At 36.2% G+C, this 138174-nt stretch overlaps 4 protein-coding genes and 4 long non-coding RNA genes across 14 annotated transcripts; 4 read left to right on the top strand and 4 right to left on the bottom strand.

The window, feature by feature from the left end:
- The first annotated feature begins 31216 nt into the window (after nt 1-31216).
- Nucleotides 31217-31810, top strand: LOC147512165 (protein FAR1-RELATED SEQUENCE 11-like). Its single transcript, XM_086598670.1, has one exon. It carries the CDS (start codon nt 31217-31219, stop codon nt 31808-31810), a length of 594 nt encoding a protein of 197 aa, XP_086454796.1.
- A 7530-nt stretch (nt 31811-39340) lies between these two features.
- LOC147512164 (uncharacterized) lies at nt 39341-42189 on the bottom strand. The gene is made up of 4 exons (XM_086598669.1): nt 41856-42189; nt 40927-41620; nt 40666-40836; nt 39341-40613 (listed from the first exon to the last, which is right to left on the bottom strand). Exons 1-4 carry the CDS (start codon nt 42187-42189, stop codon nt 39341-39343), a joined length of 2472 nt encoding a protein of 823 aa, XP_086454795.1.
- An 18929-nt stretch (nt 42190-61118) lies between these two features.
- On the top strand, nt 61119-64679 carry LOC147512163 (uncharacterized). Of its 3 annotated transcripts, none has more exons than XR_015214754.1 (4): nt 61119-61719; nt 61931-62004; nt 62141-62277; nt 64338-64679. It is a non-coding gene; the product is annotated as an uncharacterized LOC147512163 (long non-coding RNA). The 3 variants fall into 3 exon arrangements; XR_015214753.1 differs by having other exon boundaries at nt 61129-61672; XR_015214752.1 differs by having other exon boundaries at nt 61679-62004.
- Nucleotides 64680-65108: 429 nt separating this feature from the next.
- Nucleotides 65109-76195, bottom strand: LOC147512162 (disease resistance protein RGA2-like). Its single transcript, XM_086595128.1, has one exon. The coding sequence runs from the start codon at nt 68303-68305 to the stop codon at nt 65300-65302; it is 3006 nt and encodes a 1001-aa protein (XP_086451254.1). The 5' UTR covers nt 68306-76195; the 3' UTR covers nt 65109-65299.
- An 854-nt stretch (nt 76196-77049) lies between these two features.
- LOC147512159 (protein ROOT HAIR DEFECTIVE 3-like) lies at nt 77050-121903 on the bottom strand. Of its 3 annotated transcripts, none has more exons than XM_086595130.1 (15): nt 121751-121903; nt 121569-121632; nt 121428-121493; nt 121268-121315; nt 121114-121176; nt 120950-121006; nt 117884-118042; nt 117727-117795; nt 117552-117643; nt 96247-96325; nt 92418-92589; nt 85384-85526; nt 82419-82517; nt 80869-80926; nt 77050-77291 (listed from the first exon to the last, which is right to left on the bottom strand). In XM_086595130.1, coding segments are annotated over exons 1-13 (1077 nt in total). In that variant the 5' UTR covers nt 121753-121903; the 3' UTR covers nt 77050-77291; nt 80869-80926; nt 82419-82454. The 3 variants fall into 3 exon arrangements, with proteins under 3 accessions (XP_086451256.1, XP_086451255.1, XP_086451258.1); XM_086595129.1 differs by having other exon boundaries at nt 85369-85526; nt 121751-121902; XM_086595132.1 differs by lacking the exon at nt 85384-85526.
- On the top strand, nt 109898-116815 carry LOC147512160 (uncharacterized). Of its 3 annotated transcripts, XR_015214756.1 has the most exons (4): nt 109898-110533; nt 112555-113554; nt 113652-113826; nt 115363-116815. It is a non-coding gene; the product is annotated as an uncharacterized LOC147512160 (long non-coding RNA). The 3 variants fall into 3 exon arrangements; XR_015214757.1 differs by having other exon boundaries at nt 112555-113826; nt 116521-116815; XR_015214755.1 differs by having other exon boundaries at nt 112555-113826.
- LOC147512161 (uncharacterized) lies at nt 113848-115364 on the bottom strand. The gene is made up of 2 exons (XR_015214758.1): nt 114323-115364; nt 113848-114290 (listed from the first exon to the last, which is right to left on the bottom strand). It is a non-coding gene; the product is annotated as an uncharacterized LOC147512161 (long non-coding RNA).
- Nucleotides 121904-133877: 11974 nt separating the features above from the next.
- Nucleotides 133878-135676, top strand: LOC147512158 (uncharacterized). The gene is made up of 2 exons (XR_015217143.1): nt 133878-133995; nt 135395-135676. It is a non-coding gene; the product is annotated as an uncharacterized LOC147512158 (long non-coding RNA).
- The last annotated feature ends 2498 nt before the right edge of the window (nt 135677-138174 follow it).

Genomic DNA, 138174 nt, shown 5'->3' with positions numbered 1-138174 from the left:
TAACGGGTTCGGTTCTTTATCGGTCGATTCTTGAAGACCCATTTTAAATGGATCTAACATTTTAGGACCCAAAACCGCTATAAATGGTTCCGATTCCGGTTCGGTTCGGGTAATTGGGTACCCATGCACACCCCTACCTCCACTCTCAACCACTCGTGGCAAACCACGTGTCCAGACTACAAACAGATCGTGCATACAATCTAACCGCTGCAAGCCAGTCAACATCATCATTAATGGCAGCTCATTACTTCGTAACGGAATGAGTAAAAGCAATCATCAAAACAGCACAAAAAGAGAATCTACGCCTATAAAAGGAGGCATCTTCTCTATTTTAGAGAGGGAGGCTCATATTCTCTCCATATCCAACCCAATCACTCAAGATGAGCTACGTCTGACTTGATTATAGTTCATTAGAGAGCTTGATACGTAGGCAGCTCAAAACACCGACCTGAGTTTAGTCAAACATCTTATACAAATCCTATTCTCCGGTCAAGATTGTTAGGTTGTGACTAAAATGTACCTCTACATTGGCACCGTCTGCCGGTTCGTTTTCTTGAGAAAAAACATTCACACCATTTTCTCAAGCCTATGAAACTTGGTAAAACCAACAGGGAAGAACAGTCAGCATTCTTCCATTCAACTATTAATGGCAGCAAGCGAAAAGTCAGCGTTCTAAGAGATAAGTCTACATTAAACTATCCTTCATTTATACTAATCTTTAATCTTTTGATCAGTTCGTAAATGTGGAATTTGAGCCGAGCGGCTTGGGCTCGGCTCGAGCTCATTTGTTTAACTATATGAGCCGAGCTCGAGCTCAAATTAAAGCTCGTGTAACAAATGAGCTTGATGAAGCTCGGCTCGTTTAACTCAAATAGTATATTTATACTATAAAATGACCAAGCCACTCGGGCTCGGCTGGAGCTCGCTCGTTTAACTATATGAGCCGAGCTAGAGCTCAATTGAAAGCTCATGTAATTAACGAGCTGAGCTTGAGCATGGTAAAACTCAGTTAGTTTAGCTCAAATTCCACCCTTATCAGTTCAGATCATCTGTGCACATTTCTATATTGCAAGATATATTTCATACTTACAGATCACTTGCAGTCGATCCAGTACCAACCCGGTGACTGTAACTACCACCATGTCACACGTTCCTTTACAGCAAATCGATGACAATACAGATCTAAAAAGCAAGCTTACAGGTCGCTCCTTACCAGATAAACTAAGGTGTTGGTTCAACCAATCTCAAACAGAAATTTCAGAGCGTGCTAATATCAATGAGGAGAAGCGCACACCAACACAACTCATCACAGAGCTATATCAAAACCTCAATCATATCTCATCCAAAGACCTCCGCTAGGTCGTCCATCAGCCAGGTCGTCATCAGTCATGTCGTCCTCAGCCAGGTCGTCCTCCTTTAGGTCGTCCATTAGATCAGCGCACCATCAGCTCAGGTCGAACAAAAATAGAAAAAGGTGAATTTGGAAGGGAAAACAGTGGATTTTGACCTCAAAAATTTCTCCTGCATCACTCAGCCAGGTCATCCATCAGATCAGCGCATCATCAAGTCAAGTCATCCTTAGCTCAAGTCATCCTCAGCCCAAGTCATCCTTCAAGTCAAGTCGTCCTCAAGTCAGGTCATCTTCATATCAGCTCACCCTCTGATTAGGTCGTCTTTAGCTCAGGTCTTCCTCAGGTCAGGTCGCCCTCAGATCAACTCATTCTCAGATCAGGTCATCCTCAAGTCAGATCGTCTTCAAGTTAGGTCATCCTTAGATCAGCTTATCCTCAGATCAGGTCGTCCTCAACTCAGGTCTTCCTCAGGTCAAGTCATCCTCAGATCAGCTCGTCCTCAGATCAGCTCGTCCTCAGCTCGGGTCGTCCTCAAGCCAGCTCATCCTCAGATCAGCTCATCCTCATATTAGGTCGTCCTCAAATCAAGTCGTCCTCAAGTTAGGTCATCCTCAGATCAGCTTATCCTCAGATCAGGTCGTCCTCAACTCAGGTCTTCCTCAGGTCAGGTCGTCTTCAGATCAGCTCATCCTCAGACTAGGTCGTCCTCAACTAAGGTCATCTTCATATTAGCTCATCCTCTGATCAGGTCATCTTCAGCTCAAGTCTTCCACAGGTCAGGTCATCCTCAGATTAAGTCATCTTCAAGTCAGGTAAGAGCAGGTCTACAACTTGGAAGAAGCAATCAATATTCCAACTATCAGTTCAACTCGAACACAATCACTGTCAGTTCAGCTTGTACACAAGTTGTCATCAGTTCACTGGAGCTTGAACGAACATCCATATTCCAGGTCGTCCCAGATTGACCACACCGCAAAACTCGTGTCAATGATGTCAATCAATCTAAAAAAAGTTCGCTCTCCATGGAGTTATACCACACACAAAAAGTTGTCAGCATATCCATTATCAATTGAAATAACAAATCAAGGGGAAGCAATACTTTGTCGAATCAAGGAATCAACAATTCCAAACCAAAAAGCATCCAAGTGTTCCCGAATCAGATATAACAATTCAAAACACGCAGTTCCCTCCTCGAAAGTTCGTGTCACACCCCGAATTTCGACAAAATTCGAAAAAACAATATTTGTTTCCGACTCTTTGATTTTCGAGGGGTGACGCACTCTCAACTTCCAAAAACTCATAAACAGTTTAAACATGCGGATAATTAAAAACCAATAAAAATTTTAACTTAAACAAAAGTCATCTTCATTACAAAAATTTACAAATAAGATTAGGTTACAAATCTCTTTTCAACAACTCTTTATTTAAATTTACAAATGAAAATACAAATAACCTTGTCTCAACTGAAAATCTATATCACCTCAAGAGAAAACAAAACATATCCTGAAATGCAATGCTAACACAAACCACAAGCACCAACCAACCTTCTTCAACACTAAACCTGTCAAGACTTATCAACTACGTTCATTTAATGAACACACCCGCTAAGCAAACATGCAATCGGGTTGACATTATAAAATGCTGGTGTGAGTAGCCCTACAATACAAATCATACTAATACATATATATACCCAATAAATAAGGCAGTTAGTTCCTCCACCGGTAAGCTTTAACTTCCAACGACTAATACAACATCCCTAAGTATCGTACTTTAAGGTAGGTAGTTCCTTCACTGAGGCGCCTTTGCTTCCAATAATAAAACAATCATATCGATATGTACATACCACATGTAAGGCAGCTAGTTCCTCCACTGAGCCACCTTAACTTCTCACTAACCACACAACAAACCATACGCATAATAAATAAGGCATGTAGTTCCTCCATCGAGGCGCCTTAGGTTATAACTAAACAAATAACCAACCAAGCATATTATATCCGTACCGCATTTCATGCTCAATTACAGAGTGGGTCGTCTCTTCCCAAGTAATTAGTTTGACCCACACTTTTGCAAAACCATATACAATCATCTATCTAAAATGCATCATTAACCAACACATTACCATAATTATATTAATCAAGGCTTTCTTTGCGTGTCCCTAAAATCACGTCGTATCTATGTCTTACCTAGTTTTTCTAGCTACCATAATCGCTTCCCAACACCGAACATGTACATCCACATGTCTCTCCTTACATAATGAACCACTCCGTGTGTAACTACCCTGAGCGGGATGCCGCACACCAGGTAACCCTCACACGAAAGTCATTATGTAAGTACTGCTATTATTTGGCATAAAATATCGCGCATCTCGTTCTAATTTTGGGAACGGAATAATCAAGCCATTATTCGGCTACGCCAGAAGGGCCATTCAGATTTACTGAAACGCCAGAAGGGCTAATAAAACAACATTTACACACGTTTATTGGTTTTTAGTTACTTATTTTCTTAAGTCCGAGGTCCACAGTCCAAAGTCCGAGGTCCACAGTCCAAGTCCCAAGTCCAAAGTCCAACGTCCGTATAGTCGTACGTTTTAGTCAAGTTACCTTACTCACGTGGGATTGGTAGGATAGATCGAGTAAGGGATCGTCCAAACCTTAGGGCTCGGATAGGTTCACAACTAGAATTACAACTTGGTGAGTAGGATTTTTAGGTTTCTTTTTAGTTGGTTTTTAATTAAATTAACGGTAATGCAAATAATATAAATTACTACGGCGATTATATGTAGGTAAACAAAAGTAGAGAAACAGGGAGAGAGTTAATCATGCTCATGCAAGAATCATTTTTCAACAGTTTTATTACTAAATCACTACATCTCTAATTAGCCTTGTTTTGGAGACGGCGTCGAAGTATTGATCCCTAGTGCATGCCCACATCTTTAGGTCGCATTTCACTAGCATAAGGAGTTTCGATAATACCTCATCTCTCGGTATATTATTTCCGCTCGCTCGACTTTCACATCACCGGGCCAATTAAAGAAGAAACACCAAAAGAGTTCTTGGCGAGACATTTTTGAGCTACGATCGTTTCTGGAGCATCAACACTCCAACTTTGTACGATCTCGGTCATTTTGGGACCGGATGTTAATTCTATTCCTAATTCCTAAGTAGTGATTCTAGAATATTAACGAAGTCAATCCGATTTTCACACGAAGCAAAGATAACCCTCCCCGGAGGGATTAGCTCATCATCATAGAAGGAATAATAAAACTTGCTATATACATTAAGTAAATAAATGCAGGACAGAAATTAAACAAGAAAAGAAATGACTGTTATTAAGAGTAAAATAACTTACAGTATTAAGTTGCTGAAATGAAACTGGTGGAAGGTAAGTACTGAAGAAAAAAACTAAGCGTAGCTAAAGCATTAATATGCTGAAGGAAGATATATGAAGACCCCCCTCACATATATATAGGCGGGGAACCCTTCACGTGAAATCTTAATATCGAATCAGGTTTGGTTTTTAGCTAATTGAAAAGTTCAAAACTTTGAGAATCAAAGTTTTGTTTTAACCGTATTAAATTTTTGTCTTTTGCCGATTTTATGTTTTGTTTGTTAGCTCATTTCAATTCAAACCACCGGTTTGAATTGGTGCGATGTCTTCTTTCTTGCCGGGGGTATCAATTTGAAACCATCCTTTGCCACTTGCCTATGCTGACTCATCATGCCTTCTGGGCCCGCAGAGTGGGTCCACTTAGTGTGTCCAGTGGTGGCGCCCGATTTTGGCATTTTACGACTTTTTGTCCTTTTTGAGAGTTAAAGTTCGCCGCCTCGGTCACTATGGCAACTTCACTAGCCAACGTCGGCACCTAGATTTATCCGATTTGAGCTCACGGAAGTTTCTCGCTTTTTATATGTGGGCCCGCTTACGCGACCGGTTACGTTCTTTTGGAAACTTCGGCTCTAGTTAGGCTTTGTTGGGCTTCACGGGGATTGAGTGGGAATTCCAAATATTCCCGATTCCTCACGACTTGGCGGCTTCACTAGCCAACGTCGGCACCTAGATTTATCCGATTTGAGCTTCTAAGTTTCTTGCTTCTTTATATGTGGGCCCGTTCCGTGACCGGGTTATGTTCTTTTGGAAACTTCGGCTTCCGCGGGGGGTCGAGTGGGAGACTCCAAATATTCCGTATTCATGTGTACTTGATGCATGTTTTATTACTATATTCATTTTAATTGCGGAAACCCTCGCAAAAGTACGAAAATATAATTATTACATGATTATTAAACACATAATCGACCAAAATGCTATGTCTCTCGGGGTTTAATATTACAGTTTTGGGTGCTTATCACACCACCCCAAACAGCACTTTGCTTGTCCTCGCTGTTAAGAGACATTAAAACGATAAGTGGTCAAAAATGTGTTGTCTAAAGCTAAATCTCATTTTGCGAGTGCGGTTGTATTGACAGATGCAACAAGGCCTTGAACCACTAGGAATTCCCTAGTGGGCGAGTTATAACCTCGTGAGAGTTTTCCGGAGAGAAGATACTCACAAACTTCATTTATACTACAACGACTTCATTAACAAAGGCTTGTTCCCTTTAATTAATCTCGGTATCTAGACATCTCACTAGCAAGGGAAACAAGGATTTTATTCTTTCAAAATTCAAGTTAATATACATACAATAATCGAAACATCTACGTATGAGCATGCATGCAGTGATCTAATTAATGAAATGTACGAGCAGGGCCGTTTCTGGATCCTTTGGATAAGCGTCCTTAAGTAGGTTCTCACGGGTATATGTATCCGAACACAATTTCTCTCTTATTTTTCCACTCAAGCTTTGCTATCTCCAGTGTGCAGTGGGCACACGTTTCCTCATATACTCAATGACAGTCAGAGGAGCCGAGGTCGAGAAGTCACAACTACTACTTATTATCATACTATCCTATTCCTAATTGAGCTAAATGTGTTTATTAGGTGTTATGGGGCTTAGGAGGTAGTGTAAAAGAAACTGGAATGGAAAATTCAAAAATGATAAGTATGAGAGAATAAGGTCTTCAAGATATTTATACTAGAGAAATCCTTTTTTTTCTTTCCTGCTTCTAACATGGTTTCCATACTTGGATTTTTCAAGCTTTTGTATTCCCTTTTGATTTGATCTTTGGGGGGAATTCTAACCTTGATATTTCTTTTGATTTTTGGAAACATATTTTTATTTTCTTTTTCTTTTCTTCTGAAACAGGTAACTGATTTCGATTTGTGACAAGGTTTTTCTCTTTATTTTTCTGCACTTCATCCTATTTTTCATACTCATCATCTAGGTAGGCTTATTTATTTGTGGTGACTAGATAGGTAATGATTTTTTTGGTGAAATAGAAAGTATTAATGAAAGGTTCAGTGGGGCGACTAGCGGTAAAATTTTTAAAGGTGTGAATTTTTGGCTATATCGATCCAAAGAAGGCCTAAATTCTCGCCTAGGATTTGGGTAGTGATCAAGTAAGTAGACGTGTGAACTTCTCTATTCGGAAGAACTACTCCTCTGTGTCATTACTCATATATCACACATTTTGAGGCTTTTGGTTAGATTCTTATAGGATATGGAAACTAAGTTGTCTAACCGTGGGTCCCGTAAACTTCTTCGGCCGTACATAGTCGGTGCATGAATGCTCATGAAAAGATGTAAAACTATTGCATAATGATATTAAATTAAGTTTCTAAGAACAAGTCCTAATTCGATGCTAGGGTGAGATTTCTAAATATTTTTCATCATAGAAAGAGAAACGAGAATTTGTCACTAAATACGTTTATTTAGATATTAAGTAAACTATATACAACTATGCATGCCTAATTTTTGCAAAAGGTTCTCACCACCCCCAAATAGTCGGACACTGTGTCCTCAAAGTGTTAAGAGGAAGAAAGAGTATACCTGAGAGGCTTTGAGCAAAAATAAAGCTGACATCTTCCATAGAAATTTATTGTAACACACTATATATTATACATCATAAAAGTAGAAGCACACTGTTAGGTTATTTATTTATTTCACATCAAAACATAAAACAAATATGTACATGCATCAACTCACATTGCCCCAACCTTGAACTGGGGAATAGTCCCTCCTTGCCTCGTCCCTGTAGAAATGTCATTCCTTCGCATCCCGCCAATCTATCATAGCTTTCCAGACTTCACTCCATTTCCTCTTCTTTGCATTGTCTAGATGAGCTATCATTTTTTCATCATTAGGGAAAGAACAAACTTTCTTAAGATACCTTGCAGGGCGTGTCCATGTCCGAAATCGCAAGGAACGAATTATCTTGTTTGTTGGACACATAGAGTCGACCTTTACCCAAATCCCGAAGGTGGTCGCAAACTCGAGGGAAGTATGTCCTCACTATCCCGCATCTTTATGGCGGGAAGGGTGATATAGTGTTACCGAAAAGACCGAGCCTTCTTAAAATTCTCAATTACTAGTTCCAGAATGTCGGCGGTGGTACGTTCTTTGGGCCAATGCATGGAATGTCTTACACGCCGCCTTTGATGCCGTGGAAAAATGCCAATCTCCCATGATGTTCGAAAGAATAAATAACATGGCGCTTCCAACATTCATGGTCATAATGGCTAGTGGAATAGTGAATTTCGCCATCGGCCGCCTTCGCACGTTTTTGACGTGGGCAAGGCCATCGCCATAGCGGGCGAAGAAAATCTTCCCTAGAGTAGTCATTAAGGTCATTCTCTATCATGTATTGGATGGGGAGATCTGGGAAGAGGAGGAAGGTCTAGAGCCATAGCCACCGTTGGCTCATAAAAGGCCTGTCGGGTGTTACCAATACGTAGTGTAAACCCATTCAAAGGGAAACCCTGGACAGCTGGTAGATCTTCCATGTTATTATAAAAATAAGTTGTCAAACCTGGGGAGTATGTCTGCTCCGGGTGTAGAATGAGAGAGTTCCATCCAACTTGAGTGATGTAGTCTCTGAAAAGATGTCCATATGCCGGAGAATTTAGCAAAGAATGGAAAGATTGTTCTGGAATCATCTTTGGAGCTTCCATTGTGTGAAAAAAATTGTGACTGTTTAGACAAGGATAAACAAATATTAGAGCATGATGAGAATAATTAAGTAAAAACAAATTACCATACGAAAATTAAAAACTAAAAAGAAAATGATAAATAATATAAAATTGCAAAATATAAATGGTTTCATTGGCCCAAGTAACGGCGAGGATCCTTTTGAATGAGGGATCCGTTTATAAGATTTTCTATGCCGTCAATCCGTGCAACAGCCTGTTGCAACATTTTGCTTTCTGTCTGGTAAATCTCGGCGTGGTTCTCCATTATGAGAGTGTGATTTGCCAAGAATTAGTTGTGGCTGTGCAAGAATTGTGCTTGTTCCTCTTCGTTTATTGTCCGCAGGTCCTGAATTTCAAGAAGGCTGGTGATAATAATGTTCTGACGTTTGAATAATGTCATCAGTCCTTGTTGAATTAAAAGCGAAGCCCTTCCATGGGATTAAATACGTTGCATAATGCATTTTCATGAAAGATGTTGTCGGTGGAACAATCTTCGCTTGGTACCGCACCGACATGGTTCTTTGCAACGTCGGGGTTCGAAATCCGTTCCTACATACCGAGTGAATGGTAAGAATGTTAGTTGTTCAAGAGGTGTGTGAGGAGAAGTACTCGAAAAACCCAATGTATCATGATAAGTATCCGCAATGGTTGGTAAAGGGGCTGCCTTTTTCCGCACGTCGCGATCGCATTCCGCAGAAATTTAATAATGCAAAATCATTGCAGGTTAGTCCGCAACACCCGAGTAAATGGAGGAGTGGTTTGGTTATTTGAAAGTCTTAGATGTACCTAGGACATTATGAGCTACCCATTGGATCACGCAGTTAATTGGTTCTTTTGTAAAGATCGCCGATAAACAATACGGTTTTTGGTTGTATTTCCGCGGAAGGATAGTTGCAAAACATCGGATGCGGATATTATCGAAAGGTGAATCCCCGGTGTAGTCCTTGGTTTGTAATAGGAATTTGAAGTACCTCGAGAGATGATTTCCATAGTCAATTCATGCTCACATCCGTTAGCACGGACAAAAGAATTGTCCGTTTTGGAAATAACCGCTTTTATAAAATAACAAGACCAATTCTCTCGGAATAAAATGTTTGCTTATGGTGTAAAAAGAGGGTACCATCCCTTGACGTAATATTTCAATTGTCAAAAAATGATGAAAAAGACCATTTTGAAAATTTTCCATAAAATTTTGCTCAGGCACGAAACTTCGAGTGAGGGCCATTAAAGATGGAGTGGTGAAAATTTATTTTGGAAAAAGGGAAGTTAAATTTTTGAGGTGTCTATCCTTGGTATAAATAGGCACCCATCCGAAATGTAAAAGATACGTTTCGAGGTGTCACAGGGTAGTTAGACCACGTGTATCTTCTAAGATATGCGCAAAAGTGGATGAAGTGTGGATGAGAAGAAAGGGGCATGTGACAAGGAGTGCCCCTTTGTTTTTTTTTTTTTGTTTTTTTTTTTTTTTTTTTTTTTTTTTTAAAATAAAAACGTAAATAGAAGGACAAGGAAAATGTAGGTATAACGATTATTACACTAAGATGTAAGAACGCATAAATGGTATGAAAACACAACACAATGATACGATGACTTAAATACAAACCTAAATGTTAGATAGAACCATATGCCACATTAACAACATGACTATAATAAAACAACCGAGCATGAAGACTTGAGTAGCATATTCAATCTGCTGCTGCTCAAACTTTTCTAGTACATCCATTAATCTTGAGCTTGGAGTGGTCCAAAAACGGTTTTTAGAATAAGAAGTGTAGAGGGAAGAATATGAAATGAGTGAATATGGAGGAAGAGTTGAACTTATTTATAGAAAGAAAATTGCCGTTTTCTGACCGTTTTCTAGTTGTGGTCATGACCGTTTTTTAGATGTGGTTCATGACCGTTTTCTGACCGTTTTAGTTACGTTAAAATTTGTTGTTTAAGTATGACATGTGAAATATATTTATATATATATGTATATAATTTATTATTACCAATATATGTTCCTACCTATATACTATAATATTAGATATAGCTAATATATCAAGAAAAAAAATATTTAGGAACCATCTACTTTTTAAGCTAGAAAATGCAAACACATAAATAAAATATCTGATATAAATATTATACAAGACCGGAAAAAAAAAAAAAAAAAAGCTACCGATGATCCTCAGTGTTTCAGAGCGAGAATCCTCTGGGCTCTGCAGAAGAAGAACCAGGAGTCCTGCGACGTCGTGCAGTACGAGCTCCCGTGGAGGCTAACTGCTCCTGGATATCACCAAGAGTATCCATCACCGAGCACTGAAATCGATGTCGGGCTTGCCATGAACATTCATTTGGCCGGTTCGGCAAGTAAGCATATCGTCTCGAAATGCGATCATGGAGGCTCTCATTTCCTGCTGGAATTCACCCATGTTGTCATCATCGACTCGCGGGCGAGTGGTCATATCTGTCCTTAACTCGCCCAAATGTATGTCTCATCGATACCGGGCGAAAGTGTACATGTCTCTCGACCACCGCTCACCGCACGTAGGGCCTCTATGGGTTGGGTGATCTTACTCATGGCGCCTCATCAAAGTATGGTGGGTGGGTGAGGATCCTACGCTTAAGCGTGCTTTCGGCAGCCCTAGGTGCTGTGGGTTCCCAAAGGTCTTGTATGCATTTCTTAAACACCAAAGATATTCTCATATTGTGGTATAGGGAGTAGTGGGGTGGCGACATGAAATCCTAGATTAATCATGACTTGCGCGTTACTAGAACGGCATGGGGGCTGACCTAGAGTGGCATGTGTGATAATATCAAAAAGAAAGGTAACGATGCGAGAGTTACCCTTTCAATCCCTGGAGGATCCAGAGAAGGTGGAGGAAGGTCTTGTTGATGTCGAAAGGCTTCGAGGTGCCAATGACATTCGATCCCCATTGAGTCACCGCTATTTTGGTTCCGTCGCGACCGAAATACCGATACGCATTTCCGTCGATGTTGTACTCTCCCTCGATAAAGCGTGTCGAGCATTAGGTCGTAAAGTCCGTGGGTACACGGATCATTGCTTGAAGTCGGCCGTGAATCGACCCGATGGAATGCCCGTGATCCCGGAGAGCAACACCGGTGTGACTTCGTGGCGCACACCCTCGACGGAGACCCAAAAATGGTCGCCATTAAAGCTTCCATTGTCGTAGAATTTCATCACCAAATCCTTAGAATAAAGCCCTCCATTGGCATATAACAAACTCTCCCATCCTCTAGAGTGAATTTCGTGATCAAAGAATGGTGCAAACATCCCGTTTTTGAACAAATTCCCAAAAAAAAATTCAACACAAATCCGCCTGTTTCCGGCCATTTCTGGTTGTATAGAGAGGATGGATATTGATCACTGATGAGGGGGAGAATTTGGATGATCTGACAGAAGGGATTCTTGTTCGAGTTGTGAGGGGTCTCGCTACGAGACCCGTTTTAGTGTGGGCTGTCTCTCGGCGAGACCGATTCGAGGGGGCAAGATCCGGTTTTTTAGGAAGACGAATCGTGGATTTGTGACGCGTGTTATCGGGTTGTTTGGGTTTAAATCGACCGAGAAATCGATATTTTGGTTGGGCCTAAAATTTTCTCGAAGCCCAAATCAAGCCTAAAGCCTGATTTAAACCTAAAAATCTAAATGCATACCCACGACTCGTTTGGACTCCGAATTGGACGAATGAGATATCGAAACGATCTGCACGAAAAATTCTATCCAATTGTGTGAGTCATTCTTGAAAGTCACAATTTTTTTTTTTTTTAAAAGAAAAGAAATGTGTAAAGGTTTTGTTTACATACAAGGGAGATATACGTGAAAAACACTAGATGTCCAGGGAAGTCACCATCTTAAATCATTGACAATTGTCATGTCGGCTCCGGAGCAAACCCAATCCGGCCCGGTGTGGCTTCACCTCTATGTATTATGGGGTTAGGGGCGGGGCGGTACCATCCTCGACCGGCCTTCTGGCCTAATAAAATTGCCCTTTTACATACGGCTATCCTCAAACCCGCCTCTAAGGGACTCAAAGTAACCAATTCTAGGGTTGGTCCGGGTGGAATCCATTGCCCGCTTGTGTTCCAAGTATGCAACATCTGAGGTTTGACCACGAATCCCTTGTGCAAAACTTAATGCAAAGGGAAAAGGTAACAAAATAAACATATTTACAAGGTGAGTCTTTTAACGCCGATCCTCAAGACGAATCGAAGTCTTTTAACGCCGATTCTCAAGACGAATCCCATCCTCGTGGGAGAAACGGCGTGGCGGCGAAGATTATCCCGCGCACGGTGTGTTAGACAAAAGTATACCTTAAACCGGGCTAGTATCGGATAGGAAGTCCGGCCTAGATGTATGGTGTTTGGCAATGCATACACCAGCCCATCCTTCAAGCCGCGCCGTTTATGAGCAAAAGAACTACGACCATTTCCTATTCGTGATGAGTGAGACTTACACCAAATGATTAGCTGAAGTTCGCGAGGTAGAGAGTAGAAAAGGGAAGATAAGGAAGGAGGTGAAATTTTAGGTACCCATCGCATCGAAAAACACGCTTGCTTTCGTGTTACGTAAGACATTTATACTCGGTTTTGTAAAAGAGTTTTCGTGGACTAAGGTTCCTAACTTTGCAAACCACACACTTCAAAGAACTTTGGAGATCATAAGATAGAAGATGGCCCGGCTACCAAAATGGCACACCCTCTATAGAACAAGATTGAGTACGCCAAATGAAACATCTAGTCAGTGTAAACTGGATTTTGAAGAAGAGTTTGTTCAACATCTGGTGAGCGTAATTCGTGGTAATGTTTTAGGCGTTGTCCATTGACTTGAAATTCGCTGTTATCTTTTGGATTAAGCAAAGAGATTGCCCCATAATGTCTCACAGCTGACACAATGAAAGGACCAGACCATCGTGTTTTCAATTTACCAGGAAAGATGTGTAATCTGGAGTTGTACAGTAAAACTTTTTGGCCAATTTTGAAATCCTTACGCCAAAATGTGCTTGTCGTGCACTCTTTTCATATTAGCTTTGTAGGATTTGAGAGATCATAAGCATCACTCGAATCTCCTCCATTTCATTTAATTGCAATTTTAAACGCTTCGCCCTCGATGATATTGTAATTGAGGCTTTTGATGGCCCAAAAGGCACGGTGCTCAAGTTTAACCGGTAGATGACAAGGTTTTCCAAAACAATGCGGTAAGGAGACATCCCTATAGTGTCTTAAATCGTGTTCGGTATGCCCACAAGGCATCCGATAAAGCGAGAGACCGATCCTTTCTTGATGGGTTGGCGGTTTTCTCGGAATAGACTTTATTTCTCTGTTGGAGACTTCCACTTGGCCACTCGTTTGTGGGTGGTATGGAGTAGCAACCTTGTGAGTAACTCCATATTTCTTCATTAAAACCCAAAATTTTGTTACAAAAAATGTGTACCCCATCATTGATGATAGCTTTGGGAACACCAAAACGAGAGAAAATGTTTTCTTTACAAATCTCACGGCAGATCTTATGGTCATTTGAGCGACACGCGAAAGTGCCTCAATCCATTTGGACACATAGTCTATAAATGACTAAAATGTATAGAAAACCTTGAGAAATAGGGAAGGGTCCCATAAAATCAATGCCCCAAACATAAAAATTTCCACTATCAAGATAGGATTTAGGGGCATCATATTTCGCTTGGTAATTCGACCTAGGTGTTGACAACGAATGCAAGCTACGCGAATGTTAGGTATTGCATCGCGAAAAAGGGTAGCCAAGAAAACCACATTGTAACACCTTGGCGCGGTTTTTTTCCAATCGAAATGACCTTCGCAAGATTGTTCATGGCAAAAGGATAATACGTCGGTGTGTTCGATCGGGAATGCAACGATGAATGAGTTGGTCGGAACAATACTTAAAGAGGTAGGGTTCATCCCGAAATAATATTTTACATGGATAAGAACTTTTATGATCGGGGCGTGACCAAAAGGAGGGACTTCCTCGGTAACTAGGTAGTTAACGATATCCGCATACCATGGAGATGAGAAAATAGAGTACAAGTATTCGTGCGGGAAGGAATCACCAATAGCTTCGAATCACTATCGATGTCACCAACCATCCTTGATAAATGGTCGAAGCTACATACATTTTTCCCTTTCTTGTCTTTGATTTCCGTGGTGAATTCTTGTAAGAGAAGGATCCAAATGGAACAATCGTTGTTTTCGTCCTTTTTCGCGAAAAAGTACCCGAATGCGGCATGGTCATTATATACTATGGTCGATGTTCCAACTAGGTAGGGCTTAAACTTATCCAAAAGCATAGATAACAGACAACAGAACTCTTTCTCTTTCTGGTTGTGGTATAATTACGTTGGCGTCGTTAAAGAGTTTTACTAGCGTAGTAAATGACAACGGGTTTGTCGTCCACGTCGTTGGCCTAGCACGACACCAATAGCAAAGTCGCTAGCGTCACACATCGGTTCGAATGGTTGAGACCAATCGTGGGTTGAATGATAGAGCCGGTAGTCGAGCGGTTTTAGAGTATCAAAAGCTTGTTTGCAATTGAAATTGAAATCGAATACTGCATCCTTAAGCAAGAGATTGGTTAAGGGTCGAGCAACTTTAGAAAAATCCTGAATGAATCTCCTGTAAAACCCAACGTGGCCTAAAAAAGGCACGGATATCCCGAATCGCGGCGTGGGAAGGGTAAATAAGAAATTTTAACAATTTTAGCTTTATCAACCTCTATCCCATCTTTTGAAACAATATGACCTAGAACAAGTCCTTTGGTAACCATGAAATGACACTTCTCCCAATTGAGTACCAGATTTTTCTCTTCACAACGCGTTAATACTTTAGAAAGGTTGGATAAACAAATCGTCAAAAGAATTTCCGTAAATGGAAAAGTCGCCCATGAAGACTTCCATATAACGCTCCACCATATCACTAAAATGTGAAGCATGCAGCTTTGGAAAGTGCCCGGGCATTACAAAGACCAAAAGGCATTCGCCCCAGATGCAAAGGTTCCAAAGGGACATGTGAAAGTTGTCTTTTCTTGATCGGCGGATCGATGACAATTTGGAAGTATCCGGAATAGCCATCAAGAAAAACAAGAGTAAGCATGACCGGCTAAACGCTCTAGCATCCGGGTCAATGAATGGGAGAGGGAAGTGATCTTTAGGGTTCGGCATTAAGTTTGCGATAGTCAATGCAAATTCTCCATTTCAAAGGAATGCGAGTGGAGATGCACCACCATTTTCATTTTGCACAACTTGAATGCCGGACTTTTTGGGAACAACGTGGACGGGACTAACCCATCACCGCCGAGATAGGGTATATGATACCCGCATCAAGTAAACGTAGAACCTCCTCTCTCACTACTTCCTTCATGGCGGATTAAAGGCGGCGTTGTGGTTCTCACGATGTCTTTGTGCCGTCATCAAGATGTATAATGACGCGTGCATATGCTAGGGTCGATTCCCTTGATATCATCTAAGGACCATCCGATAAATGGGCGGTGTTCACGAATAACATGAATCAAACGTGTCTCTTCGTAGTCAAATGAGCAGAAATTATTATAGGGTGACTACCATCGGGATCGAGATGTATGCGTACTTCAAATCGGGGGTAGAGGTTTTAAATCCGGAGTTGGAGGATTGGGGATCAAGGATTCGTGAGGGATCATTTCTTCAATGGAAAAGAGCGAATTCGGTTCTTCTGAATTAGTTTGCACCGAAGCATTAGGGTCAAATAGTGGTACTGACTCTAATAATGCATGGACATCCCTTACGTACGAGTCACCGTCAAACTCCGGATTATCAAAAGAAAGAAATTGGTGTATCTCGTCTGGGGGAAAAGAGTTTGTGAAATAATCATGTTCCAGACTATCAACCAAGCTAATCCCGCTCTCCATTATAGGATCGGGAAACTGTTTCATTAATTTGAACACGTTGAGTTCGACAGAAAGGTTCCCGAAAGACAATGTCATTGAACCGTCCCGACAATTTATGAGAGCGTTGGCAGTTGCAAGGAAAGGACGTCCCAAGATGATAGGGATGGAGTCACAGGCTACTTCAGTATCTAGAATGACAAAATCAACTGGGTAGTAAAAATCTTGGACCTTTACTATAACGTTCTCTATTATGCCTTTTGGGTACTTGATGGAGCGATCCGCGAAGTTGCGCGAGTCATATTGGTTGGTTTCAATTCATGAAGACCTAACCGCTAAAAATAAGTAGTAGGAAGTAGGTTAACACCGCACCTAGGTCTAAAAGTCGCGATGAGCGGTATACTTTGTCGCCTAACGCGTGCATGGTATAGTTAATTCGTCGACTGGTCCTTGTACTTTACCACACCATTGGTAGTGGTAATCGAGGGAAACCGCCGATGAGAAACGCTTGTTGAGGTACATTCGATGCGTCGTTTGGTGGTGCACATGTCCTTCAAAAACTTGGCATGCTTGGGCTAATGCTTTAGCGCGTCTAGGAAAGGTAAGTTTATGGTCAAATTTGTGAAGGTTTCACGGATCTCATCAAAATGTTCGGTCATGTTTGTTCTTTACCAAACGGGCAGGAACGGAGCTTTTGGACGGAATCGCATACAAGGATCAATGGTATCTTTTCCTAGGGCGTAGGTGTAGATTTTGATGGTACAACTTCTTCCGCTTATAGGTCATGAGGTAGGAGTTGGAAGGACGCGTTAGTCGTGGCTTCCGTCGATTCCTCGTCCGCATAATGATATTATTGTCGATGGTTCGCCGTAACGAAGAGTGGTAATGGCATTTACTTCACCCCGGCTTGGATTACTAGGTCCCGATGCATTGTTGAGTTCAAAGGCGCGTTTGTAGGCTTAGTGGTTTGAACCGCTTGGCCGGGAACACGCCTTTGACTTTTATCCCGAGCTAACAAACCAAGAGACCACCGTATATAGAAGCTAGGATTTGATTCTCGCTGATTTATGTATGTCGGGGAAAGTTTCACCCGTTTTATCGGCTGTGGATTGTACCAAGGGAGCAGCAGGAACTAGTTCACGGTTATTATTTACGGGTTGATTTTGGTAGCCATATCCTTGGTTAGCGGGAACAAGGTTGCGGTTGTTCTAGTATCCCATATTTGCGTTATTGGGAAAATTACCTTGCCCTTGCTGAAATTGTGGAGGATTTCCTTGACGATAGGAATTGTAGTTCGCGGGTGGTCGTACAGGAACGTTGTTGCCACCTGAAGGAGCTTGTTGTTGGACAGGGGGTGCCCAAGCTAAATTCGGATGTTGTCGCCAAGGTGCATTAGGGATGTTGAAAGCACAAGCCTCTTCGTAAGGTTGGGGAGGACACTTTCGTATACCAAAGGACAATAAGAATCGGGCGCGGCTCGGGACTTAAGCAAAGAGGGCATGGGGAAGCGTTAGCGACCCATGACCTGTTTGGGTTTTGTTCATTTACTTGTACCGAAAGAGCATCGACCTTTTGTTTAGGGACTCGATTAGAGTTTTTAATTCTGGATCGGGTTTGACCTCGAACATAGACGTAACTTTGGTAGGAGTGTCTTTAGAAGATCTAGAAGAATTAGTGTTTCCCCAATGGGTGCTTCGTGGAGGCCTGTTTCTCAAGAAAAGTGTATGCTTCCAAGAATACTTGTCCATGAAACAACCGCCGCTCATGATATCTAATGTTTCCTTTTGATGGTCGAGAGACCATTAAAGAATGAACGGACTAATACAAATGTCGTCGAGTTGATGATGGGGACATTCGAGAAGTAGATCGGTAAATCTGCTCCACGCTTCCGAAAAGGATTCCTGGGGGTGCTGGCGAAAGAATTGAATCTTTTGAAACATTTCTGTAGTTTTCTTCTGAGTATATATAGAACTTTATCATGAATGCTTGAACAAGTTTGGCCCATGTGTCAATGGATTGCGGCGCTTGTCCGGCAAGCCAAACTGAAGCTTTATCAGCTAAGGTGAAGGGAAACAACCTAAGCAAAACTTGTTCGTTGGTAACGGTCGGATGGCGGAAAGTGGTGACTACTTGTTGCATCCGACGAAAATGATTGTACGATTTTTCATGGTCTAAACCATGGTAAACAGGTAACAAACCGAAAATGTTTGGCGGAATACGAAAATAACCTACAATCGCATCGAGTTTAATGCAGGAAGCATGTCCTTCCTGTAGGGCAGTATAGAAATCCGAAAGGGCTCGACTGTGAGATTTTCTTCATCCATAATTAAAGGAGATAATGGAAACGGAGATGTTTGACGAGGTTGATTTACGGAGGAGGAACTATGCCTAGGAGATAACATAAACAATTGTTTCTTGTATTTTCGACGATGATATGTAAATTCTAATTCCTTATGTTTACCAGACCGTAGTCTCATACAAATATGAATTTTAATTTAGTGCTCATAAGAAACGAATAATGACCGGAGGTTTTAGAAGTTAGGAAGGAGGAGTTGAAGCACGCCTTCCCCGAAATTTGCTGCTAACTCGGCGGGAAGCTAGGATAACGTGTGAATATTCCAGCAAAGAGGTTACCCGAGAGAATTGAGGGAGGTTGTTCGTATAGCAGACGCTCCTTAATTAGGCAACCTCAATTTTTCAAGTTTCCTAGGCAATCGATGGAATAGGATGATGATTTATGATGGTGTATTATGCGGGGTGTTATTAAGATGATTTAGATGAAATTTTTAATTACTATGATTTTTTATTATTTTTATTATTTATTTTTATTTTTTATTTAATTTAATGTATTATGGAGAGACGTGATTACGAAATATGCAATTAAAAACGATAGATGCCAAAATAGAACTAACTAATCATATACTAATTTACGCAGACATTCTACCCATGCAAATCTATATTACCTATAATGCAAACTATATGTAAGTTATATGTGAGCTAGGGGATGTCAAGAACGAACTCATGCAATTGAATACCGTGGTAATGGAATTGATGTAACATACACATACAAAAATATTCTAAGCAGTGGTTTGACGCCACGATATATCAAAATATATTCGAATCATATTAATTGTGTTACGTGAATATGTAATGACGAACCACCTTTACATGCACGGAGTTCTCATGCCAACATATATATAATAGGTAAAACAGGTTATAGCAAATAATATCCTCGACAAAGTTTGAGGAGTTTAAGAGTTTGAAACCCTGGCGCCCCGCGATTCCTCGTTATAGCGATCGACTACTCCCCGAAGTTTATGCTTACTAGAAAAACAGGACCAAAGAGCCCAAAAGAGTAATCGAAAAGGAAAGTGGCTTGTACCTAAAACCGGAGTGTTGATACTCGGTGTTAGTCTCAAGTGCTACTAATTCAGTCTCGTCCGAGACTCTTTTGTCCGTTCAAGATTTCAAATTCCTACGAGTACTTAGGATCATGCTAATGAAAATAAACAACATGGCTCCGCGATATTTATTAGTAGAAAAATTACGGTAAAGAGTTAGTATTGTAACAAAAATGAAAATTAAAAATGAGGAGGAGGTAGGGGAGTTTTTATGGATGTATTCCAGTTATTACGTTAAGTCCGAGAGTCCTTCTACGTCTTGCGGCGCCATTTGATAGAACAGCATTTACACACGTTTATTGGTTTTCAGTTACTTATTTTCTTAACTCCGAGGTCCACAGTCCAAAGTCCGAGGTCCACAGTCCAAGTCCAAAGTCCAAAGTCCAACGTCCGAATAGTCGTACGTTTTAGTCAAGTTACCTTACTCACGTGGGATTGGTAGGATAGGTCGAGTAAGGGATCGTCCAAACCTTAGGGCTCGGATAGGTTCACAACTGGAATTACAACTTGGTGAGTAGGATTTTTAGGTTTCTTTTTAGTTGGTTTTTAATTAAATTAATGGTAATGCAAATAATATAAATTACTACGGCGATTATATGTAGGTAAACAAAAGTAGAGAAACAGGGAGAGAGTTAATCATGCTCATGCAAGAATCATTTTTCAACAGTTTTTATTACTAAATCACTACATCTCTAATTCGTCTCGTTTTGGAGACGACGTCGAGTATTGATCCCTAGTGCATGCCCACATCTTTAGGTCGCATTTCACTAGCATAAGGAGTTTCGATAATACCTCATCTCTGGTATATTATTTCCGCTCCTGGCTCGACTTCACATCAGCTGGACGAATTGAAGAGTCATGCGACACTGCAGTCGTCGCGAGACATTTTTGAATTGCGAAGCATCTGGAGCATCGACACTCCAACTTTGTACTGATCTCGGTCATTTTGGGACCGGATGTTAATTCTATGCCTAATTCTAAGTAGTGATTCTAGAATATTAACGAAATAATCCGGATTTTCACACGAAGCGAAGATAACCCTCCCCCGGGGGGGATTAGCTCATCATCATAGAAGGAATAATAAAACTTTGTATACATTAAGTAAATAAATGCGGACAGAAATTAAACAAGAAAAGAAATGACAAGTTATTAAGAGTAAAATAATAACTTACGATTAAGTTCTTTGAAATGAAACCGGTGGAAGGTAAGTCTCAAGAAAAAACTAAAGCGTAGCTAAAAGCATTAATATGTTTTTGAAGAAGATATATGAAAACCCCTCACATATATATAGGCGGGGGACCCTTCACGTGAAATCTTAATATCGAATCAGGTTTGGTTTTTAGCTAATTGAAAAGTTCAAAACCGTATTAAATTTTTGTCTTTTTGCTGATTTTTTGTGTTTTGTTTTGTTTGTTAAATTTCATTTCAATTCAAACCACCGTTTGAATTGTGCGCGATATTTTCTTTCTTGCCGGTGGTATCAATTTTAAACCATCCTTTGACACCTGCTTATGCTGACTCATCATGCCTTCGGGCCCGGCAGAGTGGGGTCCACTTTAGTGTCCGATGGCGGCGCCGATTTTGGCATTTTACGACTTTTTGTCCTTTCGCGAGAGTTAAATTAGCCGTCGTATTGGCAGCTTCACTAGCCAACGCCGCGGCACCTAGATTTATCCGATTTGAGCTACGGAAGTTTCCTGCTTTTTATATGTGGGCCCGTTACGCCGGTTCGTTCTTTTTGGAAACTTCGCTCTAGTCGCTTTTGTTGGGCTTCACGGGGATTGAGTGGGAATTCCAAATATTCCCAGTATTCTGTACTTGGCGGCTTCACTAGCCAACGTCGGCACCTAGATTTATCCGATTTGAGCTTCGAAGTTTCCCGCTTCTTTATATATGGGCCCATTCCGCGACCGGTTCTCGTTTCTTTTTGGAAACTTCGGCTTCACGGGGTCGAGTGGGAGACTCCAAATATTCCCGTATTCCCGCTTTTCGATGCATGTTTTATCACTATATTCATTTTAATTGCGGAAACCTGCAAAAGTACGAAAATATAATTATTACATGATTATTAAACACATAATCGACCAAAATGTTATGTCTCTCAGGGTTTAATATTACAGTTTTGGATGCTTATCAAGGGCCAATCACATTACTTACGCCAAAAAGGGCCATTCAGATTCACTGAAACGCCAGAAGGGCCAAATCACATGAGTTGTGGTAGCTAGGTTCTAGGATTTTCGTTACGTAATTTATTCAAATGTCATACATTTATATCTCGGAATACTCATTCCACTATATCACATGCAGGTCAAATACCTTATTGAACCAAACCACACTATTTAGAAATATCTCAATATATCTCATAATCATTTTTATTCTTTCACGTGCCAATGTATTATTGAACTATGCCACATTCCCGTGGGAAATATCCACAAATACTCTACTACCTCCTAGTAGCATCTCACATATAAAATAATGGAGCGTTTATACATTTATTTCTCCAAAATTATTGCATTTAATATATATATCCCAACGTATTATATAATGTCACAATTGCTTCAAACGTATCGCATATATTTTTATAGCGTTTTAGGAATATTATATCTCCTAAAGTTTCTATCTCGTCACGTGTCAAAATATACACAATATCAACGTCAAATCATTCTTAGATAATGACAACCAAATTTATATAAGCTTCCACAATATTTTAGCATTTGATTTGTCCATATAATTAAATATATAAAAACGTAACACAATTAAACAGTCAACAATCTACAATCAAAATCCATGAATCTAAGTCTGTATATAATTTAATTATCGTAAAAACGTATATATCTAAGTCTTATAAAAATTTCCCGCTTGTTACGTGCCAATATATTATAGGTTTTACACACTACTCACATCAAATCTTAATTAGATAAAGACAAACAAAATTATACAATTTCCGACAATATTTTATTACTACATTTGTCCATATTCTTAAATATGTGAAAATCTGGAAAAAGTCAACATTCCACAGTCAACGGTCAAAGTCAACACGTCATTGTCAAAGTCAACACATCATTGTCAAAGTCAAACTGTCGTTTCCATGTTCAACAGGTTCAGAGTCATAGCCATGGTTCATGGCTAAGGTCAAAGGTGCATGGCTCCTGGGCTTATGACTAAGGAAATGGTTCGGACCCAACTAGCCAAGCCTAAACCCAAACCTTAGAACCCGGCCCCAAAAGTCTAAACCAACTTATTATTCAACCTGACCCAATTGGGTACATAAGGACCAACCCACATAAAATTAGAAACCGGCCCAAAGAAAACTAATTAGTTTTGGCCCAAACAACTTAAACTAAATCGGCCTAAAAACTTTGAACTGAAACCGGCCCAAACAAAACAAAATAGAACTGGTCCAAACTTAACAAAACTAGTTTGGCCCAACAACTAGAACTAAAGCCCAACAATTTAAACCGACCCAAGTAACTGATTGGTTCGGCCCAAGGCCCAACCACAGCAACAGAACCAGTATCGCCATTAATGCCCCTTCCTTCTTCTTCCTCCACCACTAGCCACAAACTAACCACCCACCGGCACTCCAACCTAACCAAAATGGTTCGGTTTTGATCCCCTAGAAAAACCCCCTCTTTTGATACCAACAAAACCCGATTCCCTCATACTGCGAAACTCAACCCCGACCGCTATTGCTGCCCATCGAAGCTTCCTCCGCACCATCCGGCCAAACTTCACCACTACTTAAATCGTTGGGTTTTGATCCCCATTAACAACCAAAACTTTAGGGCATACAAAAATCCAAAACAAAACTCACTGCTCACCAATGGCGTTCGGCGCCATTAACGCCTTCTCAAGCTCCAACAGCACACTCAAATTTCCATCTTGACGTCCTCAACATCAACCCAATCAAAATAAAATCCATCCGCACAACAACAGTATAGCAGTTAAAACTACAATATCAACACCACCCCAGAAGAGTTCCACCAAAATGTAGGACGATTTCTTTCTGTTGGACTCGCGACGCCATTGGTGACTCCTTCCGAGTTCCAACAGTTTAATCCAGAGTTTCAAGGATTTAGTAAATAACTCTACTACTATCTAACCTAACCAGTCCAATAAAATTGACAGTATGAGTAAAATAACGACATAGGAAAATGCAGAAAAAACTAAACTGAGCGAGAACCAAAAACTCTGACAGTAAAGCTTTTGTGAAATCGATTTTAAAAAATAATATAATTACTCACCTATATTAAAACTCAACGAATCCCTCATCGTCCGAACCGTCGCGCTCCCACGCTCTAGCAATCCAGTTTCTATCTCTGCCTCCATTTTTATTATTTTTTTATTCTCCAAAAAAAAACCCTATTCTCTAGAACAATGTGATTATATACTTGGGTTTGAAACCCAAGCCCAACACAGACTCGGGCCCATGAATCAGGCCCACGTATCCCAAATCCAATCTAGTGAATTTTAAATAAATTAATTAATTAATAAATTAATAACTAAATATGTATTTTAAATACGGGCGTTACAGTTTGCATATACCACAAACCAGTGAGTCGCTCGAATTGCAAAATGGAAGCTCACTCCCTTTGCAATTTATTGCAAGCCAATCAAGCTAGGGATAGCCATAGCCATCTCCGAACTGGGACAAATTATTGACATCTAAACATGTCAACCAAGCTCAGATACTGGGGCTAAACAACATTAACGGCCACAAAGGGCTGTTTCTACTATGAACTGGGGGCTAGCTATAAGCACGCCATCTCAAAGCTAGCTATCAACCATGGTGATGCCCCCAAAAGGCTAGCTATCAACCATAGTGATGCCCCCAAAAGGCTAGTTATCAACCATAGTGACGCTCCTAAAATGCTAACTATCAACAAAAACGCCCCCAAAAGGTGTACAAATCAACTTAACACCAACGCCAAGGTTAAGCTTGATTCAACTGTAATTATCACTCAAAGACTAATTATCAGTCAAATTCAATCCACGGTACCCCCAAAAGGACCACAAATCAACTTAAGACCTCTGATAGGTTTAAGCTTAATTTAACTATAATTACCACTCAAAGGATAATTATCAGTCAAATCCAATCTACGAACTACGAGCTACGATATACGATTTACGATTTACGCACTACGAGCTACGATCTGCGCACTACAACGTAGGACCTCCCACATCAACTCCCAACAAAGCTCTAAACAACAAACGACATCCAACCTACAAACACAGAAAATTCAATTCGCAGCAATCTCCATTTTCAACCAAGTAAGACACGCGGTCTCCTTTATTATCTTTCTTTACACCATTATTCTACAAACAATGATATAAAGAAAGGGGGCTATATTAGTACCCTCCACTCTCAACCACTCGTGGCAGACCACATATCCAAACTATAAGCAGGTCATGCATACGACCTAAGGTCAGGTCGTCCAAACGACCTAGGAAACGTAACCGCTGTAAGCTAGTCAACATCATCATTAATGGCAGATCATTACTTCGTAATGGAAAGAGTAAAAGCAATCATCAAGACAGCACAAAAGGGGGATCTACGCCTATAAAAGGAAGTGTCTTCTCCATTTTAGAGAGGGAGGCTCACATTCTCTCCATCTCCAACCCAATCACTCAAGATGAATTACGTCTGACTTGATTCCAATTCATCAGAGAACTGGATACGTAGACAACTTAGAACACCGACCTGAGTTTAGTCAAACATCTTATACAAACTATATTATCCGAGATTGTAAGGTCGTGACTAAAATATACATATACAAGTTGTCTGTGAATACGATCCAAAACTGATCTAAAATCTCACCTTTCATCCCAACTATTTAAAATAAATGACTAAAATAAGAAAAATTAGCTGTCATATTGATTCATTCGATAAATATATGTTTCATTAGTCAATTTTAATTAATATGTAATTAAATTATGGATGGTTTTTGAGAATTAATGCATATTTTTTTTATATATATTTGGTTGATAAATAAAATCGTGAAATATTAAATATTTTGCATACAAGTTGAATTCGATCCGAAACTGATATGAATTTGACCCGCTGGCTTAGCGGGTCACCTGTTGGGTAACCATTTATATAGGCGGGTTGGGTTTAGGTTTAACAAACTCGACACGATTGGTAATTGGTAGGTCGGGTTTGGGTTTGCTCTCCTAACACGTGGCTTGAATATGACACGACATGACACGATATAAACCCGACCCATTGCCACCCCTATATGGATGTATTGCACTCATAGTTCGTGATTCCAAACGAAACGTCGGAATCCAGATAGATATTTTGGTTTAAAAAAAATCCGAAACGACATCGAAACGGTATATAACGACATGTACTAGTTGGTAATTTTGTAAATAAATGAGAAACAGGATTAAAATGACGAAAAAACCACAAAAAAAAAGATAAAAATAACAAAATATTCTCTTCTCTCCACGCACCGAACTCTTCTTCTCCTTCAAAGCCACCTGAGTCCGACGAGATCTGAGTTGTTCCGATGAGAAGAAAATCAACATATCAAGATCAATTAACCAAGATCAAGATCGATTAACTCATTTTTTTTTAATTTGTTTTTTTTAAAGATGAATCAATGATTTGAAATTGGACCAATTTTTTATTTTTTTTTTCATGAACAAATTAGATGGAGTTTCCCTTAACTTCCGGCTACAAATAATTTTCTAGTGAAGTTTGCCACCTTGTAAATTCCGATACATGGGGTGGAATTCGGTTTTGGGATGGTCGGAATTATGGCGATTTTGAAATCCCGAACTATGGGCACTTAACTTTTGAAGCTCGTTATTGATGAAGTAAATAACTTGGACACATAACTTTATTTTTATTTTATTTTTGTTAAATGAGAGACGTAAAATAAGATCCAACGTCCTATAGGTGAATGAATTAGGCAAGAAGGTGACATTTGCCTAATATCCTAAAGAAAAAAAAAAAATCACATCTCTACACTATATGATAGCCGGATTTTTAGGAGGAAAATTTCTCAACCGAACTGTATATTTGTAATATCTCTATTTTATGATTTTAGAACCACCTCCTTTAATTATTCTAATCAGCTCCCTCATTTTTAAACAATTTATCAAAAACTCTCTCACTTTATTGAAATTATAATTAGTTTCATATTATTTAAAATAATTTAGAAAATCTTATTTACGCCACTCAAATTATATTCAACCCCTCCTAATGTTTTTATATTATTTTTTAGATTATAATTATAATTCAAAAAATCATATTATCAAAAAACACCTATGCATAGCAGGGTTCGCATAGTCGTAGGAGTATAGGACTTGTGTGGGTATTGGTCAATAGGTGATATATTCGTTATTTGTTTACTGAGCAACAATGACTAAATAATCAACCATTTTGATTGGGTCTATCAAAAGGATCATTGTTATTCGTGTATTTTCTTTTTTTAGAGTTGAATAGTTTTAGAGATCGTACCACACCATGCGTACCACTGTGCAAAGAATGAAAGACTTTTTTTTTGGTAACTAAAGAATTAAAGACTGAATAATTTATCAAAAAGTAATACCATCCTTGCCTCCTAGGGATCGCAAGATTCCTGCTTTGTCACTGGGGCGATATTCAAAGGCTTTGAAAAGCTAATTAAAGATTTTGAAAGCATCCAAAAAGAATTTGTTGCCTACCTCGTCACGCCTTTCTTACAGTGTTTCTCTTTTAGGTTTTACCATTTGTCATTATAGGAAACCTTGGTTATGTAGAACAGAAATATATCAGAGCACAGAGGTCCGGGTGAGGCACGGACCACAGTTAATTATTTTGTTGGAAATCAGTAAAAGACAGGGTCATATATTCTCTGCTAACTCTTGTGCAAATGTCCCCTCGGGCGTCTGTTTGTGGATGACTCGAAGTGCATTTGAACTCCCATTGTTCTCTACAATGTTGCTCAAAACTTGAATCTGCAAGTGAGCAAGTCTACCCTCTACAATTTACGAATACTTCAAATCAGTGAATATTATGGAAGAGACAGTCTTTTACGAAGCTAAGTGATTTACACAAATTCTTGTTGTTTAGAATTTGCAAATCAATAAATATAATGTTCTAAACCTGCAACAATTAAAAAGAATAGTGGCAAGTTAGAGTCGAACCACACCTTAAAATAGAGAAATTCGAGCGAAGAGAATTAATGAACCAATTACTAACTAGATTGATTTTAAAACAATTTTTGATTTTTGATTTTATCAAACTAATTTAATCTAAGAATGAAAATTTAATTTCTAAATATTTTAACTAATTTAACTAAATAATTGTTGTTCAATAAATTAATGAATGAAGAAATTCTAATGGTGAAAGACTTCAACCCTAATTAAAGAAAATATAACTTTTATATTTCCAAATGTTCATTCTCCAATATTAAAACTACATCAAACTACGACGCTTGCCAAAAGTTCGATGAATAATTTTCAATTAAAACAATATTTATATACGCTAGTCTCATTTTAATTTCTAAGATATATATGTCCTCCAATTCTTCTAGCATTGATATTTTCGCTATCTAAGCATGAAAAATCACTTCATAGAAAAATATATTAACTATCAAGAATAGTAAATTAAACAATAATGAATCATACTCTAATTAATATAAAAAAATAAATGAACTATGAGAAATACCCCAAAGTGGTGATAGAATTCATGAAAACTTGTCTCAATATATTAAATAAGAAGAACATCATTGGAACGCATTAAGCACAAAATAAATATTGGAGAATTGAAACATATAGAAATATAAAAGTTAATCTAACTCTTCATGTTGGGGTATTCATCTTCCACCATTAGGGTGGAGATTTTAGCCCGACATGCTTAAAGAATGCATAAAGGAATATAATAAAGTAACCATTGAAACTTGAACCGATTCCTTTATTAAATTGTACGTTGAGAGCAAATTGTACACACTCCAAAACTATTCCTCACTATGTAACAAAGAGAACAAAAGATTAAAACTAGCCTAACACTGTGACGTATTTTTCTTCTCCCAACTTGGATGCTTTTAATGTTAATTCTCTTCTCTATTTATAGCTTCTATAAAGAATATCTTGGTGCATAATATCTTCACATGAAATGGAAACAATCTTTGTGATATGGGAAAAGAATATAAGATAAAGAAAATTTGGAACTAGAATATAGAAGAGATATTATCAAGGCATGATAAGGGAAGGAAATATAAATTGGTAATCAAATAAAGGATAAAGTGGAATGATATGGTTTTGAATTAGGAATGGAGTGATTGGCAAGAATATGGAGGATATGGTAGAATATATATGGTGGCAAAAATATAAGGTATTAAAGAATGATTTGATGTGATAAAATCAAGGAAATAAATGATTAATGGTAATGGGGATATTTAATGGGGTGAAAATGGTAAGGATATATAGTAGTAGTTGTGATTATCCTTTATTGATTTTCTTCCATAATTATCAATTCTCTAACAGTTCCTTCCATTCTTGATAGCTGAATTTATTCCATGAGCTCTCACTTATTGATTCTTTAAATGATCCTCTTTGGCTTATGGGCTCGGGCTTTGACCACCATCTTTATTTCCTATAAAAAAAATATTAAACCAAATTAAGAAAACATATTTTGCATGGGACTTTTCCAAAGACATGCACATATATGTAAATAAACATTTATGACCAAAAAATGTGCATAATGCCATGAAATAAAACAAATGTATGGTTTTACGTTAAAAATACGCAATTAAGCATAAATAATATTATAAAGTGCCTATAAAACTATATATAAAATATACCATTTTAGGCACTTATCAAACACCCCCAAACCTACATTTTCCTAGTCCTCGAGCAAAACAAAAGCAAAAAAAAATCTTAACTCACTTTCGCAGGAATCTCGATTGCACTTAGCTTATGCAACAAGCCGTTAAACCTCAAGGTCATAAAGGTTATCATCCTAAGTTAGAGAATATACCCACAAAATTCCGATGTTCTAAATTAGACTACAAAGACTCAATTATCCAGGTTATCATCCTAAGTTATCTCAGCAAAGTCCTTTCATCTCTTTTGACAATAAACTTCAATTTTCATGATACCAAAGTTAATAAAATTGCAATAAACACAAACATTAAGCAATATAAGCACTGTGTTATGAAAAGATGCAATGTTATGCATGAGTAACTTCACTTCTGGTATCTTTAGAAAGAATCATTAACTTGGGTTCTCACCGGTTGTGTCATAGGCACGTATCACTCATATTATTACACTCCAAGTCAAGGTCTCTCTAGTGTGCGAGGGCACAGTCAATTCTTACACTTTTAATGACTAACCAAAAAAGCTGAGGTCAACATCATATTATCTTCTTACTTTCACACCACACTTAGCCTAGGAAGCTAGAGGTCTTAAATGGGTTGTAATGGGGCTTAGGTAGGGGTTCACAAGAAAAGGAATAAATATTTCAAAGAGCTATTACTTGAGAGAATAGGGTTTTCACAACTACTTCGGACTTTAATGCTTCTTCAAATTGTAACTTTCAAGGAGGCCAAAGATTTTTATTTTTATTTTTATTTTGATTTTGATTTTTATTTTTTTTTTTTTTTTTTTTTTTTTGAGGTGGGCACATCTTCTTGCCATTTTGAATTTTTTAATTGACTTGCGGCAAGGTCTTGAAACTTTAACTTTTCTGTTAAGGAAGCAACTGACTTTGAGTACACTTTCTTTATTTTCTTCACAATCATCCTAACTCTCAAGTAACAACTTAGGTAGGCTATATTATAGGTTAAAATATATGGGTTAAGGAGTTTGGTTCACAAGAAAAAGGCTTAAAGAGCAAGGCTTCAAAAGGGCTTCTAAGGAAATGTATATATATATATATATATATATATATATATATATATATATATATATATATAGGGCTGGCTACCTTGGATGACTCCAATTGATGAAATTATCTTGACAGCTCGTCCGTCCGCTTGATCACAACCCATCCAACGTCCAAGAACTATTCCTTATCAAACAAAGAATTCAAGGTGGGTATAATGGTCATTTTGATTTTCTATTCATAAAAAAAACAAAAAACCCAACAAAACACCCTGAGACTTCTTCTTCCTCTCTCTTCCTCACTCACTCTCTACAGAGAAACCCACGCCGGTTTCTTCTTCACAAAAGATCACCAAACTATTCAATTGGAGCCCATTATCTTTCTTTTTCACAAAAAATCACTATACTATTTTTTTTTGGAATTAGCCATCTCTGTAAACCAAGGTAAGTTAATCTTATTTTATCGTTCTTTTGGTTTTTCCGATTTGTAAGAAGTTAATATTCTTTGCTTTGATATTGTCCTTTTGAACTTAAGTGCTTTCTTTTCGAATTAGAATTCTTAGTTGTTTGTTCTCGAAGAATTGCTCTATAGCCCTCTTTTATACCATAATCGTTTTTTGCTAATTAGAATAGACGTTAAAATTGTCAATTTAATATATGGGAGTCATTAATATCTATTTTGCGTCATTTGATATTTTCTCTGTTTCTTTTTTTGCTAGAAATGGAAGAAAATGTTAGAGCTTTTGTTGGCACTTCTTCTTGTTGTACTGATTCTCAAAGTAATGACGTTAATAAATTAGTTGCTCCACACTTAGGTATGAAATTTAATAGTGTTGATGAAGCAAAGACTTACTACAGAGAGTTTGGTAAACAGGAGGGATTTGAGATTCGTGTTCGGACTACGGATAAAAAACAAACGGGTGTGGAATTGCCTTCTAGTTGTCTATTGGTTTGCTCACGCGAGGGGGTCCATAACAAGAAAGAAGAAATTGAAGGTGTAGCTTCGAGAAGTACTTCGACTATTAGATGTGGTTGCCAAGCTAGAATGCGAGTTACAAAAAGAAAACTTGAAGATATATATGATGTGAGTTTGGCTGAAAATCGCCATAGCCATGGTTTCGTCACTCCATCAAAGAGACAATATATGAAAGGTAACAAAAATATGCCTGAAGCTGCAAAGAGTTTGACAGAGGTTTTTCATGACAACGGTATACCTGTAGGGAAAGTGGCAGACGTTTTCCATGGGGATGAGATTGGGTTTCGGAGAAAGCATTGTTGGAACCACCATTATGGTTTGACGAGAAAAAATGCCTAAAGATAATGATGCAACAGCCGTGCTTCACTATTTTAGGCAGAAGAGTGCTGAAAATCCCTCGGTTCTACTATGCCGCTCAATTAGATACAAAAGGTGTAGTAGTAAATTTCTTTTGGGTTGATGGAAGGTCCCGTGTCCAATATGAGTACTTTGGGGATGTCATTATCTTTGATACAACATATAGAACTAATGTTTACGGTATGCCATTTGCCCCCTTTTATCGAGTCAACCACCACATGCAGTCCATTCAGTTTGGTTGTGCCTTTGCTACTTGATGAGACGAAGAGAACATTTGTGTGGTTGTTTCGACATGGCTTGCAGCTATGGGTGGTCGTCCACCAACTTCAATACTTAATTGACCAAGATTTAGCGATGACTGCAGCAGTTAGAAGAGTTTTCCCTACTATTCGACATCGATTTTGTCTTTGGCACATTATGCAGAAATTTTCAGAGAAGTTGTCATTTGTCTACCATAGGCTCGATGCTTTGTGTTCAGAGCTTACATATATTATTTGGAAGTCATATAGGATTGTTGATTTTGAAAGCAGGTGGTCTGCACTACTGTTGAAGTATAACTTGATTGAAAATACTTGGGTTGACAGAAATATATAAAAACCATACGTCTTGGGTTCCGGCTTATCACAATGACATTTTTTTTTGGGTATGCATATACGACCGGCGAATCAATGAATTCTCATTATGATCAATTCGTTAGTTCGGACGACTACACTTATGGAATTTGTCCATGGTAATGAGAGGTCTTTGGAATCGATAGCCAGGAATGAAAGGGAATCTGATTACCGTACCGAACATACTTCTCGCATTGTGGCTAAGGATGCTTTCCTCCTCAAGCATGCAGGTAAAGTTTATACCATTAGTGCTTTCAATAAATTCAAGAAACATTTAGAAAAGGCTAAGATGAAGTATAGAATTGTTGGAGAAGAGATAGACATACATGGAACAGGAATTTATACGGTGAAGACAAGAGACATTAAGCAAACTTCAATTTGGAAAGTGACTTTTAATAGAGGAACTTTGGAGGGTGAATGTGAATGTAAGAATTTTCAGTTCGAAGGATTACTTTGTGCTCACATTTTAAAGCTTTTTCAGCGTTATGACATCAAAGAGATTCCAGATCATTTTATTTTGAAACGGTGGACGCAAAAGGCAAACACATACAGAGCGGTGTTTGATGGTGGACTAGTGGCCGGTCATGAAGACCATGAGCCATTAAGAGTTGCCCATTGTATCAAGGTTGCTACTCAATTGGCTTATGATGCATCAACTAGTGTTGAGACATATGCATATTTTATTCAAAAGATAAGTGAAATGTCTATTGGAGTTTCGGAGCTCAAGGAAACTATCAACAAAACGGATGCAATGAATAATGAAGCACCTCCAGTTGAAGAGCCTATAGTTGATACCTCACAGGTAATTTATTTAGTTTGTTTTTTTATCTTTGCAATGATAAAAATCCTATTTGATTTTAACTCTTAAATCTTCTTTTCAGCTCTTGGTTTTAAATCCCAACATTTCTCAAACGAAGGGGAGGAAGAAGAAAATGGAGAGAATGAAAGGCCCCAGGGAGGAAGCCTTAGAGAATCCAGGAAGAATGTGTAAATCTTGTAATAAGATTGCTAAGCACGACTCGAAAAATTGTCCAGAAAAATTAAAAACAAGAGTGTGGAATGACATGCTTGTTGAGTGTGGAAGGACCGTTGGTTATGTTCTTACTGTCTTGTTTTTTTGGGTGTTTTTTTTTTCTAATTGTAAGAATTATAAAACTATCGAATTTTTTGGGAGCTTACACCAATGATTTCGGGTTTTTTTTTTTATGTTGGATAATTGATACTAGAAAAATGGTATGAGGCAGCTGATCCTAGGTTGTAGAAAGTTCGAGTGATTCGATTGTTGTTCCTGATGGAGCAGCTTTGTCTGCATATCAGTATTTTGAGAATGTTAGGAATTTCTTTGTCTGCATATCAGTATTTTAATTGTGGGCTTTGTGACTATGAACATTGATTGTTCATAGTCATGAGCTATGAACATTCTTTGTTCATAGTCCACAAATTGTTCAAGTCCACAAAGAATTGTTTCGATCCAATTGGCATTCAAATACAACAATAATGAATGAACCCATATAAACAATAGCATAGCATTGAATTATTTTTACATTGCTGATAACAAAGCTTTAAGTTTAACAATTACACAATCGCGATTTAGATGAATTATCACAGTTCCATCCTACAAAAAGAAAACCTATCAAACCGAGAATCCCGATGTCAATAGCAAATTCTGGATTCAATGCAATTAGTTACTTGAGTATAGCATCAAACAAGTAGTCACAACCTCTTCTACTGTGGTCGGATTCAATCGGCTCAAGATGCTACAAAAGACGTAACCATCTAACAAGCAAGACCTCACTTCTTCGCCCAGAGCTTCAACCGGAAGGCTTAAATTGGGAACTATATCATTCAACCATTCCACCAACTCCGCCACGCTTGGCTGTAGAAACAGTGAAGTTTAATAATGATCTAAAATGTGCCTACGAAGTTTAAAACAAAGACAATGTGCTTTACTTCCAACTACGTAACCAATCGGGAAGGGGGGTGACCATTCTCACTTATGGAAAACATGATAAGATCTTTGATATAAGGCGCGATCTCAAACTTCCAAAGCGAAACCCAATGGCCTTATTTTATCAAGACATAAGTGATCTACATTCAACGAAAAAAAAAAAGCTTTAAAAATCAAATGCACAAACAAGTGGAATGAAATTCGGCCGAAAGTGAAAAAGATCCCACATACCTTTGCAACTTGAACTAATGTGAACAACATATAAACAAAGGAATCAATCCTCCTCCTCCTCCAAACCCTTTAAGCTACTTCAGAATAAACTTTGTCGCTAAACGAAAGCAAATCAGTAAAGTCAATAGCGTAAGATAAAAATGTATATATTAACAACCCCAAAGCTGAAATCCTTGATAAAATTTGATCTTTTGATAACCCCAAATCTCTACAGCCCGGCATTGTTCTAAAAACCGAAACTTCTCAATAAAAATTTTTAAAAATTTCTCAAAAATTTGAATTGTTTGAATTTTAAATTGACTATCCAGTTTTTTGGGAGCTTACAGTGTGGAAGGACCGTCATTTTAAACATGCCTCCACGAACACGAGGAGGAGGATTAAGCACCCAAACCCGAAAAAGAAAATGTAACGGCGCCACCAATTCCCATTGTTTATGAACCCAATGAAGAAATCGCAAAATCAACAATGAACACTTAATGTTCATACTCTTGTTGGACTATGAACATTCAGTGTTCATACTCTAGTGGACTATGAACATTCAGTGTTCATAGTTGATGCAATACAGTTTGCCAATGATGTCAATGAAGTTGGCATATGATGTGTATGTCAATGAAGTTGACATACGTCAATGAACTGGAAAAGCGGGTAACAAAGTCGGAAAGACATGGACGTGCCCATATTTGATTGGAAATGTCAAAATAAGCATAACCCACAGCTTTGTTGTGGGCACCACCCTCTCGGTCCCTAAATCCATCATTTAGGCCTTCAAAATCATGTTTTTGCCGTTTTAGGAAAGTTTTGTTTTTGCTATATCTTTTGATAGGAGATTCCGTTTTCGATTTGGTCAATTGGGTTAATTCTATTTTGATTAGTAGTTTATAATACGTACAGTATGGACTATGAACACTCACTGTTCATAGTTCAATTGTGATATGAACAAAAAATGGTCATAGCTCATGACTGTGGTATGAACAAAGAATGGTTAATTTGAGATACCCCCTTGTTTTGCAGTGAGAGGAGTGATTTTTCCCGATAATAATATCATCTTTATTTTTGTTTTGGTAAACGGTTGAGATTAGATCATCTAATTTATTTTAGATCGGCGGTCGAGATTAGATCTAACCATTTTGGTAGTCTTCCACACGCAAGCACGCCTTATACATTGTCGTTATATAAACTTTCTCTCATATATAGTGTTGTACACAGCTTATATAGTGAGGTATGAACATTGATTGTTCATACCCCAAATATGTATGAACAATGAATGTTCATATGAACAATGAGTGTTCATAGCTCATATTGGGTATGAACAGTGATTGTTCATACCCCAAATAAGAGAGGGTACAATGGTCATTTGACTTTCTATTCACAAAAAAAAAAAATAGATCCACAAAAAATCCATGACCCCATTCTTCTTCCTCCTAACAGAAGCCATCTCTGCATAAAATTTCATAGTTGGGTATTGATTTGTGTATAATTCTTCAATTTGGAGATGGGTATAATTTACCTTGGAGTTATCCTCATAAATATGAAGTGGGTGATCGGTTATCTGTTGAAGTGAATTCTTTGACTTCCATTGAATCATTGATAAAGAAATACCTTATATAGTTATGACACCTTTTTTTATGTAAACCATTGGAAGGAATTAAAGATATGGATGGTTGAGTTGAGAATCTTGGTGAGTTTTTGTATCTCTTTGATTCTATTGTTGAGCAGGAGGTAATCAATTTTCAAATGAGTTCTTCAAACTTGATTGAGTTGGGTTTCAAGGATTCAACTTTAATTATATTTTTCTTTTGATTCTTAAGATTTGATTGTGGGTTAACCGGTTCCATTAAGTTTCCAGGCAGAGTTTTTATGAAAAAACGTGGTAGTGGGTTTCTCTGAAAACTTAGTGGTAGGTGTCCCCTCAGAGTGAGGAGAGAGAAAGAGGGATGAGGAAGAAGAAAGAGGCATCAGTTTTATCCAATTTTCTAATCTAATTTGTGAAAGAAAAATAAAATGACTATTGTACCCTCTCATATTTGCTTTGTGAAATTAGTGCAAGATCCGACGTTGGATCGGGTATAATCGAATGGACGGATGAGCTGTTAAGATGGGCTGTCATTTTAAGTGCAAAGAGCCAACCCCATATATATATATATATATATATATATATATATATATATATATATATATATATACCAAGCTCAAACAAATAAGAATGCCTAAATTCTACCTAGGTGTCCGTGTGTGATCTAGCAAGAAGAAGTGTGCATTTCTCTACTGGCTTCATCCATGGTGTCATCACTCAAGAAAATTCACACATAATGCTGGCTTTTGGCTCGTCATTTTGTCGAATGGACGGATGAGTCATTAAGATGGGTCAATTTTAAGTCATCCAAGTTAGCCAACCCCATATATATATATATATATATATATATATATATATATATATATATATATATAGGTGGGATATACCAAGCTCAAACAGTCAAAGAATGCCTAAATTTTACCTAGGTGTCCGTGTGTGATCTAGCAAGAAGAAGTGTGCATTTCTCTACTCGGAAAAGCTTCATCCATGGTGTCATCACTCAAGAAAATTCACACATAATGTCTGGCTTTTGGCTCAGACTCACAGGTTTTGTCTAGTTAATTCATCTGACACTTGGATTCCAGAAGTTCATTACTCATAAAATGTAATGCAAGATTCATGCAAAGATACTCAAGAACTAATGCAAGGTCTATTACACTCTAATTAACTTAGATTTCTAATAATCATGTCAAAGTATGTAGCCAAATTGAGACTTCTAGACCTATTTCATCATCGAAAGGGTATCAAACATTTATTATCATAAGAATCCCATAGTTGAAATCTAGAACATCATTTTTTTTTTTTTTTTTTAAACAAAAATCATATACATCAAAGAGAAAATTTTAAATCTCAACACCCCCAAACCTAAATGAAACATTGTCCCCAATGTTGAAAACTAAGCCACCAAAATGACAATAATGATGTTAAGGACAAAATGAACGTAAGCTTGAAAAGAGAGAAATTAAAACATTTTACCTTGTTTGATGCTTATTTACTAATCACATTTCCTGCCAATAAAATAAGAATGAAAGCACAAGGAAATGCAACTATACTACAACAATTTTATATACAAGTGCACCCCCAAACCTAGAGTTTGGAATAGGTACAATACTTTGGGTTGCCTCCCAAAAAGTGCTAAGGTTTACATCGTCAGCCCGACGCAGCGGTGATTAAAGAGATGATCAATCCTGATAGACAGGATCTTCCAGAAGTACTTCCTCTACTTCTGGGGAACGAAACTCCAAAAATGGCTTCAAACGTTGACCATTTACTTTAAAAGTACTACCATCTTTTAGGTTCTCAATTGTGATTGCTCCATAAGGAGTGACATGTGTGACTATGAAAGGACCAGACCAACGAGTTTTCAATTTCCCAGGGAACAAACAAAGACGAGAATTATAAAGTAAAACTTTTTGACCAACGAAAAATTCCTTTCTCATGATTTGGTTATCATGCACCCTCTTCATATTGGCTTTGTACTTTTTAAAGAGGTCATATGCATCATTCCTAAGCTCCTCAAGCTCATTCAATTGCAACTTTCTATGGTCACTAGCCTTGACAAGGTCAAAATTAAGGCTTTTTACGGCCCAATAGGCTTTATACTCTAACTCTACAGGCAAATGACAAGGCTTACCAAAGACTAAACGATAATGTGACATACCAATGGGTGTTTTGAAAGCAGTTCTGTAGGCCCAAAGTGAATCAGGGATTCTTAAACTCCAATCTTTCCTATCTGGTCGGACCGTCTTTTCAAGAATTTGCTTAATTTCCCTATTGGAGACCTCGGCCTGGCCATTGGTCTGGGGGTGGTAAGGTAAGGCAACGTTGTGAGTAACCCCATATTTCTTCATTAAACTTTCAAAAGCCTTGTTGCAAAAGTATTTTCCCTCGTCACTAATGATAGTGCGGGGCATACCAAATCTAGCAAAAATGTGTTCCCTTAGAAAATTGACAACAACTCTGTGGTCATTGGTCCTACATGCAATAGCCTCAATCCACTTTGAGACATAGTTAATTGCCACTAAAATGTACTCAAAGCCATGGGAGTTAGGAAAAGGTCCCATAAAGTCAATACCCCACACATCAAAAACTTCCACAATCAGAATAGGGGTAAGAGGCATCATGTGTCTACGAGATATACGACCTAGGTGTTGACATTTACTACATGCTTGACAGTAAGTATGGGCATCACGAAACAATGTAGGCCAATAAAATCCGCATTGCAACACTTTTGCAACGGTCTTTTTGGAGCCAAAATGACCACCACATGCATGATCATGACAAAATGAGAGAATAGCTCTCTGTTCCCACTCAGGAATGCATCTATGTACTATCTGGTATGGACAACACTTAAAGAGGTAGGGGTCATCCCAAACAAAATATTTGGCAGTGGCCAAAAACTTAGACCTATTGTGCTTACTCCAATGATTGGGTAATTAAGTGGTGACAAGGAAGTTCACTATGTCAGCATACCATGGGGTCTGAGCAACAACCATCAAGTGCTCATCAGGAAAACTCTCATAAATAGGCCAGTTTTCAATAGCCTCAGTCATTAGCCTAGACAGATGATCGACAACTACATTTTCAGTTTCTTTTTTATCACGAATCTCAAGATCAAACTCTTGCAGCAACAAGATCCATCGGATCAATCATGGTTTGGCATCCTTCTTAGAAAGAAGATGCCTTAAAGCCGCATGATCAGAGCAAACAATCACTTTGGAACCAATCAAATAGTGTCGAAACTTATCAAAAGCAAAAACAATTGCCAACAACTCTTTCTCGGTGGTTGAGTAGTTAAGTTGGGCATCATTGAGAATTCTACTAACATAATAGATGACGTGAGGGAGTTTATCAACCTTTTGACCTAAGATTGTACCAACCGCGTAATTAGAAGCATCACACATCAACTCAAAAGGGAGTGACCAGTTAGGTGGTCGAATGATGGGTGTCGTGGTCAAATCATTTCTCAGATAGTCAAAAGCTTTGTTACAGGCCTCAGTGAAATCAAAAGGAGCATCCTTAGCAAGTAAGTTACTCAGAGGCCTAGCGATTTGGCTAAAGTCCTTTATGAACCGACGATAAAAACCCGCATGCCCTAAAAATGATCTAACATCTTTAACAGACTTGGGAATGGGTAGAGTAGAAATCACATCAATTTTAGACTTGTCAACTTGGATACCCTCACTAGAAACAACGTGACCCAAGACAATGCCTTTCTTCACCATGAAGTGGAATTTCTCCCAATTGAGGACTAAGTTTTTCTCCTCACATCTTTCTAAGACAAGACTCAGATGGTTCAAGCAATCATCAAAAGAAGAACCAAAGACAGAGAAGTCATCCATGAAAACTTCTAAAAGCCTCTCTACCATGTCAGAAAAGATAATAACCATACACCTTTGAAAAGTCGCAGGTGTATTACAAAGCCCGAAAGGCATGCGTCGATAAGCAAACGTGCCAAAAGGACAAGTAAAAGTAGTTTTTTCTTGGTCTTCTAGGGCTATAACAATCTGAAAGTAACTTGAGAAACCATCTAAGAAACAATAGAAAGCATGACCAGCTAATCTATCCAACATTTGATCAATAAACAGGAGAGGGAAATTATCTTTTCTTGTTTGTGCATTAAGCTTCCTAAAATCAATGCACATTCTCCATCCGGTTTGAACTATGGTAGGGACCAACTCATTCTTATCATTTGGGTCAACAGTTATCCCAGATTTCTTGGGTACAACTTGTACAGGGCTAACCCACTGGCTATCTGAGATGGGGTAGATGATACCTGCATCTAAGAGCTTCAAAACTTCAGCTCGGACTACCTCCTTCATGTGTGGGTTCAATCTCCTCTGGGGTTCTCTAGAAGTTTTAGCATTATCTTCCAAGTAAATTTTATGTTGAACCACTAAAGGATTAACACCTTTAATATCACTAAGGGACCAACCAATGGCAGACTTATGTTTTTTTCAAAACTTCAACTAACAAGATCTCTTGTTCATCTGATAGATCCGAGGCAACAATAACAGGGTATGTCTCATTGGGTCCTAAGAAAACATACTTGAGTTCAGCTGGCAAAGGTTTAAGTTCTGGGCTTGCTGGTGAAGGAGTAGAATCAACCTTGGGCTCACTACTAGGCTCAACCTTGGAATCAACACTGTAAATTATTTCGAGAATAGGAAAGTGGAGTGGTTCTACCTTAGCTTTCTAGTTTTCGGCCTCTAGAATAGGTGCAGAATCTAATAACTCATTCACAACAATAATAGATCCATCTATGTCAAAGTCACAAGCAAAATGGGTTAAACAGGCTTCTAATGGGTTATCCACTTGTGGGGTAGGGACCAAACTATTGAGGAGACAAACTTCACCAATATCCTCATCATCACTGAGTTTCTTTATAAGGTGGAAAACATTCACATCTGCAGACATATTCCTAAAGGACATATTCATCTCACCATTTCTACAGTTTATCAAGGCATTGGCTGTGGCTAGAAATGGTCGGCCTAAAATGATTGGAATTCTATTATCTATCGACTCATGAGTATCCAAAACTATGAAGTCTACATAGTAGTAGAAGTCAGTTACTTTGACTAAGACGTCCTCAACTATACCACGCGAAATCTTAACATATCGGTCTGCTAATTGCAAGGCGACTCTTGTGGGCTTTAAATCTTGTAGGCCCAACTCCTGATAAATAGAATAAGGTAACATGTTGACACTAGCACCAAGATCTAACAGAGCATTGCCCTTGAACTTGTCTCCAATGTGGCAAGAGACTGTAGGGCTCCCAGGGTCTTTAAGCCTAACTGTGGTTTTCTGGTGGATTAAGGATGTGGCTTGAGCAGCAAGAAAGGCTTGCTTAGGGACATGGGTGTTCCTCTTAATAGTGCACAAGTCTTTCACAAATTTCGTGTAGGATGGGATCTGCTTGCTGAATTGCACTGAGAAAAGGAATATTAATGCTCACATTTTTTAAAACCTCTATAATCTCATAAAACTGTTTATCCTTCTTATTTTGAGCAAGTCGCTCTGGGAAAGGGGCTTTTGGCATGACAATTCTAATCTGGGACTCTGGCTTAGTCTGGGAGTCATCTGGCTTTTGTTGTAGAGTCTTGGAACTCGGGGTTACAGTTGACTCAGTTTTTTTACTAGGTGGGGTTGGACTAGTGGACTCACTTGGCATCGTAACCTGATTATCAATTTGTTTCCCTGATCTTAGTGTTATGACTGCTTTCATCTCCCTAGAAAAAGTATTATCTTGAGAACTTGAAACTTCAAAGGCATTTTCCTTTGTGTTCCCCTTTGGGTTAGCTAATGGTTGACTTGGGAACGTTCCTTTCTCTCTAGCGGCTACAAGGTTAATAAGTTGACTAATCTGGTTAGACTGTTGGCTTACTTGTTGTTCAAGCTTATGGAAGGCTTCTTCCCATGGTTGTATTTGTGGTTGTTGGGATGGAACATATTGGGAACTAGAAGATAGGTTGTACTGGTTGTACTGGGCTGGATTCATGTGCTGGTTCATGGGGAATTGCTTTGTTGCCTACCTTGGTTGTTACTAGAAAAGTCTGGTGAACCTAACTGTTGGTTTTGGGGCAAATTTTGTCTCCAAGAGAAGTTAGGGTGGTTTCTCCAATCCTTGTTGTATGTTGGACTAAAAGCTCCTGGGGGTGTTCTCCTAAAATCAATAAAGGCACACACTTGTTCCATGGTGGACTCAGGTTGGTGAACAAAGATGGGACATGAATGGGCAGTGTGGTTTGGACCTGAACAAATTGTGCACGGAAAAGTGTTTGGTTCATTGTGCACACTCATCACGGAACTAGAAGTAGATGACACTTGTTGACTTTGGGCCTTATTAGATGTTAAGGCAAAAGTAGCAAACTGCTTAGTCAAATTATTCAGACTATCCAACACGGTTTTGAGTTCGTCGGGATCTCTCTTCACTTCGTACATACCTCCTTTCCTAGGTTCACTAGTCTATCTCTCGTAGATTGGGGTGGTACTAGTACTAATACCGTACCCCACTGTTGTGAATCCTCAGCTAAGTCTTGGAGGAATGTGAATGCCTCTGATCCGGTCAAATAAGTGAACTTGCCTTTGTGCATGGATTGGATCATTTGGCATTGATCTTGCAAAAGTCCTTTAGTGAAAAATTGGACTAATTGCCACTTTTCATAACCATGGTGGGGACACTTCAAAAGGAGAGTGTAAAAGCGGTCCCAACACTCATAGTAATGCTCGTTCTCAACTTGCTTAAAATCCATTATCGCCGCTCTCATCGCATTAGTTTTCGAAATGGGATAAAATTGTCCCATGAACTTTTTCAATAGCTCATCCCAGGTGCTAATGGGCTTGTCCGGGAAAGAATTAAGCCACAAAAAGGCTTTGTCTGAAAGGGGAAAATGGAAAAAGCCTCAACTTCACATTGTTCTCATCCAAATTTTGATTTTTAAAAGTACCACAAATATTGAGAAAGTTGATTATATGGGCATTTGGATCTTCATTATCCAAGCCATGAAACTGGCGTTGAGCAAGCATATTAATGATGGGCGGCCTAATCTCAAATTGAGCCACCTCCACGGGTGGGTAATTGATGCTTGAGGGTGGGTTTGAAGCAATAGGGGCAAAGTAGTCCCTTAGTTGCTTTTCAACTGGTTGATTATTTGCAGCCATGGTGAATGGTCTTGGGCTGACTGGTGGAGAGAAACTTATGATTGTGGGAGAAAAAGGTGGATTTCGCTCAGACTTATCGTATGGAGTCCAAGATCGAGTTAGCCGTTTGTTAACTCGTTTCCAACGGGGCATAAACGAATGTAAATTCTAACCTATATGCACACACACTTCCTAAACATTCACCTAGCAAACAATTTTTTTTTTTAGATGCACAATACAAATGCCAAGCAAAATGCAATAAATACTAAAGTCTGACTAAAAGGGTCCACACTTGAATCTCCGTCAAGGGAGTTTGTGTTCCTACCAAGAGCAGGGGTGTCGCCTGGGCTTTACCACTATGAATAACCGCTCACATCCACAAGGTGGTCAATGGTAACTCCAGTTGGGCTATGCGTACTCTAAGTTCACCGAACTTTCCGTATTCCACTGAAATTCTCTGGCGGTTGCACCAGTAGTCACCGAAGTGAAACCATGTGTTCCAAGAACTTGAAAAATGTTTACAGCCAACAATGGGCTTTTCCCCAGCACTCTACCCTTTAGTTGGGGTCCTATGAACACCGATCTAATTATTTGGCTCTAATCTTGGCCAAATTTTAAGTCCAGGTCCAAAACTCAAACAAGTCAGAATTAGGTGATCACTTGTAGGTCTGCCTTTAGTCAAATTGGAAATTTAAATTGACTCACAAAATTTAAAACACCCAGCACACAATATGCATTTGAACACACAAAGAACTCCTCTGACAGGGGATTCGAGGAGGGCTTAAAAATTGTACCTCATTTGCTTCCTTCTTTATGCTTTCCTTCCTCTTTCTTTCTTTCCTTTCTTTTTTTTACCTAATTTGCAATTGGAAAATCAACATTTTCACCTCTTTTTCTTCACACTTCAAGACGGCAGCGGCGCCATTTGATTTACACAAATTCTTGTCGTTTAGAATATGCAAATCAATAAATATAATTTTCTAAACCTGCAACAATTAAAAAGAACAGTGGCAAGTTAGAGTCGAACCACACCTTGAAATGGAGAAATTCGAGCGAAGAGAATTAATGAACTAATTACTAACTAGATTAATTTTAAAACAATTTTTGGATTTTTTATTTTATCAAACTAATTTAATCTAAGAATGAAAATTTAATTTCTAAATATTTTAACTAATTTAACTAAATAAGCGTTGATCAAGAAATTAATGAATGAAGAAATTCTAATGGTGAAAGACTTCAACCCTAATTAAAGAAAATATAACTTTTATATTTCCAAATGTTCATTCTCCAATATTAAAACTACATCAAACTACGACGCTTGCCAAAAGTTCGATGAATAATTTTCAATTAAAACAACATTTATAGACGCTAGTCTCATTTTAATTTCTAAGATATATATGTCCTCCAATTCTTCTAGCATTGATATTTTCGCTATCTAAGCATGGAAAATCACTTCATAGAAAAATGTATTAACCATCAAGGATAGTAAATTAAACAATAATGAAGCATGCTCTAATTAATATAAAGAAATAAATGAACTATGAGAAATACCCCAAAGTGGTGATAGAATTCATGAAAACTTGTCTCAATATATTAAATAAGAAGAACATTATTGGAACGCATTAAGCACAAAATAAATATTGGAGAATTGAAACATATAGAAATATAAAAGTTAATCTAACTCTTCGTGTTGAGGTATTCATCTTTCACCATTAAGATGGAGATTTTAGCCCGACATGCTTAAAGAATGCATAAAGGAATAGAATAAAGTAATCATTGAAACTTGAACCGATTCCTTTATTGAATTGTATGTCGAGAGCAAATTGTACACACTCTAAAACTCTTCCTCAATATGTAACAAAGATAACAAAAGATTAAAACTAGCCTAACACTGTGACGTATATTTCTTCTCCCAATTTGGATGCTTTCAATGTTAATTCTCTTATCTATTTATAGCTTCTACAAAGAATATCTTGGTACATAATATCTTCACATGAAATGGAAACAATCTTTGTGATATGGGAAAAGAATATAAGATAAAGAAATTTTGGAAATGGAATATAGAAGAGATCTTATCAAGGCATGATAAGAGAAGGAAATATAAATTGGTAATCAAATAAAGGATAAAGTGGAATGATATGGTTTTGAATTAGGAATGGAGTGATTGGCAAGAATATGGAGGATATGGTGGAATATATATAGTGGCAAAAATATAAGGTATTAATGAATGATTTGATGTGATAAAATCAATGGAATAAATGATTAATGGAAATGGGGATATTTAATGGGGTGAAAATGGTAAGGATATATAGTAGTAGTTGTGATTATCCTTTATTGATTTTCTTCTATAATTATCAATTCTCTAACATTTTCTTCCATTCTTGATAGCAGAATTGATTCTTTAAATGATCCTCTTTGGCTTATGGGCTCGGGCTTTGACCACCATCTTTATTTCCTATAAAAAAAATATTAAACCAAATTAAGAAAACATATTTTGCATGAGACTTTTCCAAAGACACATATATGTAAATAAACCTTTATGCCAAAAAAATGTGCATAATATCATGGAATAAAACAAATGTATGGTTTTACGTTAAAAATACGCAATTAAGCATAAATGATATTATAAAGTGTTTATAAAACTATATATAAAATATACCATTTTAGGCACTTATCACTAAGTTCCTTGGAAACCATAATAAGTCCATAACCACTAATTAAATGTAAGAGCATCTCTAGGTGGTGGTGGTATTTCCTTTAAATTTGAAGGCGAAATTTGGAGAAATTGAACGCAAATTTTGACCAACTCTAGGTGGTCGCAAATATCGACCACAAATTTGATTGTAGGGTCTACTACACCCGCCATTGGAAATGTCACGCGCCAGTACTACTGTCACCAAGGTTGAAAAAAGTGAAAAAAAAATATATATATATATCCACGCGACATTCTCAATGTAGCGCCCAAATTGAAAAAGTCAAAAAAAAAAAAAAAAAAAAAACGCGATATTACCACTGGCGCGGTGTGTTGGTCAAAGTAAAAAAAAAAATTTGGGGAGAAATTTGCAATAGTACGCGACATTACCATTATCGCTCCGCATCCGCATCCGAAATCTCAAATTTGCGAACAAAGATGCGGCTAGACAGGTGATGCGACCGAATTTGCTTCTACCTAGAGTTGGATTTTCGCAAAATTCTGAGTTTTAGAAGCAAATTTGAAGAATTTGGGAAGTGATATTACCACCTAGAGATGCTCTAATGTCTATAGTCTAGAATGAGTTTAATATAGAATTTACCCATAATATAATATATATATATATATATATATATATATAGTAGTTATAAATTAGTATGAGCAGCCTCTCTCGAGTGACAATTCTGTATCCGCCCCTGGTTGGATGCACACTTTAATAACAAATGATGTGTTAATTCCCCCTATTAATTACTCACCTCACCATTAGGTGATTTAGGTCATACCGTCATACGGTTGGAAATTCTCACATTTAACATTTAATTTACTTCAAACTAAATAAGTAAATGACGATTACTGTTGGTAAAACTTTTGGATGATGATACCAGAAGTCTAGGGCTCGTACTCCGCTGCCACCAAAGAGTTACTGATCTCATTTAAAATAGGTTTGTCAATATATCCTTAGATATATATTATAGCTATACCCTCTTGGCTCTATTTTTCAAGGCTTTACAGAGTCTCCAACTTTTTTTAAACTCTAATACTAATTACAGAAAAAAAAAACAAAAAAAATCCAAATCTATTTTTTGGAGCACTTTAGAGACTCCAATTTTTTCTAAACTCTATTACTAATTATAAAAAATATATAATATAAATAAATAAACAATCTCATCTAAAGTTTCACAGAATGTCCAACTTTTTCTAAAACATATAGCTAATTACGGAAAAAAACTAAATTGCAAAAAATAATATTTTCAACCAAAAACGATTTTTCTAAAATCCTTACGCCACAAAGAATAGTTTTCACACTAATCTCAGACGAAGTTTAACATAACAAAGTTTCTTTCTAGAAAATGATAATGAAACAATGAAATAACGAAAAAATGAATTGAGTTGCTTGAACATTTACTTTATGCATTTGTTAACCACACATGTAACTGGAAAAAAGGGAAAAAAAATAAACTAATCATAAAATAAGTAATAGTGTACACCAAAAACAAATAAAATTGTATTGTATGCAATATATATATGGGCATAACAAATAAAGTTGAATCAATTTGAGGTGTAAAATTTAGTCATAGTTAAGGATTTCAAAAACCACATGCTACAATAATTACGATATATTCTAATCAAATTTATGAATTTTATAATTTCCAATTTTAGCGGAATAACGAGATTCAGTTAAAACGGACGTTGGCTTAAATAAATTATATAACTATTGATTTAGTTAAAATAGACGTTGGGCTTAAATAAATTATATACCAAACCAAACCAAACCAAAACAAATTACATGTGGAAAATTAAATTATATAAAAAATAACATTACAAAATATATAATAGCAATTGGAAAAAAAAAACCCCCAATAATAACATAAAAATATATAATACTGCATGAAACCAACGTCAAAGAACAATTACCGAGAAACATAAAACTAGATGCAAATGCATTGAACTAACCTCAAATAATATTTAACTAAAATCGAAAATTGGATGCAATTGCAAACATTAAACTAATAAACTAAACTTAAAAATTAATTAATGGACAATCAAAAAAAATATTGATATAACTGCATTAAACTAACCTCAAAAAATAATTAACTAAAAATCAAAACTTGGATGCAAATACATCAAACTAACACCAATAAATAATTGTCGGAAATCTCCAAATGCATTGAACTAACCCCCAAATTTTTTACTGAAAACTAACCTAAAAAAAATAACTAAATTGCAAAAAACTAATATTTTCAACCAAAAACGATTTTCCTAAAACCCTTACGCTACAAAGAATAGTTTCCACACTAATCTCAGGTGAAGTTTAACATAACAAAGTTTCTTTCTAGAAAATGATAATGAAACAATGAAATAACGAAAAAATGAATTGAGTTGCTTGAACATTTACTTTATGCATTTGTTAACCACACATGTAACTGGAAAAAAGGGAAAAAAAATAAACTAATCATAAAATAAGTAATAGTGTACACCAAAAACAAATAAAATTGTATTGTATGCAATATATATATGGGCATAACAAATAAAGTTGAATCAATTTGAGGTGTAAAATTTAGTCATAGTTAAGGATTTCAAAAACCACATGCTACAATAATTACGATATATTCTAATCAAATTTATGAATTTTATAATTTCCAATTTTAGCGGAATAACGAGATTCAGTTAAAACGGACGTTGGCTTAAATAAATTATATAACTATTGATTTAGTTAAAATAGATGTTGGGCTTAAATAAATTATATACCAAACCAAAACAAATTACATGTGGAAAATTAAATTATATAAAAAATAACATTACAAAATATATAATAGCAATTGGAAAAAAAAAACCCCCCAATAATAACAAATATTTTCAAAAATATATAATACTGCATGAAACCAACGTCAAAGAACAATTACCGAGAAACATAAAACTAGATGCAAATGCATTGAACTAACCTCAAATAATATTTAACAAAAATTGGAAATTGGATGCACATGCAAACATTAAACTAATAAACTAATCTTAAAAATTAATTAATGGACAATCAGAATATTGATACAACTGCATTAAACTAACCTCAAAAAATAATTAACGGAAAATCAAAACTTGGATGCAAATACATCAAACTAACACCAACAAATAATTGTCGGGAAATCGGAAACTGGATCCAAATGCATTGAACTAACCCTCTCGAGATTAAATTACGGAAATCCGGAAATTTGATGCAAATCATTGAACTAACCTAAAAAAATAACTAAATTGCAAAAAGCAATATTTTCAACCAAAAAGCGATTTTCCTAAAACCCTTACAACAAAGAATAGTTTCCACACTAATCTCAGGTGAAGTTTAACATAACAAAGTTTCTTTCTAGAAAATGATAATGAAACTACGAAAGAACAAATAAAAAAAATGAATTGAGTTACTTGAACATTTACTTTATGCATTTGTTAACCACACATGTGACTGGGAAAAAAGGAAAAAAAAGAAGTAAACTAATCATAAAATAAGTAATAGTGTACACCAAAAACAAATAAAATTGTATTATATTGTATGCACTATATATATGGGTTTAACAAATAAAGTTGAATCAATTTGAGGTGTAAAATTTAGTCATAGTTAAGGATTTCAAAAACCACAGGCCACAATAATTACGACATATTCTAATTATATTTATGAATTTTATAATTTCCAATTTTAGCGGAATAACGAGATTCAGTTAAAACGGACATTGGCTTAAATAAATTATATAACTATTGATTTAGTTAAAGTAGACGTTGGGCTTAAATAAATTATATACTAACCCAAACCAAAACAAATTACATATGGAAAATTAAATTATTCAAAAAAGAACATCACAAAATATATAATAGCAACTTGAAAAAAAAACCCCCAATAATAACAAATATTTTCAAATATATATAATGATGCATGAAACTAACGTCAAGGAACAATTAATAAGAAATAGAAAACTAGATGCAAATACATCGAACTAACCTCAAATAATATTTAACAATAAATCGGAAATTGGATGCACATTCAAGCATTAAACTAATCTTAAAAATTAATTAATGGACAATTAGAATATTGATACAACTGCATTAAACTAACCTCAAAGAATAAATAACGGGAAATCAAAACCTGAATGCACATACATCAAACTAATACCAACAAATAATTATCGGGAAATCGGAAACTGGATGCAAATGCATTGAACTAACCCTCAAAGATTAAATTACCGGGAAATCGAAAATTTTGCAAGATATTGAACTAACCTAAAAAATAACTATAAATTGGAAACAGGATGCAAATGTGAAACTAATCTTTACAAATAATTAACGGAAATCGAAAACCTGGATTCAACTACACTAAACTAATTTCAAAAATAAATTTGATGCAAATGCATTGAACTAACCTCAAGAAATAATTAACAAAAATCGAATTGGATGCAAATTCATTTAACTAACCTCAAACAATAATTAACGGAAATCGAAACTATATGCAAATACAACCTCATCAATAATAAACGAAAAATTGAAAACCGGCGGATGCAAATGTATTAAACTAATCTAAAAAAAATGATTAACGGAAAATCGAAACTAGATGCAAATGTATTTAACTTGAGCTCAAGAATAATTAGCAAGAATTGGAAATTGGATGCAAATGCATTAAACTACAGCAAAGAATAATTAACAAGAAATCGGAAACTAGATGCAACTACATTGAATTAACCTCAAAAAATAAATAACATAAAATCAGAAATTAGATGCAAATGCATTGAACTAACCTCAAAATATAGTTGTGTTATATGTTGTGGGAATGTCTCGATAAGTATAGTTTTGCATTTAAAACGATGTTTATCTAATCTTTTTTTGTATAATTGGGAACACCTTGCTATTCAAGTAGCTTCAATATGAACTTTATCTTATTAGACAATTTCATAAAACTTCAATCAAACTTCTATTATTAAACAACAAATGAAGTTGAAGGGTTTTATCAATGGTGAGTTATTTTTTTTTAATAGAGAGCACGTGAGGTTTTCATGTTATAAGAAATTTGGATGAGTGAGCAATATAATATATGTATATAATAGTTATGCATATACAGTTGAATATATTTTTCAGAATAATTAATATGACAGGACCATTCAGATAATCTTTGAAGATCCCACATAGTGAGTCAGGTATATAATTTAAATAATAATTAACGGAAAATCAAAACTGGATAATGTTTGATGATCCAATATAGTAAATCAAACATAATTTATTTTTATGTCATGTTTGCAAGGACACTACATATAGATAAGTAGAAAGTTGGCATTACACACCACATTGGATAATTAAAAGGAAATCGAAAACTGGATTCAAATACATTGAACTGAGCTGAAAAAATAATTAACGGGAAATTAAAAACTTTATGCAAATGCAATAAACTAAAGTCAAAAAGTAATTAATTAGAAATCGGAAACTGGATGCAACTGTATTAAACTAACGTCAGAGAATAACTAATGAGAAATTAGAAATTGGATGCAAATAGTTGAAAAATATTTAACATTAAATCGGAAACGGTATGCAAAAATGCATTAAACAAACCTCAAATAATAATTAACGATGAATCAGAAACTGGATGCAAATGCATTTAACTAACCTCAAAATATAATTAACAAGAAATCAAAAACCAAATGCAACTGCATTGAACTAACCTCATAGAATAATTGACGGGAAATCAGAAACTACATGCAAATACATTAAAATAACCTCAGAGAATAGTTAACGGGAAATCAGAAATCGGATGAAATTACATCGAACTAATTAAAATCTCAAAGCATAAATAATCATAAATCATAAACTAGATGCAGATGTATTGAACTAACCTTAAATAGTTATTAATAAAAAATCGAAAATTGTATGCAAATATAATGAACTAATCTAAAGACTAATTAACGAATATAGAAACATACAAAAATGGATACAAATGCACTGAACTAACCTCAATGAATAATTAACGAAAAATCATAAATTTGATGCAACTGTATTGAACAAACCTCAAAAAATAATTAACGGGAAATTGAAAACTTGCTGCAAATGCATTAAACTAACCTCGAAAAATAATTAATGGAAAATCAGAAATTGGATGCAACTGTATTGAACTAACCTCAAAGAATAATTAACGAAAAATAGAAAACTGGATGTAACTACATTAAACTAAAATCATATATTAACTAACAGGCCGGGAAATCAGAAATTGGATGTAATATCCTTGATGAATATTTAACGGAAAATCAGAAATTGGATGCAAATGCATTAAAATAACCTTAAAGAATAGTTAACTAGAAATCGAAAACCGGATGTAACTACATTGAACTACCCTCAAATCATAAATAACCGGAAATTGATTGGAAACTAGATGCGAACTAACTTCGAAAAGTAATTAACGGGAAATCAGAAACTGGATACAGATGTATTAAACTAACCTCAAAGAGTAATTAATGGAAAATTAAACCTGAATGCAAATGCAATTAACTAATCTCAAAGAGTCATTAACGAAACATTGAAAACTAGATGGAACTGCACTGAATTAATTTTAATGAATAACTAACGGAAAATCGTAAACTTGGTGCAACTGCACTAAACTAACCTCAAATAATAATTAATGGGAAATCAAAAACTTGATACAACTACATTGAATTAACCTCAAAGAATAATTAATGGAAAATCGGAAACTAGATCCAACTACATACATTGAACTAGCCTCAAAGAATAATTAACGTAAAATTAGAAATTTGATGCAAATGTATTGAAATAACCTCGAAATATAGTTGTATTATATATAGGGAGAATATAATATCTCGACAAGTATAGTTTTGCATTTTAAGTAATGCTTTATTATAATTATTTTATTATGATTGAGAATATCTTGCTATAATTTTTGTAGCTTCAATATCATCTTCGTATTGAGCATTCTCACAAAATTTCAATCAAACTTCTATTATTAAACATAACAACCAAAATAAATCGAATTTTACAAAATTTGGTGCTTTCGCTTGATAGAGAGTGGTGCAAAAATTTAAACAATTGATTAATATAATTTTCATATCTCATAAAACAAAAAATTTCAATATATCTATATCTTAATATTAAAGCTCAAACTTCTATTAATTTCTAACATAACAAAACCAAAATAAATTCTCCCCTATTGAAAAGAAAAATCTAAAATTCCAATTCATATAAGAATCCTTCTCCTATTAAAAATGAGAATCACACTTCTATATCTTAATATTAAAGTTTTTTTTAAGCTAAAAATTCCAATTTGGTGCTTCTATTAGAAAAAAAAAATTATTTAAAATGGTAATCTCCTATTAAAACAGGAATTTCTTCCCTATTGAAAAAGCAAAATCTAATTAAAATCATTCTCCTATTGATTTCTAATATAATTTTCAATTAAAATAATTTGTTAGAAAATTAAAACTTAATTAAAACGATTTGTTATGAAATTACAATAGGTTAGCGACTAATAGTTTTTTATATGTATATTAAACATGATTTTTAGAATTAAAACATAAACTTCTCTCCTATTTGAAAATTTTTTTTACAATGAGAATTTTCTCCTATAAACGACTCCTATTAAAACAAATTCTAGCACTTTTAATTAAAGGGGAATCCTTCTCATATTAAAACAGTATCTCTCCCAATTGAAAAAAACGGGTTTTAAAACTTAATTAAAAATAATTTGTTAGAAAATTAAAACGGGTTAGCTTAACTAAAATGGTAGTCCCATATAAAAAATCTAAATATTAAAGAGAGCTCCCATGCACGGGCCTATAAGCTAGTCTTAATATTAAAGCTCCCACAAGGGGTATTTTTCGAGCTCTATTAAAATTCCGCGTCATCAACTTAATAGTTTACTTAAAATGGAAAACTCTTTTCCTTTTAGAATCCAACTTCAAACGGGAATCTTCATTCCTTTTAAAACCAAAACTCAAATAGTAGCATAAAAACTCTTTATTTCTAAATTAAAATGGTATTTCTCTTACAATTAAAAAAACACGGGTTTTTAAAACATAATTAAAACAATTTGTTAAGAAATTAAAATGGGTTTTTAAAACTTGATTAAAACAATTTATTAGAAAATTAAAATAGGTTAGTGACGAAAACAGAAATCACGATTTGTTATGATTGTTGAGCAAATTTTAAAAAGAGTCAGTGCGTATGCACGAGTCTACTTTATAGTATATTATATATATATAAAATATATAAAATTATTATTATTATTATTGTTTTTTTCTCAAAGACCCATGTACATAAGCACAAGCTCGTTTTTGGGCTCAACAAGCTAGCAGACCCATTAACCCATTATCGAACGAGCCTAGCCTGAACTTTAAAATCCTGAAACCAAGTCCAAGGCGAGCATGAGTCAAACCAAACCAGTTAGACCGGAGGAGAAAGGTGGAATTCAAACCAGGTCTAAAACTACTGGGTACTCAGTTTTATATTTGTTAATGTCGTTAGTTCACTTACTTCTGCCATAGTTAGCGGAAACCAATGTTATAAAATTATAGAAGTTGTGATAAATTACTGTGGAAAGTTTCATGTTTCATTTGATTCTTGGAGTTATAGAGAGTGGTGTTAAAAAAAATGTGATCACGACCATGAAACTAGCTTCATTGTAACTAAACCACTAATTTACGAGAGGGAGGAAATATTGTAAGGATATTGGAGACAATACGAATGCTCAAAACAAACTTTTTATCTGTTTCATATTTGGAATTGGTGGTTTAAGAGAGATTACCGTTGCTCAACTGACCTATAATGATGAGAGAGTAGTCACTATTTTTAATAGGAAAAAGTGAATTAAGGCTTACTCTTCGAGGCTGCACACTTAAAACTGGACTGAGGCTGTATAGCCTCACATACAGTGCGAGAGGCATAACTTCTTGGATGGTGTTTACTTTTACTCATATAAATCCCATATTTTTAAGTCGTAAGTTTGTTTTAAGAGTGTTTAAGTCATTAGTTTATCTATTTATTTATTTATTTTATGGATTCTTAAAGTGCACTTTTTTGGACATTGAAAGCAGTTTAATGGTAGACAATGCCAGCAGCCAATAGAATTATTCCATCTGTCCCATATTTGGAATTTTGCTATTTTAAGAAAGACTAGCCTTGCTCAACTGACCTCTAATGATGAGAGAGTAGGTAGGCCTTGGAAAAACACATCAGAGCTTATAGCTTGAGGCTTGCCTTAGAGCGTCATACACCCACACTGGGTAAGTGCACTGGGGCTATACTGCTATAGCCTTACAGTTATATGTTGTTTTTGCAAAAGTTATTTGTTTACTTATAATTTATGGAGTTTGATAGTGTGCTGTTTTTGGGCATTGAGTTTACGCTTCAATAGCCTTTGGAACTCGCCTTAAGTCTCTTAGATTTTGAAGACTGTATAATTTTGAAGATTGGTGAGATACTGAGATGTGAGAGATCTCCCAAAATGCACGACATGTATTTGTGAAATGTGAATCAGTGTCAGCTACTCCAAGCACACTTTCTAAACTCCATTAATTTTGTCGTTCAGTACTTTTCAACAAATATACAAGTATTTTTCTGTTAAAGTTCTAGGTATGGAGTCTTTCATGACTTAAATATTTGAGTGCTAGATTGAGGAGTTTTTGGGGTCTGCCTAAGTAATTTTGGTTATCTGGGAAGGGTATTCATGTAATAGGAGATTTGATGTATATTCATTATAAGTGACTTCTACCTATAAGGAAAGAGATCTTCTTTTGGGAAAATGATTTGGGAAGAGTAGGAATGTAGGATTACTAATTATTTACACTAGTAAATGGGCACGTGCGATGCACGTGTTATGAAAATAGTTAATTTTTTTATTTGAGAGATCTAAATGTCAATAATTGGGCTAGCAAAACGTAAAGGCATTAGTTCAAGAAAAAAAAATTTGAGCCTTTACATAAAAATGCTTTGTTTGGAAATGAGTTTGAATGCTGGAACATGATATGTAAACAATAGAATTAGTTTAATTAAGAATGAGATGGGAGATATAAAAGATGAAGAATTAACCACATGGCTTAAAAAGTTATACAGGAACAAAAGTAAAAATATAATTGAAAAGGTATTTAGCTATTGGTTTTCATTCAATGGAAGAAAATGAGTACATTGCAACTAATAAATCAAATGACAAACTGAAAATCCAAAAGAAGTGAAAGCAAGATAAAAAAAAGTATTCTCATTCCAATCCGATCAAGAAAGAACAATTGAAAATGACTTATGCGTCACTTTCATACTCTTCCAATCTAGAATGAAAACAAAGGTCGATGATGTACATGATATTTCATTAAGAGGGCTGGATTGTCAAATGATACTTCTATCATCAGGATATTGAGGAACTGTCAATATCAATGCATTTCTCCACAAAAGTGATACAGACCCAATCTCTATTTCAGTATAAAGAGAAACCATAGTTACTTCAATGCATGATGAAAACAATTAATATATCACACACTATATGAGAACTTGGACTTCCAGTTGCCTTGGAGAGTGTAGGTGCCTTAGCAAGTAGTTTTAAATTTTTAATATTGATACATCAAATCAAGTCAATTGAGCATCAGAGGTCGTAAAACTGTTTACTATAAAACAGGTAATAAAACTATCAACCTAGCAAGCCTGTTTGCTATTCGATTTTATAAAATTACGTGTTCAAAACGTTCACTCGAATTGTCTTGCTAAAATCATGAAGGCATCGGAGGTCATAAAACTGTTATATCTGACACCAAATGCCCAACCATTTACTAAGGCCATTGGATTCAATACATGAGAAGCTGAGCTAACAATTCAGACTCATAATGCTTTCTTGTTTGTGCCAAAAAACACATTAATATCACTCCAACAACTTTGGCTCTGCATATTGATGCCACTCACATACCTCCCACGTCTCCAACTGTAAGTCTATAAGAATCCAGGAGTACTGTTCATCCTCAGTAAAAAGAATTCGACTTCTGCCTTAGATATCATTTTATATCTATAGACCATTTACCTTATCTTTGAATTCCACCAAGCCATGGCACCACGCAATTGGTTCATCGTCGTTTTCATGGTCACACTGTCCTGTTCAAGCATCGATGTCAGCCTTGCGGCACGTCGTCTTTTGGCTCCAACAGTGCCAACATTGCCCACGTTTCTAACAATTCCTGGTTTCACCATGCCCACATTTCCATTTCCTTCCACTTCATTTCCTACAATGCCAGTGGGTTCATCTCCATTTCCTACGTTGCCATGAGGTTCAATGACGCCAGGGGGTTCATCTCCATTTCCTACGTTGCCAGGAGGTTCAATGACGCCAGGGGGTTCATTGAGGCCCCTTCTAGGAACTGAATTGCTTGATCTCTCTACCCTCGTCCTTCAGACTCATCCTTGGCAACTACGCCCACAATCCCAACCATCCCCACAATCCATACTATCCCTACCATCCCCACCATTCCCACCATCCCGACTATTTCCACAATCCCTCACTCCCCTTAATCTATGAACTGTTATAAATAATTCTATCTCACGGCAGAGTAGTTGTCTTTACTTTATTTGGATTGTGTATAGATAGTGGGTTTAATTTGGTTTCTACTTAGTGAAGACTCGTGTGTGTGACCGAGGCTACTTGGCGTATCCAAAACACATTTCCTAAAGTAGAACCAAACAGAGAACACAACATGATAGAACACATAAATTTCTAACAATCATGCCTGGTGGAGTACTTTGTATTACTATAGAGTTTTTGTTTTTCTGTTTTTGTGATAAGAGAACGCTCACCAAAAAACCATGCTTCACATATTGAAATTTCATAGCAACTTCGAAGGAAGGATGTTTAAGCTTCAAGGCTCTTGATGCTTCCATTGCTATATCTTTTTCTTTGGGAGGCACAGAAGCATTAGCACGTAAATGTTGTTCATGAATGGGCAGAACTTTCATGTTTTTTGTTGTTGGTGACACATCTTCATATTTTGAGACGATGTGAACTTTCAGCAGTGCATCCTCAATCAGTTCAAATTCATAAATATCCCCTTCTTCAAGGTTGTTTCCTTTTACGAACTTTGGCCAACCTTTACAGATATGAATGATCGTAAACTTAAAACTAATCCATCCATCAACCCACCTACGCCCATCTGGCGACTTAAGTATTAAACTCCTCGAGCCATTTTTTAGATATCTGCTGAAAAATCTTAATGGCACTGGCTGCAAAACAAAAAATCTTAGTATGCAATTTATAATATTACATAAGAGCATGTATAAGATGGAAATCAAGTTTTGAGGGCTCAGCTAATTAGTTTTTCACATAAAGACCTTTTCTTTGAAATATCATGATGAATTCAAATAGTCCTTAGAACACCTTCCTGGCTCACTTAAGGGTAAGATCTGTCTAATGCTAAAACAAACCTAAAATTCCCAAATTATTTAAAATAGGTGTTGTGACTTAGTCATTTTCAACAAAGAGTTAAATTCCTAGTACATTCAGTTTTGGGGCATCCTACCATCTGCTAGTACCGTATAACAACAATATAAAGAACAACACAATAAAGATACTATTTATGATATATGAAAAGATATGAGGTTTTGAACCCTTTTGTGATTTGGAACCATATGCTTATAACTCCACAGTTCATACTATTTTCCAGCAGTAGGCAATTATCGACTATCAAAAGTAACAAATAAGGGTATAAATGGGACATCTGCCTGTTAAGATGAAGCTTATAAGTCACTTAAATACTATGAAAGGTTTAGTGTTGTTACATTGTTGTGTACTTGTGTTGAAGAAGTTATAGAAGGGATTCGCGGTTTCACCTTTAACTGAAGTTACTGGCCGGGCATACTATATAGAATGTTACTACTTAAATGAACTCTATCAGTTCATTACTTCATTATACAGATGTAATCTAATTTAACACCCCAACCTTCTTCTTGGGTTATCACCATATACTATAAATGATAATTAAAATAATTTTGACAATAATAAGAATATAAGATGATGAAAAATTGCTTGAAAATCCCATAAGAATATGAGTTAAAGAAGGCCACACTGATATCGATCGACCGCGGGTTCACTTTAGCAAACGACTTTAGGAATCCTAGAAGGGAAGTCACCTGTCCTTACGATATGGATCTAATAAATAAGGAGCGGATGACTCCAAGGGGCAGACTATATTTTTGAAACATTGCATCTGTGTTGTTCATATGCACACTAAGCAAAATCATAACCAACATTAAAAATTACATATGGTATTGACGTATTGTAGAAAGAATCCGGAGCAAAACCATCCTTCTTTCCTTAAGTGCCCCATGTTACGATTACCCTATCAGTCAGGGACAGCTAGCCGACCACTATTAGAGTAGCAATGGGGACGGGATTGGTGTAGCCTCGAGTAATGGTCATTTCTATTCCATAACGACGTTAGTTGTTATAGTGTTGTGTGTTGTTTGAGGTAGCTCTTTAGCTGCCGATACGATGATACCTATTAGAATAAGTGAGCATTGGGATCCATAAAAAACAATAGCTATATCAAGATACTCCATTCCATAGTAAGGCCTATGCAAAATCAAGCACAAAATAATAACAGTCTGTGTTTACTTCCAATTTCATAGGTGTTTGCACTTGCACGAAATATCTAAAGTACAAACAATGAACAATGAGCACAACACAATTATAGCCAATAAAGCAAGTATGCGTTCATCCTTACCGAATACTTGATGTAGAAAATGACGGAGTCATCATCAAAACCTTCGAATTCCCTGCCAATGGAACATGCATTTATCAAAAATATATCAAGTTCGACATATGACCTACTGTGCCAACAAATAAAAATGAAGCTTCGAATCAGAGAAATTAACTCACATGGTAAAGTTTCTACAATCTTAGACACACACCTTTCTTGCTGAAAATGTAACCATAAGAAAGCATAATAAACAATAATAAATGGATTATAAAACAAAGGTAGTATCCTCCACATAAAACCCCATATTTCGTTTAATGTATCAGTTTAGGCCCAAATGTCTTTCCCACTCAGCAGACCCAGGCCAGGGTCCTACATGTTTACAGTACATTACATGTTACCTACGCCATTATCAAAAGAATGCAATTTCAATCGAAGCAAGTGTGTCAATTCAATCGAAGCAAGGGACCAAACGCTCAAGAAGAATTGAGACCAAATCATACCTGAAAATTTTCAATCCAATCAATAACTGAAATCAGACAAATAGAAAGGAGTTCATTTCTAGGAAAGTATCTGACCCCTTTGTGCAGATCTCGTTAATGTCAAGAGATGCAGTCTTAGCAGCCAAACGAGCTAAATTTTGTCTCTTTACAGAAAATATGTCTTTCTGTTGGCATTAGGTCCCGTGGTATTAATATTAGAACAAAGTGACTCAATTGGCTATATCAATTGGGAGAGATAGATGTAGAAGCCCTAGTTATATTAGTCGAGAAGGAGAAGTTGGGTTTTGCAGAAAATGCAGACCGAACAGTTTTTCTCCTAGAATTGGGATTGTTTTGAAGTTTTGGAATTTTTTTTGGTTGTAGTAGTTTCATTATGAGCAAAAAAAATGATGAGAAACAGAAGAGACGGGAGAGAAGGGAGAAGAGACGGGAGAGAAGGGAAATGAATCAGTTCGTATTCTCCGATTAAATGAACCTCTTATTAAATAACCATAACCCAATTATTACTAATAATTAATAAATTGCATTTATAGCGTACAATTGAGAACAATGGATTTGATTTTCTAATATACTCCCACATGAAAAGACTGATTGGCCCTATTTAAAGGTGTTAAGCAATTGTTTTATTTAAGGACAATATTGGTACTGAAAATTTATAAACACATAAAAAACAAAGTAGTCCTCATTAATAAATAGGTAGGCATCTGATTTTATTATTCATCAAGAGTATTATGTGTCAAAAAAAATCCCGAATGAATTTAAGAGGTCACGATCATTATAGGCAATACTAGTAGTAGAGATAAAGTAAGTGATTAGTGGCTTTTTTTTTTTTTTTTGGGATGACAATTTTTCGTATATGGATGAGGGATACTCTGACTTACGAGTTTTCAGATGAAGGAAATATGGCAAATTAAGGGTATATTGAAGTTGACAATGAGGCCTAGAATTATGTCTTTTGACACGAGAGGTGTGGGGTCTAAATGTGCGTTATGTTGGGTGTGAAGAATGAGACAGAAGTGGAGAGTGGGTTTCTTGATGTTGCAAGAATCGAAACTTGACTCTTGCAGTCAACAATCTACATGAATGGGCAGATCAGGGGTTCTTGTTCTACTTTAGAGCATTCCCAATGCAGGTGAAAAAGAAGGGAATGTGAAAAATTTCACCTCCTTTATGTTCAAATCCAGTGCTCAATGTAGAGGTGAAAACAAGAGTAACTATTTTCCCAAGTCATTACCAGGGTGAAACCTTCAACCGAGATAGTGAGTGACTTGTGAACTTCAAAGGTGATAAGAGGGGAAAATATTAAGTTGCATTGGGAATGCTCTTATAGTTTATGTAAGGAGTTAGCAGAGATTACCAATGTGTGACAAACTTGCAGGGTACTGTGGTATCATAGTCCTTAGGAGGATTAGTTACTTGGGCGTCTACTTTATGTGATAGGGTTCCTTTGGCATGGTATTTTTCACTGTTTCAATTTCTTCCTGTCTTGCTTAGAGCATATGGTGTGTGACACTTGCATCAAATTCATCACTTTCTCGCTTTCATTGTTATGCCCACTCTTTTTATATTATACTTTGAAGATAGTTATATTGTCTCTCTCTTTTTACATTATAGATTATTCTCCCCCGCTTCAATCTTCTAAAGAATTTCTCTTCTTAATATTGATCTATTTGTCTTATTATCTGTTTTACTTTGTGACTTCTCTGTTTGAAGAGATGTTTCCTTCAACAAAAAATGGCGCCCATCGTTTTACACATTTTGGAAGAAGAAAGTTTCCTTTTAACATGGTAAGCACAACACACCCATGCCTTTGATGATTTTCACTATATATTTAATTTTTTAAATTGTGTGCGTAATGGTTTATTTGTATTTGCATAGGCTATTCTTATTTTTAGCTACTTAACAATTTCTCTGTAATTGCAGTGACAATGCTTATTGTACACTGTACAATATATCCAAGGACCGCATGTAGGTGCATAGAAGATCAAGAAGAATTACATTAACTTCAATGGTCTCAACCGAGAAGCAGGGTTTCTACAAAATCAGAAACACAGATCAAGGTATTATTTAGTTTAGAAGATACTTATTTATTTATTTTCCATGTTTTACAAATATCTTACTTTCATATTTTTCTTTTTGACGTTACTGATCAAACCATTGATGTTTCCCACCTGAATTTTTGGTGCTTTCATAATTCTTGTGTCTTTTGCGTTGCTCTTAGTGATTGGGATTTTCATTCTGACTACTTCCAATTTTATTTGGTGATTTGAAATTACTGTTCTAATTGGGACGTTTTTAACATCCAAACTTATGCAACAATGTCACGTGAATATATATTAGTTTTTTGGAGTATTTACTTTTTTTTTTTTTTCTAAGTTAGCAATGTAATGTATTAAGATGAAAAATGTTACAAAAAGGTTGGCTTAATTGGGATTATATTTCCCAATTAACCTCAATCAAACCGGAAATAAATTACATCAGGAGAATCCCACCTAGTAAGCCATCGAGGCTTTCCTAGATGTACCACCTGTTCTTTGGGGGGGGGGGTGCAATTGTAGACTATGCTTTGCAGCTTGGTCAGCTGTGAAGTTCACTTCCCACCACGTACCTGAGATCAAAACATATGATAACTTCTTTCTTGCGCATTCCCATCGGGGTCTTATCTCCCATGGCAGTTCCGAAGTTCCAAAAGCAGTGACAGCTGCTTTAGAATCCGATTCTATCCAAATACTTCCCCATCCCTTATCTATCGCCAGTTCTGCACTTTCTAGAATCGCCATAACTTCAGCAAAATAGCTGGTGTTCTCACCCAAGTTTTTGCAAAGCACTAAGAGGACCTCACAATCACTATTTCTATACACTGACCCATAACCAGCTGCTCCTGGACTACCTTGTGATGTACCATTTGTGTTAATCTTGATTATCTCTTTGTTTGGCGGTTCCCATATACAATCTCGAAATCTTGGCGCTCGAGCAGGCTTGAGAGAAAGACCCCATCCTTGAAGGATTGCATTATCGGAAGGTTTTGAAGTACCTTTCGACAAAGTGTATGTATAATGAACTTGTCTTCTTATAGCCGCTTTGCAATCTATTAAGTTTTCTTTCTTCGCATCAAACACTATATCATTTCTATGTGTCCAGATGGTTACCATTCCCGCGACCACTGCCGCATGCCACATAGGTCTGATAATGGAGCTTTGCTTCTTGTTCATCTTCATGGCTTCCTTGAAATTGTTAAATCCCTTCTTACAATTGAAAGTTTCAGACAACCAATCCCATATCTCCTTTGAGAATCTACACTCCCAAAGAACATGTTGTAACTTGTAAGTCTTCTTCACTGTGACACCCCAAGTAACATCCTGAAGCAAACCGAAATCCCCTCTCTTCCAGACTTATTTCTGTAGCTACACAATTTTGTAGGAGCTTCCATGCTATTCCTGCTATTTTTGGGTTAATGTAATCATTCCATGTGTTTAATTACTGATAGGTTGATTTGAATTTTTTGGTTTCCTCCGTTCACTCGTTTTTAAACTTCAATCCTCTTAATCTACTTTAGTCGCTGCATGTTTTTAAAATCACCTAGAACATTACATTTCATTTTAATTTTTTTAGCATTCTTTATGTACTAGTTTTTTTGTGATTCTGTTTTAATAGTTATGCAGTTAGTTGTGTACTTTTTAACCTAGTTTACATGTTTATAACCCAGTTCACAACATTTCAGTTACCTTTTAAAACTTAAGATAACTTTGAGATACAAGTGTAACATATATCCAAGTTGTAAACTTAAATGACACCTGTCTACTAAATCATCTTATGTTACTGCCTTCATTACTAATATACAATGTCCAATCTACCTTTTGTTACCGCCTTCATGACTTTTCTGTCGTTGCTTCTAAAGTTTACATCTGTTGTTCAGCACTATTTACATGCTTATAACATATCAACTTCAATCTCATGTGTGATCCATTAGTTCTTACCCAATTTTCATGCTTACTGTGCTTTGATTTTGTTAAGAAAATATTACATGTTCAGTTCACCCTTATAAGCCTACTATTTATGGTTTCTTTACATGTTCAGTTCGCATTGTGAACTTAGGTTGTGTTGGCTTTCTTTGTTGCAGCTTTGCACATCCTTCAACCACAAGAAAGCACTTTGGTGAAGTGTGTTTGTCACTAGAATCAACAGAGTAGGGGTGAAAGTGCTTTGGTGAAGCGTGTTTGTCACCAGAATCAACACAGTAGATGAGAAGTGTTTGTGAGTTCTACTCCAATGGCTCCCTTTATTTTTTCAAGTTATATATATCATGGAATCTGTATATATAATATAAGAGTTCTAGGTTCCCTCATTTACTCCAATGAGTATGTACCTAATCCATCCCTTTGTGGTTTGAAATTTAGTCCAATTGATGTTTATTCCTAAAACACCTGTTATAAGGAGCATAGAGGCTCTTTCTCTATCCTAATACTTTTGATTTTTTTGGCTTGTGTTTACCACTTTATTTTCAAATCATTTCCTTGATTGTTTTTCGTTTTTATGAAAGTTGTTATGACTTGTGAAAGCCAAATTCTTCTTAGTTGCTTGAGAAAATATACAGTAAACTTGATTATGTTGGGTGTTGTTATTCTATATGAATCTCCTGTCCATTAGTTCAGAGAACGACGACTCGATTAAAGAATTGGTTAGCTACGTAAATGAACAGTATGAAATCATTTTTACAAAGTCTACAAACTATTTACATGAAATTGCAGCACTACCAAAGGGTTAATACTAATTCTACGAAGTTAGCTAATGCTTTGTGGCCCGTTTTGCTAGTGTAAAGAAAGTGGTGACAACAGCAGCCACCAAAAAGTATGAAATTACTTTTATGTAAAGGATCACCAGTGAAACAAAATTTTGAACTCCAGAACTCAAATGTTTTATTATTATTTTTTCGCAGTACAAGAATGAATCCATGTTGAGAAAGAGGTGTCATTGAAGAACATATGCAAAAATGAAAAACTGGAGTTTTTCAAAAGGATTACATATGTGGTGTTGTGGTGCATACGTGCTCTGTTTTGAGTTCCTCCTATGCAAAAGAATAGTTCAGTTGCGTCTTGTAATCTCCTCGCCATTAATGATGATCTTTGGGACATGGGAAAGGATGCTCCAGTCCTTTCCATCTCCAAAGCACTCTTTCAGAATAGGGCAGTGGCCGATCTCCAAATGTTGAAGCATGGTGAGGTGCTTCAACTCCCCGAGCTCGAAATCAAGGGTTTCACAACTATAAAGTTTCAAACTTTGAATTGCTGTGAGTTGGTTGAAACCCCTGGGGAGTGACGAATGCGGTGAAAACGAGATGTTCACAGATTTAAGATTTGGGTAACTGCTATTGTGGGAGCATACCCTGGCCTCGCCAACTGGAACTGGAAGTGACTTCGAAAAAACACCTACATCCCATAAAAATTGAAGATCCTCAAGCAGTGGAGGAAGACAGGGTTGGACCCCTCCAAGTTTTGGACAGCGCCATATTATCAGTGATTTCAACGTGTGAGAAAATATATAGCGCGGTACTACTTTTAACCTGGGGCAATTCTGAATGTTAACTTTACGGAGACGGGGCAACTGGATATCTCCTTCTCCTTCGCTATTACTTGGAACCATCTCCTTACACTCTTCCATTTTATCCAAGTCACGCAAGTAGAGGCCTTCCAAAGATTTAAGTTTTGACAGTTCTGGTAATACCCTCAGTTGTTCGCAACCTGAAAGCGTCAAAGTGACGAGAGTGGACGCCCTTGTGATCCAATCGGGGAACTGGAGGCCTTGATACCCCTCTATTTGCAATACTTCCAGATTTTCATGCGGTTGAAGCTTCTTAAGAACACCTTCCATCTTTTCAGCATCTCTTTCATTTGTGCCTCCAAATTTTAGAGTTAATTTATGGAGATCCTTCTTCTTCTCCAATTCCGCTTCAGCTGCCTCATTTATGTCCGTCACCCGTTCCAATCCGTGAATTTCTAAATCTCCTTGCAGAAAATTGAGAAATTTTAGTTCTCCCATTTTGCATTCCTTGCTCCCACCATCCACAATGAACTTACTTAATGTTCGGAGGAAGCCCAATCTACCAATCCCACGTGGCAAGTAACCCAAAGCACCAGTTCCTTTGATTCCAAGGTGCCTCAAATTAGAAAGCTTTGAAATACTGTCTGGCAGTTTCCGGAGATATCTGCAAGAGTTGAGTTCCAAGGTTTGCAAATTATACAAATCAGTTACAGTCTCGGGCAACTCCGACACATTTGTACCCCACAAATTAAGGTATCTTAGGTGAAGTAATTTTCCGACTTCATCGGGTACTTCTTTAATGTCAATACAACCACCTAAATCCAATGTCCTAAGACATGTTAACTGATGATATAACTCAGCAGGAACCACTATACCTGCTACTTTAGGAGGCGTCAAAAACGTTCTCAACTTCTTTGCGGTGTAAATGGAAGAATACTCCAAATCCAATGTTGATAAATGACGGACTTTGCTTTCATCAAATATTGTATCATTTGTCTCCAGAATGGAACATTCGCTTTTTGCAAGAAATTGTGCAAAATCATGAACAAGATCATGCATCTTGCAATTTGTGATATTGCCATCAGAATCTCTATCAAAATCTTGAAAAAATGAGCGCATCGCAAGATCATCATAATATTCTTCTCCAATTTTTTCAAGATCTCTGCTTCCTTCTGAGCCCAAAAAACCTTGTGCCATCCATAACTTCACCAACCTATCCTTCTCTAATCTCATATCCTTATGAAAGACCGCACAATATATAAAACATTGCTTCAAATTTGAGGGCAAAGGGTAATAGCTCAAGAAGAGAGAAGGTAAAATATCTTTTTCAACATTTTGTACATTCCAGGTTTCACTTGTTAAAACATGGTGCCATTCTTTTTTGGTTTTTTTAAGTCGCATAAGGCTTGCAATACTCCTGACAGAGAGAGGGACGCCTTTGCATTTCTCGGCAATTTGTTTACCAATATCTTCCAATTTTTTAAGATCTTCTTCTCTTCCCTGAAAAGCGATAAGTCTAAACAACAACCAGCTATCATCCTTAGACAATTCCCCCAACTTACGATTTTGGGTAGAGCCAACCATCTGTGCAACTTTCTCATTACGTGTTGTGACCAAGACTCTACTACCAGAAGCACCACCATCCAATGCAAGCTTCAAAGGGTTCCATTCATTTGCATCATCTGTCCAAACATCGTCTAGGACTAAAATGAACTTCTTTCCTCCGAGTGACTTGCACAAACACTTGTGAAGAGCATCCCACCCAACCACATTCGGGATTTGTTCTCCAGCTTGTTCAATAATCTCCTTGGCAACCCTTACAAGATCAAACGGCTCAGAAACACACACCCACATTGTCTTTTCAAAGACTGTCATCACTTTATCTTCCTTGAGAATTAGTTTCGCAAGCGTCGTCTTACCGAATCCTGCGGTTCCAACTATGGAGATGACTGGGACTGGAATCACTTGGTGACTACTCTCCCCGAACAACATGCCCAGTATAACTGCTTTATCATCCTCACGGCCATATACCTCAGATACGTTGATAAGGGAGCTAGTTAGTTGTCGAGGTCTGTCAGGGCTTCGCCTTGCAATGAGGTTGTATTGATTCTTCTCTCCGACAATCACATTCAGATGCTTTCTCACTTCTTTTATCCTATGACCAATCTCATGGCGAACAACAACATCTTTAAAACAGAAGCAAGGACGATAGAACAAGTAGGAAAGTACCTTCTTGCGTATGCCACCATTAACAACATCATTACCAACTCCATTTCTTTGTGAGACGAGAGTTCTAGTGTTCCACTCGTCGAGTACATCATCGGCGTCATAGACTACATCTTTGAGCTTCTCTAGCCAGAGCTTGACTGCTTTCTCCTTAACTTGCTTCTCCTCGGCATCATCAAGCACAGCTTGGAGCATAGTGAGTTCAGAACTGAGCTTTCTAATTTCTTCACGAACACCCACCACTAGCTTCACTTCTTTCTCAACTTCTCTTCGGATGATAGAAGTTAACTGTTCCAACACAGCAGAAACAAGTGCATCAGCCATTTCTTCTGTACTGAAAATGAGGAGATGACACACGATGACACAGTAGAAGGAAAAGAGAAGATTTTCAGCTCAACTGTTAAATTTTAGCAAGACTGTTATGGTTTTGTGCAATGTCTGAAATAATTGATCAACGAATATATATTGGTCTGGACGTCCCACCCACTGAGAAGAAAGCATAATCATGACATCATGTTGCTTGGAATTTGCAAAACCGCGTGGGGGTGAATTTGTGAGGGCATAATTCACTTCTGAAAGACACAGTTTGCTAAAACTATCCATTACTGATAGTTTGATCCTCTGATAGCATGCGATATGTTTTACTACTTTCAGAGGCATCAGGCAAGTTAAGATAACGCGTAAAAGACTTTGACGAAAAGCTCATTATCAACCAGAACAACTTAACCATTTACAGGTTGTGCTCAACTGCTCGTACTGCACACTCTACAGATAGAAATGGCAATTCTTGGATGCATACTTTACTAGCACATGATGGCCATGTGTTCGTTCATTCTAAGCTCAAGCTCGTTTTCTGGGCTCAACAAGCTAGCGAAATACCCATATCATCCAACGAGCCTAGCCCGAAATGAAGCCCATGGTGAGCACGTGTGAAACCTCCTCCACATGACCAAACCAAAAACATGCCATGACAATCTGACATACCAAATTCCAACTCTACATTTCCACAACTAGGGTTCCCCAATTTTTATCACTTAAAATTTTTCTTTCTCAATTCCCAATTAATTTTTTTTTTTATTATTATTTAGAATGAGGACTAGGCAGATGAATAAGAGAAAAAGAATAGCAGAAGCAACCGATCAACTACCGGACGAAATCTGGACAAAGATATTAGAAACCGGAATTGAAAAATCAATCCTAAACCACACAGACCTGTCTTCCTTTTCCATATGCTGTAAACACTTTAACAGTTTATCAAATGACAATACCCTTTGGTCATCTTTACTCACCTTAGTTTTCCCACACGATCCCGATGGTCGAAATATTACAGATGAATTACTATTAGAAAGTAAAAAGTTGGTTTATAAGTATAGACTTGAGAGACACCAACGGAATACGATTGACTGGGCAAGACGGGCACTTGAAGGCTTTAGGATAAGGTCCAATTCTGTGTCTCGTAGAGTTAGACGGTGTCGGAGGTTGTTGACGGAGGAGAAAGGTGGTATTCAGACCAGGTCTAAAACTGCCAGGTACTCTTTTTTTGTTTAGACATTATTATTGTCACTGTTTTAATAATTGATTTAAATTCTACCAGAATAATGCTATATATTATAATATCATGAACCTTTATTTTGTTTGGGGATGCAAAGATTACACAATGTCATTGGGATCCTTGTTTATGGAACAAAACGAGTTGTGGACATAATGGTCTATTGTACCAAGTCCAGATTCTTCGATGGTGATAACTTCCAAAAGTGACTACAGTATAGAAGAGAATAAGAGTGTTTGGAAACATGTGGCTGCCTCTAAACTTGTTTTGACTTCAAACAGGTTGTGTTTCGTCACAGAATGGGGGAAATTATAGAAGGGCTGGGAGAAAAAATTAATGAAATTACTGTGGAAAGATTCCTGGAGTTACAGAGAGTGGTGCTATAGAAATTGGTCTCAATTATGAAACTAGCTCATTCTAACTGAAACACTAATTTACTGGAGAAATAGGGACTAGAAAATACTGTAAGGATACTGCGAGACAATGTGAGCTGTCAAAACAATTCTTTCTATCTGCTCCTTACCTGGGATTGGTGGTTTAAGAGAGACTATTCTTACTCGAGTGACCTGTAATGATGAGAGAGTAGTCACTGTTTTTAAAAGGAAAAAAAACGAAACAAATTAAGGCTTACGCTTCGAGGCTGCACACCCAAAACTGCATTGAGGCTATAGCCTCACATTCAGTGCAAGAGGCATAACTTTTTGAATTGTGCTTACTATTACTCATATAAATCCCACACTTTTAAGTCGTATGTTTGTTGTAAGTATTTTATTCATGTAACATGTTGTTTTTCATTAATTTTATCTTTTAATATATTTTCTGGATGTTTAAAATGCACTTTTTTGGACTGAAAGCAGTTTAGTGGCAGACAATGTGAACAGTCAAAACAATTATTCCATCTGTCCCATATTTGGAATTGGTATTTTAAGAAAAACTAGCCTTGCTCAACTGATCTCTAATGATGAGAGAGTAGTTTGTCTTTGGAAAAACACATCAGAGTTTACAGCTTGAGGCTTGCCTTAGAGCGTCACACACTCACAATGGGAAAGCACACTGAGGCTAAAGCCTTACGTACAGTGCGAGGGTGGGTCCTAAGTTTTTTTTTCCTCTATTATAATTGTATTTTAAACTCTTTTATCCATATTATCTCATATTTTAAGTCGTGTGTTTGTTTAAATTATTTTATTAATGTAACATGTTGTATTGCAAAAACTATTTGTTTACTTATATTTTCTGGATTTTTATAGTGCTGTTTTTGGACATTGAGTTTTATGCTTCAATAGCCTTTGAAACTCGCCTTAAGGCTCTTTTGAGTTTTTCAAACATTAACTGTAGTACATCAGTTTGATACCACAATTCGGATTTCTGTATCTGAAGAGTTCAGTCTCAAAAGAGTTACGAGAGTGATAATAGATTTTCTATTGGAAAATTATGTGATTTGAAAACGAGCTGCTTGGAGCAGGATTACTTGATTGGCTACAACAGAGAGACACAGAGATAAAGGCTTAAAGTCCTCGCAAGCATGGGCTGGGTCAGGAGAGAGATTTGATACTTCGTAGCTTCCATCGGATAAAGGAATAGCAGTATACGCGTTACTATTTGTATCTTCAAGCATTGGATTCCATTAGAGCAAGTTACTATTGCCGGGTTCCGCACCCACAAGTATATGTGTTACTATTTGTATCTTCAAGATTAGAGCGAGCACTGGGATGACTCCTGGAACGTTCAAAGCCTGGGTCTGTTGATGATGAAAGTGGTGGCTTGGTTCAGCTTCGTTGGCGGGCAATGCATCAGATAATAGATATGCAGGTTATGGAGCTTCACTACTAATGGTTCCGGTGGAGCTAGATTCCTTTCGATATGTAATTATGAATACAGTTCGTCCTATGCAAAACTACATAATATTTTTTGAAAAAAACTGGAAGAAGTTGTTACTTGTGGATGATGTCTGGGAAGAAGCGGAATAAAACATCTTTAACGTAGGTGGAGGAAGTTCAGTTATTGGTAACGACTTGTCTCCAAGCAGTAGTAGACTCTGTATCTCTCCAAACACTATTGACTCTAATACATTTCTACATGTATCATCAAGTCTACACAAAACCTGAATCTTCTATCTAAGCATGACCTTTGGCTTTCATTCAAGCAATATGCGGTTCGTATGGGGATTGAGGACGATCAGTCTAAATTTGATAGAAATTGGCGAGGATATTATACGCAAATGTGGAGGTGTACCTCTTGCTTTAAAAGCACTAGGAAGGTTGTTACACTCCAAAAGTGTGTGTTTGGGGGTGGAGGATGGGGATTTGAGAGATTATTAGAATAAAAAACATTTGGGTGTCCAACTCCAAAATCAATTGGTAGTAAGTGGTCCCATTTTATATTTTTTTCGATAACCAAGAGAGGCCCCATAATTATATAAATACTAATGGGAGCTTTAGAATCTCGATAGGGGATTAAAAATCTTCCTGAGGCAAATACTTGGACAATTTTTAAATGGGTGGCAGGGAGTATAAATAGCCGGCTCTGATACAATATTAAATTTGGGCATCCAACTCAAAAACAATTTTATATATTCAATATGCGAGGCTTTTAGATATCCCGGTATGGGATTATAATCCCAATAATAAACTTAAAATAAAACAATTAGATACAAATAAATAAATAATAATAATAAAAAAATCAAGTTGTTATTAGTCTTCATAAATTCACAACCAAACAAGAGATGTCGATAGTATGCTAGGAGATATGAGCTTCATATTCATATTATCTGTAAAATCATTGTGGGCTTTTGATCATGCGTGATCTTGCATGGTCTATTTTGTAGTCAGTGACTGTATAATTACAGAGATTGGTAAGATACCGAGATATGAGATATCTCCCAAAGTGCATGACATGTGTTTTTGAAATGTGAATCAGTGCCAGTTACTCCAAGCATGCTTGCTAAACTCCATCAATTTTGTTGTGCAACCTTTTTGACAAATATGCAAATATTTTCCTGTCAAAGCTTTTGGTATGAAGTCTTTCATGACTTAAATATTTAAGAGTGCTAGATTGAGGAGTTTTTGGGGACTGCCTAGGTTGAGGACTTCGGTTCTCTGGGTAGGGTATTAATGTAATAGTAGAATTGCTTCTTAATCATTATAAGTGACTTTTACCTATAAAAGGGATCCTCTTTTGGGATAATGATTTGGGAAGAGTAGGAATGTAGGATTACTATGTAAGTGTTAGGATGGCTTCCATTTTTCTTACGAGTTTTTAGATGGGGGAGACTCTGGTTTACAAGTTTTTAGATGAAGGATGGAAAATTCAGGGTATATTGAAGTTGACAATGTAGCTTAGAATTATGTCTTGGAACATCAAAGGTGTGGGGTCTAATTGTCTAAATATATGTTATGTGGGGTGTGAAGAATGAGACAGAAGTGGAGAGTGGGTTTCTTGATGGTGCAAGAATCGAAACTTGACTCTTGCAGTCAGAAATGTGTGACCTAGCTGTGAGAAAAGGTGATCTAGGCTTCAGCTATGTGCACAAATGGGCAGATCAGGGGTCTAATTGTCTAAATATATGTTATGTGGGGTGTGAAGAATGAGACAGAAGTGGAGAGTGGGTTTCTTGATGGTGCAAGAATCGAAACTTGACTCTTGAAGTCAGAAATGTGTGACCTAGCTGTGAGAAAAGGTGATCTGGGCTTCAGCTATGTGCACAAATGGGCAGATCAGGGGTTCTACTTTTTAGTTTAGGGGTAAGGAGTTAGTTGAGATTACCAATGTGCTACAGACTCGCAGGGTATTGTGGTTGGTATCATAGACCTTATAGGAGGGTCGATTACTTGGGCGTCTACTTTTTGTGATAGGGTTCCTTTGGCATGGTATTTTCACTGTTACAGACTCGCAGGGTATTGTGGTATCATAGACCTGTCTTGCTTAGGGCGTACCATAGGAGCACCATGCACTTGTAGGCTGTAACTGGTTTATTAATAAATTTCTGTTTTCTGAATTATAGAAGAAAAGAAAAAGGAAGACCTCCATTTCAAAATGAACAAAAAATGGTTATTGTTATTTATTTATATTTTTTTCTTTTTACTTTGTCTTGAATGTTACAACACATTGAGTGGTGTCCTAATAACAGGATTCTTTAATTTACGAAAGAACGATTGATATAAAATCCATGTCAAGTTGTTTTTAGGAGTGTTTATGTTGTCATAATTGATGGTGCCTTGCTTGATCATATTTTCATTATTATACATGAAAAGGAATTTTTCTCAGTTATCTATTGCAGCGAGTCGATAACGAGGAGAGATTTAGTATATACTGGAATTTGTGAGGCAAGTCATTATTAATACAACATTTTAAGTTTGGAACTATACCGAATGTTGTTGGTTCGTAGAGTAGTCAGATAATAACCATGTTCTGACCTGTGAAGAGGTTTTCCAGTCATTTTCCTATTTTTTGAGTCATTTCTATCTGCTTGCTTTTTGTTGTGCTTACCTTGGGTTACACATTGTTTTTTGGTTTTTTTCTATTACTGGAAGGTATGACAAGGTTCATGAGGAGCTTGATTCGATTGAAAATGAGAATGGTACTATAAAGAAGGAAATTACCAAGAAGCTCGCTTACTACAAGAAAAAATATGGTCCATGCATCTAGTGCTGTTGGAGGGTGACAAACTTTAGAGGGTGATGGATGATAGCGACGCCATGCCGTGGCGAAGGCACTGAAGAAGGCTTCAAAGGAGAATCTGAAGGAAAGGCCCTAGAGATGGCAGAGGATAATAACTTTGAGTTACCAGTAAATGTGTCCTGTAATTTATCTTGAATATTTATTATTTATTTACATCTGATTCAGTGTTCTCTATCATGGATGTTTATCATTCCTTTTTTTTTTCATTAAAGATGGATGTTTGTCTATCAATAATAGATGTATACCAGTTCGGCTGATTTAGTGATCTCCTATATGCGTTCATTTCATTTGAGCATTCTCCATTCCGAGTTAAGTCTATTTTTACTGATATAAAAACATTCATTTTTAACTACAGGGCCTTTTAACTATCACAGGTACCAATTAATTCAGCAATTGGAGTTGTGAAGATGGAAAACTTCTATACCCCTCTGGCAAAACTATAAATTTTGCCACATAAGCACCATCGGTTTGTTTATCAAGGCGATTAAGCGGTTGAGGAATCTATTCAGCCCGAAATTCAAGGCAATCTCCCGTTTGTTTTTTTTTGGTAATGGGGTGAGTCATGAGTGGGCGTTGCATTCATCAATTTTACCAAAACCGAAAATGAGGACGAGACTGATGAGAAAGAGAGTAGTAAATTTTACCAAAACCGAAAATGAGGACGAGGCTGATGAGAAAGAGAGTAGTAATGGAAGCTGTTGAAATACCAGATCAAATATGGACAAAGATATTAGAATTGGGAATCAATAAATGGATTCTAAACCACCCAGACATATGTTCCTTTTCAATGTCTTGCAAGCACTTCAACAATTTGTCCAACCAAAACACACTTTGGGACTCTTTACTAACCCTAGTTTTCCCTGACCATACTTCTTCTTTATCATCACAACCTCTTGTTCAATCTTCTTCTTTGAAATCTGTTTACAAATACCAGCTCGGACTTAAGATTGCTGAATTACTAAGCTGTCTTGATGTATTTAGGATAAAATCATATGTAACGTCTGGCCGGATTGAACATTGCAGAGCTGAACTCATAGAGGAGCAAGATGGAATCCAGACCAGATCCAAAACAGCCAGGTACTTAGTACGTTGTTTGTTTTTCCAAAACGTTTTTTTTTTGTGAAATTTGTTTTGTTAATTGTGTGTTCCCAACGGATTAAAATAGTCACACCTGAGTTTTAGATATTGGTCAATTTGGTTTTAAAAAAGAGGATTATAGCTTATGTGTGGGCATTTTAGTTGCTGTTATAACTTAGTTATAGCTTATGTGTGGTCGATTATAGCTTAGTAATTTGCTGTTAGGTTTGCTGCAAGGGGGTTAGCCTTCAGGTATATGAGATTGTAATCGTGTTTTTGATTACTGCAAGAACTTCACTGTTGCAATCAACAAAAGGTGATCCAACTGCGGAAGATAATCGATCATGGTTTTAATATAACCACAATTTGCAGATGTGATATTGGTTTAAGCTTTTTTTTTGAAAGGCAAGCAGGGTTTTTAAGAGGTCTTTTACCCCTATTTTATTAAAAATAACAATAGCTGTGGGCAGACGAGGGATTTTAGTTTCAGTTTTGGTAAGGATTAATTGAGATTACCCTGTGTTATGGGGTATACAGTATTAAACTATTGTATCGTAGTTCTTAGGCGGGTTGAGTTCCTATTTTCTGTCACGGGATTCGTTCGACTTGGTGCTTTGGTGGTCTTTACCATGGAAGTGCCACTGAGTTGTAAGAAAAAAGCAAAAAAAAAGCCAAAAAAAAAAAAGGAAAGTTGCCATGTCCAAACGAACATCTTGTTTTTTCTCCATTTTCTTATGTTTATTTTTTGAACTTTTTACAACACATTGAATTGTGTACTTATAACAAAACACATAGTTTTCCATGGCGGCGCGTTAAGGGTTCAGGTTCCTGTTTTGACCTGTGATGGAAGAAATCTTTAGTTTTACTTTTGGGCTCTTGTTGCTCTGGTTACCTTTGGTTACATGTGTTTTTTGGTTCATTGCATTAGGAAAGTCAAGATTCTTGAGGAGCTTGACGTAAGGGAAGATGAGAACAATAATTTAAGGAAGCAAATTATAAAGAATCTTGCTCACTTCAAGAAGAAATCTGATTCGTGCAGTCATGACAACACTAAAGAAGGCTTTGAAGAAGAATGTGAAGGATGCTAAAGGGGTGCAGTACATGATAATCACATGTAATATAGTGTACCAGTGATAATGAACTTTGATTTGTCTTGGGGTTCTGATTTCTTGCTTTGGATTCAGACGGTGCACTCAAAGCTTGAATCCCAAGACGAAAGGCATGTTTTAGTGCACAGGCATGTACGCAACTCCATTGTGCGTTGCCTCTGGGCGTTCTTAGTATATTATGATGCTGTAGATACACAGCACCTTTGCCAATGCCCCTGTTAAAAGCACCATCAAAGAAGATCATATGCCACTTGGAATAATTAGTATGAACAATACAAATTAATGCACATTCAAATTCCAAGCTTAGGGGATCATTTTTAGCTCTCAGTTTCCTCCTTCAGATTCAGAAGCCTTCCACATCTCGTTTCCAATCTGCTTTCTTTGTGGTATGCTTGTATATTTTGCCCAACTCTGGCTCTCTGTTTTCAATCCACATCTCGTTTCCAGCCCTCCACATTTGTCACACCCAAAATTTGAGTAATCATATATTCAATTAAAAATGCACATTTCATTTTGGCATAGTTGGTATCAATGCCCCCCAAAAACAAACTGCACATTTCTGACTAATATCTAATCACTCAAGACAGTGTGTGAACTAGGAACGACACGTGTTGATGTGTACACGTCTGGCTAAACATAATCTCAATTGCATAAACTTCAAATAAATAAGTAGTCGACTTCCAATAAATATTTATAAAAGTTCCACCTCCATTATCTAAATAGTATTATATAATTTCAAACAGTATAAATTAATATTCCAAATAACAATTCAACCTTCCAAAGGTAATAATAAAGGAAACTAAAATCAAATATGACTCCCAGGCTTATGCTCTTAGCACACCCAAATCCAACGTCTAACTTCATTGTTCTCTACCAACTACGCTCCAAAAAACACACCCTGTTGCAAAACAAAACATACATAGGGTTAGCAAATTTAAATTTGTTGGTATGAGTAGACAAAACATAAATAAACTCAAGGAATATATACAACCAATAACCATACCCTAACAATAACTTAATTAATAAATAACTAATTACAACTCGGAAGATAGGTAGTTTTGTTTCTCAAAAAATGGCCGGAAGTTTCCTCCAAATGGTTTCTCAAATTCTAATCTACTTGGCATTTATACATTACCTTTAAGCTAACCACGAACTAGGGTAGGACGTCATCCCTTCATACAATATTAATATGTCCTAGCCTCTTGTAAAATAAGGTTAAACATCACTAATAATAGTATTCATATCATGTAGCAAAACTCTTCACTCGTAATTAAAGATATTTTACGACATTGCAATCTAATGCATAAAACGTGGTCATTTCCGCATCATATTCGATCAATACCACCTACAGTAACACCCTAAAGGCGATTACCATAGTTATTTTCTTGGGTGATCATTCACATGATATCATTTCATGATATATTTTCCACGTAAATAAACAGAAAATTCTCATAATAAATGTAATAATAATTAATTTTTATACTAAATGAAATCATCTTACAATTTTTCAAAATCAAATAATAAGTATAAGTGGGTGTTTGGATCTCATTTTTTCAAAAAATCAGTTTTTCTCAAAAAGTATTTTTCTGAAAAAATATTTATTCTAAAAATAATTTTTAAATAAATATGTTTGGTTGAGATTTTTCTTAAAAACTATTTTTCTTGAAATATCTTTGCATATCTCGACATTTTTCACTAATGAGCAATCCATATGCCTTTGGAGCTGGATGAGAAAGTGAGAAGAAAAAACTGTTTTTAAACTTGAACTTGAAAAACAAGTTTTTGCTATTTATCATAAAACATGTTTTTTTGGGTGAAAAACTACTTTCTACAAAAAAAAAATAGTGACCAAACATGTTTATTTTTTCAAAAAACTTTTTTTCACTAATAAATGTTTATTTACAATAAATAAGTAGGATCTAAATATCTACACATATCTAAAAATTATGAAATTAAATTGTAATATAGTGCTCAATAATGTAAACAAACCATAAAATTTTCAGAATTTAATCATGACCAACAAAGACTGTAAAATTTACGCAAAAAAAAAAAAAAAAAACCTTCTAAAAATATTATAAAATCAAATATTTGCTCAAACTATTCAACTAACTTGGAATAACTGAATTAACAACTAAAACAACGGGAAATGTAAATCTAAAATAACTCAATTAATGTTAAAATATTTGTAACAAGGAAATAATGTAATCAATGTTTTTATGTCATAAATCTATATTATTAATTATTTAAAACACAACAATTTATTTCTTACCTAACCTATAAGTATTCTCAATAACAAAATAAAAATAATTAAATGATGTCTACTCACCTTTTTACAGCAAAAATTATATTTCATTATTTCCTTTCTTCGCTTCACTACTCTCTCATTTTCTTTTTTCCCCCTTTATTTATTTTTGTTTAGGGCTACAAATAAATAAAATATAGGGTTAACGAATATTACCCCCCACTAGATGAGCCAATTAGGATCTCCCCCAAAATACACACAAAAAAAATACAGTCAACCCCCAAGACGACTTTTTTTTTTTGTGTGTACTTAGGGGAGAGACCCTAATTTCTTCATCTAGTAAGGGGGAAATCCTAATTGGCTAATACTAGTTAACCCTAAAATATATCTAAAATTAAAAATTACATAAAATCTAATTTTTCAAAACCCCTAATATGTCACCCTTTGAGCTTCTAATATATCTCAAAAAGGCCTAAGAACTTATGTTGCCCCATGGGCTAACTGTGACATATTAAATAGGCCCATATATGACTCTAGCAAGCCTGTATTTGATTTTATAACTTCTAATGAATAAACTTTACACAAGGTTATAAAATTTTAATATAATAATTCAAAATTGTAAGACATATGAGGTTAATTACCTTTTCAATAACTTTTTATACATATAGAAAAATAGCGGTCGTTACAACATTCCAGCCAAAAGGATAAATGCATAAAGACTAGCTTGCATAATCCCCAGATTGTTCTTCACACAATGATACAACTCCAATTTACAAACACTTCTATCCATTCCCTCAACTAGATCTCTCTCCTTATACATATCAATTCTCAGGTTTAGCATAGAGCCAAATCAGAAATTTCTACTAGCTCATTCACACTTGAAGAAAATGTGTTCATCAGACATAATCTCCTTCCAGCAAAACCTACAAGAATGAACCCCTTTACATTTGTGTTTCCAAACCCATTCATTAGTAGGAAGTCCCCCCACATAGGCTTTCCATAAACTGCCATGTACCTGCATCTAGCTCCAAATCCCATAATTTCCTAATGGTCTTGGTATTAAATTTGGAGCATTGACCTTGCTCATATTCTTTAGTCAGAAGTTTATAGGCTGACTTAACGGAGTGCTCTCCCTTACTTTCTTCAAACCACACCACCTTATCTTTAGAGCTAGTTCTAAAAGGAGCATCACTAATTCTCTAACAAACTGACTCAGGAAACAGCTCTCCTAGTCTATCAAGATTCCAAAACATGTTATAAATGTCAAGGAGTTGATCCACTCTGTGAAGATCAAGATTAACATACTGACTAAGATAAGTAGGTTTATTATTCATAAGGATCCAAGTTTCAGAGAGAATAGGTATCCTTGAGCCATCCCCCACTTTCCAGAGTAAACCTCCTTTGATATCCTCCATAGCTTACAACACACCTTTTCCAGAAGTAAGACTTTTTAGTGCCCCCCTTCATTACCTTCCTCATTCCCCCAACTACATTTATAAATACTAATGGAAGACATCACCCATAAAGAATCTGAATCCTTAATTAACCTACAACAGTGGTTCGCTAGCACTAATATATTCATCTCTCTAGCCTTCCTAAATCCAAGACGTCCATGTCTCTTGGAAGGAGGCGTTCCACCAGACTTACTGTCTCAGTTTCTTCAATTGTCCTAACTACTGACTATCCAAACTTCCAAACTGCCCTCCGTGATTTGTTAACTTAGCTTAATGTCCCATGTTTACTCAAAATGGCTGAGAAATCTAAATAGTTGTTAACTTGTCCCAATATTTATAGTATTGTATCGTTGTTTTGTCATATCAACAAATTAAACCCCTTTTTGCGCTTATCACTTTAGAGTTAATATTTCACCTCATTGTATATCCTACAATACTACAATAGTACCCATATGCCCACATTATATTTACACCGTAATAAATCAGTCGGGCAACCACTATACACCACTCATAATTAATAAATCATCTCAGTTGCCCAAAGTACCAAACATTGTAACAGAACACATATTTTATGCCTAATGACACCTACGAAATTAACGGTTTCTTGGTTCCTAAAAACAACACTATCAACAGATTCTATGCTACTCAACATACATTAGCTTTGGTAAGTAGCACAGTTACACAAGTAAGTAATATTTAAAGCATAGACTACTACCACTGAGCTGTAAAAAGTTTAACACCTTGACTATAATAAAACTCATTAAGAGAGAAAAACATACCTGTAATCAAATAAAAACTGTTGCCAGGAGACGTCAAGCCATCACGAACCCAGAGACGCTAATAGTAAAAGAAAATTAATAAGCGGTATTCTTTCCCCCAAAATTAAATATATAAAATCATTCAGCCAAACATGGGAGACTATGTTAGTTACATGACCTTGTAAGTGTGTGTTTACATCATGCAGTATGTTAAGATGTTAGTATAGTCCCGGCCCAGATGGTATGTTTACAACCTTACATAAAAGTATAGAAGTTCTTGGGTCTCTCCACTCATCACCAATTGGTTTTGAGTTGGGATTCCCCATAGTTTAAGACAGTAAATATTGATTTTACATTGTGCAAGAGAAAAGCCTCCTACATTTAATCAAATATGACATATGACTATAAAGTCTGAAACTGATCCAAACAAACCTAGTCAGGCATGATCATTTGAACTAAGAAGATTTACCGGAAAGAAATACATGCATCAATGTGTATGTCTCATTCTAAAACGATGTACTGACACAGTGAAGATAATTTTTTGTGGAGATGATCTGAATATGATCATACCTCAATATGTATGCACATATATAGAATGTGTTGCATACCCCACTATGTACTCACATTGTGCATACCCCAATAAGTATGCACACTGATTGTGTGTACCTATTTTAGACATGCAAACTGATTGTTGTCCGTACATTGTTTGTGTATACCGGTATGCACATTGTCTATGCGTACCGGCCTATTGGGATATGTATACCTGAAACATGAGGTATATATGCACAATCACTGTGCATATATACTCTAATAACAAGTGTGCATACGGATTGTGCATACCCTAATAAGAGGTATACTATTCACAATGATTGTGCATACCTCATGTGATTGTTGTAGGTATGCACAATCATTGCATATACCTCGTGTTCGTTGGGCATGCAAAATCATTGTGCATATACCCCAATAGCTATGATCACTGATTTTTGTGTGTTTACTCAAACAGGTTTGCACAATCATTATTGTGCATACGCATTTCCTAACATGGAAATGAATCATAATTCCTAACATGCAACCGTAAACATGCAAAACCTAACATGAAAACAGTGAAATGCACAACCATTGTGCACACCCTTTACTTGCAAAAAAAACCACGAATTTGGTCATGCTAACATCATTAATGTGTATATGCACACTGAATGCGATTGTGCATATACATATTTTTAGCTATGGAATTTGATTGTTGCATGTGCATACTGCAATAGGTATGCACAATGAGTGGGCATACTACATACACTGGGTTATTTTTTATATCGCGCCAGGGGTAAACGTGACTTTTTATAATCCCGGGCCATTTTTTATTTTGTGTTAGGAGTAAACATGACGTTTCCTTGTCCCGGTCCTTGTGGGTGATTTTAAAAAAACTGTGGTTTTGTGGCACACATTTGTGCTTTTGAGTTACTTGCTGTTTTGTGCTGTACTGTGTGTTATTTAAAGTAAAAAAAAAAATCTTTTTGACTTGGGAAATTTAAGATAAACCATAATATGATGAATAGAGTTATAGGTATTATTACGAGCTGGTATCCCGGCCAAGTTACAAGCTAGTGAGGCTAGTGAGAGACAACTTTTCCGAGTCCTAGCGCCACATCTCGTTTTCTTGTTCCGCGGCGTTCCTGAAAATTTCAAAACAGAATTACAAAATCGTATGAGATATCCAAGAATAATAATTTTGAAAAAAAGAAAATAGCGAATAGAAAAGTTGGTGTTACTAAATACTATACTAATGTCTTTATACCTTGTAGGTTAAACTAGGAACTCAATAAAAGCGATCCAATTTAAAATGTCCTAACACACAAAGTTGGAACGTCACACTAAAAACACAATAAGTTTGAGAGCTCAAATTTCCATGTTATTATCCATTCCAGAAGAACCGTGACTGAAAAAGGATATGACAAGGAAACCTGAAAAATCCAGTTCATCTAGCATACCAAATAGATGGCTGAAGGCAGACACTTCAGGAACTGTTGTCGGTATTTGACTACTTGATAGAACTGTAGGATTGTGGGATGGGCTATTAAGGATGTCTATTTGAGCTGAAACTGATCTACAGGAAAGCAATGTATGCTTTATTAGTACCTAGGAGGCTAGGAAGGCCGGTAGACTGGTTCTGCCAATTTTCTCATATACAGAGAGATACAATCTTTGTAGCAGATCTAGCTGTGAAATAAGGATCTAGATTAAATATGAAGAGACACCTACATGGGTAAGGGTGGAATTTGAGCTGAGTGGCTCGGCTCGGCTCGAGCTCGTTTGTTTAAATATATGAGCCGAGCTCGAGCTCAAATTAAAGCTCGTGTAACAAATGAGCTTGATGAAGCTCGGCTCATTTAACTCAAATAGCATATTTGTAGTGTAAAATGACCGAGCCATTCAAACTCGGCTCGGGCTCGGCTCGTTTAACTAAATGAGCCAAGCTAGAGCTCAATTGAAAACTCGTGTAATTAACGAGCCGAGCTTGAGCATGGTAAAGCTCGGTTCGTTTAGCTCGAATTCCACCCTTATACATGGGATGTCAATTAAGGTTTTAACTCATGAAAGTTTGCCCGTGTAATTTTTATTCTTTACCAAGTGCAATACGTGTAGGAAAACACATACACAATCTTGAAAAAGAAAATAAATTATTTTTCAAGTGACGTAGTATAAGTGAATCTTAGGGCTAGCGCAAAGTGACCAGTGACAACAAGTCGACAGATTAATAGAAAAACAACCGTAACAAAGTACATAATCAACATATTAGTGTATGTTGTAGCATATAAATATATGTTGTTGTTTACATTAGTAAGATTTCTTCTAGTTTTAAGTCATGTAATTTTGAGTAGATAAGTAGAATGGTCAATGTAGATGCATGCTCATGATCTTGTTCACAGGGAGTTCAAGGAGTTAGATGTGGGTAATCTCATGAAGATTCCGGCGTAGTGCATGTTTCAATTTAAGTAAAAGACGTGATTTATCGAAAAAATAAATAATAAACATATTAAAAAATAATATATTAGAAATTAAAGATTACCCAATTAACAAAAATAAGTATAGACTAGAAAGTAGACCCGTGCATACGCACTGACTCTTTTAAAAATTTGCTCAATAATCATAACTATACATATAAATTTTTTCTAACAAATCGTGATTCCTGTTTTCGTCGCTAACCTGTTTTAATTTCCTAACAAATTGTTTTAATCAAGTATTTAAAACCCGTTTTTAATTTTTCAACAAATTGTTTTAATTAAGTTTTAAAAACCTGACCCGTTTTTTAATTGGAGGAGGGATCCTGTTTTAATTTAGAAGTGTGATTCCCGTTTTTAATAGGAGAAAAATTTCCGTTTTAATTTGAAGTGTTAGATTTTTCTTTTTCAATAGGAGAGGAATTCCCATTATAATAGGAGAATGATTTCCGTTTTAATTTTTAATTTGAAGTGTTATAATTTTTCTTTTCAATGGAGAGGAATTCCCGTTTTAATAGGAGTTGATGACGTAAAATTTTAAGGAGCGCAGTATTAGCACCCCACTTTATGGGATTGACACCCTTTTGCTAAAAAGTAAAACAATAATGGTTATTTCTTATATGTCCTTTTACACCCCACATGCCCAATAGTTCTACGACATCGGGTTGCCGCAAGATCCCATATCCCACGGCAGGCAGCTGCCGCGGAACATTCTTTTTGTGTTTTTTGTTTTTTGTTTTTTGTTTTTTTCACTTCAAATTTTGCGTATTGAACACACGACATATGGATATCTCATTTTCTTTTTTAAAATTTCTTTATACACTCCAAGAACAATACCAAAACCATGACAAAAAAAATGTATAATCGAAGCATAATTTTGCTATCTCGCGGCAAATATTTTCATATGTTATAAAAAAAAAACTTGTGATCAAAAGTTTTGATAATCTACACAAGCAAAGACTACATTTTAATGAACACAACCATCTCGCGGCAACAATTTTTTTTTACAGTGGCTATTAAAAAAAATTTAAAAGAAAAAAGGATCCACAGCAACCACCTTCTAGGGATATGGGATCTCGCGGCAACCTGATGCCATGAATTATGCGATCTCACGGTAGTTTCTTGCCGTGATTGTTTTTTATGTGATTAATGGAGGGGTGCCAGTACCTTTGAATTGGTCAAAGGGGTGCCAATTCCATAAAGTAGGGTGTCAATACCGCGACCCATTTTAAGAGCTAGAAAAATACCCCTTGTGACCGTTTTAATTTCTCAACAAATTATTTTAATTAAATTTTAAAAACATGTTTTTAATTGGAGGAGAGATCCCGTTTTTAATAGGTGAATGATTCCCATTTAATTAGAAGTGTTAGATTTTTCTTTTTTAATAGGAGATGAATTCTCATTATAATAAGAGAATAATTCCCGTTTTAATTAGAGGTGTTAAAATTTTTATTTTCAATAGGAGAGGAATTCTCGTTTTAATAAGAATTGATGACATGAAATTTTAAGAGAGCTAGAAAAATACCGGGACTATTAACACCTTGATTGCATGTGGGTTCGCGACTGAGCATGCTGCTTTATCAACCATGGCCAGAGCAGCAGCAACATGTGCTTGAATATGAAGCATAAGTAAATTCCTCTCAGCCCTAGCTTGGTCCCAGTTTGCTTCTTTCATATCAACGTCTGTATGAGTGTATGCTTAGTAAGATCAGGACACAATAACATTGAGAGGTAAAAAGATTATTGAAAAAATCAATCATCAAAAGAGACTTGTAAGTTGTAACACGGAGAAAAAATTTTACACCGAGAATTTGCACATGCAGAGTAGTCACACCCTCACAGTCTCACACACGACATTATTCTTTCATAACTTTGCCTTTTATTATGCCAGATCATTAAATTTTACAAGGATTTATATATATGTAAAAAGAATCATTAATGCGAACATTTTACGGCAAAACAAATTGTGCCCGATAGTGGCATTATCGATATACTGCATAGAACAATTTATACATAGGACTAGGACGACATGACAAACCTAACTTATCCTGTCATTTTTATTTTATTTTTTTGTCACAATTTTATTTCCCTAAACCCTTAAATTCATTTTTCCATGATGACGGTGGGATTCAATCCCAAGATGCCAAGACCTTGGGGAAAACCTCCAAGACTTGACCGGTAGGCACCTCCAAAACGACGCTAGCACATTTTTCCACTTTCTGGTAGTGCTCTATTAAGGATACTTTGCTCTTTGTGATTCTACATTCTTTATAAACTTGGTTCATCCAACACGCTCAGACGAGCAAAGTATCCTTAATAACAAACAGAAGAGCAAAGTCTCGCTTAGTGTTTGCCACGTCAGCACAAAGATGAAAATCATTGTGAATCAACAAAATCCTATGGCTCAATTCACATGGACATATGTAGTCTATTGTTTTGGGTCTGAAAAAGCCCAATGCTCAAGTGGGCCCCCAAGGCCCAAGCACGACCTAACCTAATCTTCATCCTTTTTTTTTGAGAGAAAAATGAATTTTCAACCTTTCTTTGTGAGAGAAATCTTTTTTTTAAGTGAGAGATTGTGAGAGAACTAAACCAAGAAGAAAAGAAAGTGAACATTCTTTGTGAGTGTGTGTGATACATTCTAAGTGAGTGTTGAGTGCTCCTCTTTGTAATCTTGTATCTAGTACATCTAATCTATCAAAGGCTCGTCGTGTGGACGTAGGCAAATTGCCGAACCACGTAAAACTTGGTATTGTATAAGTATGTTTTTATCTTCTCTATTTAGTTTATATGCTTTGTTTTGATATTGGGTTGAGCTTGGAGAGTTGTTGAATAGTCTTGTTGGTAGTTATTGTGATAGCTTTCGCGTTAGACGCAACAATTGGTATCGGAACGAGGTATACGACCTAGGATTTTGAGTTTTGGTGAAGAACCATAGTGCTCAAAATTTGTGTAGGCAAAGTGTTTGATAAAATTCTCAAGTGAAGTTTCTTGTGGGTTGCTTTGTGTGACTTGTGGAAATGGCTCCCAAGATGTCAAATGCAAGGTTTGAAGGAGAGAACTTTGATAAAGAAGCACAAAAAAATACGGCGAGGGTGATGTCGAATGAGATGACTTCCACAAGCAAGTGGAAGGGTAGTTCTAAGAAGCCTTTAAAACATGTACGGTGCTACAATTGCAAGGAAAATGGGCATTATCTATGTGATTGCCCTAGCCCGAAAAAAAGTAACAAGATGAGTGGTAAGTTTGAGAATGAGAATGTTAGTGAAACAAGTCTTGCTTCCGGCTTTGATGGGGATGATGTAAGTCTTTTGGTGTCTACACAAGAAGACCACATGACCAAAAAGTGGATTCTTGATTCCGGGTGTTCCTACCACATGTGTTCAAATGGGAAGTGGTTTGCTACCTATGAGAACTTGAGTGGAGGTTCCGTTTTGATGGGTAATGACGTTGCTTGTAAGACGATAGGAATTGGAACTATACGGGTCAAGATGCATGATGGTGTGGTGAGGACTTTAACCGATGTGAGGCATGTTCCTGAATTAAAGAAGAACCTAATTTCTCTTGGTACTTTGGATTCCAAAGGCCACAAGTTTGTGGGAAATGGTGGAGTCCTAAAGATCATTAGTGGTTCTTTAGTCATTATGAAGGGTCAAAGATATAGAAACTTGTATACTTTGTTAGGTAGTACAGTGATAGGCGATGTAGCAGTGGGTACATGTGGTGATAATTCTGAGTGCACAAAATTGTGGCATATATGCCTTGGGCATATGAGCCAAAGGGGATTGTCTGAGTTGTGCAAGCGAGGGTTACTGACAGACTTGGAGAAACCAAGTACGGAATTCTGTGAGCATTGTGTCTAAGGCAAGCAGTGCAGAGTCAAGTTCCATACAAGCAAGCACAATACGAGAGACATCCTGGATTATGTGCATTCGGATGTGTGGGGACCCTCTAGAGTGGCTTCTAAAGGAGGTAATCGGTATTATGTCTCCTTCATCGATGATTATACACGCTATGTGTGGGTATATATCTTAAAGTCCAAGGATGAAGTTTTCGAGATATTTAAAAGGTGGAAAACAATGGTTGAGAAACACACAGAAAGAAAGGTGAAGACTTTGAGGTATGATAATGGTACTAGGTATACCTATGGTCCTTTCAAGGAGTTCTGTGAGCAATATGGTATTGCTAGACACTGGACAGTGAGGGGCACGCCGTAGCAGAATGTGATGGTAGAGTGGATGAATAGAACGTTGCTTGAAAGAGCGAGATGTTTGCTCTCCAATGCCAATCTTGGCAAAGAGTTCTGGGCAGATACAGTAGCCATGACGTGTTACTTGTATAATAGATCACCAGTTCCGACGATAGACTGCAAGACACCTTATGAGGTGTGAACAGGGAAACCAGTTGTTTATGATACTTTGCACGTGTTTGGATCTAGTGCTTACTACCATATGAAAGATAGTAAGCTTTATTCTAAAGCTAAGAAAGCTATATTCTTAGGCTATGCAAAAGGAGGAAAGGGATACAGATTGTGGTATCTTGAGAACCACAAGTTCCTAGTTAGCAGTGAAGTTACCTTTGATGAGACTTCAGTGCTACATTTTAGTAGGCCGGAGAAGGCTGGAAATAGTGGTGATTCTATAGAATCTTAAGTGATTGAGATGGAAGCGTCAGAGGATGCTATAGAGAGTGATGTTCTAAATGAAAGAACTATTCAATAAGAAGTAGAGCTACAACAACCTGAGCAACAAGCTTTGGCTAGATCAAAGCAAAAGAGATGTGTGAAACAAGTTACGAAGTATGGGCATGATAAGCCAGTGAAGCATTATGGTCGACCGGACTCGGTTGCCTACACACTGAATATCGAGGGTAATGAACCAAACGACTTCGAAGAAGTTGTTAGAGATGGTCATTGCAAAGATTGGTCGGTGGATATGCATGAAATGGTGGAGGCTCGTGACAAGTTTTGTACTTGGGAATTTGTTTCATTGCCTAAGGGCAAGACGACTTTGGGTTGTAGAAGGTTCACTATGAAGTTGAGTTCCAACATTGGTTGGAGGTACTCCACAAATGGTGGAGGCTAATGCATTGTTGATTGATGCCTTTCGTAGGCATGGCCCTTCGTGGGCGTGATTACTCTTTGTGAGCATGACTCTCTGTGAAGATAGCTCTTTGTGGGCAAGACTTTTTGTGGGTATGGCTCTTTGTGGGTAAGGTCCTTCGGGACAATTGACGGCGAGTTCGCGATGTGGTTTGACGACTTGTGATTCTTGATGGATCTTGTGTTCGGCTCGGTTTTATGTGTTAAAACCTCACCGAGGTGGATAATGTTGTTTTGGGCCTGAAAAAGCACAAGGCCCAAGTCGCCCCCCAAGGTCCAAGCACGACCTAACCTAATCCATCTTCATTCTTTTTTTTAAGAGAAGAATGAATCTTCAACCTTTCTTTGTGAGAGAAATCTTTTTCTAAGTGAGAGAGATTGTGAGAGAACTAAACCAAGAAGAAAAGAGAGTGAACATTCTTTGTGAGTGTGAGTGATACATTTTAAGTGAGTGTTGAGTGCTCCTCTTTGTAATCTTGTATCTAGTACATCTAATATATCAAAGGCTCTCCGTGTGGACGTAGACAAATTGCCGAACCACGTAAAATTTGGTCTTGTGTGAGTATGTTTTTATCTTCTCCCCTATTTAGTTTATATGCCTTGTGTTGATATTGGGTTGAGCTTGGAGAGTTGTTGAATAGTCTTGTTGGTAGTTGTTGTGATAGCTTCCACGTTAGACGCAACATAGTCCTACTTATCATCAACGATGTTAATCTCTTAAAACCTCAAAGGTTTTTCAAACCACTACTCCAGCTAAAAAGTCTGCTCTCTGTTCCAAGTTTTGCCTCTATTCTCTCTATCTTCCAAACTTCAACTTCTACTTCTACGGACCCTACAACTTTCTTCCTCTATCAAGCGTTGCTCCTTCTCTCCACTCTGGAACTCAACATCTTGGAAAACATGAGTGAGCTCGAGGAATCATTCCAAAGAGTGCTCTCTCTACCGGGTACAAAGGTGACCGAAACAAACTTCCCACAAGAAGTTTGGGATGATGAGTTGGTTGAGCATGGTAAAAACATCGTAGCTCTTCAACTCTTAGGAAGCAGAAAAACCTAACCCAAGAAGATAATGGAGCTTATCCATAACTTCTGGGAAGTCCCAATAGTAATGTGCTTGCGTTTTTTAGGCTATCATAACAAAGAGGACCCCCTCTTTTTGGCATAATTTGAAGATTCAAGTGTGCTTGTTGAGGTGAAAAAAAGACAACCTTGGACCATTGTGGGTAACCTTCTCCTGATCAAGGACTATGATCCACTCACCGATGTCTCACACATCGACTTTGATTCAACTATTATCTGGGTCCAACTTCACAAGCTCCCTCCAGGCCTTATTAGTAGCAAAAAGACAGTCATGAACATCGCTACTGAAGCCGGATTGAAGAATACTCCCGGACACATACCAAGCATGTGTAGGTTACGCAAGGCTCAAAGTAGAGGTCAATCCTCTTGTCCCGCTTGTTGCTGGAAACTTTTCAAAGCTCCCAAATGGCAAGAAAACATTAGTTGTATTTCGTTACGAGAAAACTGGTCCGATATGCTTCAAATGTGCAATGCTAGGCCACACTGAAAATCACTGTCAAAACCCAATTACAAAGGACAACCCATCTGGTTGTTATTGGTTCTTGGCTGGAGAAAATACGGTTATGGTTCAAGCTCCTCACATTAAACCATCGCCTAGATGGAAAAAAGAACCTGGAAATCAGTTTGAATGTGAAAAAGATGCATCTGTGACTCATTTTGCTGGCCACAACCTATTGCAAGAGCTGAATGAAGCAAATGATCCGGAAGGTAGCAAGATAGAAACAATCGATGTGAAACATCAGATCAGTCTCCCCATTTTGAACCGTTGAATGAAGCGCATGTTAAGGAAAATTAGGCGCATGCTAAGATTGGGTAGACTCCTTCACGTGAAAAAGCTGAAATCTCTTATGAGTTGGTTAGTCGTATCAACAATGGAGTGTATCCTAGAGAAAAGCTGATGTTGACGCAACATGACACAACAACCAATGTCCCTAGTCAACTTGTACTCTCACTGGCAAAGCACACAAATACTTTTGTCTTTGGTGCGTCCACCTCTTTGTCTAAGGTCAGAGACAAATATTCAACTGATAAGTCAGAGCCTTACAGGCAAAAAGGGTCCGTAGCTATGTTAGATGGAGAGCCTCTCAACTCTCCTATTAAGACCCCAAAAGATTATATAAATATTATAATGTACATGTTTATTAGTTAATATATACAATGTATTAATTCATAGTATTCGTGAGTGTACTTGTTGACATTATTATTAATATTTTATAATACATGTGTTCAATATAATGTTACAAAACTTACATTTAATAATATACATTCATTATTATGCTACCTTGGCCTATATATTTAGTAGAATTTTACTCCTAAAAAAAAACTATATATTATAATGTTTGAGTTTACATTTATTTAATGTAATATAATACTAAACTTTATATATCAAAATCATAATAATCGGTTCTGGTTTCGGTTTGGGTACCAACCGGTTTTTTACTATTCGGTTTTAATGAGTTCGATTCTTTATCGGTTCGGTTCTTGAAGACCCACTTTTAATGCATGGGTCTAACATTTTAGGACCTAGAACCGCTATAAACGGTTCTGGTTCGGTTTAAGGTAATCAGATACCCATGCACACCCACAATATATAAGTTGTTAATATTTTGAAAATGACTCTAGGAGCTTCTATTTGACTGAGCATGTGTTACAACATTGTCTATGAATGTAAAGTTTGTTAATTTCATGTGTATTAGGACATGCTAGTGAGATGAGCAGTGTGGCGGAGCCATGTAGAGGCCAGGTAGGGCATAGGCCCCCTGAGCTTGGGACAAAAAGTAAATTAGTAGTACTTGTTTAGGCACCTAGTACTGAAAAAAAAGAAAAAAAACACTACTATTCAGACCCACCTAGACACTAGGAGGAGGTTTGGTTTGCCCGGGTGATTCTATTATTGTAGTCGATGTCATTTTTCGCTAGGAAATAGTAGACTAAGGCTTGTTTTCCTAATACTTTTACAAAGTAAAACAAAGGCCTTCGTGCTCTAAAAGAAATTAAAAGAATTTTTGGAGTGAGCATAACCCACAATTGAATCGAAGAGAGGCAAAGTAAGAAGCATCACCTGTAGAAGTCTGTAGTGGAGGTCATTCGGTCACTACCTCAAATGGGTTCCTCCTAGCACTTTACACTAGGCCCCCCCTAGAGGAATTTCCTCACTCCGCCACTGGAGATGAGCAAGCTTTGTAATTGGGGAAATAAACTGGGGGAGTTTGAGTGTGGTCGAGTGGCTTCTATTGCTACTTGGACCCTAGAACATTGTAATCTTTACTAACACTAACACTAACACTAGGCCAGATATTCATTTTTTGGGTAAAGTTAAATTCAAAAAAAGATTATTGGATCAACCTTTAATTTAAGTTCCTAAACACAATATAGATTAACAAAGAAATATACCTGTGCATCCTTCATCAAATACTGACATAAAATGTATCATGCAATCATAAGCAGCCACAGCAGTTGTTTCCCCTCGGTTACGGTTACGAGCCTTATAAAAAGCATCCTTGAAATCATCTAGAGTTTGAGAGCGCAGATGTGCCAGCATGGAATGATAGGCAGGTTGCATTAGCTACAAATTAGCATTAGAGAAGATAAGCCCAGCAATATTTCTTATATATCGAACTTGTCATTTGTTAATCAGGCAAAAAATGGAAAAGATATAGCACAGCTAAATAAGAAAAGCATGGAAATATGGCATCCCACTTAGAACGAACATAGTTGATTTCGTATGCAAAAGTCCAGCCAAAAATAACTCAACCAAAGCCTGAGCCAATTCAAGAGAAGTTCAAGGATGTTCTGTTCAAGAAACAACAGAAGTTCTGAATTGAAAATCCCACCATAAACAAATTATTATCATGATGAAATGCATGCGAAGTAGCACGTATCGTAAGGTTGCAAGTAGTGGGAAAGAAACCATTTCCTTCTACATCTGGAAGAAATCCTTATATGTTATCCCTCACTTGCAACAAGGCTTATATTAATTTTCCCTATCCCATTGTCACCAAACAAATGGACAATATTTCACATAACACCCTGCACTTCTTGGCTCCTTGCTAATCAAGCACAACTGTTCATCCTACACCTACGGCACTGAGTTTGTGTACTGCACATATTCTAGATGACTGTAGTGTAAGAAATATCCAGCTTTAGTTGTGGCGGGGGATTGTTGAAAACTTGAATGAAATTGTGTCCCTATGGGTTTGAACCCATGACCTTATGTCTCTACCACTCTAAAATGTGGGGGTTTTAGTCCCACATTGGTTACTAAACTTAAGTCTCTTAAGTTTATATTATCTTGTGTCCTTATAGAGAGATAGTGTAGAGAGATATAAGGAGGTACTCGTGTGCACACAAGGCTGCCTTGGTTTGGGGGCTCTCGAGAGGTGCTAGGCTTGTTTTTGCAAAAATCTCTTTTGGTCTTTCCAAAACTGTTTCCAGAAAATCACGTTTTTCTTGCGTTCAGACTAGCCAGTAGAGTCGTGCCGTTATTGGAGTGATTCTTGCCTTCAGTTACGAACTTAGCATCTATCTATAAAATAAGAGTTTTCTGTTTTGTCAAGAAGGTGAACAAAAGCTTCTTTAAAAATCGTTCTGCTTAAAAACATGTTTGGAGTACTGAGAGTTCTTGTAGAGCTAGTTTGTCATTTGCTGGTGATTGACTCCTTAACTGTTGTATCCTGGGAGGTGTGCGCTTGAGGCTGACAGCTATTCATACCGGCAACGTTTTTCATCTTAAGGAAATTGTGCTGATCACAATCCTCGGTGATAAGTTTTTGATTAATCATTATTTCTGTTTTGCTTACTAGATTCATACACAAGCATGACTGCGTATGAATTTCACATATTCCTTTCAAAATTTTCATGAAATATTCTTGAGAACTCTTCGTGTTGCACCCTTTGTGTTACCATATGAGCAGGTTTCGTTTACCATATTTTTTATATCATAGTTTATATTATGCCCCACAACTTCACCTACAATGTGAATTATAACCTAGTTTTTTGTGAATGTGTTCAACTAACCATGACGATCACCCCTATAAAATTTCAACTAATTTAAAAATGTTTAACTATGTCAAAAGATAATTGCAAAATCGAAAAATCTAAGTCGTTAAAAAAAATTCAAAGTTAACAATGATTTTTAGCTAGGTTAGAGATTTCCAAATGAGATGAATTTTTGTGTAAATGCTATCTATAATTAGTATATCATATCCACAAATTATAATCCCTTAACTCATTTATCATATCGAGCAGGTTCCATTTACCATACTTTTTATACCATATTTTATACCACACCCCCCTTATAAGATGAGTTAAGTGCTAATAATTTGTGATATGATATACTAACTATTGATAACATCTCCACAAAAATTCGTCTCATTTAGAAATCTCTAACCTAGTTAAAAATCGTTCTCAATTTTGATTTTTTTTAAACAGCTAAGATTTTTCAATTTTGCAATCATCTTTTGACATACTTAAACATTATCAAATGAGTTGAAATTTTGTAGAGGTGATCTTTATGGTTAGTTGAACACATCCACAAAAACTTAGGTTATAATTCACGTTGTACATAAAGTTGTGGGGTATGGTATAAAAAGTGTGGTAAACGAAACCTGCTCGATAGTTCCCATATATATATATATATATAGCCTAGCTCTTAAACGGACGTCCGTTTACGGACTTGTTATATAGTGTCTTGCGCAGCTTATATAATGTCTTGCACAATTTATATAATGTCATATATAAGCATAAATTAAAAATTTAGTAAGTGTAAATTAAAAAAATTGTTCAAGACACTATATAAGTTGTTCATGATACTATATAAGCTGTTCAAGACACAAGTCCGTAAACGGACTAGTCCGTTTAAGAGTCGGGGATATATATATATATATATATATATATATATATATATATATATATATATATATATATATATATATATATAAGTCACTCTTGAGCCACTTACAAATTGAAATAAGACCCCATCTTTTGTGGATATGATCTTCTCACAATGGATAGCATGCCCATAAAATTTCATTCTATTTGGATATGTCCAACCTTGCGAAAGCTAGTGTTCAATTTTAAACATTTATCTAACGGTCCAAAATTTTCCAATTTCATAATAACATTTGACTAGGTTAGACATATTTGAATTAGCCGAAATTTGGTAGGCATGTTATTCATGGTGGTGAGATCATATCTACAATATCAGCCTTAATTCAACTTGTAGGATGAGATATGACTTTGTACGTTTTGGGAGTCTCTCTCTCTCTTATATATATATATATTTTATAAATATATATACAGTAATTCTCTAAAAAGTAGCTACTTAAGTTAGCTTAAAATAAGTATGTACGTAAAACTTCACCTACAAAATGAATTAAAACCTAATTTTTTGTGGTTATGAAACACTCACCATAATGATTATCTTCCCAAAATTTCAGCTCATTTGGAAACATCTAACATAGATAAAAATGGTTGTCATCTTTAAAAAAAATCTAATGGTTCAGAAATGTTGAATTTTTGTAATCGTTTTTTGCCAATGTTAAATGTTTCCAAATGAGCTGAAATTTTGTAGAGATGATTTTAATATTGAGTATATCATATCCACAAAAAAATAGGTTTAAATTCATTTTGTAGTTGAAGTTTTACTTACGTACTTATTTTAAAGTTAACTTAAGTAGCTACTTTATATATATATATATATATATAGCCCGGCTCCTAAAAGGACCTTAAATAAGTACCAAATCTAAAACACCCACAACTTCACCTACAAAATGATTTAAACCCTTTAATATCTTTTGTGCATATGATCTACTAACCATAAAGAACATCTCTACAAAAATTCAACTCGTTTGATATCCTCTAACTTAGATAAAATTGTTTTCCACTTTTGAATATATATATAAAGGTCCAGAAATGTCTAGTTTTTGCATTCATCTTTTGCCAGTGTTAAAAATTGTCAAACGAGTTGAATTTTTGTAGAAATGTTCTTTATAGTTAGCTGATAATATGCACAAAAGATTAGGGTTTAAATCATTTTGTAGGTGAAGTTGTGAGTATTTTAGATTTGGTACTTATTTAAGGTCTTTTTAGGAGCCGGGCTACATGAGTTTCCGAGACAGCCAAAAACAGCCGTTGGCCGGATCCAAAAGGAATAAATATGTGAGACGGCTGGAAAATGCAAAAGGATTATACACTCTACAGCAAGAAGTAAAAGAAGTATTACCTCCAACACTTTAGCTTCCAAACGATGGCGCTCTGTAGTCCTGACACCTTCATCGAAATAAGTAGCTTCCTTATCATACCTAAGGGAGAACATAAAGTGAATTCCATCTCAGAAATTGTAGAATATGGATGAAATCATCCACAAAGAACAATGGACATGCAAAGATTTTATATTAACACATAAATTAAAAGGATCAAAATAGTTGAGTTATTTAGAATTAAAGAGACATATAAAAAGATGTTAGAAATCTTGAGTGAAATGAAAAAAAATAAATTGGCAAGCAGCAAAGCACAGAAGATTACCAAAGACAACGAGAATAAACAATATCAATTAACTTTATATCTTGCATGGTATATGGCCTCTAATATATGCTTAGGTTAACATGGTAAATTACCAAAGACAATGAGAACATAAACAATATCAACTCTATATCATGCATGGTATGACCTCTAATATATGCTCATCAGGTTAACATGGTTGATAAACGAAAAATATCTGTGAAAAATCGTTAATGGGAGACCAACGTTATTTCGTTAACAATATAGTAACTGTTAGAACACTTCCATTATCATTAACCGTACCCTAAACTATTACATTACTATATATACCATAGACCTAAACCACTAGTACAATTACCTGAATACCCTTACACAATTAACCTAATGTCTAACAATAACTAAGTCTAAGTAGTGGTTTTATTGTTTTAAGTAACCATGCATGCAAATCCATTATAACAAAACACAATGGAAAGACAAAGGGTGGTGGGGATTTTGTGGGGATCTGAATTAGATGTGCATGAGGATTTGCATAGAGAGGGTTTTTAAATACAAATTTAATACAAATTCAATGCATACATTGGATGTCTAATGTAATCAATATTTCAATTAATTAAAAATAATTTGTGTTTAATGCATACATTGGTTAGACATTGGATGCCAGGTAAGCAGAGGTAATTAATATTTTAATTAGTAAAAATTTAATTAAACAAAACCATTTAGCTTCCACTAAACATAAAATGATATGCACTTAATGAGGGTTTTTTAATACAAATTTAATACAAAATTAATGGGCAAAAACATAACCATTGGGACAACCATAATTTTTATTCAATGCATTAATTGGTTATAATTAAATTTTATTAAACGAATTAAAATATTTTCCGTTTGAAACTCAAAAGTTTTCTCTTAAATACAATTTAATGTCAATGGTCAAGTTTAAAATTGCTCTCCTCCCCATTAGCCTACTTCTCCAAAACACGTAACGGGGCTTGAAGCAACTTGGTAACATACATTGGAATAATAGCCAGTTAAAAAGAAATATAAAGGAAAAGAAATGGAACGTCTGCCTGAGCAATTTATACCTATCTCTTCGTCTTCTCACATATATTCCCTCAAGACGAGTCTCTCACTCAACATTTTGTCTATCACTTTTCTCTGAGTTCTTTCTCATATGGTTAACGTTCACCTATTTCTTTCACATGTATCTTTATTCTTCTTTATTCGCTCTCTTTCTTTTGTTCTTGAGAAAAATGGCCATGCTTAAAATTTGGGCATTCTCTTGGGGCAATTCTTTATTCCAAAAGGAATGTAAGTGTAATAGAATTTCAGCTCTCATCATTTCGCCTCTCACAACCTCACTCAGCTCTCCAGCAAAGCTTTTAGGTAATTGCGCCTAATCTAAATTAAGCTCAAATGATTCGATTTTAATCCAATTGGATTTGGGGAAATAAAATATTTAAAATTTTGTTGCAATTTGATTGTTTTGAATTAATTTTTGTATTGGTTACGTTTGTGTAGTAAGGACATATTTTCACTACTGAGATTTTGAAGGATGAATAATTGCAAAACTACGACAATGAAAATTAAATGGAGGAGGTTCTTTTAGAAAGAACTTAACTCGATTTGACCAACTAATTATCAATGGAAAAGAAGGAGGATCGCTCATGCAAGGTATGAACCTTTTTAGATTTGCTAGGTAGTAATGTTTTGATCGTATCGAAATTCTCTAATTGCGACAAAACTTAATGCAATGTTACTGACCAAGTTTAAGTTTGAATGTCTGGTAGAACGTGTTATTGAAATTGTTGCTTACTTTTTTATTCATGTAGTACCTAAAGTTTAATATCTCAAAAAAGGTCGAAGGGAAATTTATATGTTAACATATAAATGGGTGGATTGATTCTCCTTTTGTTTACTTAGTAAATGAGTGTTCATAGTTTTTGATGTTTTTGTTATACTCATTGACAAGGAACAACAACTTTTTTGTTTTGTTAAATGAGCTTAAATTCTTAGACTCAAATCTTATAATAATTAAATTTGTATGCTCAAGGTTCTTTATATCACGTTCCCATTTTATTTTATTAGTTGCATTTGTTGTCTACCGTGTTGTCATTTTGATGCAGGTACCTGAAAAGTAAAACGTTAGAGATTCAAAATTGCTTGGGTAAAGGCTTAATTAGAATTATATCACCGAGTCTTTGAGATGGTCCATTCCAAGCTTGTTGTACGTTGGTATGTGCAGTGCTACCTCTCTTAATTTTTATATTTATATATTTCTTATTTCAGCAAAATGGATCATTGTTAGCAATTAGAGACCGAATGCACTTTGAAAATTTATCACAAGGGAGGATTGTATGTAGTTTGAATGTGGCTTCTGAAGCTTTTTAATGCGGGTTTTTGAATCTTGAAAGAACTAATAATTCTTTAGATATTATCAACTATAAAAAGAGCGGGCGTGGAACCAGGTGACCTTGAACTTGATTAACTTTAACTGTATTTATTATTTAATTAGCATATGCATATAAATCCTTTATAATGTTTTGGGCAAATACTGTAAGTTTATAGTTAATATATATAATACTAACACCTCATTACATTTAGTCATGTAACTTGGAACACAATCTTTATGGATTACATTATTGAAAACTTTTTGTTGTAGGGTTAACTAGTATTACCCCCACTAGATGAGCGAATTAGGATCCCCCCCCAAGTAAAAAAAAAAAAAAATCAACTTGGGGGGGGGGAGATGCTAATTTCCCATCTGGGGGCGGGGGGCACAGTTGTATGTGTATTTCGAATGAGTTGTAACCTAATAGCTCCACATTATAGAGATCTAAATTTCAGAATACAACTAGGTCATACCTAATGCGCATGCATAAGAGTAGTGAAAATCAAGATATTGCTACGAGTTTCACTTGTGTACTGTTAAATTTGGGATGGTTTGGTGTTGCTAGCAAATTTCGCATCACAAATGGACTCTTAGCTATTATTTTTAGTTTTAAAATGGTTAGAGATTTTGGAATGATATGAAATTTTGTGGATATGATATCTCTAGTAGTAAGACCATATCGACAAAGTAAAAGCATTATACTTTAGTTCAACTTATAAAAGGGTGTTGTATAAACTGTTGTATATGGATTCGTCCCCTGCATATATAATGCCATTTTGTAACAAGGATGTTATTGGTGTTTACTTTCAGTTACTGATACATATAGAACTCACATTGCGCAAAAATCAACATTCATCCGTTTCAATTTCATTACAAATTTGTTTATAAATTGTTATACTGAAATCTTTAAACGCATTTTCCTGAATTTGTTTAGTTTACAAATAGAAACTAATAATGTACATAAACTTCAAATCTCATGAATTTTTATAAACAATTTTTTGTGCACTTAAAAAGGTAAAAATCATTTTAGCATTGAACGGATATAGTATTTTCCGTTTTGAGTTAGATGTAACGACATTATCTTTGATTACTTAACTTATATATACTTCCAATTGAAAAATATACATTCCACTCATATTAAAATTAAATATATATTAATTTCAACTTCTCCACTACCTCTACATAAATATATACCAATCGTCTGCATTATACTTCTTACGAATTACAATATCAAGCCAAATACGCAACATTTTTTTTTTCCAATTTTTTAATTGAAACAATCCAAACAATACGACTTATAGCCATGCTAATATTTCCGCAAGCAATTACTGACATCATATTTTAGCTCTAGCAATACTAGCTTCATGCTTGTTATATTAAAATAAATAAATAGATAGTAATAATAATAATAATACAACCATATCTATTCTCAACTCAATTATATTATATCCAGTAATTGCTTATCGAAAAAGTTATTTCAATAGATTCATTGACTATCTTTTCTTACATTTTTTAAATTATTTTTTATCTTTTGTTCTTCGTTATTGTTTGTTTGGATCAATTGAATGCGTCCTTTTATCTAATTGGCATACAATATAATGGTCTATTTTTAGAATGGAAAGATGAGACAAACAATAAAGTTCATTAGCGAAAAAAAAGAAAAAAAAGACAAACAATAAAGTTCATACTTCCACTGAAGACAAATTCTCAGTTTATAAGCCCAATGCCACCTTACGCACTACAAGTCATCAAGCAGTCTTAACACTACACGACAACATTAACAAAGCTCACCTAGAACCAACTGTTATGTTATGATTGGAAAAAAAGACATTGAAGAAAATATCTCAACAGAACCAGAATGCCTTTGTGGTCTTGGCCAACCAAACCAAACCAATTTGAGTCTTCTAACAATTCATGGAAAACATCGACTAAGTGCTCTTTCAAATTCAAAAATGAGTAAGACAATAATAAAAGGTGTTGTGGAGTATTTTGGCTTGATGTTACACACTAATGATTGTCATTAATCTTATTGTCTTTATATTGTTTGTAGAAAATAGATTAAATATGAACTGCTATCCATTGGTCAGAATAAAGTTGATGAAATTGCCTTCAATTCATGACTTAAAATTAGGACCTATGAATAAAGCAAGATCTACACTACTTCAAAAATTGCATTCATTAACCCATACTTCAAAAGAAATGAAGACTGTCATCAAACGTGTAGTGGCACTTCAAAATTATATGTTTTCAAATTCCAACATAAGCCACACATTTGAATTTTTTTGGAGTACCAAGATTAATGCACAAGCAACATAATAACCACCTTATAACAAACCGTGTTGTAGGCACGGGTAATACCTAGTATATTAGAAGAGGGACATGTGTGCGGTTAGGATCATTTTGAAACCCCTTTGATACTAATTCTTAATGACATTTTAAAGGTTTACTTAATGAATTAAATGTTTTATAAATGAATTAAATGTGTTATAAAGGTATGGGTTTTATGGATGCCCACCATGAGCTAGCCTATTAGGGCTTAAGGAGGTTACTTATCTAGGGAGTAACTCCTCTATATAAAGGATTGTAAATTTGTAATCTCTCATTATTTTACACATCAATAAGATTTCTCTCTCTCTCTCTCTCTCTCTCTCTCTCTCTCTCATTGTTCTTCTACTTGGTTGATGTAGTGTTCTCTCTAAAGCTAGTTAATTCTAACACGTTATCAGCACGAAGACTCTAGGAGCTATCCATCTTCTTTTATTCACCATCTACTACACAAAAGCAAAGATACGAGAACACTAATCGATTTATTCCACTAAAGCAGTTTTCGTTTAGATGAAGGTCTTCCCATGGTTGGAATGACCTGAAATTTTTACTGTAGATACACGACTCATGAAGTAAAAACATATAAAAGGTTTCGAAAAATCCAACGGTTAGATCGTCAGATATAAAATATATAATGTTACTGTTCATACTTGATTGATAACTTCATTCGAATTTGTTGTTTTTCTTAAATTTTGTATCTTTCTTTCTTCTTTCGATGTATACTCTTGAACAACAACATAGAGCCTAAAGGTTTACGATATACTCTGGAACCTAAAGTTCCAAGATTTATTTTTTTAGGAACCTGAAGTTTCCAAGATCTATTCAATTTTTAGGAACCTGGAGTTTCCAAGATCTATTTTTTTTAGGAACCTGAGGATCCAAGATCCAATATTTTTAGGAACTTGAAGTTCCAAGATCCAATCTTTTTTAGGAAGCTGAAGTTCCAAGATTCAATTTTTAGGAACCTGAAGTTTCCAAGATTTTTTTTTTTTTAGGAACCTGAAGTTTTTTATTTTACATTAGGACTTGAAGTTCCAAAATCATGAACGTAGTTTTTAAATAGAACCAGAAGTTCTTGTATTGAATGTGAAAGTTTTGAATTGTCGAGACCTGAATTTCCATTCACTAGTTTATTTTCATTTAAAGAACCAGAAGTTCGTTAAGTTTTCTATGAAGAACTAGAAGTTCTCATATACTTAGAACCAGAAGTTCTAACCTTATAATCAATGTTTAATTCTTTTACTCAAATATTTAATCATATATACATGGATAGATTAGAACCTAGCATATAATAGTTGTTTTGAAGTATTTTCTGAGCTAAACGCTATGTAATAGTTATCTAAAATAAGGTTGAGTGTCTACCTGATTTTATTATATATGATTAATTAATTAGTTGTGTTAATTAGATGTCGAGAATTGCTAAACTTGAATTCAAAGCTCTTGATGTGAGTGGCGATAACTACCTGTCATGGCAATTGGATGCGAAGTTACACTTGCAGTCCAATGTCCTAGGCGATGCTATCAAGGAAGATAACATTGCAACCCCTAAAAAGAAGGCTAAGGCTTTGATATTTCTGCATCATCATATTCGTGATGATCTGAAGGCAGAGTATCTATGCGAGGATGATCCTTTGAGCTTGTGGACATCCTTAATGGATATATTTGACCACCAAAGGATTGTTATCCTCCCAACTGCCCAAAGTGAATGGTTGAGTTTGAGATATCAAGACTACAAAACTGTGAAAGAATACAATTCTGCTTTGTTCAATATTATTTCTCGCCTTTGATTGTGTGGTGAAACAGTAAGAGAGTCACAAATGATTGAGAAAACTCTCTCCACCTTTCACGCAAATAATGTACTTTTGCAACAACAATACCGTGCAAGAAAATTTGAGAAATATTCTCAACTTGTGACTTGCCTTCTTGTATCAGAGGCAAACTATAATGTTCTCATGAAAAACCACAACTCCAGACCAATTGGGTCAATGACAATTCCAGAAGCAAATGCCAACTTTCGAGCTAGTGGTAGTCGTGACAGAGGATATGAAAGAGGGCGTGGAAGAGGCAGAAATACTGGGAGAGGTGGTCGAGGTTATCATCCTTATGGAGATGGCAATGGTAATAGAAAAAAGGATCATTGGAATACTAATGACCAACAAAAGGGTAATTGGAACAAGTGGATAGCTCCACCGCATAAAAGGGACTCAAATCCTCAGAACAAACAAAAGGAGAGCAGTGATATTTGCTACAGATGTGGTGGTAATGATGGACATTGGGCAAAATACTGCCGAGCTCCTATAGAAGAGGTTGAAAAGTATAAAGCCTCTAGGAAAATGGAAACAAATGTGATAAAGAATTGGAAGAGTGACCACGTTAATGATGGTACTCATTTGGATTGTTCCGATTTCCTTGAGGTTTAGTATGAGGATCCAAATAGAAATGGGAAAGTTTGATGAGCAAGCTTTCATCCTTGGAATGATTTATTTAGTTAATTATATTTTTATTACCAGTTCATGGAACATTTACCGTTAATATTGTGTTCTATTCATGGAAAGTCTAGGCCATGATTGTCGTTAATATTTTGAATTTCCTTATTATGAATCTCAAGTTTTATTTTTCTTAATATACTTGTGCTAGTATCAATCTTTACAAATTTATTTTGCTTTATGTTAAAATGTATGGATATATAAATGGAGAAAAGTATTATGGATATATGTCTGGTAGACTATACCCATAAATGAGAAAGACATTGTGTATCATATCTAATGTTGGGAGCAAGAAACTCACTTAATTAGACAGTCTGTATTATATATATGATTGTCAATTTAATGAGACAGTCTTCCCGTCGTTAGGGGGAGAAAAGCAATGGTTGCTCTAAGAAAGACGTGAAGTAACGTGGATCACATCCACTATCTCATTAAGGATCAAAACAATGAATGTGACTATATGAGATAAGGAGAATGATACACTTGCAAGCGGTTGCAGAGAAAATGCCTAAGCATTTAATGATATGGTAAAAGTACCCATAAATGTGCCAGCCAGAATTGATGTTCCATTTAGACGGGGTCCAAACATGGCGGCAAATGAATCTACTATACACTAAAAGCGTGGTAGACCTATAGGATCCAAAGAGAGTGCTCCTAGGAGAGAACTGAGGAACCATCTTGTCCAAATAATAGACAGGTAATGGCTGGAGCTCCATAAACAAATAGTGAAAATGTGCAAATATCCAAATTCACTGAAATGCCTATGGTTGCCCATAGAGAGGCACATGTATTTGAAATTAAAATGAAGAGATCAATCTCAATATTCCATGCATGTTCAGGTGAATTGTGGGATATGAAAGCACTTGTCATGGATGACATATTTAGCTATGGTATAACTATTGGAACATCAAAGGACAATGATGAAAAATAAATGAACCACGTGTTTCGTCAACAAATGAAAGATTGGCCAATCTGAAATTTGCTATTCAAGCATAATTAAACTCTTTGAAAAATGTGGTGTGGACCTATAGTAAAATCCGAGGTTGGATTTAATATAGTAGCAACAAGTTTGGTTGGTATAAACTTGATTAGGACACCTAAGGAATTGGAGAAAACTGCTGACTATAGATTTTTGAAATGAAATGGACAAAGCACATGGTTGTGTAGAACTTGGATTTGGATAAGGATCCATTTCAACTAAATGAAAAACACGAGGAAGTTCTTGGTCTTGAAAATACTCTACTTGAGTGATATTGAAGCATTTATGTATCTAGCACAATACGTGCACAAAATCAGACATTGCATTTTATATTAGTTTCTTATCAAGATATAATTGTGCACATATACTTAGACACTGGAATGATGTCAAACACATATTGAGATATTTTTATGGAATAATTGGTATGAAACTATTTTATTCTTATGTTTCCACTAATGACTATGATCTAGTTGGCTATGCAATCTTTGGTTATCCATCTGACCCTCAGAAGGGTCACTCTCAAACATGTTAATTTTTTATTAATAAATATGCAGCTATGTCTTGGCAATCGACAAAGCAAGATCCAGCAACAGCTTCCTTAAATCGCGAAGAATTCACCACCAAGTCATGTAAAGACTTGTTTTTATCAGGGGGGTAATAGAACAAGGGGAGCATCCTGAAGAATGTGTCCCACCAAGTCATGTAAAGACTTGTTTTTATCAGGGGGAGAAATAGAATAGGGGGAGCATCCTGAAGAATGTGTCCCACCAAGTCATGTAAAGACTTGTTTTTATCAGGGGGAGAAATAGAATAGGGGGAGCATCCTGTACTATTTTTCCTTATCTAGGTTTTATCTGTTGTGAATAAGTAACTGCGGAAACAACGTTACCCACAACAAACAGATCAATCCTACACAAAGATCGATCCTTCACACTAGACAAGACTTCAACACCCTCCAAATACTATCCCAACGCTTCTCATTAATCTTACAATTTAACAAACATATAAAGTAAAGATAATAATGCAAAAGAGAACCAACCACAAGACAAGGATATATCGTGGTTCAGCAATTTGCCTACTTCCACACTGGCGAGATCCAAGCTTTACTAGATGTCCAGAGTAACAGATTACAAGAGCTCTCAATTCACTCACAAAGAATGAACACTCAACTCACTAAGAATTTCTCTCTTACAATCTCTCTCTTTCTCTCTTTTTGGTTAGATTAGGTTTCTACAGAAAAAACCTATATTTATACTATTTCAGAAAAAATTCCGAAATAGTGAATTTTGTGCTGAAATCGGTAGAGCGTGAGTCGCGCCCATCGGAGGCGCAGGTGCGCTCAAAACACTGGAGGTAGAGCGCGGGTCGCCCCCATCTGAGGCGCAGGTGCGCTCAAAACATAAAAGAGAAAAAAAATTTTCCTTTTTCTCTACATTCTCCACCTTGGTGAGGTTTTAACACATAAAACCGAGCCGAACACATCCAGCAAGAACACATCCATCCAGAACTCGCAGTCCATCCAGAACTTGCTCACGAAGAGCCACCCACAGAGAGTGTCATGCTCACAAAGAGCCACCCACAAAGAGTGTCTTGCTCACGAAGAGCCACCCACAAAGAGTCATGCCCACGAAGAGCACGTCATGCCCACAAAGGGCCACCCACAAAGAGTGTCTTGCTCACAAAGAGCCACCTACAAAGAGTGTCATGCTCACAAAGAGCCACCCATAAAGAGTGTCTTGCTCACAAAGAGCTATCTTCACAGAGAGTCATGCTCACAAAGAGCAATCACGCCCACAAAGGGCCATGCCTACGAAAGGCATCAATCAACAATGCATGAGCCTCCACCATTTGTGGAGTACCTCCAACCAATGTTGGAACTCAACTCCATAGAGAACCTTCTACAACCCAAAACCATTTTGCCTTTAGGCAATGAAACAAATTCCCAAGTACAAAACTTGTCACAAGCCTCCACCATTTTTTGCATATCCACCGACCAATCTCTGTAATGAGCATCTCTAACAGCTTCCTTGAAGCTATCTGGCTCATCATCTTCAATATTCAGTGCGTAGGCAACCGAGTCCAGTTGACCATAATGCTTCACTGGCTTATCATGCCCGTACTTCATAACTTGTTTCACACTTCTCTTTGGCTTTGATCTAGCCAAATCTTGCTGCTCAGGTTGTTGTAACTCTACTTTTTGTTGAATAGTTCTTTCACTAAGAACATCACTCTCTTTAGCATCCTCAGACGCTTCTATCTCAATCACTTGAGATTGTATAGAATCACTATTATTTCTAGCCTTCTCCGGCCTGCTAAAAAGTAGCACCGAAGTCTCATCAAAGGTAACCTCACTGCTGACCAGGAACTTGTGGTTCTCTAGACACCACAATCCGTATCCCTTTCCTCCCTTTGCATAGCGCAAGAATATTGCTTTCTTAGCTTTAGAATCAAGTTTACTATCATTCATGTGGTAGTAAGCACTAGATCCAAACACTCGCAAAGTACCATAATCAACTGGTTTCCCTGTCCACACCTCATAAGGTGTTTTGCAGTCTATCGCCGGAACCGGTGATCTATTATAGAAGTAACACGCCATGACCACTGCATATGCCCAGAACTCTTTGCCAAGATTGGCATTGGAAAAGCAAACACCTAGCTTTCTCAAGCAATGTGCGATTTATTCTCTCTGCTAACCCATTCTGCTGTGGCGTGCCCCTCACTGTCCAGTGTCTGGCAATTCCCTGTTGCGCACAAAACTCTTGGAAAGGCCTATAGGTATACTCAGTACCATTGTCAGACCGTAGAGTCTTCACCTTCCTATCTGTGCGATTCTCAACCCTTGCCTTCCACTTCTTAAATGTCTCGAAAACTTCATCCTTGGACTTCAAGATATATACCCACACAGTGTGTATAATCATCGATGAAAGAGACATAATACCGGTTACCTCCCTTAGAAGCCACTCTAGAAGGTCCCCAAACATCCGTATGCACATAATCTAGGATGCCTCTCGTCATGTGCTTGCTTGTACCGAACTTGACTTTGCACTGCTTGCCATAGACACAATGCTCGCAGAATTCCATACTTGGTTTATCCAAGTCTTTCAGTAGCTCTCGCTTGCACAACTCAGACAATCCCTTTTGGCTCATATGCCCAAGGCGCATATGCCACAATTTTGTGCACTCAGAATCATCACTACATATACCCACTGCTACATCACCTATCACTGTACTACCCAACAAAGTATACAAGTTTCCATGTCTTTGACCCTTCATAATGACTAAAGAGCCACTAAGGATCTTTAGGACTCCACCATTTTCCACAAAATTGTGGCCTTTGGAATCCAAGGTACCAAGAGAAATAAGGTTCTTCTTTAACTCAGGAACATGCCTCACATCGGTTAAAGTCCTCACTACACCATCATGCATCTTGACCCGTATAGTTCCAATCCCAACCGTCTTACAAGCAACGTCATTGCCCATCAAAACAGAACCTCCACTCAAGTTCTCATAGGTAGCAAACCACTTCCTATTTGGACACATGTGGTAGGAACACCCGGAATCAAGAATCCACGTATCGGTCATATGGTCGTCTTGTGTAGACACCGAAAGACTTACATCATCCCCATCGAAGCCGGAAGCAAGACTTGCTTCACTAACATCCTCATTCTCAAACTTACCACTCATCTTGTTACTCTTTTTCGGGCTAGAGCAATCACATAGATAATGCCCCTTTTCTTTGCAATTGTAGCATCGTACATGTTTTAAAGGTTTCTTCGAACTACCCTTCCACTTGCTTGTGGAAGTCATCTCATTCGACATCACCCTCGCCATCTTTTCTTTTGCTTCTTTATCAAACTTATCTACTTTAAATCTAGCATTTGACATCTTAGGAGCCCCTTTTTCAAGTCACACACAATAACCCAAAAAAAAATCTCACTCAGGAATTTTATCGAACACCTTGTCTACATAAATTTCGAGCACTATGGTTCTTTACCAAAACTCAAAATCCTAGGTCGTATACCTCGCTCCGATACCAATTGTTGTGAATAAGTAACTGCGGAAACAACGTTACCCACAACAAACAGATCAATCCTACACAAAGATCGATCCTTCACACTAGACAAGACTTCAACACCCTCCAAATACTATCCCAACGCTTCTCATTAATCTTACAATTTAACAAACATATAAAGTAAAGATAATAATGCAAAAGAGAACCAACCACAAGACAAGGATATATCGTGGTTCGGCAATTTTCCTACTTCCACACTAGCGAGATCCAAGCTTTACTAGATGTCCAGAATAACAGATTACAAGAGCTCTCAATTCACTCACAAAGAATAAACACTCAACTCACTAAGAATTTCTTTCTTACAATCTCTCTTTTTGGTTAGATTAGGTTTCTACAGAAAAAACCTATATTTATACTATTTCAGAAAAAATTCCGAAATAGTGAATTTTGTGTCTTTGAAATCGGTAGAAGCTGGTCGCTACATCGGAGAGCAGTCGCTCAAAACACCGGAGGTAAAGCGCCATTCGCCCCATCCGAGGTGCAAAAACTCAAAACATAAAAAGAAAAAAAAAAAAATTCCCTTTTTCTCTACATTATCCCACTGGGTTTTCCTAGTAAAGGTTTTAACGAGGCAGTATTAAGCAAGTCCCAATACTATTTTAATGATTTTGAGAAATGTTGTACTCTTTTTCCTTCGATTTGGTTTTTCTCACTGGGTTTTTCCTTAGCAAGGTTTTAACGAGGCAACTATCATTGAATAGTGGTAGAGCATCCAGAAGAATGCTACATAAGATAGCTGCACATTGTACTATTTTTCCTTTGATTTGGTTTTTCCCACAGGGTTTTCCAATCAAGGTTTTAATGAGGCAACAAAAGGTGCACCTACCATAGTTCTAGAAGAACAATGTATTTTTCCTTAACTTGATTGACTCTTCTTCCACTTGTCTCGTTGACGAAGTATTAGACATGACAACTACGACAGATGGTGGACATCCAAGGGGGAGTGTTATAAAGGTATGGGCTTTATGGATGCCCACCATGAGCTAGCCCATTAGGGCTTAAGGAGGTTACTTATCTAGGAAGTAACTCCACTATATAAAGGATTGTAATCTCTCATTATTCTACACATCAATAAGGTTTCTCTCTCTCTCTCTCTCTCTCTCTCATTGTTCTTCTATTGTTCTTCTACTTGGTTGATGTAGTGTTCTCTCTAAAGCTAGTTAATTATAACAGTTTGTGAATAAATTAAATGAATTATATTTGGTTTTGGAGTTCTTAGTAATGCATGTCTTTTAAATAAAACCTGATGCAGCGGTCTTTAAAGAAAGAAACCTCCCATTTATTACTGTTATAATGGGAGAGGAAAAATTGTTTTAACCAAAAATAGGAGAAAGGCACAATGGCGTTCTCATCTCTCACACTCTCTGGCATTCCCAATTAATACATTGGATGCACTCAAGTCTTCGATTTTTTATTTTATTTATTTATTTATTACACAATGGTTAAGATTGCCAATCAATAAAACAACCACTTCTTAAAAAGAAAAGGTAAAACGTAAAAGATCCTAATGGCGTTTTAAACATGAGTCCCCTTTAATGATTTGCATAAGCATCGCTCTTCAACTTAAACCTCTCCCTTAAACCCCCTTTCCCAAACTCCACAAATTCCATAATAAAACTCGCATCCGTTACTCCATCATTCTATCCTATCATGATAGATTCCCTCTTAATAATGGTGCTTCTTCTCTAACTATAAATTTCAATATTTTGGCTTCTTCCATAACATCGATCTATAGCTCTCTCTGCACACTTACAGCTGGTTCTATTTTTCACCCTTTTATGTTTTTGTTTATTTTTCGAGAAATCGAATAACTATTACTTTTGGGATAGGATATGATTTGATCTTCAAAGCATTACAGTTTTGCTTATTAGATTTTTCTTATCGTTTTGGTTTGTTTGTGTTTTTACTAGCATTATTAGTATTATAATTATTCATTATAGTTTTGGCAATTTGCCATTTATGAAGTTTCGTTTGCTGATGATTAACTGCCACTAATACCTACGAGGTTGTGGTTGATGCTTATGAATCGGATGAGTTGCTTTTAGTGTACGATTATCTTCTCATTGGCAGACGGTGTTCTCTCTTACATGGTACCACACCAAGACCTTTACATCTATGCAGTCAATTTCCAATAATTTTTTTGTCCATCATAAGGTGCGTTAGGTGTTTGATTTATTGAGCAAGCCCTGCATAAGTAAGCATGGTGTTGTAATGAATAGATGGTATCACTTTATTGGTGCGGCTTTGCTCAATCAACTATTTTTGGCAAGCAATGGCAAGTTGGTTTTAACAATTTAAATGACATAATTTTTCATTTAACAATAAATAGTAACGTTTACTTGGTTATTAGATGAACTTTGATTTTTTTTTTGGGTGGGGGTGGGGGATAGGCCTTATTACCAAGTTTTTGACTCGGGTTTCTAACTCCATAGTTTTTGTTGCTCTTTACTTTTGGGTTATGTGCAAAACATTGATAAAATTTTAGTTTCCGCGTTGTCTGTTTGTCCTTTTCAAAAACACATGATTCCTTGGAACATAGTCATAACATTTTTCTAATTGAGCGGTTGAAGATGTTAGTTTGAACTTTTTTCACACCAACATTGTTTATCCCCAAATTTGATTTGAAAATTTCTCTATGTTTGAAATGTTGTAAGAAATCAGGGTCGTGGGCGAACTCCTTTGGATTAGACAACAAGGCCAAAATTCCCCTTGAGCGTAGTGAAGGCTTACTGTGGGTTTGATTTTTTTTTCTTCATTCAAGGAAAATGTTGCAAACTCCTTTTCCATGAGTCTATGAATCAAATGCTCAAAACGTGGGTTTGGAATCTGGTTAAAACAATTTCATCGATAGACCAATCATAGAACTAAACTAACATTGTTCTGATAGATTTTATATCATATATATAGTAATTGTGGCTCTGGACCTTCGTAGCTTCTTCTTGGTAAACAAGAATTTTTTTGTCAGAACTTCTCAGTATTGAAAGTTATGCACTCATTAATAATTACACTTTAATGTGCTTTGGGTATAGTTTGCTATATTGCACCAATTTGAGTCAGCCTAATCTAGCTACTTTTCGTTAGATAGTAATATCAACCAGTAACTGGTTTGTTCACAACTTTGAAAGTTTTGCGCACAGTAATAGTTACATTTTGATGTGCTTTGCCTATACTACGCTTTTAGTTGCACCAGTCTGAGTTGTACATGGACTATATATTGTCAATTTTTTTCATTGCTTTTATCATCACTAAAAGAAGTATAAAGAATGAACTATAAAAGGTCATCATTTCAAAGGCTACGGAAGCCCTTCAAAATTATGAGCACCACTTCAACGTTCTGTTCGCAGGAGATTTTGTCTACAATGGGTACATAAAGCTGGTTCATGTTTTGTTATATAACTTATTCCCATTTTACTTTAAGGCCTTCTCTTATTTGGTATGTCTCACTAATCGTTATTACCCATTAGCTTGTTATGATTTTTTTTGTTTGTTGGTTCATGGCATAGCAATTCTTGGAACGTTGAAGTTGATGTTCTGATTAACTCCAGTTGTGAGGATATGGTGAAATTAATCTTCCTATTAGTATGTTTTTGTTAAGTGCTAGCTCTATTTCGCATTGGACAAAAGATGGATTAAATATTAATATCTTGAGCTAACAAGTCGCTACTGGTAGTTTATTTATAAGTACAAATGGTGAAAACGAATAAATGGATTCTTAGTATGCTTACTATATTAGCTGATATATGAAGTGTTCTGAAGAGTTACGTTATTCGGGTTTGAAGGAACATCTAAAATGGAACAAGCTGGAGAAGCGTTTAGCAAGCATGAGCTGTAGAGCGATGTCATTGGGGAACTCAATGTTTGTACAGGCAAAAGATCAAGGACCAGATAAATTTCTTTTTTCTATTCCTCCATCATAAATTCATATGGTGTGGTGTTAGGTTACTTTATTTTTGATGCATTCAAAGGGTTTTGTTTCCATGGTTAATGCTTGATTGATTTGTTTCTTGGTTATCTCAAGCTGTAATATACATTCATACCCAAGATTTTTATATGTATTGAGTCAAGCATATTACTCAAGCTGCAATATACATTTTTATATGTTTTATATGTTTTGGGTAAAGCATGTTTTGGTTATTCGTGTCCTAGCGTCCTGTACTTCTTTCGGACAATTTCTTGAACTGTAGTTGTGCTTAAGAAAATGTTGCATTTGACTAGCACTTCAACTAGCTTAAAGGCTGGCACCTACCAACTACTCACCTTCACATACTTACACGACCCTTTGTTAGCAATGCAGTAGAGGCTAATTCCATAAAATCACGCTTAGTGAACATCTTTGACTTGGTCTTGCCAAAACTTTTTCACTACTATAGAATTACTCATTTAATTACTACGGTAGGTGAGAAGTTTTATACCACTGTTCTACCAAAAACACGAATACCACGGTAGAAATTTTTATAGTTATTTTTTTATTAATGTATGCCACGGTTTCATGAAAACCGTGGGATCTAGTTTTCCATATATGCCACAGTTTAAGTTATTTATGTTTTTTAAACTAGAGTACCCCACTGTTTCACTCAAATAGTGGTTTATAACTTTTTTTTTTTTTTTTTTTTTTTGCAAAAAAAGTCTTATCTACCGTGGCCTTTGAAATTTTACGCCAAAAGCCCTCACTCTATCAGGAGGAATAAGGATCCACGAACTAATTCAAACCGTCTCGTGTTACTTGCTCTTGAACTTCTTCACAACCCTGTGAGCTTCTCGGTTCGTATTTTAATTCAGGTAATAAGGGTTTCTCGTTTCCAAATTTAGAAGCCAGATTTATCAATATGGTTTGATTTGTTCGATTTTCACTATGCTTCTTACGAGGGTTTTCAAGTTACCGAAATGAAGACTCGAAGTTGAATGAGTTTGTAGATTATTCAGAGAAATTGAACAATTATGAGAAATCTGGTGTGCCAAAAGGTGCGGGGACTAATTCAGATGATGGGTTTGATTTAGGGAGAATGAATCGTTTGCTGGAAATGCTTGGAAACCCTCGGTCCAAATTCAAGGTTTGAGCTCATTTTCAAGTATTTCTTTTTACATTTTTTTTTGTTTTTCATCAAATTTGAGTTGGGAACTTTAAAGTGGCACACTTATTGTTTGATGAAAGTTCCAAGTGAGTGGTATTCTGTTGGTTGCTATACTAGGTATGATCAATGATGTTTTCTTCTTTTGCAAGAAAGCTACATGGTTTGTTTACATAATAAATTTGGGTCGTTTTATAATTAGATAGTAGCTTTAGAGTATACGGGAACGAATTTAATTAGGAAGAGAGGGAAATAGTCTAACGGTCTAACTTGAGGCATTGAGTTGCCTTTTTCGTCAAGTTAAGTACACTTGTTGATGAGGTTCAGTTGGTGTATGCTTAGTATGTATCTTTGCACTTTTGCGAACTTACATTATTTTTCTTTTTGTGAACTTGTTGAAGGGTTTACTTAGGTTCTAACTTGCCTGGTAGTGACCTAGCGGTGACCTGTAGTAGCCTGGTAGTGGCCTGGCGATGACCTTTAGTGCCTTGGCATGGTTGTAACAAGCGAGACACGCACACTCCCATTCGCTTGTATTGAGCAAGCTATTTGTTTTACGGTTTTTCTTAGTGGCATAAAAAAAATTGGACTGAAGGAATAAGATAGGGAGACTATACATAAATCGGTTTTAGAAGTTTAGTAACTTACGCTTTATTTCAAACACGAGCCTTCGTTAAGTAAAAGAATCAAAAGGGGAAAAGCTAGATGAATATGTGAGAGTAAACCGACAAAGGATTTAAAAATGAAATTTCATTAGTTTCGGCTCAATGACTTATTTTTTTTAGCGAGCACATGAATACATGAATGACATACATATTCACCATGAATGATGCCATAATTCTTTGTTACTATGTTTCTTGTCTGACCCGCTTGTTTTTTATTTTAATGGACATAACAATGTGTACAAGGCAACACTATTCCTCCACAGTGTTGGGCTTGGATGCACAAGGCAAGTATAGATCAATGCCATGACATAATAGCTCTGTTTATTTTTATGTTCTCTCTTTGCTAATTTGATTGAAATTTATAAAGGAAGAAAAACCAAAAGCATGCTACTTTTTTTGTCAAAACTTGGTTACTGGTTGGATTTAAGCAAATATTTTTACGTACATAAACCTCCATTCTCTTTTTTCTGCATTCAAGTTTAATTGTTAGAAGCGTTTGCTTAGGTGCTCAGGAAAGTGTTTGTTTCTTACGTGTGAGTTTTTACCCAGTTTTCTTCTCTTTGGACATTTCTTGCATCCCTCGGCTTTGAATAGCAAGGCTGTGGGAATGGGTGGAAGCGACTCTCTTAGTCCCTTAAACTTTTCTCTCTCCCCTTTCTTCCGTATCTTACCCTCCTCCAAACACTCAATTTTAAATTCTTTCTTATCTCTCTAACATATTATTTTATTAGATTAATTATGATGAATTTCATACTCATTTTCTGTAAGCAAGTTCAATATTCATTCTGACTTCATAGAATATATTAGAGTTTATTAGCTAGTAACGTTGTTTTTTTTTTTTTTTTTTTTTTAGACTCGAGTAGACCTTGAAGAGATATAATATATGTCAATGGGAATCAGATTTCTAAGAAGCTACCTCCAAAGGTGTATTTGGCTTTGAATAAACCAAAAGGGTTTGTTCTCATTGTACTGATGCTTGATTTATTTAGCCTTTATTCAACAAATGGTTTTTGTACTCAATGCTCTAGAATGGTTTCTAACACTTAACATTAATTGTGCACGTACATATGTTCAAGTGGGGAGAAAGAAAACAAGTTTGTTATGTCACTACTTGATGATTATTTAAAGAGCTGGGTATGTAATTTCAATAAATTTTACTGAAGTAAATACGATCCTATATAGGCTTATAGCACTACGCCATATTTTTAGCTTTTTTCTTATTTGGCATATGATAATTAGATTGATACCAAAAGGTGCTACTTAAAAAAGGGATAGGTGGCAACTCACTGTTTGTTGGTTTCCCTTAGAGAATATGGTGTGTCCTACCAAACAGTGAGAGACGGTCTAAAGTTATTTCACTTATCAATATGGTTACTGTCATAGGGCTATATAGGTTTTGCACTGAATTTTCTTCCCTTGTGATACCACTAAGTCACTCTTAGTCTGAGACAAGATCACGGAGACAAGTACTTACATTCCAGCAAACATATACACGACTATATGAGTACTTGCTTTACAGAGCACACACACACACAAGAACACTAGAGAATTAATGGGATGCACTAACACTTTTCACAAGAATGTGCATATGGATAGTTAGATATTGAATTATTGTGAATAGATTTTTGTCTTATTGTGTATCACAATTTATATGATTTCATTGATATTTCTTGTTGAATTTTAACTTTGTAGGATGTAGAACTTTGTATTTATGTACTACAGTTTGCTTGGAATTTAAAAAAGTACTGTGTGCTTGAGGCTTAGGCCTTACGCCTCCCGTTGTGTTTTTGCTTTCCAAACATTGAGTAGTCTCCTTGACAAAAATTATGTTTCATGTTTTTGGCTTGGTATATTTCTTCCTATTGCTTGATTTGTAAAACAAGAGTAGTACATGTGTTGGAAACTTTTGTTATACTTGACCTATTAGATAATGTTTTTGATTTGTATGTCCCTCTTGGTAGTATTACTTTGTTCGTAGTATCTAAGTTGACAGTTAACTCCTATCGGATAGGTACAAGTATTTGTCCCAGTCTCATGCAGGTGTGGCGAGTAAGAAAAAACATACTATTCGGGAATGAAGACTAGATGTGTATGCATGTTGTTGTGATTAAGCTGAAATTTTATATAATTACAGTTAATTTGTTTGATGTGAGGACAATGTAACTATGTAGGTGAGAATATTTGATTGGTTCACACGAACTCTTTATTGGATACTAACTGAATTCCGGTAAACTAATGGAGGTAAGATGCTTGCACTTTTTTAGAAGTACTTTTAACTCTTTATTTTTATAAAGGTTTGGAAATTATTTCTTTCTTAAAATGTATTAAAGTTGTAAAGAATAACTCTAATTCTACTTTCTTCAATCATAAATGCAACCTCATCTAGATATAGGATTGGTTAAAGGAACGAGAGCTTTTTGTTTTTATATAATATTTTTGATTGTTTCTATTTCTTATTCATATATTTTTCACTTAACAGGATGTTTCTTTTTCACGAGTATGAAACAGTGGTGATTTCGGCAGATTATATGTTGCAACTGACTAATCATACTTTAAGAATTTTAAGGAACCAATTCTTAACAAGGTATCCCAAGTGGTTAGTTATACAATTTCTTAACTGTTAGTGGTAAGATCGATCTTGGTTCAAACCACTGGTTTAATTAAAACCCAGCCGGTTCATTGTTAAATAAAGTCTTAAATAACATTAAATATTTAAGTCGAAAGTATTTAATGTTTAGGTTGAGTCAACTCGGTAGTTTGAGTAAAAATCACCGAGTTGAACTGATTTTTGAACCGAATTATCCTTGAACCACTGAGTTTACTGGTGTTAAAACCAGTTCTATGTTGAACCACTTCATCATATAAATATCGACCCGGGGAGCTCCGACTCCAGTTTCAGTTTGAATCAGCCGAGTCGTAAGCTAAAACCGCTTTCAATTATCATAAAATTCAATGGAGACCAGCTAAGAAATATGTGTAAATAAATCTATTTTCACATTTACATTAAGATACATTAATAGGTTAAAATTAAAAAGTACTCACTCTGATAAGCATGTCTGGAAAATTGAACTAAGCTTCTTCCCGAAGCCCGAAACTGCACGAGTCTGTACAGCCTTTTTCACTTGTCGCCAGTCCTTTATAAGTTTTAAGAACAATAGAGATTATGTCAAAACAACTGAAAAAGATATCTTCAGTTGAAAATTCTTGGAACATGTACCTCTTTCCCAGCCAAATCAGCAAACTTTTCATTAGCTATTTCTGCACAACGTACAGTGGCAACCATAACCTGAAAACAGATGCCGAAGACCAAAAAGGTCAAGCAAACGTCATTTTTCAGCGGCCACAGATTCAGATAATTTCAAATAAATAATCACCTTGTGGGCGGGAAGGTCAAGGTGCTTGTTCTCCTTTATAACTTTCCATATCTGTTGTGCACTAAACGAAATTTCTGAAGCAGGAAGAACGCCTCTTCGGTCTCCAGTAACTTCACCAGGGGTGATACAATCGAAGATTCGCTGCCTCAAATTGGAAACCTTCATGCCACAATAGGAAAAACAGTCAACAACGTGATTCTCCATTTCCATAGGGAAAATAACCCATCTAAGAATAACTGATTACTGTATTTTCAGATACAACTGCAGGGCTGATAACAAACTTTATACCTCATACTATATTGTCGCAATGTGGTATTCCAATAACAATAATAATCAGATAACACGAGACAAAGTTTCTTAAAAAAAAAAAAAAATAATAATAATAATAATAATAATAATAATAAATAAATAGGGTTTTTTAGTTTTTGGCCAATGAATAATTAGGCTTTAGTCCACCCTTAATTATATATTAGGTCTTGGCCCATTAATTGACCGTTGACCGTTAACCCAAATAAATAACATGAGAAAAGTCATAACAGTAAATCAATAATGCATTATCGCTTACTAGAAATAGACCCATGCATACGCACCGACTCTTTTAAAAACTTGCTCAACAATCATAACTATACATATAAAAAATTTCTAACAAATCGTGATTCCTTTTTTGTCTCTAACCCGTTTTAATTTTCTAACAAATTGTTTTAATCAAGTCTTTAAAATCCGTTTTAATTTATCAACAAATTGTTTTAATTAAGTTTTATAAACCCGTTTTGATTTAGATGTGTAATTCCCGTTTTTAATATGAGAAGGTTTTCCGTTTTAATTAGAAATGCTAGATTTTTCTTTTTCAATAGCAGAGGAATTCCCATTATAATAGGAGAATAATTCCCGTTTTAATTAGAAGTGTTAGAATTTTATCTTTTCAATATGAGAGGAATTCCCGTTTTAATAGAAGTTGATGATGTGGAATTTTAAGGGAGCTAGAAAAATACCCCTTGTGGTCGTTTTAATTAAGTTTTAAAAACCCGTTTTTTAATTGGATGATGGATTCCATTTTAATTTAGAAGTGTGATTCCCGTTTTAATTAGAATTGTTAAATTTTTCTTTTTCAATAGAAGATGAATTATCATTATAATAGGATAATGATTTCCGTTTTTTAATTGGAGGAGGGATCTTGTTTTAATTTAGAAGTATGATTCCCGTTTTTAATAAGAGAAAGATTCCAGTTTTAATTAGAAGTGTTAGATTTTTCTTTTTCAATAGGAGAGAAATTCTCATTATAACAGAATAACGATTCTCGTTTTAATTAAAAGTGTTAGAATTTTTCTTTTCAATAGGAAAAAAATTTCCGTTTTAATAGGAGTTGATGATGTGGATTTTTAAGAGAGATAGAAAAATATCCCTTGTGGGAGCTTTAATATTAATACTAGAAGGTAGACCAGTGCATACGCACTGACTGACTCTTTTGAAAACTTGCTCAAAAATCATAACTATACATATATAAATTTTCTGATAAATCATGATTCATGTTTTCGTCACTAACCTGTTTTAATTTCCTAACAAAGTGTTTTAATCAAGTCTTAAAAACATGTTTTAATTCCTCGATAAATTGTTTTAAATAAGTTTTAAAAACCCATTTTTTAATTCGGGGAGGGATCCCATTTTAATTTATAAGTGTGATTCCCGTTTTTAATAGGAGAAAAATTCCTGTTTTAATTAGAAGTGCAAGATTTTTCTTTTTTAATAGGGGAGAAATTCCTATTATAATAGAAAAATGATTCACATTTTAATTAGAAGTGTTAGAATTTTCATTTTTTTTTTGAAAACTTGCTCAACAATCATAACTATACACATAACAATTTTCTAACAAATCATGATTCTTGTTTTTGCCGTTAACATTTTAATTTCATAACAAATTGTTTTAATTAGGTTTTAAAAACCCATTTTTAAGTGGGAGAGGGACCCCGTTTTAATAGGTGACTTAATTAGATATGTTAGATTTTTCCTTTCCAAAAGGAGAGGAATTCCCGTTTTAATAAGAGAAGGATTTACGTTTTAGTTAGAAGTGCTATTTTTTTTTTCTAATAGGGGAGAAATTCCCGTTTCAATAGGAGATAATGATGTGGAATTTTAATACAGTTCGAAAAATACCTTTTGTGAGAGCTTTAATATTAAGACTAGTTTGTAGCTCGTGCATACGCACTGGCTCTTTTGAAAACATTTATATTTTTTTTAGAAAATTGGGACTACCGTTTTAGTCGCTAACCCGTTTTAATTTTCTAACAAATTGTTTTAAATTAAATTTAAAAAACCCATTTTTTCAATTGGGAGAGAGATTCTGTTTTAATAAGAGAATGATTCCCGTTTTAATTAGATACGCTAAATTTTCGCTTAATTTTCAAAAGGGAGGAATTCTCATTTTAATAGAAGAAGGATTCCCGCTTTAATTAAAAGTGTTAGATTTTGTTTTAATAGGAGAAGAATTATCGTTATAATAGAAGAGAAATTCCCGTTTTTCAAATAGGAGAGAAATTATCGTTTTAATAGGAGATGACGTGGAATTTTAATAGAGCTCGAAAAATACCCCTTGTGAGAGCTTTAATATTAAGATATAGATATAGATAGATATAGATATAGATATGTCTTTTTGCACCTGCTCTTTGAACAACTCTTCTTTCTCTTCATAAGCACCGGCTCTTTTGAAAACATGTAGATTTTTTTTAGAAAATTGGGACTACCGTTTTAGCGCTAACCCGTTTTAATTTTCTAACAAATTATTTTTAATGAGGTTTTAATTAAGTTTTAATTAGGAGAGACATTCTGTTTTAATAGGAGAAGGATTCCCGCTTTAATTAAAAGTGCTAGAATTTGTTTTAATAGGAAAATAATTCCCGTTATAATAAGAGAGGAATTCCCATTGTAAAAAAGGATTTCCGTTTTCAAATAGGAGATAAATTTATGTTTTAATAGGAGATGATGTGGAATTTTAATAGAATTCGAAAAATACTCCTTGTGGGAGCTTTAATATTAAGATATAGATATAGATATAGATATGTCTTTTTGCACCTGCTCTTTGAACAACTCTTCTTTCTCTTCATAACTTGCAAGAGCAGTGACTTGAACCTGACAATTTAAACAAGAATAACACGTCTTATAAGTTTTCGTCAATTATAAACATGGGAGAGGGGGGAGAGAGTAAATCTTATGATCAGTATAGACTAGCATCTCACATTAAAGAATTTGTTCAGGGCGGCTTCTTTGTGGGCTTCTGGTTTAGGAACAGTATTCCATATCTGTTCACAAAAATGAAACAATATTATATTTTTCAAAATAAATTAATAAAATTATATTTTCCAGATGGGGATATATTTACTGACTTACTACCTTCTGAATATCTTCTCTTAAGGCATCTGCCAAAATATCGAATGGTGCCTACAGATCACAGACAGCACAAGTGACAATCCATACCAAATGAAGTTTCAAGGTAGAACTCAAATTATTTGAAATATTTGACAAATATATTTGTCTTATATTTGAAACATACCTTTGTCTTATCACGTATGACAAATATCAGAGTTGTTTTACGTGGACTAAGCAAGCGCATCATCACCTACATAAAAAGCAATGAACAATTGCCAAAAGATAACATTCGAAGCTATAAACAAGGAATGGCATACATTTATACCTGGAAAACCGTCTTTAAAAGAGGCTTGTTTGCAGCCCGCTCACGGCCAATATCATGGCACCACCTAAATAAAAATGATTTCAGAAATCCCTCTTACAGTAATTGTAGTAAGACACCTGAAGTTGACACAGCAACATACAAAATAATAGAAAGGGGAAAAGACGGTAAACGGTGGGGCTTACATGTTAATAAGGACTATATCTGAAACCGCAAGAGCAAAAAGAGCACTCTGCTTCTCAAACGCGGTATCATCCTATAAAAGAAAATGACTGATTAGCAAAGAAGCAACAGTTCGACAAGAATTTTAGTTCAATGGAAAAACTTAAATCCAAGAAAGTAACATAGTCTGACTTGCAGCTTTTGTTGTATATATTCTAATCTATTTTGTGATTTACAATGTTATACCTATTTTCTTTAAGTATCAGTCGAATATTTTTTGTTCAAATAGTACTCAAACGCTTGGATTTCTTAACACGGCTGATCATTTTTTAGGGGATTTCAATATTGTAAAATTGTTTACAAAAAACTCTAGTTAATTGATTCGTTACAGCCTCAAGGTTGAGGAGCTCGTGTAGTCGATTCACAGGATCGGAGGTATAGGTATAACGTTCAGAGGCATGGGCAATAGGCAATAGCCAATAGCTAGGATTCCATAAGGCCATAACCAACATAACCATATAAAAACAAGCATAACTAATAACTCAATGAACAATATAGATGATCTCTATTGGACTTTATAATGAGCAACCTAAGAGAGTCCAGGTGAAGAATTGAAACGGAACAGAGTTGTTTCTAGTCACAGAGTTTGTGGGTCTTTTTCTGAGTCATCACACGGTCCACTAGTGGACCGTGTGATGCAGGGATTGAGAACTATGGTGAAGAAGAAGGAGAAGAGATGTTAATGGAGTGAGGGTGGAACTGGTCTGTGGCTGCCTACATATCCCCTAAATGCTAGAGGAATCAAACCATAATCATGTAGTTCATGAGGGTTGATCTCTCTCCTTTTTATAGGAGAAAGTTAGGAGTCTTATGGTTAGGGTTTACTTCATTTCGTGTGAGTTCTCTTCCTTCTTAGGACTCCACTTTCCTCTTAATAATCCACCTCATTTGGAAGTCTAAATTTGGACAGCATTCTATTCGGTGTGAGTTCCCTTCTTCGTTGTGATAACCCTCCTGTAGATAGAAGGTTATCCCTAAGGGGCGACTCTCACGATATGCCTCCAATATTCCTTCCTTATCATCAAGAACCACCCTCTTATACTTTCTTCAGTCAGGAATTGTTTATATTAGTTCCTAACAACTTGGAGAACACTCTTGCTTAAAGGTGGTTCATCACGTAACAGGCACATGCCATTGAAGTCACGTTATGAGCACGAGTTCACTTAATCTCAAACCTGTTCTGATGGTCCTTGTCTCATGATGAGGATTTGCAGTCTTAAGGTATTTCACCCACCACGTGTCACTTAGATACCTGAAGAAAATCCCCCTACAAATTCCCCTCTCGTGCCACTAGCACGTGAGCTCTTGAAGCGTTGTTGTTTTTGGCGTGAGAATCTTTTTTGTAAGCAGTTACACAACAGTACGTTTATTTGCTTACCTAATAAAGGCCTCGAAAATACAATTCGGTTGGGTAGACGCTTCCTGAAAAAGGTAATGATGGCAGTTCCATCTCGAATCAACATGTTGCTTAAGAAAATCTCAACTATCGATCGTATCATATATAAGAAAATTAATGAGAAGATTCTATTTATCTCCTCCATCAATATCTCTGCAAAAAGATTTTCTTGTTCTCTCTTAAAAACCAAACCAAAAAATCAAAACTTTCTTATACTCCGACCGTGAATCCCAATTGGTCGCTCATCAACTTTGGAGTGGAACTGATCATGGAGAAGTTTCACATTCCGGCAAACATCCAATTGGTATGGGGGAGATACTCTGATGAAGTTGTTGGATATGCCGAAATGGATCGAAATTTCGTATTCTACCGAAATTTCAATTACACGTACTATAAAAACAAGGGTTTAGAAATTAAAGTGTGAGACAAAATTGGTTGCTAGGGTTTGGGATTTGGTTCTCTTTAGAGAGCTTTGGAAGAAGAAAGGTTCATTTGTTTATGCTCAAAACTCTTTGGTAGTTGTCTACACTATTGAAAGTTGTAGAGTTGAGAAAACATTGTTGTGAGGAAAGGAAAAGAGAGATTTGCGAGTTTTCTTCTTGGGAAACTTTGAGGATTCTTTGGAATCAAAGTGAGAGCTTATTATACTCTTTTGAATTTTCTCTCTATTGGAAATTCTCTATTTGGTTGTGGATTAGGCGCAAGCTAAACCACGTAAATCTTTGTCTCTCTTCTCTTGGTTGTTTGTTTGAATTGGTGAGTAGTTTATATTGTTTAAGAGTTATTTAATTGATTTCATACACCGTAGTTGTGGGTTGTTGCTTCTACCACATTTGATATTGGTTGTTCGCTTCCGTTACATTGGATTGGTGTGATTCATAGTTTTTTGGGAACAACAAATTGGTATCAGAGCTAAAGGTTTTACCTTGGCTTAGTTGGTGATTGTTTGTGGTGGAAGTTTGGTTGAAATCAAAATTTTTTTGTTTCATTAATTGTTTCCGCATTGGTAGTGTTTGAGGTGTATGCAAATTTTGAAGATGACAAATCCTAGTGATGACGAGACTCCTAATGTTGAAACTTCTTCTAATTCGAAAATGAAGATGGTTAGTGTGGGCAGATTTGATGTCAAAAAGTTCAATGGCAAGAACAATTTTGGCATGTGGTAGTGTGAGGTTCTAGATGTTCTGGCGAAAGAAAATTTGGATGAAGCCTTGGAAGAAAAACCTGAGGCAATGTCAGAAGCAGAGTGGAAGAGGTTGAATAAAGAAGTTTGTGGGTCTATTCGACTTTGTTTGGCAAAGGAGTAAAAATACTTTGTCATGAAAGAAACCTCCGCTAAGGAACTCTGGAAGAAGCTTGAAGACAAGTTTATGACGAAGAACATTCATAATAAAGTGTTATTGATGAGGAAGTTTTTCCGGATGAATATGAGGCCAGGTGTTACCTTGTCTGAGCACTTGGATGAGCTCAATAAGCTCGTTTCCGACTTATTGAATTTGGATGAAAAAGTGCCTGAGCACTACAAGGTGGTATGCCTTTTGAATTCCCTTCCGGATGATCTCGAGTATCTCGCATCTAATTTGATGGCGGGAAAGGAAATCTTGGATTATGAAGTGGTGGCTACAACATTGGTGTATCATGAGTATGGCTACAACATCTATGCTTAAGCTTTGGTTGTGAGGGGAAGAAACTATGAAAGGAATAATGGTAGGGGTGGTGGATCTCGCTCTAAATCAAGAGTGAGACGTGATCGATTAGATGAAGACCAATTTGTCTTTTGCCACAAGAAAGGACATTGGAAGTTTGAATGTCCCAAGTTGAAATCGAAGAACCAAGATTCTTCAAATACTGAAAGTGTAAATGTTACACAATATGGAGGTAGTGATGACGGTTCCGTTTTTTCTTTTACTACTTCGATGGTTGGTTGTTCCACGAGGGAGTGGATTCTTGATTCTGGATGTTCTCAGCATATGTGTCATAATAGGGATTTGTTTACTAGCTTCAAGGAGCTAGATGGTGGAGATGTTCTGTTAGGTAATGGTCAAATTTGCAGAATACGTGGAAAAGGAACTATCTATTTGAAGATATTTGATGGAGCAGTTAGAGAATTGGTTGGTGTTCGGTATGTGCCAGATTTGCAATCTAACCTCATCTCTTTGGGTTCTTTAGAGTCAGATGGTATGAAAGTTGTGTTTGAACATGGAAATTCAAAGGTTGTTGTGGGTGCACGTGTGGTAATGAAAGTGACAAGGTGAACGAATTTGTACTTTCTTAATGGAAGTGTGGTTGGTGTAGGTGGAGATCATTTTACTTGTATGGTTGTTGGAAACTCTACCATGAAGGAAGAACGTGATTTTGGGAAGAAACAAAAATTTGTTTCTTTTGGGCATTTTGATTTGAATGTATGTTCAGATGTTGGAGATATATCTCAAAAGGTGGAGATTGATGTCGCTCCTTGTGATGTAGATGAGTACACAACTGATAATGAAAGTGAAGCCACAGTTGAAGTTGTAGATGCTCTAGCCCATGAGCATAGTGAAGTTGTAAAGTCATTTGTTGTTGGAAGCCATATGAGGTTTTGGGGTGTTGGAACATCTCCTACTCTAGGAGAGGGTATTGGAACATCTTCAGTATACTCAGTGGAGATGATATTTGGTACTTTTGACCCCTTTGTGTTGAAGTTTGTTGGTGATCTCTTGAGGGACTCACGCCCTTCCGGGCATTGATATATATGGGCATGGTTGTTGATTGACCCCTTTTTTGGGGGTATGGAAGAACTACAAAGGCTTGATCCCTTGACCGGGTACGTAGACAACCATTTTGTAGTGCAGTCATTGTTAGGTCGTTAGGGACATTGATGGTTAGATTGGTTGGATTGGTTGGTTCTCTCTTTGATGTTGTTTGGTTGGTTGGGTGTAGCACATTGGTTGGTCGGCTCAAATTTGGGAAATTCTTCACTGAGGTGGAGAATTGTTGGATACGCCGAAATGGATCGAAATTTCGTATTCCACCAAAATTTCAGCTACACTATAAAAACAAAGTCAGGGTTTAGAAATTAAAGTGTGAGACAAAATTGGTTGTTAGGGTTTGGGATTTGGTGTCTCTTTAGAGAGCTTTGGAAGAAGAAAGACTTGAGTCTTCTCTTCATTTGTTTATGCCCAAAATTCTTTAGCAGTTGTCTACACCATTGAAAGTTGTAGAGTTGAAAGAACATTGTTGTGAGGAAAGAAAAAGAGAGATTTGTGAGTTTTCTTCTTGAGAAACTTTGGGGATTCTTTGGAATCAAGGTGAAAACTTATTGTACTCTTTTGAATTTTATCTTTATTGGAAATTTCTCTATTTGGTTGTGGATTAGGCGCAAGCTAAACCACGTAAATCTTTGTCTCTCTTCTCTTGGTTGTTTGTTTGAATTGGTGAGTAGTTTACATTGTTTAGGAGTTATTTAATTGATTTCATACACCGTAGTTGTGGGTTGTTGCTTCTACCACATTTGATATTGGTTGTTCGCTTCCGTTGTATTGGATTGGTGTGTTTCATAGTTTTTGGGGCACAATAGAAGTGGCCTACAAAGAGTTACAATAGGGTCGATCTAGTTCTTCCTCTTCCACCACTGCTTCGAGTGTTTAGTGCACTTCAATCTTGCACTTGGTCAAGCTTCACCCATACATGTTCTACAGAACAGTTATGTACTTAGCCATATTGGTCAAGAAGTATGGCTTCGCTTGAACCGATTGCTGTTTGGATATTTTTATGAAGTGCGCTAGATTCGCAACAATCTTTTTATTATTTGATGACCAGAGACAAGAACTCTCCAATTGTTTCTTTTGAAAGGAAGCATAGTGACGACGGTTGGTCTGATCACTTCATCAGAGTTCTTGGTGATGCTTGGGACGTTTGTCCTGTTGATGCTGATAATGAACCTATTGGAATTTGTGTCCCAAGAACTACCATCATCCAACAAGTATGTTACCTTTTACTCTGATATGATACTAGTACATACCCTTTACTCAGATATGTTACTCTTCTAATTTTTTGAATAAGCGGAAAGTTCTCATCTTAATTTAGCGGCGGTGGCCACTTGATGTAACTCTGATTCTTGACCGAATCTAGGATTCATCCTGTGTTTTGCTTAAAGGAGCATAGTTTTGATCAATCTAAGGCATTTTTCAGCTCCTTCCACTATCGGTTTCTTCTGTGGTTTTCCATCCCTGTTGCTTGTCGAGTTCTTGTATTGTCCCTTATGCAAATGGTCTTTTGATGGGGAATCAGACCTTTGGAGACCTTGATTGTGACCTTTCTTATGCCTAGGAGGTGAGGAATCACCACGATTCTCAGACGGAGCGGAGGATGCATTATGTCTTGCCTTTTTTGCCCCCTGTTGTCGGTTCAGTACATCTTCTTCCCAACCAGTAAGAGTCTCGATCAACTCGTTCCAAATGCTCTTCCAGGTCATTTGGTGGCCTCTTAGATAGTGAATAAAATAGGAGCTCTTGTCATTCCAGTCCCTGTTTGAAGGTGATAATAGCAGTCTGCTCATCGTAGTACTCTATCTGGATTGAGGCCTCCATGAAACGTAGCATGTAGGACCTGAGTGTCTCCCCATTCCTGATGTTAAAGAGTGCATCAATTCTTGTAGGCTGATGTTTATTGCAAGAATATCTATCAATAAATATCCTGTACAGCTCCTTGGAGGACCTAATATGTCCTTTTGGTAGTCTGTGATACCACTGCAGTGCATATCCTGTATAGTTATCAATACTCCTGACATTTGACATGATTGATAAGCACATTAAATGCTACATATTTATGCCCACATTTATATTGTATTGTCTAGTTAATTGATATAAGTTTATTTGATTAGTCTGTTTCACTAGTTTTACAGGAATCGACACGAATACGACGAAACGGACTGAGACTGAGGACTTTATGGGGTTGTAAGATCCTCAAGGCTTGACTCCAGAGAGAATACACAAACCAAGGTTGGAAATAGCATGTATGAGGTATTCTAAAGCTACTATAAAAAGTTGAAGTGTTGTTGTCAAGAGGTCAGAACGCGCCTGCGATCTAATATGCCTGTTCGAGAGCGCGACCCTCTTCTAAATTTGTCAGAATTACAGTGTTTTACAGAACACTTCGCAGCTCACCTCCACCACTTGGAACTCGATTTGGATAGTTCCAAAAAGGATTCAAACACTGAAGGGAGGTTTCCAAAAGCAATCCCAAGACTTGCACGACCTAAAGAAACCTTATATAAACAAAGAAAGTGGAGAGAGTTCTCTCTCTCGCCCCCATCACATAAAATCATAGCACACCATTCGAGAGCTTGTTGGAGAAGAAAAAGTAGAAGGAGGAAACTTGAAGAAGAAGGAGTCAAGCCACAGATCACCATCGTCGATATGAGTTCTTCTAAACTTTGTTTTACCTTCATTATTATGTATAGCTAAATTCTAAGTCTAGGGCAAATGAAGCCTTAGACTTATGTTTGTGTTTTTAGATTAGTTTCAAGGATTTTCAATATGCTTATGTTCAAACAAATTTTCTAAGTTCACGTCTAATAGTAAAACTTTATCTTTCATATTGTATGTTATGCATCCATTATAGTTTGATAGTTGTCGTTATTAGATAAAGCTTGTTGTAACTGTTAATGTCAAAATTGGATATTACTCGTGCCGTAAAAAGACAAGTAATCTTTTGAGTTTGATTATTAGTGCTGAATTTCTAAAAGATACATGTTAACTAAGATTTATCACATTCACATCATCGAGAAAGCTAGGGTTACCTTTCCCTCATGTTACTTGTATAAATTATGAAACTTTGGAATTGATTATAAGAATACAAACAATGGTCTAAGGTGGATTCACAGTCCTAGAATTTTGTCCACGTAATAAAACCCAAGTCTTTATAGTTAAGTGGTTTCGTAGTATAATCATATTAGGTAGTTTAATTTGTAGTTAAACAGCTTTCAAATCAAACAACCATCATCTTTCGGATTAGGTTAAATAGATTTTAGATCTCAATTATTCCTAGATAGCAATCCCTGTGGGTTCGACCTTGTTCTCGCACACCTACTACAATAGACCTTGTGCGTTTGCAAGTAATAGTAAAATAAGAGTTAATTAGCATGTTTGTTTAGGTTAGTTAAATCTTCATCAATGATCGTACTTCTCGTACTGGCCCATTGTGGCTCTGTTTATGAACACAAGGTCAACTGGATGTAACATGCCATAAAAAAATGTTGAACTTCGGCTGACGATAACTACGAGGGCAAGACTTCTTAGATACCCTTGAAGAAAAAGGAGACCTTCCAACCCCCATTATAGCTGACTGGACGAGTGAATCTTGCATCTTTTTGCCATTCCCAGTCATTCCATTCATTTTCTACAACAACTCATTCTTCTCGTTCTCCCCTGTTGTGGGTCGACTTGAGCCTCGCCTGTTATGAGTTCTATTTTGGTGTCGGGGTCAATATCATGATCATGATCTAACTCTGAGTAAGGCTCTTCGAGTTCGTCGGAGTATTCTTTGGAACTGTACTCCGATTATGAGTGTCTTCTGCGGGTGGATCCCTACGTCTGGGGATCTCTAGCCCTGCCATCACCTGGAAGGCCGTCACCATCTAGGTTGTTGTGCGGCTCCTTCCCTGTGTCTGCTTGGTATAGTTGCTTCAACAACGACCACTCTCTTTCCAGATTTCACCTTTGTTGCTCCCGAGTTTGAACCGCTTGACTAATTGCTTGGACAAACCCTAGAGTGGTGAGCATGTGATGTTCTCGCCATTCCCTCCCTATCCTTGAACGTCATTGTTGGTATATGCAGGTGTGATAACGAGTCCATCATTGCTGCCACAAGTTAGTTGTTCATGAGGAGGAAGTTTGCCGCTTTGATGCTCGACTCTCCTTCGTTGTTTGGTTCATGCTCTTCTTTTCTAGCACGTGAGCTTCCACCACATCCTGTTCTCCTGGGTCCTGCCATCACAACTTAACCAAAAGGTATTAAACTGAATCGGTCGACTGTACTAAACTTACTTGTTGTCGTTCCCGACAGATGACGCCAAAAGATGTGGGGGTTTTTTTTTGAGTATCCCACGATCCCTTATTGGACCGTGTAATACACTGCTTGAGAACTGTGATGGGGACGGAGAAGAGATGATAACGGAGTGAGGGTTGAATCGGTCTGCAGCTACCTACGTATCCAGTGGCGGAGCTAGGAATTTGAATGAGGGTGAGCCACCCAAATAACCAAGTATACAAAAAAAAAAAAAAAACTGGCCGGCCTGGGTGATAAACATATGTGATTAAGTGATAATTGATAACTATATTTTTTAGTTGTATGACATTTTCAGTAAACTTAGCTATAGCTGGGCCTGTTGTTTATCTTTGGATTCGGAATAGGGATGGTCTTTGAGTAGTTTGTACTTTGTAGGTATTCCCACTTCCATAATCTCTCATAAGAGGCAAATAGGAACAAAATTTTCACACTTCTAGAATGGCAGCAAAAATTTCACTGAATTTGCATCCGTTAGTGGTGGAAACATCCATCAATAACTTAAACACAATTTTTTTAGAATTCCTAATCTCCAAATTCCAACTAGATCAACTTAATATTTTGCAATATATCGTGACAATCGTGTAATTTGTATGAATACAACCTCTTCTCTCCGAAAGCAATTTCACACCTCCAACTCTCCAAGCCCATTGCAATCTTTGGTGATAATAATACATAAATAAATTATCAAATCATCTGCTCACTCTTTTGAAGTTCTTGCATTACTTCATTTTCAATAAACAAGAAAACGAGAGAAATTTGTTTTCTATAATTTTTTCCTAATTAACCAGGTTTATTTTTTGAATGGGAGGATTGAGTATTAAGCCAAATGTCGACCCCTCTTTCTCAAACTTGATGAACACAAATGAGACTACACCCACGAAATACTGGTGAATAAAAACGTACTATTGATGGGGAGTGATGATACTTATTGATCACGCTATTCCTAGATGCTAGTTCCACCAGAGGCAGCGTAGCTAACCCGAGACCAGCTAGCCAACCATTGAGCCGCTTAGTGTACGTACCTACTGAACCACAACTCAACCTAGACTCCACTCGAAACTGGTTCCTTCAATGGCACAGGTGGAAGAAACAATGCCTTCCCATTTGCGCCATTGCCTAATGACCATTTCTTCGGCTTCATTCCTTTTATTGCCTCTGCTTTCTTTCATGTCCCACTTTTGTACCTTAGTCGAATTTGGGTGAGCCAGTTTTCGAAACTTTCAATGTCTTCGGAGTCTTGAGGTGTTTCGGTTTTAGTTGTTTTGGCTTCTATTTAGGGAGTCTGTGCATCTTGTTGTGAAGGAAAGAGAAGGCTTATTATATCATTATGGTTTTATTGATGAAGAAAAAAAAGATAAAAAATGAAATAGGGTAGAAGATGAACGGAAGAAGAGGATGCAATCATGATTGCCATTTCAGTTCTTGTTTGCAATTCTTTCCAGTTCTACCATACATACACTCTCATACATGATTAAGTGATAACTATATTTTTTTTTGGAGAAAGTTGAGGGTACGCCAGGGTGTACCCTGGGACCCCCCTAGCTCCGCCACTGCGTATTACTGATGTATATTTGCCTGTTAATATAGAAATATATATCGATGATATAAGTACATTTTTGCCTATTAGTATATATATACGTAAGAGTAGAATCTCTTCCCATACTAACGTCTATAGCTACGTATGAATGAACTATGTTTGCATGATTAGATTTTATATGCATATTTAGTAACTTACACTTGAAAATAATAAATTAATTAATAATAATTAATTAATTAAAAAATTAAAAAAAAAACTAATCATAATAATGATAATTATTATTATTTTGTACCTTTATCCTATACATAATTTGTAAAAAAAAAAAAAATCATAAATCATAATCATATTCCAACGATGTCTAAGAAACTTGAAAGATTGAGGTTCTTTAATTAAGGAGCGTGCTTGCACGGAAAACCTCTCTCATTTCTCTCATGTGACCTGGCTATTGGTTTATGCACTTTTTTTTTGCACGCAAGTAGGGATATTTTATTAATCTAATAAAGAATGTTACATCGAGAGTAGAAAGCTTACATCCAAATTAAGGTGAAAAAAGTAGTACTTCCAAGTTTAGTTAAACCGGTAGTAAGTCCTATAGGGGCTTTCTAGGCTAGTGACAAAACTTGATTTGGTAGAGCTCCACCGCTCCTCACCTTGGTTCAGAGTTGATCCCATCTTGGCTACTGCATCAGCGCCAAAATTTGATGTTGCTTTATGCACACGTATTCCTCGTTTCACTACTTGTAAAGTCCTGAATTCTTATTAAGGGTAAATTAGTAAATGACACGTGAAACCTAGGGATGATTAGGTACGTGGCCAATCAGATAGACGTTTAGCCTGACGTAACGTAAATTGATTTAACACCGACTGAGAAACCAAGTTAGTTAAGGAAAAACCACTTAAAAAATTCTAAGGTTTCATATCACTGGTTACTTAGAATATACGAAGATCGAAAAAGAAGATAAATAATAAGTGATAAAATAATTCGATACATAGTAAATTCATGTACGCATAACTAAATACTTGCATAGTCAATACGAGTCTACCGCCTGTAAACCCGGAAACTTGAGACAGGTTAAGTCATTTGACGATAACTTCGCAATTACTGTATAACGTGCGCAAACTTAGACGTTACACGCGAGAGCGTGTGATCAAGCCATTGCTTGATAATAGATAACAAGGTAAGGGTAGGATGGTCTTATTACCTAACCCTTAGCTAATACGCATAGAAATCACACCAAACCAATTCGCACCCAATTTTTCTTCTTCCTCTCCATTTCGCCAACCACTTAGAACCCTAGGAGAGAGAAAACCAAAGCTGCCCAATTTCCATCGATTCAATCCTAAAGTTTTCACACCCAATCCTTAGAAACACTAAACTCAAGTGTGAGGATTCGAAATTCCTTGGAATTGCGTTGTACCAAGGTAAAAGGTGAGTTTAATTTCTTCCCAAATAGCTAGATTAGACTCAAATTCGATGGATTTGATGTATTGATGGAAATAATTGAATTGGGGGTGATGTATTTCGGCAGTAGCTGTTTGGAGAAGATAGAGTTGAGTGAAATTGGTAGAGAAGAAAGCTAAGGAGCTATTTTTACTGGCTTGGTAATAATTATTATATATTCACTCTATTTTAGAGAAGTTTATGTTAGTTCTATACTTTGTTTAAGATCATGTTGATTAATGATTGAATGAGAAGGAACACACACTTAGTTATTACTAGATTTTTAAAATGAAGGTGTGGAATTGTTGGTAGTTGGAGTTGTGAAATGAAGGGTGTGGAATTGTTGGTAGTTGGAGTTGAGAAAAAAAACCTTAATAGTTAGTGGAAGTGATATGATTGGTGTGGGCATAAAGGCCTGCAGAGACCTGTCAGAGGAATAATGCTAGAAATGGCCTCTCGGTTTTAAACGTTTAAAACGTTTAAAACGGGTAAAATCGTTTAAAAGTTAAAACGTTTAGGAAAAGTTTTACCCGGAAACACAAATTCTTAAGCGTTGAGATTTCTTCTTAGCGGAGATTTCTTACATTAGATTAGAATTACTCGTTAGTTTTATAAATTCTAATAACCCATATATATATATATATATATGATGTTATAGGAGTTAAATACGAGAGAATTACTCGTTAGTTTTATAAATTCTAATAACCTATATATATATGATGTTATAGGAGTTAAATACGAGTGGATTCGGTTAAGTGGGACTTGAGGAGAAACGAAGCTTGCTAAGGTAGGAACTTACATACCAATATCTAGCATGCTTATTTTCATGCATGATTTGATTGGTTTAAATTGGTAAAAGATAGTTGCTTATCAACTATGTATATATATGTGATATTCATGTTTTGCATTCGTATTTTTCCTCGATAAAAACTAGATATATAGATAGCTTTTAGGTGAAAAATGAGTTTTGTGAAATCTGGGTAGTGGGGATTGTTTTCTTTTGTTAAAAGAGCAAAATTGGTTTTGGGAAGGGCTCTCGTCTCTTGTCTCAGTAAGGAGACAGAGAGATGGATTTTGTAATGTAGATAAGGATTACCCGGGTGTTTGTAACTATGTGTGAGGTTCTGGATTGTTCCATGGATATAGTTCGCTGTTATTTCTATTATTCGCCGTTTGGGAATCATAAGTTGTCATTTACTATGACTGGCCCGTTTGGGAGTCACAGGTTGTATTAATCGATTGTTGGAAATCCAGGAACTCACACATACAGAACCAGCAGTTTTAAAGGAAAACTAAATATGTATTTATAGTATTTGGAAATAACCGGTAATACAAGTATGTATTTATAGTATCTGGAAATAACCGGTAATACGAGTATATATTACTATGCTTATCACGAGGGGATTTAGAAAAGAAATTGTGAATTCCTATAAAGAAGGAATTGTTGTCGCATTTCCGGAGACGGCAGTTCATTCTAGGATTTACAACTGTGGTGTACACCTTTCGAGGTGATGGGGCATCTTTAAAGGGATGCATCCCAGGATGTAGTCCGGGAATTCTTTTTCTACTTTTCTAGATAACCATGCTTATACGTGTCACGCTGTATGGTGCTTAGCTTGTGTGAGGTTACATGTTACCTCGATGAGGTTTAGACGCGAGGAGTGAGAGTTTAGTCCACTCCTAGACGTGTGTCAGGATCCTGAGCAGTCTGCAGTGGTCGAACGGTTGACCACCGTAAGTTAGGTGACAGCCCGTATGGGGGTCGTGGTCATAGGGCCCACCTGATCCCTAAAGGCTTTGGGTTTTGTGTGTAAGTTCACAACAATAGCATTTCAGCTCCCTGCCGGTAAAATCAGGAAAATAACGGTGCATGGTTCACACTGGGAAGTACTGAACTGAGATATGCCTAGGACTGGGGCTGAATACTAGTCGTACCCTCACCATTCTAATAGGATGCAGCAGCCACAATAGTTGTATGATGATTGTGAAAAATCTATTTTGAGTATTAAAGAAGCATGCTGATATGATTTATGCTAGTTAGTGATTTATTATATAGTCACGATATTTTGATTATTATTATAGAAACCCTGCATGTTTCAAATGTTTTGCTATAAGTAGACTATTTATTGGTTATGTGCATTTCTACTAGGCATAGTTGTTTTGCTCATCCTATATTAACATTTCAGACGAACCAGTTGCGGAGGAGACTTTCCCTACCACTAGTGATGATGGTTATGGGGATTTGGGTGCTTTCCCCTATGCTTGACGAGGGACAGAGTCAAGTTATTTTGTTGTATATAGAGAGCCTAGTTCATTTTTGGTTGTATATAGAGAGCCAGTTCATTTTGATGTAATAATCGATGTATTTGGGTAGCGGTTCTCACTTAAACAGTTTTGTAGATATACAGGTATATCCCTGTCATATCTAAAGTTAAGAGTAGTATATATATGGTTGTTGGAAGGGTGAATTATGCGATTTCCAGGTTATGACAGGTTTTAGTATACGAAACGTTGATAAAACAAAGGAAATTCTGCCGAAATTTTAATAAAATTTGGAAAGCGTAAGGCCTCGTGATTCATCTCCATGTCCTCAGGATGTGTGGTGGGTCAGGGGCGTGACACTACTACATTAGCAGCACTGTAGGCCTACGTTGTTCACTTATAATTCTTACGTACATGATAAAATTCATGTAAAAATAACTTCTTTTTGTGCCTCAGATTTAATTTTATGCTTGCATGAGATTAAGATCTGGTAATAATAAAAAATTTGAATATACTTATCGTAGGTGAAAATACAATAAGCAATTGCGTAAGTTCTCACCTCAACAAAGTTCTTCATTTGTTAGGCTAAGTCCAATGGTTTAGCGCACCCTAACACCAAACCACAATAGCATAGTGTATATAGGTAACGAGGGTAGTGTTTACAGATCCAATGGTTTTTGGTGTAATTTGAAACAGTAACCTATCCTAGCCGCCATTGGTAATGGCGGGTATGAAAAACAAATTTTTTTTGGTGGCCGCCACTTACAAAGGTGTGTGGAGTTTTAGCATTAAATGCCCTACCTATTTTGCCCTTCTCCCAATTCTCTCCCCTTATCACCAAAAATATGTTAAAAATATAAAATATTATGGATAAAAAGGTAATTGGACAAACTTAATTCTTTAAAATTAAATTTGGTCAACACATTTTCTAGCCGCTTCTGATAGTGGCGTGTGTGAAATGCTTTCTCTTCTACCCGCCATTCATACTGGCGTGCAGAGCATACGCTATCTCGCTAAAATTGCCGGTATAGATAGATAAAATAATAGTGATAGCGTTGACGGCATAGTGTATTGACGCACCATTGGATCTCAATTTTCCTCATATTTAGTGCGATGGCGCACCATTGGACTTAGCCTTAATCAAAATCATCAAAATCCTTTGACGCCATTAACTCCATTCGTTATGGTTAACGAAAATCCACCAGCAGAGAAGCCCCTTTCGAATTTCTATACTGCCTTACAGGAAGAACCTTCTTCCTGCATCAAACTCGAGGATATTGTGGGTGATTTTTGAATCCCGCCCAACATTTTTGGATTGTTGCCTGTTTATCATGGTTTAGGCCATGAGAAACCGTATAACCACCTTCGTAGGATTCAGCAAGTCGCCACCACTTTCCAACATCCATCCATCTCCAACGAACAAGTCTTGTTAAGGTTGTTTCCTTTCACCTTAGCTGATAAAGCTTCAGTTTGGCTAGCAGATCAACCGCCACAATCCATCGACACATGGAACAAACTTGTGCAATCTTTCATGGTCAAATTCTACACTTAGAAGAAAACTACTGAAATGCTTCAGAAAATCCAATTCTTTCACCAACATCCTCATGAATCGTTTACCGAAGCATGGAGTCACTTTACCGATCTTCTTTTGGAATGTCCCCATCATCAACTTGACACTACTGTCCTCGTCCGTTCATTCTTTAATGGTCTATCCGATCATCAAAAAGAGACGCTTGATATTATGAACGGCGGTTGTTTCATGGACAAAGGGGCTACTGAGGCATACAATTTTCTTGAAAAAAAAGCTTCGAGAGGTACCCATTGGGGTAACACTGATACTTCAAGATCATCTCAAGATACTACTCCTAAAGTTACATCTATGTTTGAGGTAAAACCTGATCAAGAATTAAAAACTCTAATTGAGTCCCTAACCAAGAAGGTAAATGCTCTCGTAGTTCAAGTGAATGATCAAAAATCAAAACAGGTCATGAACGTTAACACTTCCCCATGTTTTCTTTGCCTAAGTCCTGACCATCCTGATGCATATTGTCCTTTGTTATATGATTCCACTGCCCAAACATCTGAATAAGCTTGTGTATTCAACATCCCTAATGCACTATGGAGACAACATCTGAATCTCACTTGGCGACCAAATGCACAGCCGATGGCTCCTCCAGGTTTCGACCATCCATCAATTATATTCCATACTGTCAAGGAAATAATCAACAGTACCAACAATAATCAGGTTCCAAGCAATTCAAATCCTACCTACCAAAACAACCGCAACCTTGTTCCAGTGAATCAAAGTTACGGATATCATCCTCAGCCCACCAACAATAATCGTGATCTAGTTTCGGTTGCTCCACTTGTGCAACCTTCTGCTAATAAGACGACTGAGACTTTCTTGGCATACATAAATCAACAATCTCAAATCCTAACATCTATCCAGCAATCTCTTCAAATTTTAAGCGGGATAAAGAGTAAAAGGGCGTGTTTCCTGGACAAGCAGTTCCAAACCTTAAGCCAGCAAACACTGCCTTTGAACTCAACAATGCACCAGGTACAAGTAATCCAAACCAAGGTGAGGTGAATACAGTCACTACTCTTTGTTCTGGCAAAACCGTAAATAATCAAATACGTATGCCAGATGACCACCCATATACAACTGAATCTCCCAATGTACCTTTTCTGATGTTGAACCTAC

The sequence above is a fragment of the Coptis chinensis genome, chromosome 3, assembly GCF_015680905.1.
Source record: "Coptis chinensis isolate HL-2020 chromosome 3, ASM1568090v1, whole genome shotgun sequence".
In the NCBI taxonomy this organism is placed as follows: Eukaryota; Viridiplantae; Streptophyta; class Magnoliopsida; order Ranunculales; family Ranunculaceae; genus Coptis; species Coptis chinensis.
This window is presented reverse-complemented; position numbering and strand designations above follow the sequence as displayed.

What these genes read in the sequence shown, in the direction of transcription:
- LOC147512165 (XM_086598670.1), top strand. Translation starts at nt 31,217, where the DNA reads ATGGAAGAAAATGTTAGAGCTTTTGTTGGCACTTCTTCTTGTTGTACT.
- LOC147512162 (XM_086595128.1), bottom strand. Translation starts at nt 68,305, where the DNA reads ATGGCTGATGCACTTGTTTCTGCTGTGTTGGAACAGTTAACTTCTATC.
- LOC147512159 (XM_086595129.1), bottom strand. An exon ending in TAAGAGAAGATATTCAGAAG is followed by an intron (nt 121,177 to 121,267) that starts GTAGTAAGTCAG and finishes TTTTGTGAACAG; the next exon opens with ATATGGAATACTGTTCCTAA. An exon ending in AAGAGTTGTTCAAAGAGCAG is followed by an intron (nt 118,043 to 120,949) that starts GTGCAAAAAGAC and finishes TGTGGCATGAAG; the next exon opens with GTTTCCAATTTGAGGCAGCG.
- LOC147512164 (XM_086598669.1), bottom strand. Translation starts at nt 42,189, where the DNA reads ATGAATCCAGCCCAGTACAACCAGTACAACCTATCTTCTAGTTCCCAA. An exon ending in TCTATTATTGTTGTGAATGA is followed by an intron (nt 40,837 to 40,926) that starts GTTATTAGATTC and finishes AATAATTTACAG; the next exon opens with TGTTGATTCCAAGGTTGAGC. An exon ending in TCAGATGAACAAGAGATCTT is followed by an intron (nt 40,614 to 40,665) that starts GTTAGTTGAAGT and finishes TTGGTCCCTTAG; the next exon opens with TGATATTAAAGGTGTTAATC.